The sequence below is a fragment of the Diabrotica virgifera genome, chromosome 2, assembly GCF_917563875.1.
Source record: "Diabrotica virgifera virgifera chromosome 2, PGI_DIABVI_V3a".
Classification (NCBI taxonomy): Eukaryota; Metazoa; Arthropoda; class Insecta; order Coleoptera; family Chrysomelidae; genus Diabrotica; species Diabrotica virgifera.
The window spans coordinates 262948365-263089943 of NC_065444.1; the positions used below are offsets into that span (position 1 = coordinate 262948365).

General features: G+C 32.5%; 2 protein-coding genes across 2 annotated transcripts; both read right to left on the reverse strand.

Moving 5' to 3' along the window:
- Positions 1 to 52890: 52890 nt before the first annotated feature.
- Positions 52891 to 81486, reverse strand: LOC114333652 (apolipoprotein D-like). The gene is made up of 4 exons (XM_028283586.2): positions 81206 to 81486; positions 72365 to 72495; positions 66006 to 66208; positions 52891 to 53111 (listed from the first exon to the last, which is right to left on the reverse strand). The coding sequence occupies exons 1-4, from the start codon at positions 81329 to 81331 to the stop codon at positions 52945 to 52947; spliced, it is 627 nt and encodes a 208-aa protein (XP_028139387.1). The 5' UTR covers positions 81332 to 81486; the 3' UTR covers positions 52891 to 52944.
- A 10265-nt stretch (positions 81487 to 91751) lies between these two features.
- On the reverse strand, positions 91752 to 118987 carry LOC114333650 (chondroadherin-like). The gene is made up of 2 exons (XM_050644602.1): positions 118601 to 118987; positions 91752 to 99067 (listed from the first exon to the last, which is right to left on the reverse strand). Exon 2 carries the CDS (start codon positions 99061 to 99063, stop codon positions 97648 to 97650), a length of 1416 nt encoding a protein of 471 aa, XP_050500559.1. The 5' UTR covers positions 99064 to 99067; positions 118601 to 118987; the 3' UTR covers positions 91752 to 97647.
- Positions 118988 to 141579: the final 22592 nt, after the last annotated feature.

Here is a 141579-nt window from a genome sequence, read left to right on the forward strand (position 1 = left end):
ACTGAGCCTGCGTTCGGATTTCCCGGATGACTATTTCAGGGGAATCGCCATTACAGACTAGAAAAACGCTGGACGGAAGGGCCGCCCGAGAACTTTATCGTGCCGATCTATTATCGTTATGGTACTAGATATTGGCATTCTATAAAAATAACAAAGTTACTCGTTATTTTGATATTTTAGAAACACCTACTGTACTTAAAAGAATTTTATGGTTCTACGCATCATTAATTCCTGCATTTGAGAAAATATTCGATGCCATATTTCGGGGACACACTATAGATGTGTAGATTATTGCATAAATCAATAGAATATTATAGTCATACTTTCATTTCAAATTAGTTCATTTTTCTGAGAAATTAATAGTTTACAATATTTGCATTTCATTCTATTTCGATTACGCCAGTCAATGCGCGAGATTAAGAACAAGATATTATCTCCAAATTCTATCCTACTGCATGGATTTTAATGAAATTTTGGGAGTAGCCCAATCTCCTAATTCAAAGTCTATCCTATATACTATGGCGCTTTTATCATGGGGAAAGTTCCCACCACTTCTCAGGGGTGAAATATTTTTATTTTCGAATTACATGGAGAAAAAGGAAGATTTTTAAGAAAATTTAAAAATTCATTCTATAATTTGATCACATTTTTTAAAAAAACCATTCATTTTAAACCCGTTTAACTTTTTGAAAGTAGAAATAACACTATATTAAAAGGTATTGAGAAGAAAAACAATGCATTTAAATTATGGTGGATGGGGAGTTAAATGTATATACTTTTCATTTTTCCTTAAAGTACATTAGTCATTATATTTTTTGCACCATATCTCGCTTAGTTTGTAAGTAACCGACATTTAACGGTGCTCGTTTTAAAGGCCTTTTCAAACACTACAAAAGGTGTTGGTAGCATTATACACCTAAAACCTACCGTTCCTCTGTTATTTCAAGTTGAATACACCAATTTGAGCATGCACCAAAAAACAAACTATTTTCACCTACCATATCTCTTTTTGTATTATAAATAGAACATTTACGAAGGAACGAATCTCTTTATTATTTATAATCTAAAAAATGTTTTATATAGAGTTTTTAGTTCGATGCATAGTTTTTAAGGTATTCACAAAAAATCCGTCCGAAAAGGTGTCATTTTTCAATGAAAATGGCCAATTTTCAACTACGCATAACTCAAAAAGTATTGAGTTCTCAAAAAAAGTATAGACCAGTTTTTGCTTAGAAATAGGTTCTTCAGCCACTTCCGTGCTTATTTTGACCAACAAATTGTCCACCCCCTTGAAGAAGTGGGAACCGCCCCAAGATAAAAGCGCCATAGTATATAGGGTAGATTTTGTTTCTTGAGCTATTCCCTACTTACTGTGAAAATATCAAGTACATCAATGTAGTAGGATGGAATTCGGAGCCAAATACCCTCATTGACTGCTCTACAATAATGCTCTGCTATGAACGCGTGAGAGAGGACACACATAAGATTATAGCAAAATTTCTATTTACCGTAACTTTTCGAGTTATTGAGCTACAGCAATAAATTTTATGTCATTGGAAAGGTAATTTTGCATTCTTTCAAAATGTGTTAAAAAATACAGGGCGTATCAAAAAAATTAAGATTTTTTATTCATTTCCGGTTCAACCGGAAGCCATGTTTTTGGTAAAATTTATTTTGATAATAGATAATAAAATACCATATATGTCTGCAAAATTTCAAATTTTAGTTTCTATTAAGAAGGAAGTTACGGGCACTCGAATATTTTTTTATAAAAAATTCATAACTCCCCTCCTATGGGGAGTTAAGATATATGAATAATGTCATTCAATTTACTGATAGGATATCAAAAATATATCAAAAAATAAAAAAATTCCTTGGAGCCATTTTTGAGAAAATCTAGTTCAAATTTATGTCAAAATTTGACCCCTTAAGTATAGGCAACCCGTAACTTTTTCTGAAAAACGATAACATCTTTCTTATAGCCCCATCTTTAGGCTATATAACGACTTTTTCAAATTAAACTTATCTTCAAAAACTTTTTAGATAGATAGGGAAATGTGTCGGGGGGGCGGTCGGCCATGTTAGCCGCCATTTTGAATTTGGAAATGTCAAATTCCGTACTTTTATTTACCTATCGATGAGCTTACTTTGAGTTGAATTTCATTTATTTCTGTTAAAATTTGCAAAAATGGGCCCTAAATAACCCCCCTATTTCGGCCCCCCTTTGAGAGATTTTTTTTAAAGCTTAGTTTCTCGACAAAATTCTCTTAAACTTACTCATACCGAATTTCATCAAAATCGGTCCAGTAGTTTTTGCTGGGCGGTGGCGACATACGTACGTACATACGTACGTACGTACGTACGTACGTACGTACATACTTCCGACATGTTTTTTTTATTTGCTTTTTAGACTCAGGGGGACCCAAAACGTCGAAAAAAAGTGAAATCTGAAAAAATTTTTTTTCCACGATCCTATAACTTTCTCTATTATACTATACTACGTATATAGTACGATAAAGTAAAATTAGAGTAGGATCTTGGAAGTCTTGCAGGTAAGAGTGTGGAGTGTGTGAGTAAAAGAAGGGACTACAAATTGCTTGCGTTTAAGAGACTATAGGTGGAAAGAACAAAGGATGAAAGAGCTAGGGGAAGGATACAAATTGTGGTACGTAAGGAAAAGTAAGTAATATGGTAAAAGATGATATTCTTGGGGAAGTATGGATAGCTTTGGAATAAACAGGAGCGAGTTGGCTAACATGTTTATTTAATAGAAATATGGAAGCTGGATAAATGCCGAATGGAAGAAGAAAAAAACGAATGGAGAAACAGTATATTAGTACCTGTTTACAAAAACAAGGGAAATATACACCAACACACAAGCTAAGAATTAATTAATTAAGAAAAGAACATACATACACCTGAAAAAACTAGTCAAAGCCAAGGGAAGCCAGCGTTTAAATGCCACAAAATTGGAGCTCAAATTTTCTCATGCTATAATAGATTATGAAAAAGTGAAGAGAAGAAAGATATTTTAATTTCTTGCATAACAGTAAACAAAGAGATAGCGTGGAGAGATGTAATTTCTGGTGAACGTTTAACAAATCCTAAATAAAGATCCTGAAATCCTGATTAGAAAAAGTAGGAACATTACTATCCAATTCAAGTGGTTCCATTGCATATGCAATAGAAAAAAATAGTTCCGTTATTTGCATCTGAATAACAGATAGTCCTCAGTACACCGTCCTTTTTTGAAAATTATTACAAAAGTCTTCAAAATGGTTTTAACTGCTTCGTTTAAGCGAGTCTACCACTTTCTGTGGTAGAGTGCAGATTGGACGCATTTCTGCACGAACAACACCTAAATTTGTAGCTCTAATTTTTAATAATAATAAATAATAGGTCTGTTCCAACCAACAGTCAAACTACTCAGAAATCGTCGGCAAGCAGTTGGCCAGTGCGGGAACATAATACAATCATCAGTGCTATCCCCTCTACTCGCGCTGGTCGAATATTCGAGGTTTCTGACTGGTTTGACCTCTGGTTGGAACAAACCTAATATTTTTAAATTTTAATCCAAAGATTATACCTACGTTAAAATAAAATAAAAGATATACAACAACACACAAGCTAAGAAGTAATTAATTAAGAAAAAATAGTATATTGTACAACAAGTGAGAACAAAGACAAAATGGAATGCCAGTCAAGTTCAAGTAAAATTGTAAAACTGTAATTGAGAATGAATAAATTATAATAATTGTTGATATATAAGACGTTTGTAGAAAAAATATTGTATGATATACGTGTTAAAATAGTTATTTATGAAACAGTTCGTGAAGTATGCTTTTTGCGAACACACGCGATTTTTAGAGCACGAGCGACAACGGAGCGAGTGCTATAAATCGCGTAAGTTCGCAAAAAGTACTTCACGCACAGTTTCATACAATATTTTATCTACGATAAACAAATAAAAAAGCTGTAACTCTTCGTCACTGGAATTCATTTCTATTCTACAACTTTTAGAACTTTGACATTTACAAATTCTAACTACTTTCAAACCACAAAACTGTCAAAACTTTTGTTGTAATTCATTGCTCATATTGTCATCACCATGACAACGCGAAAGTTAAGGATTGTCACCATGACAACGCAAAAGTTAAAAACAGTGCGAAAAAGTAAATCCCATTTAAAATACATTGTTACTTCACGCACACTTTAAATCCTTCACGCACTGCTATCTATAATGACAGTTTTCACAAACTAAAAACTTATACATAATATGACATAGAGTAGATAAAGTACATTCTTAAGGCACTCAACTTTCACATGCGTGCCTTAAAATTGTACTTTTAACACTTATATCATAAAATAACTATTAACGTATAATCATTTGATTAAAATTAAAAATTATAGTTTTGCAATAACAAAACATAACCGCGCTAGAGCTACAAATTGAGGTGTTGTGCGTGCGGAAGCGCGTCCAACCTGCACTGAAAATTTTCAGAAAATGGTAAACTCACTCAAAAGAAGCAGCTAAAACCATGTTTAAGACTTTTGTAATCATTTTCAAAAAAGGACGGTGCACTGGGGACTATAAGTAGGCATCCAAAAAGTTGTTGCTCTCCTTTGCCAACTTATATCTATAGTATGTCTTTTAAAAAATAAAGATGAAATACTAAAAAAATAAGTACTTAATTAGAAGGGTATTTTCTAACACGTTCTAGTTTGGTTCCTATTCATTGCGGATGTTGGTCATTGAGTTAGCTATTGTAAACTTACAATAGTATCATTTTACCATTCGGTTAAAGATACACTCCCATTTTATTTTTTCTATCTCCGCTTGACGAATCCTTCTCATATTTTGTGTGAATCAAATCCTGATATTTGTTTTATGCTCAACTTGTCAATCATATAGAAGACAGGTGAAAAAGGTAGAAGGTGTATAGGATTTCAAAATGGCATCCGTGTTTATTTTCAGACCAGGGTTAGATTATTCTACCGTAACTATAGAGAAAACAGATGGTAGGATGATTCTTTGTTTTATCGATAATTTATCGTGAATGGTTTTTGAATATCAAAAGGGAAGAGTTTAACAAGTGGTAGGAATGTATTAATTAATTTAAAAAAAAATTGTCCGTACGAAATTTTTTTAAATATTTGCAAGATCATAGTATTTCTTTGTCTGCCATCCACTTCATCACGAGTTCTTCTCCATATGCATTTACTATTTGAATACTTGTACATTGAATTCTCCTGTACATGGATTTCCAATGAAGAGCGCTAATAAAGAAAGCCGGGCAAAATTTGTGAGCAAAAATTATTTAACAATTTTTTAACAAACTCAAAAATTACCTTTCTTCATCTTAAACAAAAAAGATCTTGTCATGTTTCTCAAAAGTTGATAGATTTCGAGTTTTAAGCGATTTAAAATCTAAAAATGAGAAAATAAACATTTTCGACGCTTGAAAATTCATGTGTAATTATTATTTTTGAGGTTGCCAAGTGTTTAAATTGAAGTTTAAACGTTCAATTTCAAGATTCTGATGAGTAATCAGGGTTTATTTCAATTTAGACCGTTATTTTTAATTGTTAGTTATCCGCGTCCAAACGACCCTCACGCCAACGCAGCGGCGCGTCGCACTATATCGCACTATATGACTGGCGTAATTAATTAGCACATTGGCAATAATTAATTGAATGAATAAATAAATAAATTATTAAAAAAACTATGTTAATAATAAATTATAAAAAATTTTATTTTATAGATAACAATGATAAGTTTTTTTTTATTCAATCAGTAATTAACTATTTAATATACTTTCAATTTCCATTCATTTAGTGTCACGATTCAATGACTAATTTTACGCCTTTGTTTTGGAAATCATTGGAGATATATCAAAATTGTTTCCACCTGGTGAGAACACTACTTCTTATTGTTGTTATTTAACCAGTTTAATTTTCATTGGCAGTGGCGTACTTCAAAATGCGGTTCAAACAATAATTATTGGATAATAATCTGATCAAATGGTAAGGCAGCGTTTAGACGCCGCGATAAATCCGAGCTATTTATCGATCGAGTTGTTTCAATTTATCATCGTGTGTAAACGGTATATCGTAACGATTTATCGGAATTTGAGTTAGATTGTATCGATTTATTGTAACGATCGAGTTGTTTCAGTTTATAATCAATCGCAACAATATATCGCAGCGTCTAAACAAGCTTTAAAAACATCAATAAATTGCCCGAATTTATCGCTGCTTTAAGCAGCGTTTAGACGCCGCGATAAATGCGAGCAATTTATTGTGACGATAAATTGTTACGATTTATTGATTTTTTTAAAGCTTATTTAGACGCGGCGATATATTGTCGCGATTGATTATAAACTGAAACAACTCGGTAGTTACAATAAATTGATGCAATCCATGCAATCCAACTCTAATTTCGATAAATCGCTGCGATGTGCCGTTTACATACGACGATAAATTGAAACAATTCGATTGATATCGATAAATTGCTCGGATTTATCGCGGCGTCTAAACGCTGCCTAACAAAAATGCAAATTTTTCTCTCATTTTTCAGTCGTTTACAGAATCTCTAATTACTACACGATTTAGCGAAAATATCGAAGTCAAAAGTATTCAACAGTACAGTTATCTTCTTTTTTGCCAGATATCTGTTTTTTTAATTTCCCTATAAAATGTATGTGGATTTCAATCAGATATTTTCTCTTTTGCCAGACATCCTTTTTTTAATTTCCTTAATAAACGTTTGTCGATTTATGATTGATTTTAAATTCGTTTTCTTTATTTTCAGCTTTCCCTTTATTCCTCTTTAATTCGAGTACTCGAGATGCTCAAGTAGCATTGCTTCTTTGTTCTTTTCTCATAACAGACTAAGAGCTGAAGCCGAAAAATCATCGTCCTATGTAATACAGAGTTTTTCCTGTGAAATGCATCCATTGTATATTGATAATTATGATCTCTTTCAGGCTGCCACCTCAGTGGCTATAGGAAGTAGCAATAAGGAATGAAAGTGGAAAATTTTCAGAGAAAAAATCATCATCGATAATGTTTAAAATTTTTCCAATTTATCTCAGGGCAGCAATTTAGGGTCCTGATCACATACTTGGTGCGAGTGGATTATTATCTATTAATTTATAGGTACATACATATAAATTGGAAATTGGAAAATTGTTAAGCATATTATCAATGACGATTTTTTCTCTGAAAATTTTCCACTTTCACTCCTTACTGCTACTTCCTGTATCAACTGAGGTGTCCGCCTGCAAGGGATCACAATTATCAATATAGAATGGACACACTTCACTTCACAAAACAAACTCCATATTATTTATGACGATGATTTTTCGGCATAATTGAGACACTTGACAAGACAATTGACACTAATAAAATAATAATGATGGCATGAACCAGAGTTACAAAGATCAAAGAGGAATAATGAGAAGGATATGTATGATTTTAAAAAAAAAATACGGTAAATACTTCTTTATCAAGAAGTAAAAAACTGAAAGGAGGTTGGTATCAGAACTACAATTCATTGAAAAAAAAGATGAAACACTCACAAGTGAAAAAGAATCAGTGATGGGTATATGGGTGAGATATTTTAGTGAACTACTAAATGGACAAAGTAATTAGATTAGTATAATGAAAAAGCAAGTACCGATTTTTTACCTGTATTAAAATTTCTATAGTACCTCACTGCTCACCGGTAGGCATCACCCACGATTCTTGGAATCGATTCGAAACCAAACCCGTCCCATTCATCTTCACCCTTTGCGATAAAACATAAAACATCGATTCAATAAAATATCTAAAACCAAATTAGGTTACCGGTGTTACCTAATAGCATTATAAATTACAGGCACTCCTCTAACAATAAAATTCCAAATACTACACGGCAATTACTAATACACAAATAAAAAATGTGTTAAAAGAGAACGACCTGAACGAAAACTTCCTGCCTTTTGTCGACAGGTGAGGCAACAGGGTGAGATGATGAGGAATGTAGCTTTTGATTGATGTCATTTCTTTCGAAACGTCAAAAATCAGTAGGGGTATGCCGGCCGTCTAGGGTTGAATCCGAAATGAATAGTAACGTTTGTAACAGGTTGTTCTTTTTTGAATACTTATTTTATCCATCATATTTTAAGACAATTATTTTGGAAACTTACATACCTACCGACATAAGCAGGCGCAGATACAGGGGGGGTCAACGGGTCCATGGATTCTTCTATTGTATTTAGTCTATCTAATACTTTCTAAAGTATTTATTATTTTTTTCTGTCAACTCTAAACTTAAAGCCATCAGTACAACACTAAATTACACGCAACCGCTTCCAAAGAATTGAAGGAAGTCATAAAATCTAATAAAACACCATTCTCTAAAAAATAATCTGCAGGCGCATTTGTTTGGGTACCGGTGGAACCATAAACAACGGAAATATAAATATTTTTCTCAATTCAAGGAATAACAAAAATGAAGATAATATTTTAAAATGCAAATACATTACACTGAGTATAAACCTTATCGCATGAAAAGTCACGTTTCGAATTTGCGATACAATAAAGATATAAAAATTGATAATATAAAAATATAAAACAATAGAAAAATTTGTATTTTACTAGATAATCCATGCGTACCTACCCAATGATGGTAGAAAGGTTAATCTTTTGGTAAAGAACGACCAGTGAGATTAATAGTCGTGAACTGTCTATCAATCCTTTTGATACCGTAGGTATCTGGGATTATATAGTGTATTTTATCCTTAGAATAAGTGTGAGTCGTATGGCTAAATCTGGAAAATATAATATTTGATTGAGGTAAGTCTGGCCTCCCCTATTATGAATTTCTAGATCCGCGCCTGGACATAAGTACATATAAATTACTTTTTTATTGGGAATAATGTGGATAGTAAGAAGAGTTTTAAGGATTTCATGGGTAGATAAAGTCATGAATATAGAAGTGTTAAGGAGAATGAGAATAGGCAGTGAGAGGGAAACGGAAAACACAATAAAAGAACGGAAATTACAATATCTCGGACACATGATGAGAAACGAAAAATAGAACATATTGAGACGCATTCATGGAAAAATAGAGGACAGGAGAAGCGTAGAAAGGAGACGCGTTTCCTGGTTGACGAACCTGAGAGAATGGTTTGGTTGCAGCTCGAGGCAATTGTTCAGAGCAGTTGCCTCGCAGGTCAGAGTAGCCATGATGATTGCCAACCGTCGTCGCGGAGATGTTACTTCAAGAATAATATTGGCAATAAGCCACAATTATTGACGTTTGAAATTAAATTTATTTGACGTTTCAATTTCCAGTTCGGAGAGCATTATAAAAAAAATTATTTTTGAAAAGGATTTATAACGATTTCCGAAGTGGATGTCTTCTTGTGGCTTATTCTCAAATAACATTCGTAAAATGTTATGATAGTACGTTCTTTAAAGGTGAAATATTGCAAAACCTCTTAATTTTAAAGAACCGCTTGGATTGACATGAAATTTGGCACACACATAGCTAAAAAGTCAAAGAAAAAAAGTGATATTGTGCCGATGTGTGCTTTTGCCCTAGGGGTGACTTTCACTCCCTTTTGGGGGTGAAAAATATATGTTCGAAATAAGTCCGGAAATGGATAAAATGACTAATTCCAAGCAACTTTTGTTCTATAAAGTTTTTCACCAAGTTAATAGAGTTTTTTACCAAATCAATACTTTTCGAGTTATTTGCGAGTGAATATGTTAATTTTTCTACAAAATAACCACGTTTTCAGACGGTTTTTCGCAAATAACTCAAAAAGTAAGTATTTGGTTGAAAAAAAAAATTATCAAAAATATAGCACGTAAAAAAGTGAAAAACATAAAAAACGAATGAACTATCTTTTAGTAAAGTCGTCCCAGGAACGCAACTCATAAATATTGGCGATATCATTTTAAAGTCTTCTACTTTAAAATGTATAATATACGTCTGAATTGCCAATATAAATGAGTCAGATTAAATAAATTATTAGAAGAATTTTTTTACCTAGCAACAACATTTTTGTTTATTTTAGTAGTATTTTGTATTTTGACAACGAAACCCGATTTGGGCTTCGAAACGTTAATAAAATTATTTTTTTTGTAAAATTGTGGCTTATTTTCCACTAAAAATAGTTGATTGTAAAAAATGCCACAAGGAAATAGCTTCAGAACAACAGTGAAAAACATGGTGTATATATTAGGTCACTATACCTAGCAGAAGCAGAATTATAGCTAATGAAAAATAGGTTCATATTCGTCAAATTCCAAATCGAATATTTTAACGTGCCATAACCAAAAAACGAAGAACTTTTTTGGGAAAAACTAATTTTAACTTTTTTAAAGTGTTTAAAAAATAAAACAATAAAAATAAATAGTACTAATCCGTTGGCATCCAATGTAAGCCAAATTGTTTAACAAATTTTACCATGTAGTTAGAACATACATCTTGACCAGTGTTTGGCATTGTGGCTATTTAGCAAGGACAGAGAGTAAGTAATCGTAACCACACTTTTCAATTTTTAACATTCAAAATTTCACCCTTTTCAAATTTACTAAGTGAGATTACTTACTTTTAGGTTCACTGATGATGGACTGATAAGTCCGAAAACGTTTTGAACGTAATCCGTTTGGATTTTTAAAAATTTTTAGAATTTTTATTAAATATACCAACTACACTAGGGAGTTTTACTTCATGTTAATTTTGTTTAAAAAATACTTATTTTTGTTTTTAAAAAAAATTTTTAGCATCAAAAGTAAACAAGTTACGCTCTAAATAAAGTTGGTCCCTTTTTTTGGTAAGAAATCGGGAAAATCACCCCCCAATTAGCATTTCAAAAAAACTTAATTGCTACCACTTCACAAGTTTTTTACTCGCGTTTGTATTGATCATATCATCTGTAAGTTTCATCGTTTCAAAGTCCTTATTTTTGAAAGAGCTGTAGTTAAAAGGGCTTGAACGAGTCACTTATCACGAGTGTATGCAAATTTAGAAACACCGAATCTTAACCAATTTTTGTCTTACAGAAAAATAAAAAAAAATACAAAGTATTCAGAAAAGTAAAGCCGACATTTTTTATTGTTAAAGATTTTTGGTATCTCTAACAATTTTTAAGTTATTTTGAAAAAAAAGCATTCTTTTTAAATTAAATTTTTTAAAAATATTACTTTAAAACCAAATTGTTTCAAAAATAAGCACTTTGAATCGATGAAACAGATCATATAACATACATGTTAAGTAAAGTAACTTGTGAAGCGGTAACGATTAATTTTATTTAATCTTCCTGATTCTTTTTTGCCAAAACAAAAGGGGCCAACTTTATTTTGAGCGTAACTTGCTTACATTTGATGCTAGAATTTTTTTTTTATAAAAACAGAAATAAATCTTTTTTTAAACACTTTAAAAAAGTTGTAATGTGTTTTCCCCAATAATGCTTCATTATTTGGATATTTCACATTGAATTATTCTATTTGGAATTTTTCGAATATGAATTCTATTTTTCATTAGCTATAACTCTGCTTTTGCTATGTATCGAGACCTAATATATACACCGTTTTTTTTTCACTTTTTTATAGGCTATAGTTTAGATAACAATATTTTTTTCGACAAAATGCTTAAGTTTTGAGTTATTTGCGAAAAACCGTCTAAAAACGTGGTTATTTTGATGAAAAATGAACATATTCACTTGCAAATAACTCGAAAAGTATTGATTTGATGAAAAAACTCTATAGAACAAAAGTTGCTTAAAATTAGTCAGTTTATCCATTTCGGGACTTGCCTTGGACACATATTTTTTCATCCCCCGAGATGGGGTGAAACTCACCCCCAGAGCAAAAGCACACATCGGCACCATATCACTTTTTTCTTTGACATGTTAGCTATGCCTATGCCAAATTTCATAATTTCATGTTCTTTAAAATTTACAGCAAAAAGCGTGAAAGAATGTACTATGAGCAGGACAGTTTAGTGTATATCTAAGTGTAGTTAAAATAAACTAACAATAAAAATTTTATATGTAACATAAATGTTTTACACGGCCAAACATAAAATTGCTATATTCGGTAAACATTATTGTGTATATACTTAATAATGCATAAATATATACCAACTTACTTAGTTTATGACAGGAATTACTTTTTGAACCTACCTACACACATCATAAATAGCACAAATAGTTGTTCGTGGTATACTTACTTAATTGCCTCTGTAATGACTCACCTAATCTAATCAAGTGAAATAACGAATAGACCTGATAATAATAGCCTAACGATCATTAATCACCAGCATACGTTACAATTTTTGCACAGGAATAGAAAGGTATTTACCTATTGATATTATGTATTATGAGATTTAGCCACAATTATTAGTGTAATGAAAATTACATTTCGATTTTCACTCTGCAAAACGTTGTCAAAAAGAAAAATATTCTGAAAGAACTTTGAGGACATTTTATAACCTAAATTCCACATCTTTAGTTGTAGAAGTACTTGAATGATTTTATTTAGTTTTAAGCAGTGAATAAATCGCACCTTTAATAAAAAAAAGAAATAACTCAAAAAACACAGTTTGTGGGAATTTGCAGTCAAAGTTTTTAAGTATTGCACAGTACAGGTTAAAAATTAATTTCACAAAAATCATACGAGTTAGAGGAATTCTAAAGGTTGGTGTGGAGAGCTTAATTAGTAAGCTCTTAGATTTTAGTAAATGCTAATCCTCTCGTCTATTGTTAAGGGTGCAAATGTGTTGTTCTTTTGATAGTTTATAGTTATTTCACTTTATGATTAAACATATATTCTGCGCCGATGAAATAATTCTACATGATGCTCTTTTATTGCTAAATGAACTGTCATGTAAAATAAACAATTAGGTTTGTTGCAGTTTTGATGTAAAAAACTTTGAGTTGACACTGAATTAATCCTAGTTGTTTCTATATTTTCTTAAACACAAAATAAATTTTCGTTTTCTTTATAATAAAATACTGATTATTCGTTTATTTTTCTTTATTAACAAAATTGCCTGATTACAAAATTAAACTAAAACATAAGTAACACTATAATAATACAATGAAAAGATATTAATACATTTTAAAAATAAACCGAAAATATAAAATAGATTGTTTCAAGAAACTTGTGTGGCTACTTTCAAATATGGCACAACGTTTATCTTAGAACTATAAATTAAAAAAACGATTAAATTATTGAATTATAAAATTGGGAGTAAAAAGAAGGAATCAATCGTTTAGATAGCAATGCTTGCAAATCTTTCCGTTTGTTTGTACTCAATTTTTGTTTTTCTGTATAGGCGGGTTTGAGTGCTATTTCCGTTATTGATCCTATTTTTTTTTCGTTTGTTCCTTACATCTACCTGTTTATAAGTCTCATCTTTGTATGATGTCTTATAAAAAAATATGTAGGATTATCTTTGTTCACTTGTACTGCTTTGATTTCGTTTCAGTTAACATTTTCTCCCTCAGTATTAATCGTAAAGTTATACCCCAATTCTTCTTGCAAACCTAAATCATAAAATGATTGGTAATTCTCATCATTTTATGATGTCTTATAAAAAAATATGTAAGATTATCTTTGTTCACTTGTATTGCTTTGATTTCGTTTCAGTTAACATTTTCTCCCTCAGTATTAATCGTAAAGTTATACCCCAATTCTTCTTGCAAACCTTTTAAATCATAAAATGATTGGTAATTCATCTCGTGCACAATTAAAGGTGGGTTCGATTTTCTAGCATTCCTTGTTAAAGTTACATATTGGTCTGGAGTGTAAATAGATCCAGATTTCAAGCTCTTTTTAACTTCTTTCTCAATAAGACTGTGCACACTATCGGCTTCGTTCTGACTGTGGCCCCTTATTAAAAATGTATGTGTAATTCTCTTAATTTTTAACGTGTGCACAGCGAATAAATACAGCGACGTTATATACTTATTCTTGTTTTGGTCCACAGCAATTGTCTGAATAGAATATGACTTCTTTTTCACCATCGCCCTCTTCACTTATATTTTTTAAATAGGCCCATATGCAGGAACCGATTTCTATGGAGCCTCGTTTTGCATCACATTTAGATCAAAAATAACAGTGTACATTTTTATATGCCTGCTTAGATTCTTTCTGTCAGTTCCGACACCGTTAAATTGTAACAGTTCAGTTTTGATTTATAATAAAATGAAGAAGACTGACCTGTATGACATTGCAGCACAGCTAGCTACTCTTACATTTTGGCTGACTTTGTTTCGGTCATTTAATTTCTCAGCCCTACTCCAGTTTTTTTTTTCTTCTAAATTTGATTTATATTTTTCTCCAGGTCTTTATTTTCATTAACATTGGAATTGTTGTAGGTATTACAGAGATCGCATTGATCTTTTTTTGGTTGGAAGAAACCGATATTAAATTCAGTAGTAAATATTTTATAATATATGTACCAATTTCTTTAATGTTCCGCTCTTGTTCTAATTTAAAATCATTGTATAAATCTTTAATGGTTTTGCTGCCTTCTACGTATTTTCTTGAAGTAGAAACGCGTAGGCAGTGAGATTCAACCTTTGGTATAGAATTAATATGCCCCTTGATGTCGGTTATCAGTTCGGGATCATTTTTTCTGTGCTTGCCATGTTCTCCTCTTAAATCATCCAGTGCAAAACCATTTACATCAATCTTAGTCTGTATTGTAAAAATCAAGCGGTCAGAAATATCTAAAGTTGATTTAAAAAATGTTTTGCACACTCTAATTTTGACATCATTTATAACAAAATGGAAAGCCTGGTTGCAGCGCCTAGGATTCACAGCGTTTGTGTACCTGTACTTAGGTTGAATATCATCCATACACGAATTTATGTATGCTCTTTGCTTTAGCAAACTGCCCAATTCCCAGAATTTGCAAAAAATACCATATCTGTTTGCTGTATTGATATTATCGGAGCACTTAAGTCTGTACTTTTCGGTACATGGCTCTTTCAGACAACGAGCGGGGATAGTTTTTTTTTGTATTTTTTGACACGTAAGTTTACTATTATTACGTAAGATACTATTACTGTTTGATAGAAACAAGTAAAAGCCTTAGTTTATAATAAAAAAATGTGTATTTATACATATATTAAAGTAATACAAATTGAAACTTACTTCTTCCGTAGTTTCACATTTATTATTAACGGGTCTTTCATTGACGGAATTATTATCCAATGACGAATTTTTCGCTATTAATCCAAGTATTTTTGTGCTCTAGACTAGAAGACGTCACTCTAAAACAAGAGTATAAATATTATACCGGTTAGTTAGACAAGAAGCTAATAGTCAATTAAATTGGATTATCAAAAAATAAGTACATAAGTATCAATGCAAACATCAAACCATCGCATATTAAAAGTATTACTATTACAATAATTATTGTTGATTTTATAATAAAGTGAAACAAGTCAAAAACGTGAAGGTTTCTAACTACCTACCTAATAAAATAATAGTAGAATATTGAAATAATACTTATTGTACTTTAGTAATTTTTTATATTTTTAATAAGAAACTGCATAAAGTTGAAATAATACGGCACATAATAAGAAATAATTTCTACTAAAATGAACTAACTCATAAATGAACTAACAAATCTTCAACTAGTTTTCTAATAAAGTGAAATAAGTCTGAAAAAATACACTTTTCTAAAAAGCGATAGCAAATAATATACTTACTTGTTAGTAAAACACAGAATTGTTTCGTATTGTATCACTTTCTTTGAAAATACCGGATATCTTACCTCCAAACACAGCCGGAGTATAACTGAATTCCACCACTTTACGAGTACCGGTTTGTGCAAAGGCGTTAGTAAAAAAGAGCGGGAAAATCATTTATCTCTCGCATTTTCATCATTTTAACCTGGCTGTTAAACGGAACAGGTTCTTCTCGTGTAGTTATTTCACTTTATGATTAAATCTCGAAAACCATGAATTTTGAGTTATTTCGCTTTTTTATTAAAGGTGCGAAATAAACATGAGTGAATATTATGAAAAGTTGTCGGTAGACAATACAGATGTTGCTAATAGGTACAAGCAAAAGATTGGCAAAATAAATAATATAGTGTTATGCTCTGTATTTTCTCTCTGTTATGAGATTGATCAGCATATTCTTATTTTGATTAACGACGTTTTACACCTTTGGCAAAGAATTAAGGATTTGCATGAAATTTTAGTATGTTATAGTTTACTTCAAAAAACTAAGACTTGATTTTTTAAAAATTGTTTCACCGTGCCGTTTAATTACTACTAAGGGTCAAAGTTAAGTTTTAACATGGGCTCTTATAGGAATTCTTAAAAAGTTAATAACTTTTGACCCAAATTTACGATTTTTAATTATATGTGCTTAAATTAAAGGTTTTTTTGTAAGGAAAAACATATTAAAAATGAGGATTGTTTACCGTACCATTTATTTAATTTATTTATTATAATTAATTCCGTAATTTATTCCGTAATTTATTATAATTTATTTTTATAAAGTATTCAATACTGAAACATATGATTTGAGTATTCTGCTATAAATGCATTGTTACCAACTTTCGCTTGCATATAAGTTCCCCCCCCCCCTTTCCTCTGAGAGGCATACCCCGCAACGAAGATGTAGAACGTCGTTAAATAATTAATTATTTTAATTACTACCTACTTATGGAAAACACAACCAAAATTAAATAAAACTTTTCAATAAAATTTATTCTCAGGGCTAATTTATTTTAATGTATTACCTTTGGTTTGTGGCTTCTAGTATCTCTAGTTGCTTACTTCATCCAGGAAAAAATAGGGAAAATAAATATACTCAATGTTATATAAATTCTATAAATAATATTATTGATTTATCCAATATACCATAAATATAAGATTTAAATGTATGCTAAAACTCAATTTTGTTGCAACTATTTCTTATCTAATAAATTAATCTTTAATTCTGCTATCTCCTTTTTTTAACAAAATTTTCATTTAAATAATTCGTTAGACTGTTCTTACTATTATATAAAAAACAACAAAATTTACTTTTCACCTTTTGAATAGATTACTTATTTCTTCTTTGAATTTATGAATGACTAAATTATGCTGTAGAACTGTTCAATAAAAAATAAAACAAATATGGTATGTGATATAAAACAACTCTCTCCGTTTCACAAATAATCTAACTAACCTTTTTTCCCTTCTTTACTTCTTCTCATGGAGTGTGTAGTCCTCGATTCTCTCACACGTGCTCCTAGGATGCTGCGAACGATCTTTCTCGTCCAAGCTGCTTCACAAACAAACAACAGCACTCGCTCGAAATCTCTCCTCAGTTTTCTCTCTGCTCGATATCATGTGCAAATTGATACCAACCGGCTATTCGTTCCAGACAGAAACAGGAATCTCTTCGGACACAAGAAGATTTAAATTCTCAACTCGATCAACGATTTCGTTTCAACACGATTCTGCTTACACGGCCGCCAACTTCCCCACTTTACACCGACTTTTTACTTTTCAAAAACTGGACTGCTCTCTCCAGATGTTCATTACACAGTGAAACTTTTTTCTTCTCAAAACCAGACTCAAACACTCTATTCTCCTTCCAACCGTCTCTCTCGCCAATCACAAAACATCCTCTCTACCCATTACATCCATACTTTCATTTCTTAAGAACAAATTAGTTTTGTATACAACTTTTCCATTTTGTCAAATTCCAGGAGATACCAAAATTACTTTTGTGTTCCTACATGCTATAAAAAAACCGATATTCTAAAACTCAACAATTTTGTTTAGCGTCTTTCCTTCTAAGAAGCATTTATAAACATCCTATTGTTCACTTCAAAGCGAATACATGTACTTTCTTCTTCTTCTTTAAGTTCCATCTTCTATCGAAGGTTGGAAATCATCATAGCAATGCGGACCCTGTTGACTGCCGCTCTAAATATCTCTGCACTACTGCATTCGAACCATTCCCGTAAGTTTTTAAGCCAGGATGTTCTTCGTCTTCCCACATTTCGCTTTCCTCCGACTCCAATGTACTTTCTAATCCGACCTAATTAATTGTATAAGTCCGTTCATAGAATCATTAGTACTGAACGATTTTCACTTTCAACGAAACACCGCTTATGACTAACTAATACTAATGTTGTTCTGAAGCTATTTCCTTGTGGCATTTTTATAATTAAGTATTTTCTATGGGAAATAAGCCACAATTTTACTAAAAAATGAATTTATTAACGTTTCGAAGCCCAAATCGGGTTTCGTTGTCAAAATACAAAATACTATTGTATTTTATATTTGTATTATATAAATAATAGTATTTTGTATTTTGACAACGAAACCCGATTTGGGCTTCGAAACGTTAATAAATTCATTTTTTAGTAAAATTGTGGCTTATTTCCCATAGAAAATACTTAATAACTAATACTATTTACAGTTTTTGGCCATATACAGGGCGATGAAATTCTATGATCTGGTGGTCTTTGGCATAAATTAATTTTCTAAAATTTTTCCATAAAATTATATAACAATAGATTCATTTTCCTTCAAGGACTCTGAATTAACCTACAGTGGAGAAAGTTTTTTATAAAACATTTTATAATATTTAACCATTATTTTTGTCTCTCAGACGATAACTTATTTAGTTGTTTTACGCTTAAAGTGCAGTACTGATGGTAACCGATAAAACTGAACTTTATCAGGATTACTTCGCGTTGCACACTCCGCGCATATTATCTTTTTAAATTAATTCTTGCAGTGAAAATGTTAAATTGATCCTTCTACAAAAAAAAATTACAAAGAAACGAAACTAAAATGATCTAAAACACATTAAAAACTAACAGAATAACATTTATGTTTGCCTACCAGTGGCCATATTGATTTAATTTTGACAGCATGTTGGAATGCCCTATTTGTCATTACATTACTGCCCAGATTTGTTTGTTTCTGACATATTTCTGATTATGCAGCTCTGTCTGACAGTCCCTGGCTGCTGTTATGAAATTATCTGAATGTTTGTCGGTTATTTTTCTTCTTCTTCTTCTCGTAGCACTACAACCCCGGGGTGCGTCTTGGCTGACTGCACAACTAGCTTCCATCTTGAACAGTCGTCCATAACAGTTGGGTCAGTGGGCAGTCCCATCTGTTCTTAAATCTGACTATATAATATTATCTCTCGATCTCATTGGTGAACGTCCTAAAGGCCTTTTTCTTCGTGGCCTTTCCTTCTCTGTCTGGGCTTCTTCCCAAATTAACTGATAAATGCTGCCATTTTACTTTATCAATAGCATTTGTGTAATCCACATAGTACATAAGCATAGGGATAAAGATACAGAGAATCTGAAAAATCAGCTTAACAATGAAGTTAATTAAAACAAAACTGTCAAAGAGTCACACCTAGGCATAGACATAGGTGTGACCTATAACTAGTATATACCTAGATCATACAATCAAATTGAGCAAACGTTGTGAGCAAACGTTGTTGTTGAGTGTTTTGCTGCGTTGTGAGTAGCTTTATTTGTTCATGCAGATACCTATTCGGTACTACCATCGTCTACAGTCTTAGTTTACACAAGTATAGTGTGGTTGCTAGATCCACCAGGACAATAAGATAAGGGTGGTACCGAGTAAATGAGAGACTCGGGGATGGATAAAAACTAACACATTTTTAAACGACAGTTACCATAACAGATTGGGACAAGGCAACGCGAAACCACCACCATTATACTCCCTAGTTAAATATCCAAGAAGAGGATATTCAACAGTTGTATCCTAACAGGTATGATCTATATAGAATGGAGACCATGACACTTACAGAACTATCAGCCAATAGATTGAGAACAACACAGAGGGCCATCGAACGAGCTAGGTAACAGTTTCTCTGAGAGAACATATACCAAATGAGGACTAGTTTAGTCGCAACATAGGGGCCCCGTGGACACTTTTAGTTAGAATAGAATAGAATAGAATAGAATAGAATAGAATAGAATAGAAATATACTTTATTGTCACTGAAAATTATACAATTTTATGGACAAAGCTTAACATAAAGTCACAGAAAATATACATAACAATAACAATCGTCAATAAAAAAATATATAAACAAGTTAAAAAAGTGAAGCAAAAAACAAAACCAATATATTGCAAAATTACTATAAATTACAAAATTGAACATACAACATAATATAATACAACACAAACAAACGAACTAATACGTTTAAGCTGGTGTATGTGACACCCAAATATAGATAAATATACTTTAGTTACTTGTACATTACTGTAATTTCTTAGTTAGTCATTAAAAAACTCTTCTACTGAATAATATGGTCTTTTAGATAAATGAGCTTCTGTCATTTTACGGAACTTGTGGAAAGATGTTGCAGATTTAAGTTGTAAAGGGAGATGGTTGAATAGTTTTTTTGCGGAATATATTATAGATTTCTTTACTAACTCAGAAGACAGAAGATTTTTTTTGCTTTTCTAGCAATCGGTCAAACTGGCAAAGGGCTTTCAATAATAGAAAAACAGAAAGATGCTACGTGCGTACTTTACCTTCTAAATCATAATCATTCTTTTAATGAACAGTGGAAGCTCATGAAAAAGAAGAGTCTGAGTGTTCATGATATAATAACTGATGTTTCCATTGTAAATATTTTCACTGCATGAACTGTGGTTGTACTAATATGTTATCTTTCAAGGATTTCTAAAGTTTTTTTACCGGAACATTATTGAAGGATTTTGTTAATTCTATAAAAATAGGACAATAATTAATTCCTTTATTCTAGCGACATTTGTTGATGATAAATGCCATTCTGCTACAAATGTGCCATTGAAATAATTTTTTTTAACACTGGTTTTATAAATAACGCCTACTCTATTATTTTATTTTATTTTGCTTTTCTAATTTGTTAAAAGGGAAGTTCCCTAGGTTGGCTGTATACCATATAGTTAAAAAACTCTAACAAGAAGTAAAACCACTTCTATGTAAATTGGTATATTTATTAAAACTTAAAAATCCCAATGGATTGAGAACGTTTTCAGACCTATAGGTCCATCATCAGTGAATGTGCATACTTGCTAAATAGCCCCAGAACCAAACAATGGTTGAATTTAAAATTAAATTTACATTATTTAAAAATAATATTCAACAGGCTAAACGCTGATGTTACAGGATATTGCCTATGGGAACATGGTGAAACCCTACCAAAACCTCAATCAACCATCTTAGGCCAACTTTGACTCTTTTGGCCTAAGATGGTTGATTGAGGTTTTGGTAGGGTTTCACCATGTTCCCATAGGCAATATCCTGTAACATCGGCGTTTAGCCTGTTGAATATTATTTTTAAATAATGTAAATTGAATTGTAAATTCAACCATTGTTTGGTTCTGGGGCTATTTAGCAAGTATGCACATTCACTGATGATGGACCGATAGGTCTGAAAACGTTCTCAATCCATTAGGATTTTTAAGTTTTAATAAATATACCAATTTACATAGAAGTGGTTTTACTTCTTGTTAGAGTTTTCTAATTTGTATTTCACAAAAATGACATATTTTGATTTATGTATTTTATTTCCTGTTTTTCACATACATTTTTTACATTCATTATCTTATTGCAATGCTGTCGGAGGTCTCCTCCTTGAACCTACTTTCTCAACTTGCATCTTGCATACGACTTGATGTCTGAGATTTTCGATTCAAGAACGTTTTAAAACTGGTTACTTTTACCGCCAGCAAAATGGTTATACGCAGTTTTTGTGTTCGCTTATGAGCAATAAACAAGCAATTCACAATAGTTCAATAAAACCGTTCTTCTTCACTGTTGACCATATGAAATTATGCTAGGCATTTTAAACCGCAATATCTATTATTACCTTGATATGATTTAGTTTTTACTGTATATTATGTTTTTTATGACCATTGAAACACACAAGTACATTTACTTTGTGGTTTTAATATTCTCAAAGAAAATAGTGCGCTTATAAATGCAAAGATATTACTTAATGATATAAAGAATCTAAATTCTAATATAATAATTGATGGATTTGATGGAACATGTGGTGACTGTTCAAAAACTTACATGGGTCAAACTGGCAGAACCTTTGACAATGACTTTCAATAATAGTAAAACAGAAAGATGCTACGTGCGCACTTCACCTTCTAAATCATAATCTTTCTTTTAATGAAGTTTCAAATTCTTCCTTTGCAAAATAAACGCCTTATGGCTATGCTATTTTGTGTGGCTATTGTTAAATAATGGCTATGCTATTTTGTGTGGACTTATCAACGATAAATATTTATTATTTAATATAAAAACAATAATTGTTAATATTTACTATTTAATATAAAAACAATAATTGTTTTTATATTAAATAATAAATATTTATCGTTGATACTTAAGTCCACCCAAAATGATTTTTAATCTATTTTTTTCATGTTACACATGAGTGGAACATGAAAACAAACAGATAAGTTTAAATTCAGTGAGGGGGTGCGATAATAAGGGACCTCACCGTCTTCACTGTTGTTCAGCAGGTACTTCTTGAAATTGTCGTTAGAAAAGTCAGAATCAGCAGAACACGACAGAACAGAAGAAGAATTAAAAAAATACTAAAAAGACTAGAAGCGAAATGGAAAACGAAAGGGATATACTGTTATGATCTGCTTTCTATTACTTTTATATTAATTAGTATTTAAGTATTTGATTACTTATTTAATTAACGCAAATCATACATATAAAAAATTAAGAAAAAATCTCAGGGTGCCTTTTGTCATAAAAAATTTAATTAAATTTTCTTAGGTTATACTTATCCTTTCTCGTGGCTTCAGTATCTCTTAGTTGATCCTTATCGGGATAACATAGGAAAAGGAAATAAATAGAAAAATCATAAATAAGCACATACAATTGCCTTTATTATCAAAAGCAATGTTCTGTAAATTTATCAATTAAATTCTGTGGGCATAACTGTCCAAAAGAAACTTTTACCATATAAATTAATCTAATTCAAACAAATATTTATCGCTTTGTTCTTGATACCATTAATAAAACCAGCTAAACAAACAAATTTGGTATTCGCAAAATTACTTATACTTCCTATTAAATTTTTGAAATGTTGGAATCTTAAATTCATATGCTTTTGCGTAAAAAAATTAACTTCTGATTATAAAAAAATCTATCACATAGGTTATTGACTGACCTTTTTGATTCACACACAATGATGTCTCCTCTTGACCCAAACAGCTCCTCCTTGTTGATTATGTTAGGCTACCAATCAAAGCCCTCTCCGTTCTCAGCAAACAATCCAGCAGGATACCAGCAACTATTTCTCCAAAAACACAAGCCAGGCCTCTTTTTTGCCAGTACTCGTTCAATAAACTCCAAAACTCTCTCCTCTCTTTCTCTCAACATTAATCTCCTGAGACCCAAGTATCTTTTTTACTTGGTGTCACAAATAATTTTAATAATGATCATTCTTGTAACTTACTCTCTTGGACTTTACAGAATCAAAGAGGTATTTCTTCTCGATTTGATTTGTCTCTCGTTCCACTTTTCAGCTACTCTCACTATCAAAACAAAACACTAGTACTTGCTTCTGAACTACTCACGAAAACTTTTGACTGCTCCTTTCGGATGCCGGTAACACAATACTCTCTTTCCAAAACTATCTGAAAATTAAACCTTCTCTCCTTCCCATTCCAAATTGCCAAACCAATCAGAGACATTTCTTTTTCCCCATTCTTTTTTTCATTCGAAACACCCACTCATACTTTCAAAAATATTCCTACCATCATAATAATTACTTTCGGGGAAATTCTACAAAATTTACTCGGGGTTAAACAAAAAGAGATTAAAATTCCAAACTTTCTTTACCTTAATTTTCTAAAAACTAATTACCTATGGCTTCTACCTTTCCCGTAATAAACAATCGGTTTAAAATAATAATCCTAAATAACTTTCACTTCACTCTTATTTACAAATGTTTTTAATATTCTTTATGGAAAAATTCATTAAGGAGAAACCACCTTGCGTGAAAGCTAACTTCTAATAAATATTTACAAATCAATATACAGGGTGTATCAAATTTATGTGCCCGCGTTATATTAAAAAAAATAAAAATTTGTATTCTATCTTTGATTGATAAATTGAAACACAATAATACATAAACGAAAAAAGAGAAGAACACATTGATAAAGAGACACCAGAAGACCAAATGTAAACGACACAATCCAAGTAATGATGAGGGCTGGTAATCGCTGTATATTTGCTCTAAGCAAGATATTAAGCAGTAAAAACATATCTAGAAGGGCTCAGATAAGAATATTATATAAGACAGTATAGCACTGTATGCCAGTGAAGCATGAACGATCAACACATTCGAACAAATCATGCTCCAGTGTGGTAAGAAAAGTCAGCAGGATAATATTGGAGGAAATTTATGAAATTTAATGTGGATAAAAGGACCAAATATAAAACTAGAGAAGATTCATGGAGAAGTGAATATATCGTAAAGCTAATAAAATCAAAAAGACTGGGATGGTTTGGATCCAAAGGATGCCAAGCACAAAACTACCCAAAACAATACTAATGGGAGGAATAGGAGGAAAGAAAGGTACATTCAAAAAAATTTAGTTCGTAATATTGATTACCAGTGATTATTGAATAGTATTTCGTTGTAACAACAATTTAATATTTCGTTTCAACGAACTTTTAGTTATTGACGAATGTATCTGGTTATTGTCACAATGATTGAATAATAATTGTGAAAATAACTAGAGTAAGTACATTAATCAATAACACTCAATTTATTCAGCCAATAACTTAGTTTCGTATATTTAGTAAATAATGTTAATTCTGGCAGCAACTCAGTTTCTTGATTTCGTAGATGACAAGCAATTACCTTGGTTTATCGTGACAACGTACATATTTCATTAAAACAATGTACACATGTTGTTAATATAGAGTAATAAATGATTATTGTATATATGTAAACTGATTGTTGTGACAACGAAAGCATTAATCAATCTACTACTGCGTTTAATAACCACAATCAATGCGTTCATGGTGACAATAAACGTAGTTGTTGAGACAATAAATGTTTTACTTGACCATTTGAAATGTAACGGCTTCTCCTTATCGTGATACCCCTAGCTTCTCTGTGTTACCATTGTTTAAAAAAGAATTATTTGTTAAACAATGCTGTTACCTCTACCGAAGTGCCGAATAATAATTTCATTTCGTTTCCAAGTGTAGTCCGTAGTAGAATGAAGTTTTCGTGTGTCTATTATCGTGAAATTTCGGTCGAATTCTTTTTAATTTTTTTTTCGAATCCTGAGGAAACTAATTAGTATTTTTAAAAATTTAAACGCAGAATAAAATATTACAGTATTATCGAGGGTCTGAAGTTCCTGAGAACTTCTATAATGATTATTTTAATAAGTCACAGGGGTGAAAAAGAGAAAATTTAGTATGATTTTTAATTTCAAATATACCATTCAAAAGAAACTTTTTGTTTATTCTAAGGGACTTTCAGCCCTCGGTAATAATGTAATCTTTTATCCTGTGTTTAAATTTTTCAAAAATACTTATTAGTTTTCTCAGGATTCCAAGAAAATGAATGCGTTTAAAAAAAAATTCGATCGAAATTTTGCACCTGCGCTCTCAAAAAGGATTAAAGTCTTATACATTTTTGGAATCACTATTTCAAACGCTTTTAAATGAGCTCTCACATGATGTACTTTCCCGTTTAAAAAAATCAAAGTTATGCCTGTCACCTGAAGAGGGCTCGTGTAAAGTTCGAAACATTGATGTTATAATATACTTTGATTATTTTAAAAATCGACCTGTCCGACCGTTTTGCTTATGTGCTAAAAATAAATAAGTTAATAAGGGGGGGGGGGAGTGTAACACTTATTCCAGCGCACTGTGTAAGTGAAATCATGATATGATTTCTCATATTATGAGAAATCACACAGTGTAAAGTCCATTAGGTTTAGGACAAAAAAAGGGGATTTAAAAAATTATTATTAATCAATATGATACATTGGGCTAATGCAGCGATTCTCAATCTGTGGTACATGTACCACTGGTGGTACAATTCATTACTTGCGGTGGTACACAAAACACAAAAAAAATTAAAATAGTAGTACTTAGTAAGTCTTGATAATACACTCTAAAAATACAGGGTGTAACAAAAATACAGGTCATAAATTAAATCACATATTCTGGAACCAAAAATAGTTCGATTGAACCTAACTAACCCTAGCACAAATATGCACACAAAAAAAGTTACAGCCCTTTGAAGTTACAAAATAAAAATCGATTTTTTCCAATATATCGAAAACTATTTGAGTTTTCTGATTGAAAACGGACATGTGGCATTATTATGACAGGAAAATCTTAAAAAAAATTCTGTACCTCATAAAAATTTTATGGGGGTTTTGTTCCTTTAAACCCCCCAAACTTTTGTGTACGTTCCAATTAAATTATCATTGTGGCACCATTAGTTAAACACAATGTTTTTAAAACTTTTTTGCCTCTTATTAATTTTTCTAACTAGTTTTTATCGAAATATTTTGAATACTTGTCAAATCCACCACATATTTGTATACTGTTAAGTACGATTATAGAGACCCAATAATATGAAAATTTATTTATAAATTACAGATTTTATAAGTATGTTTTGAACCATATTAAAAAAGAAGCCACATCTCGATAAAAGGTGCCTTATCGGAAAAATACTAAGAGGCAAAAAAGTTTTAAAGATACTGTTTTCAACTAATGGTACCGCAATAATAGTTAAATTGGAACGTACACAAACATTTGGGGGGTGTAAAGGCACAAAATCTCCATAAAATTGTTATGTTAACATATTAAAAAAGAAGCCGCATCTCGATTAAAACTGGTATATCTAAAAAATACTAAGAGGCAAAAAAGTTTCAAAAACATTGTGTTTAACTAACGGTACCACAATAATAATTTAATTGGAACGTACATAAAAGTTTGGGGGGGGGGGGTTTAAGGGAACAAAACCCCCATAAAATTGTTATGGGGTGCACAAATGTCACTATAATTTCTTTTTAAGATGTCCCTGCCATAGTCATGCCACATGTCCATTTTCATTAAAAAATCTCCAATAGTTCGATATATCGGAAAAATCGATTTTCATTTTGTAACTTCAAAGGGCTGTAACTTTTTTTGTGTGCATATTTGTACTAGGGTAAGTTAGGTTCAATCGAACTATTTTTGGTTCCAGAACATGTGATTTAATTTATGACCTGTATTTTTGTTACACCCTGTATATGTGGTACCAAAAATAATAAAAAGAACTATAGGTGGTACATGACTCAAAAAGTTTGAGAACCACTGGGCTAATGCATTCAGTAATTATTAATATAAAATACGTTCATAGTCGGAATGAACGAAACTGATTGTAAGAATGAATAGAATTGTTTGTAAGAATAACCGTATTTATTGTGGGAATGAACGGAATTAATTGTAAGAATAAACGGAAATAATTGTAGAAATAAACGAAATACGTTAGGAAAAATAACGCTGTTATTGACACAACGAATAGTCTTCGTCGGTCAATTAACTATGTTGTTGTTTCAATGAATAGTGTTCGTTGACTCATCGAACAGAGTTCGTAATATCAATAAAGTGATATTATGGTATACATAATTAATGTTCGTCCATTCAATAAACGTAATACACTGGCTCAACTAACGAAAATAATGAATTGATGAACATCGCTTTATTGTTTCAATAAAACCAAGAATTGGACAAATTTTAAGTATTGCGTTTGTTGTCTGAATTAACATTTTTATTGACATTACGTACCTGTTTCGTTGAGTGTAGGCTGAAAACCAGGTGAAAGAAGAATGTTGAAGAAGACAAAAGAAGAACTTAAATCTCCAATTGGAAAGATAAGCATTAAACAGGAAAGAATGGAAAAGAATAGTAAACTAAGCTATGGGCCTTCTAGGCCTGGAGAGCCAAAAAAATAATATACCTATATACCACATTACCCATATAATATACATATTATATCACATTAGCTTTATTGATTGCCTTCCCTAGCCTGTTTAGTGTTTAGGAATATAAATATAAATTATTCAGTATAAAACTCTTTGCATACATTTCTATTAATTTGATTAATTTTTCAATTCAATGTCATAATTATGTAGGTACCTACTTATATTCCTTATATTCTTAAACGATAGATATCTCTAATTATAAATTAATAAGTAAAATCGCGAATTTTGAGCTAAACTGAGGTTAGGTTAGGGGTGGAATCGATAGCTAGCAACAGTAGAACAGCTGAGCAAAGCAGATGGGGTTTGCATGACTGACATGGATCAATAACTAAATGGGTACAAATACCTTTGAGAATTAATTCAAATTGCATATTAGAACTGTCATAGAATTGGGTCATTGGAAAAACTAAAGGAAACAACACGAAATGATTCTCCATTTCTAATTCATGGATGACATTTGAGATTTTACCACTAAATAGCTGTGTGGGGTGTAAAATGAACCAAAATTACTGTCAAAGTCTTTCCAAAATTTGGAAATTTATGTTAATTTCGTTTATATTCACAGCTATAAGGTGCAGAAAAAAACAAATTTTAGGTGTCATGATGAACTGTTAGACAGAAAATCCATAGATACCTAGATGTTAGTAAAAAAGCAGGTATATTCCTGACAATTAATAGTAGTAACGACCTTAAGACATTTCGTCATAGTTGCAATTGCAGAACTACAGATATCTAACAAAAAAGGCAGATTTAATATTATGAGTCGAATGGTAGTACAGTTTCAGTAAGTTCAGGGGGATTTGAAATGCGTTTTTCTATAAATCCGCGGTCTATTATTAAATTTGTAAATATGCCATTAGCGAAATATTTCGGGGCAAACAAGGTCGCAGTATTTTTAGACCAAAACAAATTCAAAAATCTACCTTTTAGGCTTCCAACGTCGCTTCAAAACTCCCAACATCGTGCTACAATTTTCTCAGAACACTGTACACAAAAACTATTCTCTCACCGGCTTAAAAGGTCATACTTAGATAATTTTTACACCTGTGTAATCCACGCACACTGAGATTAATTAACCATCATTATTATCACTGAAGTTACATCTTGATTGTTCGTATATAACTCACGGAATTGTCTGTGAATACGGGAAAAGAACGATTTTTGCCACACACGATTCGTAAAGTAGGTAGATGAGACACGACACGGGCCTACCTTTGAGAAACAATCACAATCAGCGGACGCAAAGTACAAGATGCTGATGCTTAAAATAAACAACCGACTTGACGACTGTGAACTGTTCGAGCAGTCATGTGACCGCTGGTCGATGTTCTATTGGGCGCGAGCCGCGAGGGCACTATGCAATGTGCTGTGCATCGCAGTGTTGCCGGTGTGTACGAAATTTCGGAATATCCATTCCTTAAACCTTAGGAGAGATGAAAAAAAGGAGTAATAATTTATAGGTATTATTATGTATAGTTCGTATACTTTTGGTATTTAGAAAATTGATAACACATATTTTTGTTGAAATAAAAAAAACTAAAGTTCATAGAAATCGGTCGATTTAAAACTTGAACTATATTTTTTTCAGAAACTGGATATATGTAATACTAGAATAAAAAAAGGAATATACTGTTTGAAAGATAATTTAATATGCTAATATGAGGATATATTTGAAGGGCTCAATATGAAACAATGACAAGCCTCAAAGGTAAAAGTGAGATATTTGACTTTGAATGTTAAAAATAATATTAAAAAATCCAGTAACAACTTGTATTGTTTTAGTTTAGATATTTCGATGCATCATGCCCTATGGGACTATAGTTAACAACAATATTAATCAAATTACTTGAAACTCGAGAAAAAACAGCCTTTATTAAAAAAAATGTGGCTTGTTACATTATTCCATTAATAATAAATACTCAAATTTTAGATATTATGAATATTCAGAATTTTCTATTATTGATTGAGTTCGGGGCGGTTTCAACCCTATAGGTGTTAAACAGTGTTTATTTCTTTGTCTCCATCAACTTGTTGGAATTTTTGACGGGTGTGTTTGGTTTTTATTGACGGACTTTGTTCATTATCCTACAACCAAATGCAATAATATAACAAGCCACGTCATAAGCCACTACATTAATCTTGAATGGTAATAATGTGACAAGCCACATTTAGGAAAAAATTACATATCGCTGGATTTTCACTACTTGTGTCACTTCTAGATTGTACATAGTCAGGGCCACGGTCACTTTCATCGAATGTCAAGTCAACTTTGCTATTTTTCTTTTTAGCATCGTCAGAACTCAATAATTATCCGAAACGCTTCCGCCCATGTTCGCCATTTTGATGTGGCTTGTCATTATGTCGAGTAGATACTAGAACAAACTAGACCTATGCAATAGTGCGAGTGTGACCATAGATTTATCGGGCCATCTATTAACGAAGGGCTGATATAATTTGCTAGTGGCTTGTTATACTATTACTTTAACCAAGAATAACACTAACACTTTTTGAACTCATATGTGGCTTGTCATTGTTTCACATTAAGCCCTTCATTTATGAAAATTTATTTCGACTTCTTATGTTTAACACTGTAAAATTATTGCATCAAACAAATTATATTTTTTTATTGCTAACACAAAAAGGGTATTTGACATTTAAAAATTTAACAGTAGGGCTTTTCATCGACTCTCGTTTGTTTCGAGCTTCTGTCATATGTTGTATAATCCGTGTATATTAATATGTATTATCATAGATATAATAACAAAATAGATTAGGCCAGGTCCGAAAAATAGCGTAACGCGGAGCAGTTCGGGTTGGTGGTCTATCTATCTCTCTCTACCGGCGCTTAGCTTTCTCTCTCTAGCATATGATGGCCGCTGTCTCTGTGTCATTGTCGTTCCATTACTCCCACCTCTTGGTAGATACGCTCACACTCGCACGACAGACAAAGATAGCTAGACCACTGTACTTGATATTGGCGTTACACCCCGATGCATTGAGTGGCATATCCCTAACCTGATCTATTGTTGACATATCTCTGTGTATTATACGCACAGATTATATCAAATATGAGAGAAGCTCGAAAAGCCCTATTAATGTTTTAATAATGGGTGTGATCTCTTGCATTAATAACTTTTCTCATACGATTAGGTATAGATCTAATCAAGTTCGCTATTGTTTCTTATGGGATGTTAAGCCATTCTTCTTCTACTGCGACAATAAGCTCTGGGATCAAGCTTGGGGTACGAAATCTAGTTCGAATTCTTTTTTTACCTCGTCCCATAAATGTTCTGGACGGGAGTTAGGTCTGGGATTAAGGTCTGGACTGCACGCTGGCCATTCCATGACCCGAAATCCGACTTCGATAATATAATCTTGTACGATTCTTAAGGTATGCGGCCTTGCATTCTCCAGCATAAAAATACATTCATCTTTTGTAGTCAACGTAAGATACAAAATGCTTTGCTAAAATCTTCTCGCTTGGTAAGACGGTTACCTCTACGAATAAAAACAAGATCGCGGTCGGTTCGTGCACCCAGAGATTGCACCCAGCCCATGCAGCAACAACCTCCATAAGGACTACGCTCTTCAATGCAGCGTCCTGCATATCGCTCTCCTCGTCTTCGGTACACTTTCCTTCTTTGGTCGCTACTATAGATGCATATGCTGGTTTTATCTGAGAATATAACAGATCCCCATTGTTCCAACGTCCAGTTCAGATGATCCCGTTCAAACGCAGGCGTTCTTGAGCTTGACGATGAGCTGCAGTAAGTTTTTGACCAGTCGCAGATACTCGAGAAGTCAGATTATTTTTCTCCAGTCTTCTCCAGTCTCTCCACTTCTTACTCCACTGACTAATAACCACTCCTGTTACTTGACGGAATTGTCTGTAAATACAAGAAAAGAACGATTTTTGCCACACACGATTCGTAAAGTAGGTAGATGCAGAACACGACACGGGCCTACCTTTGAGAAACAATCACAATCAGCGGACGCAAAGTATAAGATGCTGATGCTTTATAAACATAATATTTAAATTTTTTAAGTATTTTTTTCTTCCTTCTCGTTACTTTTCTCGTTTATTTTTTAATTCTAGTCTTTTCTCATCTGTTAGTCTTATTATTAGCTCTTTCTTTTTGGTTGATTTTTAAACTTTGTTCCCATTCTTGGTCGAACCACTTTTTTCTCGTTTTTTGCATTTCTCCCTAAGCATTCTGTTGCTGCCGTTTCTATGGTTTCTCTTATTTTTACCGTTTCAATATGTTTTAATGTCAACTCTGCATTTGGTATATCTTCTTTAAGCGTCTAAAAACTATTTTTTATTTTCAATAGGTATTCTTGTTACATATCTCTGATTTAATTCGAGATTTTGTATATCTCATTCGTTATATGGTGATCTCTGCTTTGTTTATTTCATGATTAGTTTTATTCTGCTTGTTTTTCTTAAGTACCAAGAAGTCATCTAAGTCACTTTAATCCTCTCACACACTCCTCTCATCTTATGTGTATTGATGATATTTACTAGAGTGGCTTCAATCAATGAGTACATGATGGATCTGGTTAATATTAGTTCTGTCATTTGAGACCCACGTTACTTTATGAATGTCTTTCATAAATGCTGCTAATGTATCATGTAAACGATGTGTACCAAGTACTGCAAGTTTGGCATTGAAATCGCCCAATAAAATTTTGACGTCAGGTCTGGGTACTGCCGCATATTGTTGTCCTAGAAGTTCATAAAATATATCTTTGTCATGTGTATCTGCTTCTTTAGTTGGTACATGCACTGATATGGGAGTTAGATTTGACCACTTTCCATTTAGTCTTAACGAGCACATCCGCTTGTTTATTGGCTTGTATTCGATGATGGCCGGCTTCAATTTTCTATTTATTACGAAGCCTTAATCATATTCATGTCTTACCTCTTCCCCTGATCATAAAACTGGAGAATTTTCTATCTGCAGGCTATCCGAGGCTATCCACCTCTTTTCTTTAAGACCATCGGTACATAATTCGCAAAAATTCAACGGCTATCCCTAGTTTTTCTGTCTTTACAGGGCAAATTACGTGTAGTAAAATTCTCACTGGTATGGATATGTAAACTTTACTTGACAATGTCATCATTAACTTTAAAGATGGCTTTTGAATGTTCTTGGATAACTGTTACTTGTATATATTAATTGTCTTAATTATTAATTCAGTTAATAATTAATATGATAATTGTTTCACAAACTATGTATTCAGTCATTGTAATAATTTATCTACTGTACAACAAAAACTAATAATCAGTTGAAAAAAGAGGAAAAGTGATAAAGTGATTTTTTAATAATATATTGTTACTATGAATTGTTACTAATATATTGTTACAATTTTGAACATCTTTAACAACAAAATATTTGGGTCACTGAAAATATCCTGGTGTAATATCTGCTAGGATCTTCCATAAATAATAAACAATAAATAACTTTTTATTAAGTTCACGTCTTAAATCAATTATTTATCAAATACACTATCAATATTATTTAATCAACAACTCAAAATATTTCCGATGCCATGTCAAATATTTAAAATTGTTACTGTCTGATTTGGTCTGACTGACAATATGCTGACAATAGTCTATTCAACTAAGTGCGTTGTATGAAAAGATTGATTTGGAAAATATTACCACCGACATTGTGTGCATTTTTTCGAATCCTTAAAAAACCAATAAATATTTTAAAAAGTTTAAACGCAGAATGAAAGACTACATTATTAAAGAGGGCCAAAGGCCCTTAGAATAAATAAAAAGTTTATTTTGAATAAGATATTTGAAATTAAAAATCACACTAAATTTTCTCTTAGTCTTTCACCACTGTAACTTATTAAAATATAAATTATATAAGTTCTCAGGGACTTTCGGCCCTCGCTAATAACGTAATCTTTCATTCTGCGTTTAAATTTTTCAAAAATACTTATTAGTTTTCTCAGGATTCGAAATCTTCGAAATTCGAAAAATGAATCCCATTTGAATAGCATTGGAGCAGAAACTACCCATCCCTTTAGTAGCTGTTACATCCGGCATATAATTCTGTAGCTGTTTTATGGCATATGTTGCGATTCCTGGTCTGTATAAGCTTAGCACGTTCCAAGTGCCAATCGAATATTATCCTTGTTTCAGTGCTTAAGTCTGTTCAGTGATTCCGTCCTGTTACGATGCAATTGTATACGATTTATATATAACCTTTTTTTCCATGTATAGGTTGATATCCATAGTATAACCCTCAAATTGGAGGGTCAGTATGTTCTATCAGTATTTGTTCCTTTCGTCGGTTTTTGATCTGCGGCGTGTATTTTGTTTCCTCCCTACATTCTCCTATCCTCCACCTGGAGATGCGTTCCATAGAGGAACTGATAAACTCGTCATTAGGTAAAAACCTCAGGAAACGTGACACCTCTGTGATAAATTATAGTCTGTTTTTGCTTCATATTAATAAATAGAATAATATATAGAAATTCTGCTTTATATAAGTGAAATTTTCTACATATCTTTTGTTGCGAAAACCAATTATAATAATTACATAGCTCTCTTAAATATATTTCGACTTTTACGACCTCATTCTGTTTTATAAACTTCGTTTTTTGGTTAAACATATCTTCGGGAACTCTTTAGAAGTTTTTGCAACTATAAATACCTTTACTTATACATATTACATTTTCTGTCTTGGACCCGTTATCTCATATTTTTTAAGTCAGTTTCTAACGTTTCATGATACGATAGGTATACAAACTATGTCGAAAAAATCGAAGCGATTTATAAATACAGCAATCCACAAAGCAATAGCTGTAATCTTAACGATATTAGTTTGTAATAAACTAGCCAGTATGAAGTATTTTACGATCGATGCGATGGTCGTAAAATAAAATTCGATATATCGATAAATATAAAACGAACATTTATCTAAAAAGACAACAAATCGTTTCAGTTATTTATTTATTTTTTAGCATCGTTTGTTATATTGGAACAACTATAAAAATACTGATAGTATGATGATGTTGTGGTGGACATGATCCAAAAAAATATTTTTTTAAGAGGTGACGCTCATGCTCACCCTAGCACCTGTCAGTGGCGTGCTGGCCATATAAATGAAACGGTGCAATCACCGAGAGGCTGCGGCCTCTTGAGGCCGGCCAAATAAGTTCTTTTTCACAAAAATTTCTAGATATACCAACAATTTTGTTTAATTTCGAAGCGATTGATGTTAACAAAACATTTCACAAAAATTTAAATCTTGTTTGATTGTAAAATACAGTTTAAGTAAAGTAATCTTTCATTCTTCGTTTAAAGGCTATAGCGGGATAAGATGGTAAAATCTGCACTCGGCTGGATTCTTAGTTGGGATTGGGCAATCGAAAGTACATAATTCAAAAACCCCCTAACCAAATTTTTAGCTCCCTATGTGACCCCAGGTGTCCCCTATCGAAAAAAATGTGTTTTTTCGAAAAACATTTTTTTGGAGCGATCTTTTGCTTTAAAAAATGTGAAAAAAATTGTGAGTGTACATTATTATACCCAAAATCACACTGATTTTTTTCAGATTTTTTGGATCAAAATTGACGCCAGAAAAAATTTTTGAATTTTTCAAAAAAATTTTAGGTTATGTAGGTAATTTTTGGCTAGCTCCGACAAAATTTTTTTTAGTGTATTTTTTTTCGTTATTTTTAATGGCAGGGACAGTTTTGCCATTTTCTCGCCGGAAATTGCCCAAAATTCGAAAAAACCCATTTTTTGGTTCCCCCCCTCATATTTTTAGTGTTTACTGAGCCATCTTTTCTTTAAAAAATCTGAAAAAAATTATGAACATACATTGATGCCCAAAAATATACTGGTTTTTTTTTCAGATTTTTTGGATCAAAATTGAAAAATTTTGAATTTTTCAAAAAATTTTTAGGTTATGTAGGTAATATTTGGCGAGCTCCGACATAATTTTTTTTAGTGTATGTTTTTCCGTTCTTTTGAATGGCTGGGATAGTTTTGCCATTTTCTCGCCGGAAATTGCTCAAAATTCGAAAAAACCAATTTTTTGGTTCCCCCCTCATATTTTTAGTGTTTACAGAGCGATTTTTTCTTTAAAAAATCTGAAAAAAGTTATGAACATACATTGATGCCCAAAAATAAACTGGTTTTTTTTTCAGATTTTTTGGATCAAAATTGAAAATTTTTTAAATTTTTCAAAAATTTTTTAGGTTATGTAGGTAATTTTTGGCTAGCTCCGAAATAATTTTTTTTAGTGTATATTTTTCCGTTCTTTTGAATGGCTGGGATAGTTTTGCCATTTTCTCGCCGGAAATTGCTCAAAATTCGAAAAAACCCATTTTTTGGTTCCCCCCCTCATATTTTTAGTGTTTACTGAGCGATTTTTTCTTTAAAAAATCTGAAAAAACTTATGAACATACATTGATGCCCAAAAATATACTGTTTTTTTTCAGATTTTTTGGATCATAATTGAAAAATTTTGAATTTTTCAAAAAAATTTTAGGTAATGTAGGTAATATTTGGCGAGCTCCGACATAATTTTTTTTAGTGTATTTTTTTCCGTTCTTTTGAATGGCTGTGATAGTTTTGCCATTTTCTCGCCGGAAATTGCTCAAAATTCGAAAAAACCAATTTTTTGGTTCCCCCCCTCATATTTTTAGTGTTTACTGAGCGATCTGTTCTTTAAAAAATCTGAAAAAAATTATGAACATACATTGATGCCCAAAAACATACTTTTTTTTCAGGTTTTTTGGATCAAAATTGAGGCCAGAAAAAATTATTGAATTTTTCAAAAAATTTTTAGGGTAATTTTTGGCTAGCTCCGATATATTTTTTTTAGTGTATTTTTTTCCGTTCTTTTGAATGGCTTGGATAGTTTTGCCATTTTCTCGCCGGAAATTGCTCAAAATTCGAAAAAACCCATTTGGTTTTCCCCCCTCATATTTTTATTGTTTACTGAGTGATATTTTCTTAAAATAATCAGAAAAAAATTATGAACATACATTGTATGCCCAAAAACATACTGATTTTTTTTAGGTTTTTTGGATTAAAATTTTACCCAGGGAAATTTTTTGAATTTTTCAAAAAAAATCGGTTATGTAAGCCATTTTTGACAGACTTCGAAATAATTTGTGTATTTTTTTTTTCGTTCTTTTGAATAACTGGGTTAGATTTGCCATTTTCTCTCCGGGACTTCCTCACAATTCGAAAAGAGCCATTTCTTTGTGTCCCCCTATGTGTGCGCATAAACTCAATTGCATGTCAATAAATAACGATTTTTGATGTCAATAAATAACGATTTTCCGTTATTTTGAATAGCGTGATCAGGTTTTTTGAGAAGAGAAGGTAGCCATTTTGAGAAGAGAATATGCATAAAATACGACAAACTCCCTTTGTTGATATTTTTCCTATGTTTTTAGTAGACAACCTTAACCCTTAACTATAGGTACATGGCTACCTTAATTACATTATGTATAGATCAATTCATAGATATTTCTTCGTCTTAGTTGTGTTTTCCGATTTCTCAATTGAAACTACCATATTAATATTACCTTTTGCGTATTTATTAATTAAGTTAGGTTTAGGTAATTGAAAGTTAATTTTTTGATACGCTAGAGTACCTATTTTAAAAAATATATCAATATTAAAAATATTTAAATATATATAGACATTATTAATGTTATTAATAAATAATTATAAGTAATTAATAAGTAATTAATAAGTAATTAATAAGTAATTAATAAGTAATTAATAAGTAATTAATAAGTAATAAGTAATTATTAAAAACGTTTTCACAGCATGAAATATACCATACAGTTATAGGCAAACGTTTATTTTCAACTTTATTTGTTTTATTAATTTTACTTTTCAAAGGTGTAAAGTAAATAAAATTATTCGTTAAAAGTTACATTTTAAATAAGCAAACACGTTTGCACCGTAATCAAGTTATTTCCATAAATGTAGCTTACTAAATCAGTATAGACAAGGCGGAAACGGCGGGTTCGTTGGGAAAAAAATTCCCATGAGATATTTTTGCATAATCACATTCGTGAGACATCCCAGAATAAGGATCAAGAAGTCGTCCACGTGAAAAGTGGGCCAATTTTTTTTTAACAATTTTTTTTAATCAAATTGCAAAAATCAATATTTTTGGACCGAACTAATTTTTTTTAGGTTTTTTGGACCATTCTGGACAAAAAAGGTCTCATAATTTTTCTCTGAAGTTGATCTTTTTCGAGTTATAAGCAATTTAAAATTTGAAAAACGCGAAAATGGCCATTTTTAAGACTTAATAACTCGGTTAAAAATTATTATTATTAAAGTCAGAAAGTGAGAAATCAAAGTTTAAAGTCTCCGCTACATGATTCTGAAGAAATCTGTGTCATTAATTTACTACTAAGCTGCTATTTTTAATTAATAAAAATGAGCGGTTAGATCGTATTGACGCGGTTGTAAATGTGAGTGCGAGTAAGATGCATAATTATTATTGGACTGCTGGAATGGCTTCTCTCTTGCACTCAGCATTTACAGACGTCGCACACGTGCATGGCGCTTATTATTATTACTTAAAAATAACAGGTTAGTAATAAAATAATGACAAACATTTTTTCAGGATCTTGTAGGAGGGGCTTTAAACTTTGATTTAGTCATATATTGACTTTCATAATAATAACTTTTAACCGAGTTATTAAGCCTTGAAAATCGGCATTTTTCGTTTTTTTCAATTTTAAATTGCTTATAAGTCGAAAACGATCAACTTTAGAGAAAAATTATAACAGATCTTTTTTGTCCAGAATAGTCCAAAAAATTAAAAAAAAAATTGTTCGGGCCAAAAATACTGGTCCTTGCAATATGATTAAAAAAAATGTTAAAACAAAATTGGCCCACTTTTCACGTGGGTGACTTCTTGAACCTTATTCTGGGATGTCTCACGAATGTGATTATGCAAAAAAATCTCATGGGAATATTTTTCCCTTCGAACCCGCCGTTTTCGCCTTGTCAAGTATGTGAATATCTACATATTTATATTTTCAATCCATAATATACATAGATAGAATAATAATACAATAATACTATATACAGTATATTTTTGGGCATCAATGTATGTTCATAATTTTTTTCAGATTTTTTAAAGAACGGATCGCTCAGTAAACACTAAAAATATGAGGGGGGGGAACCAAAAAAATGGGTTTTTTTCGAATTTTGAGCAATTTCCGGCGAGAAAATGGCAAAACTATCCCAGCCATTCAAATGAACGGAAAAATATACACTAAAAAAATATGTCGGAGCTCGCCAAATATTACCTACATAACCTAAAAAATTTTTGAAAAATTAAAAATTTTTCAATTTTGATCCAAAAATCTGAAAAAAAACCAGTATATTTTTGGGCATCAATGTATGTTCATAATTTTTTTCAGATTTTTTAAAGAAAATATCGCTCAGTAAACACTAAAAATATGAGGAAGGGAACCAAAAAATGGGTTTTTTTAGAATTTTGAGCAGTTTCCGGCGAGAAAATGGCAAAACTATCCCCGGCATTCAAAAGAACGGAAAAAAATACACTAAAAAAAATTTTGTCGGAGCTAGCCAAAAATTACCTACATAACCTAAAAATTTTTTGAAAAATTCAAAATTTTTCAATTTTGATCCAAAAAATCTGAAAAAAAAACCAGTATATTTTTGGGCATCAATGTATGTTCATAATATTTTTCAGATTTTTTAAAGGAAAGATCGCTCAGTAAACACTAAAAATATGAGGGGGGAACCAAAAAAATGGGTTTTTTTCGAATTTTGAGCAATTTCCGGCGAGAAAATGGCAAAACTATCCCTGCCATTAAAAAGAACGGAAAAAAATACACTAAAAAAAATTTTGTCGGAGCTAGCCAAAAATTACCTACATAACCTAAAAATTTTTTGAAAAATTCAAAATTTTTCAATTTTGATCAAAAAAATCTGAAAAAAAAAACAGTATATTTTTGGGCATCAATGTATGTTCATAATTTTTTTCAGATTTTTTAAAGACAAGATCGCTCAGTAAACACTAAAAATATGAGGGGGGGAACCAAAAAATGGGTTTTTTTCGAATTTTGAGCAATTTCCGGCGAGAAAATGGCAAAACTATCCCAGCCATTCAAAAGAACGGAAAAAAATACACTAAAAAAAATTATGTCGGAGCACGCCAAAAATTACCTACATAACCTAAAAATTTTTTGAAAAATTCAAAATTTTTCAATTTTGATCCAAAAAATCTGAAAAAAAAACCAGTATATTTTTGGGCATCAATGTATGTTCATAACTTTTTTCAGATTTTTTAAAGAAAAAATCGCTCAGTAAGCACTAAAAATATGAGGGGGAACCAAAAAATTGGTTTTTTCGAATTTTGAGCAATTTCCGGCGAGAAAATGGCAAAACTATCCCAGCCATTCAAAAGAACGGAAAAAAATACACTAAAAAAAATTATGTCGGAGCTCGCCAAATATTACCTACATAACCTAAAAATTTTTTGAAAAATTCAAAATTTTTCAATTTTGATCCAAAAAATCTGAAAAAAAAAAACAGTATATTTTTGGGCATCAATGTATGTTCATAATTTTTTTCAGATTTTTTAAAGACAAGATCGCTCAGTAAACACTAAAAATATGAGGGGGGGAACCAAAAAATGGGTTTTTTCGAATTTTGAGCAATTTCCGGCGAGAAAATGGCAAAACTATCCCAGCCATTCAAAAGAACGGAAAAATATACACTAAAAAAAATTATGTCGGAGCACGCCAAAAATTACCTACATAACCTAAAAATTTTTTGAAAAATTCAAAATTTTTCAATTTTGATCCAAAAAATCTGAAAAAAAAACCAGTATATTTTTGGGCATCAATGTATGTTCATAACTTTTTTCAGATTTTTTAAAGAAAAAATCGCTCAGTAAGCACTAAAAATATGAGGGGGAACCAAAAAATTGGTTTTTTCGAATTTTGAGCAATTTCCGGCGAGAAAATGGCAAAACTATCCCAGCCATTCAAAAGAACGGAAAAAAATACACTAAAAAAAATTATGTCGGAGCTCGCCAAATATTACCTACATAACCTAAAAATTTTTTGAAAAATTCAAAATTTTTCAATTTTGATCCAAAAAATCTGAAAAAAAAACCAGTATATTTTTGGGCATCAATGTATGTTCATAATTTTTTTCAGATTTTTTAAAGAAAAGGTGGCTCAATAAACCCTAAAAATATGAGGGGGGGAACCAAAAAAATGGGTTTTTTCGAATTTTGAGCAATTTCCGGCGAGAAAATGGCAAAACTATCCCTACCATTAAAAAGAACGGAAAAAAATACACTAAAAAAAATTTTGTCGGAGCTAGCCAAAAATTACCTACATAACCTAAAAATTTTTTGAAAAATTCAAAAATTTTTTCTGGCGTCAATTTTGATCCAAAAAATCTGAAAAAAATCAGTGTGATTTTGGGTATAATAATGTACACTCACAATTTTTTTCACATTTTTTAAAGCAAAAGATCGCTCCAAAAAAATGTTTTTCGAAAAAACACATTTTTTTCGATAGGGGACACCTGGGGTCACATAGGGAGCTAAAAATTTGGTTAGGGGGTTTTTGAATTATGTACTTTTGATTGCCCAATCCCAACTAAGAATCCAGCCGAGTGCAGATTTTACCATCTTATCCCGCTATAGCCTTTTTCAAAGATACTATTAGTTTCCTCAGGATTCGAAAAAAAATGAATGATTTTAAAACACATTGGCGCGAAATTTTGGGCCTACGACCTTAATGCGGAAATTATTGAATGAGAGTTAATTATTTTATAAAATAATTGCAAAATACCTATGTTTAGATTATTGCGTTGTATTTAACATTAAAATATTGTTAAATAAAAGTATGTGTACTGTACTTGTATTTGTACTCTCTTGTATAATTATTATTGATTTACTAAAATTCAACTTACACATAATTGAAAAATTCTAAAAATTTTATTTTATTTTGTACTATTTGTTGCCATTTTTGTAACATTTTCATATGTGATAATATTTATTATTTGTAAGTTGCTTATTCTTAAATAATAAAACATCAAATTTTAAACAATTTCACTGAATTCAAAGTTTAATGTTTGATTTAAAAATAATTTATATTTTTGTTCTATAAATAACGATTAGAAAATCCTGAAAATAGAAGGTAAAATAATGATGGGAGGCCGCTTTTTATAAAATCATCAGGTCGCTTGAAAAGTTCCGGCACGCCACTGGCACCTGTTCTTTCACTCTGGGATAGTGCGATATCAGGTAAGCAAAACATGACCTTATCCACTAAACACATCTATATCATACTGCGTACTCGGGACTATTCCTATCGAGTGCAACTTCCAGTATGTCGCTTTTGTCACTGAACTTTTATTATTTTAGTTTTGATGATTATTTTGTAACATATGGATATTTTGTTCAGAACCCTGTTTCCCTATGACACCCCCCCCCCCCCCCATTTGTATTATCTTCCATTATAATGGCTATTAGGCGAGCGGGAGATACCCCTAAAATGATCAGGTATTGACCACGGAGGGCCGAAGGGCTAATTTTATTCATACTTTATATTTTCGAGGGTGCTGAAAACGAAAATGAGGTTTATTTTGAATTTTATGTGGGGAAAAATTGTCAAAATCGCAATTTTAACCTAAAAATAAAAAAAAAAATCACGTTTTTTTGCGTTTACCTGGCTACAACTCTGTTCAATTTTAATATTTTTTCTGAAATTTTTACAGTATATAGCCCCAACACATCTGAAGACTAAGACAACGGTACTTGTTCTAAGCTTTAATTCTTATTTTGACAAAGGTTATGAATTTTTCAAAGGGAAAGGTACGGATTTGTGCATTGAAAAGTTTAACGCAATAGTTGAGTGACGAAATTTAAAATTTAGCCTTTTAATCACGTTTATGTTAAAGTAGAGAGTACAGAGAAGTGTTCTGGAAAATTTTTGATCAAAATGTTTTACAGAAAAAAACTAGTGCAACTTTTATTATCGACATTAGAAATCCCCGATATAACGGTTATTTTTCGAGATACTGACCATGTGTGGTGAATGGCTAATTTTGGTCTTAGATTTTGTTTTTGAAATCACGTTTTTTTGCGTTTAACTCGCTACAACTCTGGTCGATTTTAATATTTTTATCTAAGGCTGTACACTATAATATGTTGCTCACTTTTTTGAAGACAACGGTATCTGCTTTAAGATTTTAGTCGTATTCTAGTAAAAGTTATGAATTTTTTAAAGTACAAGGTACAGATTCTTGAATTGCAAAGTTTAATCGCAAAATTTAAGAGGCAAAATTTAAAATTTATCTTATTAATTACGTTTATGTTAAAACATAGAGCACAAAGAAGTTTTCTGGAAAGTTTTAGTTACAAATGTTTAATAGAACAAAAATTGCGCTACTTTTAATATAGACGTTATACGTCCCCAAAATAGCGCTTATTTTTCGACATACTGACCATGGGAGGTGAATGGCTCATTTTTGTCTTATTTTATGTTTTCGATGGTGCTGACAATGAAAAAGAGGATTATTTTGAATTTTTATGACGAAACATTGTCAAAATCGCAATTTTAACCTAAAAATGAAAAAAAAGTGAAGTCACGAATTTTTACGTTTAACTCGCTACAACTCTGTTCCATTTTAATATTTTTTTTCTAAAATTTCTACGGCATATATTTCTTACCTTTGTGAAGACTATGAAAGTAACTGTAGTCTTTCAGTCTTTTTTTTTTGTAAAACTTTTTAAAAGTAAAGGTGCAGATTCGTGAATTGCAGAGTTAAATCGCAAAAATTAAGTCAGTGATTCTCAACCTGTGGGGCGCGCCCCCCTAGGGGGGCGCGCTTTTAGCAATGAGGGGGCGTGAAAATATCAAAAAAAAAACACCTAAAAAATTGACTAATTTACTAAAATCAAAGCAAAACAAAATTCTGACAAACAAAAAAATAAAATACCCATGAACAAGGAGCTATACATAGTTATGAGCACTGAATACTAAATCAACTAATTTAATGTAAATTAGTGACTTCCTTGGGCCTGTTTTGCAGAGCAAAGCTTATCAAAACAGGGTGTAATATTAGAAATAGACGCTCTCAGTTCTTTCTCTATATTTAGCTGCGATCTATATTTGGTCTTTAAAGCAGTCATCGCGGAAAATCCTGTTTCGCAAAGGTAGGATGGTGAAAACGGTAATAGTATACGAAACGCTCTGGTTTTCAGTGCAGAAAACTCATCATTTACCCCTGCCCAAAATTTAAAGTGGGATCTAATATTAAACTGTTTCTTGATTTCGGCATTTGCTGTCTATGTCTAAGTCTATGAAGGTTTCTTCTTCTGTAATAGAGAGCTCTTCGGGTGTAATTTGAAACGGATTCCCGACCCACTCATAACTATTAGGTAAGTATTAATTGGTCGTCGGCAAAAAAGTATCTTTTAAAAAATTTTGTCAGCACTGCTAAATGATTTTCAATGGTTACAAAAACAACTTTCACGTGTTGTTCTTCAACCTGGTAAGTTTTAAAACATTCATCCACATTTTCAAATATTTCTAGGTTTTTTGCTTTAAATTTCTGCTCCACAATTTCAATTTTCTACAGAAAGCGTTAATTTTATCATTCCTATCAAATATATGTGTATTGGCCCCTTGAAGTTGTAAGTTTAAAATATTTAGTTTCTCTAATATATCAACCAAGTAACTCAATTTCATCAAAAATAAACCATCGTGAAACATCTTGAGTTGCGGCCTCTTTTCTTCTTCTAGAAAAATGGCGATTCCATGTCTTAATTCAAAACACGTTGTAAAAATTTCCCACGTAATAACCAGCTTGCCTCACAATAAAATAATAATACTGAATGTACCGCATCCATGTCTTTGCAAAGTATGTACCTACAGAAAAGATTCTAGTTTTCAAAGGTCTCATTTTTATGTAGATAATTAACTATTGTTACAACCGTAGTTAGCACAATATTCAAGCCAGCGCTTCTCTCTTGATCATACAGTGTCTCTATTTTTGCTTCATTTATATAATCAGTTAACATAGCAAATAATGCAAGCGACTTTGCTATCAATTCTATTGGTTTGCAGAAAAGTAGTTCTGCGACTGATCTGCCATCACAAAATTAAACGTAGGCAATAAAATGAGCATATTTATTGCTACTGTTGCCTCATCAAGCTGAATCGAAAACGGCTTTTCACGCAACTTCCTGATTAGCTGATCCTGTACATATTCAGCTATATCACCAATTCGGCGGGCAACAGTATCATTTGATAGAGGTATAAACTCCAATTTTTTAGCAAAATTATCTCCAAACACAGTTTATACAACTTTGATTGCAGTTGGGAATATAAGATCTTCACCAATAGTGTTAGGCTTTTTAGATCTGGCTATTTAATATCAGACTTTATAAGAGGCAAGTAAAGCTATTTCATTCGCAGTCAAAGTTTTTATTAAAACTAATTTTTGCTTTTCACGCCGTTTTAATTTTAACTCGAAGAATCCTCGGGGTTTGTTAATGTACTCACTACGAAGCGTTTCCCAATGTCTTTTTAGTTTATTAGGTTTCATGCTGCTCAAGGTATATTATTATTGCATATATATATTGTTATTGAACGAGGGGGGGCGCGGTGAAAATAATTATGGAAAATTGGGGCGCAAATGGTAAAACGTTGAGAAACGCTGAATTAAGTGACAAAATTTAAAATTTATCTATTTGATTACATTTCTGTTAAACCATATAGTTCGAAGAAGTTTTATGGGGAGTTTTAGGTCTAGATGTGTTATAGAAAAAATATGGTGCAACTTGTAATTTTAAGAAAAACGTGGTTTAACTTTTCTTTATTTTTAGGGCAAAATATCGATTTTGACAATTTTCTCCCACCTAAAATTCAAAATAAACTTGATTTTCGTTTTCAGCACCATCAAAAACATAAACTAAGACCAAAATTAGCCATTCACCACCAATAATCAGTATCTCGAAAAATTAGCGTTATTTTGGGGATTTATAACGTAGATGTTAAACGTTGCACCATTTGTTTTCTATAAAACATTTTGATCCAAAACCTTCCAGAAAACTTTTTTGTACTTATGTTTTATTTTTGAATTTGATTTAAAATCTATATTTCAAATTTTGTCAGTAAAATTTTGCGATTAAACTTTGCAATTCACGAATCTGCACCTTGTACTTTAAAATATTTATAACTTTTACTAGAATAAGACTAAAAGCTTAAAGCAGAAACCATTGTCTTCAAAAAAAGTGAGTGATATATAATGTAGAGACTTTAGAAAAAAATATTAAAACGGACCAGAGTTGTAGCGAGCTAAACGCAAAAAACGTGATTAATTTTTTTTTATTTTTACGGTACAATTACAATTTTGACAATATTCCCCCACCTAAAATTTAAAATAAATTTTATTTTCGTTTTCATCACGGTCAAAAACCTAATCTAAGACCAAAATTAGCCATTCTCCACCCATGGTCAGTACCTCGAAAAATAAGCGTTATATTGGGCATTTCTAATGTCGACATTTTAAAGTTGCACCATTTTTTTTATAAAACATTTTGATCTAAAACTTTCCAGAAAACTTCTTTGTACTCTTTATTTTAACATAAATGTAATTAAAAAGCTAAATTTTAAACTTCGTCACACAACTTTTGAAATTAAACTTTGCAATGCACAAATCCGCACCTTTTCCTTTGAAAAATTCATAACCTTTATCAGGATAAAAATAAAAGCTTGAAACAGGTACCGTTGTCTTCAGAAATATTAGAGGTATATACTGTAAAAATTTCAGAAAAAAATATTAAAACAAAACAGAGTTGTAGCGAGGTAAACGCAAAAAAACGTGATTTCATTTTTTTTATTTTTAGGTTAAAATTGCGATTTTGACAATGTTCCACCACATAAAATCCAAAATAAACCTTATTTTCGTTTTCAGCACCCTCGAAAATATAAAGTATGAATAAACTTAGCCCTTCGGCCCTCTGTGGTCAGTATCTCGAAAACTAAGCGCTTTTTTGAGGGTGTCTCGCTCGTGTATCTATATCATCTACAAAAGCGACTGTATTCACCCCTTCCCCAAACTTTAACTCTAATACTTCGTTGCACATTATGTTTAACACTATCAGTCCCAACACCGATTCCTGAGGAACTCCCGATGTTGTGTCTAACCATTTTTACTGGATTCTTTTATTTTCTATTAATATATAGTTAAAATGATACTTGTTAGATATGTACTAATATTTACAGTTCACCAAATATAGCTGAAAGTGTGAAATTACCATTGCCTGTGCTAACAATGAAGTGAGAACGCACATACAAACGGTCTGGACCGTCAGTGCGAGTGTGAGGTCCGTCATTTGACGAATGCGCATCATGATCGTCACGCGTTTTCAGACTTTCAGCTATATTTGGTGAATTGTATGTCCTTCATTATTACAACTAACATGACCTAATTTGCTAAATTAAAGGCATTTCAATATCCAGCATTGCTATATAAAGAATCTATAAAGCAACAATTAGACCTATACTGACATACACGGCGGAGACAATACCTGACACATCTATAACGAGACGACTACTAGAAACAACAGAGATGAAAATACTTCGACGAATATCAGGGAAAAGTCTGTTGGATAGGGAGGGAAGCGAAAACATAAGAAGATCATGCGATCTAGAAGACATAAATGGATAAAAGGAGTGGAACGAACACATTAGTAGAATAGCAGAGGATAGGATAGTACGAATACCACGAGATAAGTCACCAAATGGACGAAGAAGTATTGGCAGACCAAGAAAAAGATGGTGCGATAACTTGAACAATTTAGGAGGCTAATATTGAACAAGAAACAGGCTTTAAAGCCTACATACAAGAAGGAAGAAGAAGAAGAATAAGAAGAAGAAGAAGAAGAAGAAGAAGCATTGCTATATTAACTACATATTTTCTTCTGCTGTTTTCAACTTGTTCTGCTATCCATTTTATTGCGTCAACTGCTGATTTTCCCTTTTGGCATCCAAATTTTTATTTCGATATTTTTTTACCTTCATCCAACGCTTTTTGTAAGTATTTCGTATGTTTTATCTATCACATCTAGCTAACAAATTGGTCTAAACGAATTTATCTTCTCCATTGGCCTTCCCGGCTTTAATAATAGTACCTATTATTTGTTCATCTAGAAATTTTTATTCCAAGAAAAGTAGAAAGGAAAAATTTTATAAAGAGGGACAAGAAAGTAGATTACACAAAAGTAGCTACAATTTTATTATTAAAAGGATAAAGGAAGCAAACTTAAAGATACGCGCGCCTAACACTTCACGCCGTGTGTGTGGTACGCCTTCGTGGCTGATTCATTAGATTAGTACGCGTTAGTATGTACGTGTTTTCAAGTGACACACAAACGGTGCGCACACGATCCAACTTCTTTGGGGGCCAAGAACGCACGGCGCACACACGACGCGACGCGAAGTGCGCGGCGCGTATATCTATACATACCTTTACTGTTACAAATGGTAAAACGGAAGCAAATAAAAACCTATAATTTAGATTCAGATAATTTACATAATAGCAACCAATAGTAGAAGGCCAAATAAATAAAGCAACCAGAGCAGCAGGTTGTCTGATTGAAACAATATGGAGAAATAAAGACATCGGGAAAGAAATTAAAGGCAGAATTTACAAAAAAAGTCATCAGACCGATAATGACATACGCGGCAGAAACACGACTTGACACAGAGCAAACAGAAAGAATGCTGTAAACAGCTAGGTTTTTCGTTTTCAGCATTTCCCGGGCTTCAACTCCATATAAAAAATACAGTACAGATTCTCTGTTAACGTAAATTGTTTCGTCTTCAGTATTGTTCTTACTGACAATCATATTTTTTCTTTTTTTGTGTTCAGACCCATTCCACCTATATATTACCTGTAGTTGAAATCGATAACAGATTTCTTAATTCTTTATTATGCCTTCTTCAACGCCTCCTCGAGATTTTCTCCGGCGCCTTCGCCCAAATTTTAAGTTGCGTAATCCGCCAATTTTTAAACAAGTAAAATGTAAAATGGGTTGCATATGAAGTAGGGTAAGGTTATGATTTTTTCGTACTTCCGGGCCTAAAGTGACAACTTCACTCCCTTGTGACAGGTACTAAAGTGTCACATTTAATCCCTCCGGGATTAAATATTGACGAAACTCCCGGAACGATTAAATCACAAACAAACGAATTTAAGGGATATTTTATTGAAAAATATAATTAATTAGAATGGTAATTAACGTTAATATTCAAATTAATATTGTGACAGTTCGTCATATTGACCAGTCTTTCCTGGGTTAATGCAGCAGGTAACTGACGAGTAACAGATAGGTCCTTTTCATATTGAACTGGTGTTTGTTTCGAAGATCCTGCGGAAACAGGAAGCGAGAATGAGGACTGTGGCATAACTATAGTGGACGAATCGGCGACTTGACCAAATATTTTATCTGAAATTTTTTGTTTATTTTTAATAGACGATTCAATATATCCCTCGGCCACGTTGGAGGATTTCCATCCTCCATGTCTCTTCAGCACGTCTATTGTTGCTCCCGAATCAGCTAACAAAGACGCAGATGTGCGTCTAAAACAATGTCCCGTATAAGACGTCGCATTTTCTAATTTCAAGAAAGCTGCTATTTGCCGTGGAATTGTACCAAACATGTTTTTTCCTACTACTCGCGTAGTACATTCTTTGTTGATGTATTGAACAAAAAATTTTGAATGAGTTGTCCCTGTCTTTCGCAATGCCACATATTTCCGAAATATCGCCACAAAACTGATGGCACTGTTTTCTGAATTTTTGATCACAAAATTTCGGTCAATTTTATTTTTGGTGTTTCTAATCGCAATTAGGAAGGAATCGCCCAAATCTCTCACATCGTCGATTTCTAAATCAACCAACTCTTTTCCACGACAAGCTCCCGCAACGCCCAAAATAAGTGCAACCTACAAAAAAATTGATTTCTTAAAATTTCTGAATATAAACAAATTTCCAAATTTACCTTAAGCATTAAATATTTATCATCCGGAGCCTCCCGTAAGAACTGATCTACCTGCTCAGACGTGAGAATTCTTGACTTCTTTGGCTTAAATCCCTCATTTCTTCTCTTCAAAAAAGCTAATAATTTTGGAAATTTACTTATATCAATATCTTCTCTAATGTTAATAACCGATTTCAGCATTGAGTAATGTGCCCAGAGAGTTGAGGCACAAACCGCTTTTGATTTATCATCGAAGTAGACTAACAGCGCATTTTCAGTAGGTTGTCTCACATTTTTTAAGCGGCACCACTTTTTAAAAGCATCGTACTGCTGCTCGTATAGTTTTCTAGATTTCGGTGGTAACAATTCTTCACCTACTTCGGCTGCTCTTTTATCAATATCAGATACACCTTCTTCACTCATGATACCAATAATTATCAATAACAATGTTTCTTTACAATGACACTAGTAATGACAATGTTTCTAAATTATAACTGTCACAACGCAATGTTACTATGGTAACTTATTTTAAAGACAGTTTATTAAATGAGTTGAAGAGAGAAAAAACTGATTGAAATTATTGAAATAATTAATAAAATCATACCGGAAGTACGAAAAGTATCGTATATACCTTGCGACTGAAGTACATTTAATCCTTCAGGTAAATTATGGCCCTCCCTGCGGTCGGGCCATAAACTTTACCTTCAGGATTAAATGTACTACTTCAGTCCCGCGGTATATAATGTAGGTACTATTTTTAAACTTGGATTCTTGAGAGTTTAGTTTACTGACTAAGTGCACGTTCACATACACTACTATGGCGCGATCAGCGGTGCGATGCTATGCGTTACATAGCAAGTAATTATTTGTGGGTGTTTCCAGTTTCCATACAAAGATATGTTTGTGAGCTAGTCGTCACCGTGGTCCTTTCTGTGTCTGACGTGACGATGGAAAGAAAACTGAATTATACAGGGTGTAACAAAAATACAGGTCATAAATTTAATCACATATTCTGGGACCAAAAATAGTTCGACTGAACCTAACTTACCTTAGTACAAATGTGCACATAAAAAAAGTTACAGCCCTTTGAAGTTACAAAATGAAAATCGATTTTTTTCAATTAATCGAAAACTATTAGAGATCTTTTATTGAAAATAGACATGTGGCATTCTTATGGTAGTAGTATCTTAAGAAAAAATTATAGTGAAATTTGGACACCCCATAAAAATTGTATGGGGGTTTTGTTCCTTTAAACCCCCCAAACTTTTGTGTACGTTCCAATTTAATTATTATTGTAGTACCATTAGTTAAACACAATATTTTAAAAACTTTTTTGCCTCTTAGTACTTTTTCGAAAAGCCAGTTTGTATCGAGATATTTTGAATATTTGTCAAATCCACCACATATTTGTATATGGCTAAGTACGATTATGGAGACTTGGTAATAATATGAAAATTTGTTTATGATTTACATTTTTAGGGATATTTTGAACCATATTAAAAAATAAGTAATATCTCAAAAAAAGTGCCTTCTCGAAAAAATACAGAGGCAAAAAAGTTTTAAAAACACTGTGTTTAACTAATGGTACCGCAGTAAAAGTATAATTGGAACATACACAAACATTTGGGGGGTTTAAAGGAACAAAACCCCCATAAAATTTTTATGTAAACATATTAAAAAAGAAGCCGCAACTTGATAAAAACTGCCTTATCGAAAAAATACTAGGAGGCAAAAAGGTTTTATAAATATTGAATTTAACTAATGGTACAACAATAATAATTTAATTGGAACGTACACAAAAGTTTGGGGGGGGTTTAAGGGAACAAAACCCCCATAAAATTGTTATGGTGTGCACAAATTTCACTATAATTCTTTTTTAAGATGTTCCTGCCGTAAGAATGCCACATGTCCATTTTTAATAAAAAATCTCTAATAGTTTTCGATATATTCGAAAAAATCGATTTTCATTTTGTAACTTCAAAGGGCTGTAACTTTTTTATGTGCATATTTGTACTAAGGTAAATTAGGTTCATTCGAACTATTTTTGGTCTCAAAATATGTGATTTAATTTATGACCTGTATTTTCGTTACACCCTGTATATTGACGGGAAATTCAATTTTAAAGTACAATATTTTCAAAAAGTGTCTAAATAGAAAACGTAAGTGGGTTCATGAAATTATTACAGAAAGAGCGACATTTGGAGAGTTTCATCATTTATTTGCTAAACTAATTTTACATCCTGATAAATTTCGGATGAGAATAGAGAAATGATTAGAGAAAGGGCGACATTTGAAGAGTTTTATCATTTATTTGCTAAAATAATAATTATTATGCCTCCTAAAAAATTTCGAGAACATGTTCGGATGTCTTTAGAAACATTAGACTAAATTCAGAGAAGTATAAATTAAATTAATAATTATTTATTAATTTTTCCACATACATATCGTTCGTTGGACATGCGACTACTGGCGATGGAATCAAACATTCTTGAAAACCAAACCAAAGCGCATACTAGCCGCTACTATTAGCATCGCATCGCATCGCACTAAATCGCGCTCTATTTAAACAAGGTGCTATATAAGATACAAGTGTTTGATATCATCGCATGGCATAGCATCGCATCGCTGATCGCGCCATGGCAGTGTATGTGAACGTGCACTAATATTTTTTCATCTCTTTTATATATATATTCACTGTTCCAAGACCAAATTTTGATTCTTTTATTTATAAAATTGAAAAGCTTTGGTACTCTACATACATCTCCTTAATTTGGTTTAATTCTGATCTACTTAATAAATACAATCGAATACATAAATTTTAAATTTATTTCTAAAAGTAATTAAATAAAAATGAAATATTTGCTAGTCCCAGTATTCATACAGATCTTCATCTACTTCGTCGGTACAGTTCTCGTTCTTGGAAAGGATTAGCCTGTCTGTATCGATTTCATATGTATTTAATAAAGCATACAAGTCTGATCTCAATTCTGCGTTTATTTCAGTTTTGCGGCCCCATATCCACACCATATCTGAAAACAAATTGAACAGTAAATCTCAAAAATTCGAAAAATTTTATAAAACATTATGTTACATGCAATATTTTTATTTAAAGCCTAGAACTTTTTTTTAATATACCCGCATCATCATGTCATTGGCTTTATACCTCGTTCAGAAAAAATAATAATACTACAAATACAAACCACTTAAATTATAATGAATATCTTGTAGGTTTATGGGACTACTGCCCAAAGCGAAGATAAAGAATCGAAGAATTCTACTAGCAAATCGGCAAAATATTGAAATACTTTAAAAAACATAGAATTCTTACAATGGGTGAATAGTTAATGCTATAAATACAAACCCCTAAAATTAAAATGAATGATATTTGGCCCTCAAAGAGATGAATTGGCTGATGAAAGCTAACCGGATAAGATGGATATATCATGTGGTAAGATCAGAGGAAGACAGTGTTAAAAACAGTGTTTTTTTACAGACCACATAGTAGAAGTTCAGTAGGTCCTCTCAGAAAAATATGAAAGGATGATGTTAAAGCTAATTTAGCTAGGATTGGGGCAGTGGCGTGCTGGAACTTGTCAAGCGGCCCGGTGATTTTATAGAAAAGTGGCCTCCCATCATTTTACCTTCTATTATCAGGATGTTTTATTCGTTATTTATAAAATAAAAAAAAAACAAAAATATAAATTATTTTTAAATCAAAGATACAACTTTAAACTCAACGATTTTTTAAAATTATATTTTTTATTTAAGAATAAGCAATAATTTTACAAATTATAAATGACATGTATGCCAATATTGTACGCAGTAAGGCAGAAACCATGATTTCCTGAATAAAATAAAATTTTGAAAATTTTTCAATCATGTATTAAGTTGAATTTTAGTAAATCGATTATACAAGAGAGTACAAATACAAGTACAGTGCAAATACTTTAATTCAACAATATTTAAAATGTTAATACAACGCAATAATCTAAACATTTTTTTGCAATTATTTTATAAAAATAATAACTTAACTCTCGACCAATAATTTCCGCATGAAAGTAGATTTTTGAGCAAATTCGTCGATTATTTCGTCATTTTTAAGCTCATATAAAGCTTCTTTTTCTACACCCATTCCCATTAGCGTAAATGTTTCCAAGTGATCTTGTGTTAAAGTACTTCTAACTGATTTTTTATGTACTTATTTAAACGTTGAAAAGCTTCTTTCGCAAGATTTCAGTGTCATTGAAAGAGTTAATAAATGCTTATATACTTATTATGTTGGATGCTTATTTAAATTTGGATAAGTACACTGATATAAGTTGTACTTATGCAAAACAGCGTAACAGCAACCTATACAATCTTTATACTTTTTAGTACCACACGGAGGTGAAGTTTTCACAATATCAACATTTTCATTTGTTACTTCATGTTCATTATCACTTAGATTAATAATATCATCCTTCATCATTTCTGTAGATTGAACATATTCATCATTAACTCGATCTTCTATAATTTCAGTATTTTGCAAAATCCTATTTTTTAAAACAATCCATTTATAAGCGCAATCCACGAGTTCTTCATATAACATCATAAAACGATTTGTCTTGATCAAATCGTTTTTCAATACTTCCAATAATTCGGAAAAAATGTGCAAGACATTTTTTATTCTGCAGAGTACATACATGTTTTAAGGAAATTGGAAAACCATAACTTGTATGTATGAAAATAAATATTATCTGTAGCAATCTATTTATGTATATAGAGTCTTATTCATTTACTTGCTGTATTTATTTAACTGTATTTTACCATTAAAAAAATTTAAATTTTTTTGAAATGTTTTATTAATATTATTAGCAAAATTAAAATTCGATTAGAAATTAAAAAATATTTTTTTTGTTACATCTAAAAATTTTTGTGAAAAAACCGGCGAAAAAAAAAAGAGGCCGCGGCCTCTCGTGATTGCACCGATTCATTTATATGGCCAGCACGCCACTGGATTGGGGTACAGTTATGGGAGATGGAAGCAAAAGATCGTAGAAAATGGAGGGCTATAGAGGATGTGGCGGAGACAAAATATTGAATACTTTGAAAAACATAAAATCCTTATAATGGGTGATTTTAATGCCAAATTAAAAAAATGAAAATGAAATAGAACAGCAGTTGGTCGAATTGGTATAAAAGGAAACGAAATAATTTTTTTAAACCACGTTCAATTCTATTCTATTTAATTTTTTACCACGTTAAAGACTATATAATTATAAGTCTCTTCAAGACAAAGGGAAACAATTCTAAATAACTAAATAGACTTTATGATGATTGGAAAAAGGTTTATAAATAGTGAACTTGCACATTTTTTTATTACATAATAATGTTCAGTTTGGCTTAAAAATGGGATTTCCAAAATTTCACGTCTCAAACACTCAGAATAACTTAGAAGTACAAATTTAAAATCTTTTGTGTATTTGAAATAGTTCAAACGACCCGTGACGTCACCTAATTATATTTTATTTATGTTTCTTATTTATATTTTAATGACATTTATGCCAAACCTAATCAATTAATGTCGAGGACATCCAGTTACATGACGGCAAGACCAATGAGGGCGCGTTTTGGTCTGGCTGCTCTAATTTGAATTTTTAATCGTCTTTAGAAGCCAAACGAAAGACAAAAAAACTTTTTTTCCTTAGATATATGTTTTAAATTATGTTCTGTTGTGATTTATGGATTATATATATCTTCACCGGAAACGAAGTTAGCAATTTAAAATGTTATGCAATTTCCCTATTGTATAAAATATGCCAAAACATATCCAAGCCCCAACATACTTTCAAATCACATTCCAGTACCTAGTTGCAATATTTAGGTTATCTTTCAATATAGCCAGGAAGATCCAAAAGTAACGAAATAGAGACATTTCAAAATTAAGAAACAGAGAAACTAAATTACCCATAAAAAAGTATAACCAAGACTTTACGAACAACTAGAGATGATAGAAAGATACGGAACATAAACAGTCAGTGGAATAACTTTAGCAAAAATGCAGCAAATACAAATAATTAAACAAGAATTAAAAGCAATTGGCTGGATGAAGAAAAAAGACTAGGTGGTGAAAGAAATTATTCAGTTAATGGAAACAGAAATTTAGTTAAATCTAGACAAAATAGTATAGAGTAAAATTAATTGAGAAATAAAAAAGAAGATAAAAGAAGCAAAAGAAAATTATCTGAATGAGAAATGCAGTGAAATTCCTATAAAATAGGTAAGAATATCAAAGACATTACAGAAAATTACGTTGTGAAGTTGGCATGGTTTGGCAGGATCTCCATGTCACTATCGACACTAACTTTATTTTACCTCGTTAGAGGTCACTATTTAGATTTATTAGTGTATTTCTTTACTCATAATAAGTTTTCGGATGGTACGCGTCAATTCAAAACAGTCGTCTCACAAAGTCTTCCCTGATGAAACATAAACGTTGAAACACGTGTAGAAGAATGGTGAGCGACTCAAATTGTATTGAAACGCCACCATGTATATTTGTTTTATACTTATTTTGTTTCCCAGATTTTTTTTCTCATCTCTTTGTTAATAGTTCTATATTTTAGAGTGTATTTCTTCTTTGCTTTTCTACGCTCTTCCATCATATTCAAAATCTCGTTGTTCATACAGCTCTCTTTGTTTATTACAGACTCTTTCAATAACTGTTAGCATGGATCGAGGAGACAGCTTTTCATTGTCTCCCATTATTGATTAATATGTAATATTATATACTAATAGTATCTCCAACTGCTCTATGTGTAAATAGGCTGTTTTTTCTGGCCTATATGTTCTTATTAACTTTTATCTTTCTCCTTTCTTGTCTTCTTTTTTATATTGTTATGTTAATAAAAATTTTTAGCGAAAACATTATCCTCGTTTCTAACTAACAGTGTATACGTGGCGGTTATCCCTTTAGGTCAATTGATCAATGACCTCCCTGTAATAATTGTACAATCAAACGATTATAATGTAATTATTTCCTTATAAAAAGAAAATTTTCTGTATTGAAAATGTTCGGAATACAATAGTATCGTTCAAAGTTAAATTTTGCTTTTATTGTATTGACTTTTCAGTCATTTTGTTGCAAAATATAGCGACAAAGATGCCGCCAGATTACCGATAAATAAACATGAAATACGAGCTGTTTGACGGTACCGAAAATCGAAATTTATCTTTGACTGAAACTACCGCAATATTACTCTTAAACAGCTAAATACGAACATTCACGATGGTCAAGAAATTTATTTGACCTCACTGTGAGAATACAGCAGTTGGAAACCGAACGTTCACGAAAATACGCACATAATATGCAAGTTGGTACCAATTCGTGGTCATTGACCGTAGAGCGTGTCAGACTGGCTTTGTGGATGTCAGGTATCGAATGCATTTTATTGTTTTCCGTGTTTACTATTTTCTAACGATCCAGTGTGGTGCAAAACGGGGGTTACTGATCCGCATAAAAATGTAAGTTTTTATTTATTTTAGGTTTTGAGTTTAAGTAGTTTGTTGATATTCTTGCTGTTATAATTACATATTATATCATACTATTTATCTGATTTATTTGACAATTAGTAATGAAGACTTGTTCCTTTTACTTATTTCATATTTACTTGTCAAATAAAGATCCGCTTAAATTTAAACAACATATTGCAAAATAAGTTATAAGAAACCAACAATACAGATGATTAGATGGAATAAGAAATTATTTAAAATGGGATTTGTAGGTCTTGTTTTTCCAAAAAAATCTTGAACCACCGGATATGACCTCCCCCTTCACTTACAGACCAGCCGCCACTGCAGTGTATCTGTAATATTTCATCAAATGAATTAAAAAAATTGTCTTCTTAGCAAGCTTAAGGCTTAGTTGTTCTTTATTCAATGTCATAAATATTAAACCTCTCGATACTTCACCGCCATTTTAAAATTTCTTTGTCATGTTTTACAAGTCACGATCACATGAAATTATTTCATCTAGTGGAACTCAAACAAATTGAAAATCTTTCCTGTTTGCCTCCTCCCTATTATTGTCGGTATAGTCTTGTTATTATCATCATTATTTATGTTCGTTTCAATACTAGAAATTATAGTTTTGAGTATAGTGACTTTGTAATATTGCATGAATAAGATATTAAAAATTGAGCCACCCGGCATCCAACATGTCCGACCACTTTTCTCTAATAGTAAAAACATATTTGAAAAGTATCGGTTTTTTATTTCGAATTCCAAGAAAAGATAGTAAATCATATTAAGATTTTTTATGTATGAAATTATGTAGGTAATACATAATTTCAAAATTTCACTTTTAGGCGAAGAAATAAGGCACTGAAATCGCTTAAAACTCTATAGTACATTATTTGACGGTTTTTGCTGTAAATTTTAAAGAACCGTTTGGATTGACATAAAATTTGGCATACGCATAGCCAACATGTCAAAGAAAAAAAGTGATATTGTGCCGATGTGTGCTTTTGCCCTGGGGGTGAGTTTCACCCCTTCGCGAAGGTGAAAAACATACGTTCAAAATAAGCCAGAAATTCGATATATATATAATCGGTTTAAAACGTCCTCCGACGTCTTCCGATGCCCAATCTCCATGCATCTCTATCTTCCCAAAGGTCTTCGTCTAAACCTCTCTCTCGGATCTCTCTGTCTATTCCTTCTCTCCAGCTCTTTCTGGGTCGGCCTCTTTTTCTCTTTCCATGTGGTGACCAATCTATAATCTGTTTTGGCAGACGGTGTTCTGGCATTCTCTGCACATGTCCATACCACTTTAGTTGTTGTACTCTTATATCTTCGACAATCGTATGTGTGACTCCCATAATCTCTCGTATACGTTCGTTATTAATTCTTTCGAGTTTTGATTTTCCTGCGGCACGTCTCCAGTAGTCCATCTCCGTGGCTTGTAGTGTTCTTTCAGTAGTTGTCTTTAACTGCCACACGTCACTTCCATACATTACTATGCTCTTTATAATAGTGTTGTATATTCGATGTTTATTTTTTTTTTTTTGGACATATGTTGATCCCAAATAATACTATTTAGTTGAGATATGGCCCTTCTACCTTGAGTGTTTCGTTTTTTTATAGCCTGATCTGATTTGCCGTCGTCCGTGATTTCTACTCCTAAATAAGAATATTTATTGTTGTACTTAATGTGTTTAAAACTAGATTCCGTCGTTTAAAACTAGATTCTGTTCGTTGCCACCGAAACATAAAGTCCGTCGTTTAAAACTAGATTCTGTTCGTTGCCACCGATGTTCATGTACATTGTTTTCTCTATGTTAACTTCTAATCCCCATTTTTTGTACTCTTCGATTAATTTCCGAGTCATGTATTCCAGATCGTCATATTCGTTGGCAATCACAATTTGATCATCAGCAAAACATAGAGTGTACAGGTTGTTATTATTTAATTGTATACCCATGCCGCTGCACTTCCGCTTCCAAAGTTTTAATGCTTGTTCCAGATATATTTTGAAAAGTGTCGACGATAGGCAGCATCCCTGCTTCAGTCCTTTGTCTACTACAAAACCTTTGGAAACATTCGTTCCTATTTTAACTTTGGCGTCGGCGTTATCATATAGTTTTTCCACTGCTGTTATGAGATTTGAGTTTATGTTCGTTTGTCTTAGAGTGTTCCATAACTTGTATTGGGGGATGCTATCGTAGGCCTTTTTTAGATCAACAAATAAAAAGTGAACTTCTTGATCTACAGCAACCTTTTTTTCTATAAGTTGAGTGATACAAAAAAGGTGGTCTATGGTCGATCTACCAGCTCTAAAACCCGCCTGTTCTTCTGCCTCCATATCAGTGTATTCTCTTTCTATTCTATTTTTGATAATTTTCCCATAGATTTTACTAATGGTACTAGTAACTGCTATTCCACGATAATTGTCGCAGTTTTGTTTGTTTCCTTTTTTATGTAAAGTTGAAATGGTAGAGGTTTTAAATTCAGCTGGAACCTCTACTTTGTTTATGCAGTTTTGAAAGAGTATTGTCAGGTGTTCATATAGTTTTTCAGTTCCATATTTTATTAGTTCTGAGGGTATATTGCCAGGTCCGGGTGCTTTTTTGTTTTTGAGTGAAGTACAGATACCCTTTACTTCCTTTTTCGTGATTCTTATAGGAGATGCTTCGACGCGTATGTTTTGGTTATTTTCTTTTATTTTGAATTCCCTTCGATCTTCTTGTAACAGTTTACTGAAGTACATGTCCCATGTTTCTAACGAAATTGGTGAGATTAAATTTTTTTTCTTGTCGTTGGTCCTAAGAGATTTAATAGGTTTCCAGCTTTCTGTACTTCTGGTTCCTCCTATATACGTATTTATTTTTTGACAATTTTGATCCCAGGATTCATTTTTTTTTCTGAAATTCGATAAAATGCCTAATTCTAAGCAACTTTTATTCTATACAGTTTTTTCACCAAGTTAATACTTTTCGAGTTATTTACGAGTGAATATGTTCATTTTTCAACAAAACAAACACGTTTTTAGACAATTCTTGGCAAATAATTCAAAAAGTAAGTACTTTATGGAAAAAACCGTTGTTAGCAAAAGTATAGCTTGTAAAATAGTTAAAAAATGGTGTATACATGAAGTCTCTAGACCTAGTAGAAGCAGAGTTATAGCTAACGAAAAATAGGTTCATATTAGCTAAACTTCAAATAAATATATTTCAACGTGAAATAACCAAAAAATGAAGCACGTTTTGGAAAAAACTAATTACAACTTTTTTAAAGAGTTTATAAAACTTTATGTTAATTTTTATAAAAAAATATTCTGGCATCAAATGTGAGCAAGTTATGCTCAAAATATAGTTGATCCGTTTTGATTTGGCATAAAAAAATCGGGAAAATCACCCCCTAATTAACAACTTAAATATAATTAATCGTTGCCGCTTCACACGTTGCTTTATTTATGTTGTGTCTATATGATCTGTAAGTTTCATCAATTCAACGTGCTTATTTTTGTAAACAAATGGTTTTAAAATAAATTTTTTTAAATTTTTAATTTCGAAAAAAATAAAGTAATAAAATGTGCATTTTGCTTTTCTGAATATTTTGGACTTTTTGTTTTCCTATTAGACAAAAATCGATTATGCTATGGCTGTTCAAAATTTCCATACACTCGGGATTAGTGACTCGTTCAAGCCATTTTCACTACAGCATTTTCAAGAATAAGCACTTTGAACCGCTGAGACTTACAGATCGTATAAAGAATAAATAAGTAAAGTAACTTGTGAAGTGGTAACGATTAATTATATTTGATATGCTAATTAGGGGGTGCTTTTCGAGATTCTTTTTACCAAAAAATAAAAGGTACCAACAGTATTTTGAGCATAACTCACATACTTTTAAGGTTAGAAGTTTTTTTTTAACAAAAATAAACCTTTTTTTTAAACACTTTGAAAAATTTGAAATGAGTGTTCCCCGAAAAGTGTTCCGTTTTTTGGTTATTTCTCGATGAAATATTCGATTTGGAATTTGACGAATAAGAACCTACTTTTCATTAGCTACAACCTACAACTTTGCTTGTACTGGGTCTACAGACTTCATATATGCACCATTTTTTTTCATTTTTACTTTATCGTACTATATACGTAGTATAGTATAATAGATAGGGTTACCATATGTCCGGATTTCGTCCGGACAATCCGGATTTGAAAGACATGTCCGGATTGGCGTCCGGATATGAAAAATGTCCGGATTTTTTTCTTTACTAAAAAAAATATTTAAAAAAACATATTTAACAAATTACTCGCAGATCTCATAGATGCAAATTTTATTACGGTTACAATTGATAGTTTAAACAGAAACGAGATCAAATTGACTCCGGTATGTGTTCGTTATTTTAAGCAAAATGAAGGTGTCAACTTGAAACTTTTATTTTTTTATGAATTTCCGGGTGAAACATCTGATCTTTTAGTAGAACATATTTTAAAATGTAATAAAAAGTACTCTATTGATTCAAAAGTAGTTTGCCTTTGTGCTGATAATACTAACACTAACTTTGGGGGTGTCAAAAGGCAAGGGCAAAGGGCAAGAATATGTTTTCTTCCTTGGACTACCCCTGTCCGGATTTGGCCTTAATGAATTATGGTAACCCTAATAATAAAGTTATAGGATCGTGCAAAAATTTTTTTTTCAGATTTCACTTTTTTTTGACGATTTGAGTCCCCCTGAGTCTAAAAAGCAAATAAAAAAAAACATGTCGGAAGTATGTACGTACGTACGTATGTCGCCACCGCCCAGCAAAAACTACCAGACCGATTTTGATGAAATTTGGTATGAATAAGTTTAAGAGAATTTTGTCGAAAAACTAAGCTTTTAAAAAAATCCTCTCAAAGGGGGGCCGAAATAGGGGGTTATTTAGGGCCCATTTTTGCAAATTTTTACCGAAATGAATGAAATTCAACTCACAGTAAGCTCATCGATAGGTAAATAAAAATACGGAATTTGACATTTCCAAATTCAAAATAGCGACCAACATGGCCGACCGCCCACCCGACACATTTCCCTACCTATCTAAAAACTTGTTTAAGATAAGTTTAATTTGAAAAAGTCGTTATATAGCCCAAAGATGGGGCTATAAGAAGAATATTATCGTTTTTCAGAAAAAGTTACGGGTTGCCTATATTTAAGGGATCAAAATTTGACATAAATTTGAACTAGATTTTCTCAAAAATGGCTCCAAGGAATTTTTTTATTTTTTGATGTTTTTGATATCCTATCGGTAAATTGAATGATATTAGTCAGATTTCTTAACTCCCCATAGGAGGGGAGTTATGACTTTTTTATTAAAAAATATTCGAGTGCCCGTAACTTCCTTCTTAATAGAAACTAAAATTTGAAAATTTGTAGACATATATGGTACTTTATTATCTATTATTGCAATAAATTTTACCAAAAATATGGCTTCCGGTTGAACCGGAAATGAATAAAAAATCTTAATTTTTTTAGATACACCCTATATATTTTTACATATTTTGAAAGAATGTAAAATTACCTTTCCAATGACATAAAATTAATTCCTATAGCTCAAAAACTCGAAAAGTTACTGTAAATAGAAATTTTGCTATAATCTTATGTGTGTCCTCTCTCACGCGATCATAGCAGAGCATTATTGTAGGGCAGTCAATGAGGGTATTTGGCTTCGAATTCCATCCTACTACATTAATGTACTTGATATTTTCACAGTAAGTAGGGAATAGCTCAAGAAACAAAATATACCCTATATACTAGGGCGCTTTTATCTTGGGGCGGTTCCCACTTCTTCAAGGGGGTGGAAAATTTGTTGGTCAAAATAAGCACGGAAGTGGCTAAAAAACCTATTTCTAAGCAAAAACTGGTCTATACTTTTTTTTGAGAACTCAATACTTTTTGATATATGCGTAGTTGAAAATTGGCCATTTTCATTGAAAAATGACACCTTTTCGGACGGCTTTTTTGTAAATACCTTAAAAACTATACATCGAACTAAAAACACTATATAAAACATTTTTTAGATTATAAATAATAAAGAGATTCGTTCCTTCGTAAATGTTCTATTTATAATACAAAAAGAGATATGGTAGGTGAAAATAGTTTGTTTTTTGGTGCATGCTCAAATTGGTGTATTCAACTTGAAATAACAGAGGAACGGTAGGTTTTAGGTGTATAATGCTACCAACACCTTTTGTAGTGTTCGAAAAGGCCTTTAAAACGAGCACCGTTAAATGTCGGTTACATACAAACTAAGCGAGATATGGTGCAAAAAAATATATGACTAATGTACTTTAAGGAAAAATGATAAGTATAATATACATTTAACTCCCCATCCACCATAATTTGCATTGTTTTTCTTTTGCAATGCCTTTTAATATAGTGTTATTTCTACTTTCAAAAAGTTGAACGGGTTTAAAGTAAATGGTTTTTGTAAAAAATGCGATCAAATTATAGAATGAATTTTTAAATTTTCTTAAAAATCTTCCTTTTTCTCCATGTAATTCGAAAATAAAAATATTTTACACCTGAGAAGTGGTGGGAACCGTCCCCATGATAAAAGCTTCATAGTATATAGGATAGACTTTGAATTAAGAGCAATCTCTTTGAATTAGGAGATTGGGCTACTCCCAAAATTTCATTAAAATCCATGGAGTAGAATAGAATTCGGAGATGATATCTTGTTCTTAATCTCGCTCATTGACTGGCGTAATCGAAATAGAATGAAATGCAAATATTGTAAACTATTAATTTCTCAGAAAAATGAACTAATTTGAAATGAAAGTATGACTATAATATTCTATTAATTTATGCAATAATCTATACATCTATAGTGTGTCCCCGAAATATGGCATCGAACATTTTCTCAAATGCAGGAATTAATGATGCGTAGAACCATAAAATACTTTCAAGTACAGAAGGTGTTTCTAAAATATCAAAATAACGAGTAATTTTGTTATTTTTATAGAATGCCAGTATCTAGTACCATAACGATAATAGATCGGTACGAGAAAGTTCTCGGGCGGCCCTTCCGTCCAGCGTTTTTTATAAACTATATTAAAATTTCGAATTATTCTTTTTTCATGATTGACGATCTGAATTAAAATAATTTACTGTTATTGTTACATACTGTTAAATTTATAACGAATTTCCATAAAACTCCAGGAGACGACGTAGATAGCGGGCTCCAGGTACGTCGTACAGCATCCTCCATACAATATTCGTGGTCAGCGACCTCAAAAACTCCGAGATAATAAACAATTTTGTTTTTCAACGAATTTTTATTTTTTTAACATTTTGAGATGCACTTTGGAAAATGCATTTTCCCTGTACACCAATGCAATTTTCATGTGTCCCTCATGCCGAGTACTCAAGAATTTTCCTAAAGCTCTCCCGAATTGAATGCAAAAGGTTTCATAACGATTCGTCTTACTTTAAAAAAGTTAGAGGTGTAATGCTTTACTTCTTCGCCTATTTATATGTGTCTGACTTAAGGTCTTTGTCAAAGAACAAATAAATGACGTTTTTCGGCCTTTGGATTTTGGTCAAACCTAGAAGAGACTTATTTGGACAGGGAAATGTCATAACCTACAGTTGAGTCCCCGAGTCTTTACCCGTGCGTCATCATTTAAAGCATACGAAATAAGTCGGAAATTTACTAAACGCAACACGCAATGCGTGACAGAAAGTGGGTATTATTCCGATCACGGGTTATAGTATAAAATTTGACGTTATCAAATAAATAGAGTGTCAAATTTAAGTTTTGCTTTAAAATTTTGGTGCATAATTACAGCTACATTTCAAGTAGCTCAATAAAGTATTTTATTATCATTGATTAATAAATAAATAAACAATTTATAAAAAAATTCGATAACATATTTTCTTTTTTTGTTATTTTATTCACTTTAGCGGAACATTAAACACAAGCATTCCTTAACTGTGTCAACAATGAGGTTATTTGTACGTTGTCAAAATTTATCGTAAAATAACATGAACCTATCATAAAATTTCTAACTCCAATATAAAATTAGCTGTGAAAACAGCTGTTTGTATACTATAAAAAAAATTCAAAATGCAAAAATTCGACAAAATAACAGCAAAAAATTCAACAAACTGACAACCTCTAAAGTAAACAAACCAAAACGTCAGAAATTGTACTTAAAATATGTGAAAACATCCCCAATCGTCTTTCTTTGTACCTATCTATCTCTTTTCAATGCACTGAGTCTAGATCGTTCATAAAAATAACATGTATTTTTACTTAATAACAGGCGGCAGATGGTTTGTCATTACTTTCATGCGAGGAAGAGAATGATGCTAGATAAAAAGTGCTTAGTTTCAGGAAATCGTTGTTTGACAAGTCAAACTCCAATCAAGTATTAAAATGTCATAATTTATTAAATAAACCTTACCTACGTGGACTACTTGATAATTGGTACAAGTGTGAATAACTGCGTAATTGGTGTAATCGGTTTTTAAAACCTGGTAAAAACCTGCTCCGGGAAGATACCTGCTGAGTATTCTTGGGAGATTGCTGTTCACTTTGTATAAGTAAATGCTTGGATCCCTTCTTAATGGAATAGCGATTCCGTCACTAATTGAAAAGGTACCAGTCCTAAAAATAAAAATGATTTGATTAAACTAAATAAAAGGTAAAAAACACAGAGTGCAGTGCAAAAAGCGCAGATAAGAACATCGAGTATCAAGGATATTAAAACAGTGAACATTGTAAACAAGGGAAAAGATCAAAAATAGAAAGAAATGAATCTCAATTGAGGGGACCAGATGCTAAGTGGTACAAGTGATAAAATGGTTCAATTGAGAAAAACGAAGTCAAAGTTAAATTTACACAGTAAATTCTACAGCAAATTAATCTCTTATAAACTTATTTAGAATTAATTTTATACCTTTTATTTATCTAATTGTAAAAGCTTTTGTAAAGTTAGTATTTATTTTCGTTCAAAATATTTGAAATTTGGAAAAAAACGTTCGCACTTGTACCCCTATGCTTCAAATTATGCACTTGTTTCTCTTTGCCACTTAAGTACCTTACGATTTTTTTAAATTCTTAACCTAAAATAAAAGAAAAATTACGTAAAAATTAAGCATTTTTATTTATGAAAATTTACTTGGTACATTTTGTGTTATTATTTCACTTATTTTGAATACTTTTTTAAGGGCTTTATTTGCAAAGATACTAAACAAATCACCAAAAATATTTTTTTGGTGATTTTTTTTAAATATTTCGTAAGTAGTCAAACTAGAACCTGCGATATGTCGCCACCAGTAGCTTAATTCACGTGTTTCTCTTTCCCACTAAATTTTTAATACTATCTAGTATTATTTTGTGCACTTAACTCAGTTTACAATATTTTGTCACTTGTACCCCTTAGCATCTAATCCCCTCAATTACAATGCAATCGAAAAATCGAAATCACACAACAGCTTATTAGGCGAGCGGCAGCAACCCCTAAGATTACGTTATACCGACCACGAAAATCAACTTTAAGGTGAATGGCCAATTTTGGTGGTTATTTATGTTGTCGAGGTCGCTGAATCTGAATATGAAGTTTATTTTTATCTAGACTTGGCGGAACATGTTCAAAAATCAAATTTTATGCAAAAATGTTAAAAATCAATTTTGATGATTTTTCAACTTTACCTTGCTGTATCTTTGGTCGCTGTAAATATATTGAAAATTTTACTGTCTCATCTTTAAAGTATTTAGATAACAACAAGCTTTATTCAAACTGTTTATACAAATTAAAAGAGGAGTTGTTAATTTTTAAATATTTTGTCATCAGATTTCGTTAGTTTCATGTTTACTTAAAAAGTTGAGTGACAAACTTTTTAGTTTATAATTTTCACTAACACAGGAATAAAATATAATTCATGAAGAAGTTTTCTGGAAAATTTTAAGTCAAAATATGCAATAGGAAAAAGTTATGTGACTTTATACACGAGCGGCACACCCCAAAAAACACTTATTTCTCGAGATACTGTGTGGTGTGATGACCACGGTATGGTGAATGGCTAATTTTGGTCATGCTTTATGGTTTTGATGGTGCTGAAAACGAAAATTATGTTTATTTTGAATTTTACGTGAGGGAACATTGGCACAATCGCTATTTTACCCTAAAAATAAAAAAAAATTAAATCATATTTTTTTGCGTTTAACTCGCTACAACTCTTTTCCATCTTTTTTCTGAAATTTTAATAGTATATATTTGTTACCTTTCTGAAGACAATTGTATATGTTTCAATCTTTCGGTCTTATTATAATAAAAGTTATGAACTATTTAAAGCATAAGGTGTAGATTCCTGAATTGCAAAGATTAATTGCAAAACTTGAGTGAAAAAATTTGAAATTTAGTTTTTTAATCAAATTGATGTTAAAATATGGGGTACAAAGAATAAAACGTTTTATAGGAAAAAAAATGGTGCAACTTTTAATTTGAAGAAAAACGTGATTCCATTTTTTTATTTTTAGGGTAAAATTGCGATTCTGGCAATGCAAAATGCCAAAATGCAATGGCAAAATAAACTTCATTTTCGTTTTCAGCACGATCAAAAACATAAAATAAGGCAAAAATTAATCATTCACGACACCGTGGTCAGTATCTCGGTAAATAAGCATTTTTTTTTAAATACCACTCGTATATAAAGTCACATAACTTTTTTCCTATTGCATATTTTGACTTGAAATTTTCCAGAAAACGTCTTCATGAATTATGTTTTATTGTTGTGTTCGTTAAAAGTATAAACTAAAAAGTTTGTCACTCAACTTTTTTAAGTAAACATGAAACTAATGAAATCTGACGATAAAATGTTTAAAAATTAACAACTCTTCTTTTAATTTGTTTAAACATTCTGAACAAATCTCATTGCCATCTAAATACACAAGATATAATACAGTAAAATTTTCAAAAGGAAAGATTTACAGCGACAAAAGATACAGCGCGAGGTAAATATGAAAAATTATCAAAATTGATTTTTCGCATTTTTGTATAAGATTTGATTTTTGAACATGTTCCACCAATTCTAGATAAAAATAAACTTCATATTCGGATTCAGCGACCACGACAAAATAAAAAGAGTGGCCAAAATTTGCCATTTACCTATCATGGTCGGTTTTCCGATTTCTAAGCCTCAAATTAGGGATATGCCGCTCAGGAAGCACATTTCATCCAGCTTGTATCTTGTGCACCCTATGTAGCTTACAGCTGCATCTTATGTTTGCGCGTCACAGTGTTGCCATACTTTTTTCTTTATTTCTTTCATAATTTCAATCAATGTTAAATGTACCTACAAGAATAATAGAATAATTTTATAAGAACGTTTAAATTGAACCCAATTTTGAAAAATGTGAAAACTTAGAATTATCCACGTCCGTCTGTCCGTCTGTCTGTCTGTTTGTAAATTCAACTCCTCCATCATTATACCATGTAGAATTACAAATCAGGTGCCAAATAAAAGCTTATAATGCAAGGATGGTACTGAAGGTGAGAAATTTGACCTCGGCTGTCTGGGTGGAAACCTTGGACTTAGTCGTCCAATTACGACTTCGTCTAATAGGACGAAGTCCAATTACTTGTTTTTTAATACAAACAGCTCAAAAGAGGCATGTTAATTATAAAAAAAGTAGATAAATAATTATAATAAATTAAAAAATAGTTTTGAAACACCAATAAAATAAAGTTTTTTAATACAAAAAGCTCAAAAGAGGCATTTTAAATCAAAGTTAACTTAAAATTGTTATAAAAAAGAAGGTCAACTGATAAATAAAAAACATCAATGAAAATAAACTGTAAAAATGTTTTTAAATCAAAGATAATTTAAATTGTTATAAAAAAGTAGATAAATAGATAAAACAAACAGATGAATGATTATATGCAACTTTATGACGTAATGTGATAGTATGAAAAAATAGAGGATATGACAACGGTGTTAGGTACATGTGATGCTCGGATTCAATGCCAAAATCTACACATAAATATTAGGGTGCACTAATATACAAGCTGTCCTGGTGGTTTATGTTGCTACCAATAGCTTGCAGCTTCAAAACATGCCATGAGGACAGATATATTATGGATACTTTCTTACATGTTTTATACCTTTATTCCGATAAAGGTGTTTAAAAACAAGATGAACAAATAATGGCAAATAGCATTGAACCAATAATTATGATAAAACTGAAACACTCGCGCTAAAGATAAGCTTTTACATCTCTTACATTGTTTTTGTACAGAAAAAGAGAGAGTTGAGTCTGAATATAACAAATTTGTCAAAATTTAAAATAGCTGCAATTGAAAATTGCATCTTATTTATTTGTTTTTCGTAATTGATACTATACCAGATAAATTAGCCCACGTTATTGCCTTAAGGGGAAAACTGCAAAATGTCGCCTGTCAAAATTTTCAATGTGTTGTAAATGTATTCATTTTTTTCGAATCCTAAGAAAACTAATAAGTATTTTTGAAAAATTTAAGCGGAGAATAAAAGATTACATTATTACCGAGGGCAGAAAGTCCATTAGAATAAATAAAAAGAATTTTTGAATGAAATATTTGCAATTAAAATCACACTAAATTTTCTCTTTTATTTTCACCCCTGTAACTTATTAAAATAAATATTATAGAAGTTTTCAGGGACTTTCTGCCCTCAGTAATAATATAATCTTTCATTCTGCGTTTAAATTTTTCAAAAATATTTATTAGTTTTCTCAGGATTCGAAAAAAAAATAAAATTTTGACAACGACACCCGATTTGGGCGTCGAAACGTTAATAAAATTATTTCTTCAATTTAATTGTGGCTTATTTCCCATATAAATAGTTAATCATAAAAATGCCACAAGGAAATAGCTTCAGTACAAAAATTAATACATTTAAAACACATTGAAAATTGTGACAACCGACATTTTTCGCCTTTCCCCTTAATCGAAAATGAATGTTTTAACGTTATGAGATTAGATCCATTTATAGATGACTTGGAACCCGCAACAAGCGATTTATAGACGGAGAGCTAGAGCCGAAAAATCATCGTCATAAGTAATATGGGGTTTTTCCTGTGAAATGTGTCCATTGTATATTGACAATTATGACCCCTTTCAGGCTGACACCTCAGTGGATACAGGAAGTAGCAAAAAGGGATGAAAGGGGAAAGTTAGTGCAGTCATTAAAGGTTTTCACCTCCTATTTCGTTAAACCTCCATCGATTTGCATGAAAATTGGTGACTAGTTACAGCATACCTTAAGAAATAAAACTGATTGGGTGCCAACTTACACTTTTATCCTGGTGGTGAATACCACCCCTTCCCGCGGGTGAAAACAATTTTATTAAAAATAACCCCACAAATCGATAGAGGGACAAATTTTAAGTAAAATTTGTTATATCATGTTATTAAAATAAATCAATACTTTTTGAGTTATTAAAGATCAAAAATTTGTCTATTTAAGAGAATATGCGTGAAGTTATGGATGATTAAAAGAACATATTAATTAAGTGTGTTGGTAAAATATTATTTTTATATTATTTCGATATTTAATTGAATTTCTTCCATCAATATAAACATTTGACATATTCGAATACACTTTTGCTAAATTTATAATATCGAAATACAGTAGACTCGCGATTATCCGAGTCTCGGTCATCCGAGCCCCTCGGTTAACCGAGGCAAAAGTAATATCAGGTGAGTTACAATTTTCAACCTTGACGCAACATCGCCGATTCAAAATCAAAAAGAGGAATAAAGCTTATGCAAAATCAAAGACTTTTTTAAACAGTAATATTGATAAGGTAAATGCCTTTATATTTTATAGACAGTACTGTATTAATTTTGTCATTAAAATATCCACAGTTATGATTATTTACGTGTTTTTCTATCAATATAACCAATCTCAGTGTTAACCGAGTTTTTCCGTATCCGAGGTAGTCGCGGTCCCAGTTACCTCGGATAATCGCGAGTCTACTGTAATATAAAGATAATATTTTAGTAACTTACAATTAATTAATATGTTCTTTTTATCATCCGTAACTTCACGCATGTGCTCTTAAACAGACAAATATTTTATCTTTAATAACTCAAAAAGTATTGATTTATTTTAATAACATGATATCACAAATTTTACTTATAATTTGTCCCTCTATCGATTTCTGGGGTTATTTTTAATAAAATAGGTTTCACCCCCGAGAAGGGGGGAAGGTGAACTGACTATTATATATAGTTAGCTAAACTAACCTATCCACTCCCAGGGTAAAAGTGCAAGTTTGCATCAAATCTTTTTTATTTCTTGGGGTATGCTCTAACTAGTCACCAATTTTCATGCAAATCGATGGAGGTTTAACAAAATAGGAGGTGAAAACCTTTAAAGACTACACTAACTTTCCCCTTTCATCCCTTATTGCTACTTCCTGTATCCACTGAAGTGTCAGCCTGAAAGGGGTCATAACTATCAATATACAATAGAAACATTTCACATGCCAAACTCCACATTACTTTATGACGATGATTTTTCGGCTCTAGCTCTTAGACTATTACAACTGCTCGTGATGACATGACCGCTTAATAAAAAATTACTACAGCTCATCGTCAAGCACGCCTGTGTTTGGGCGGGTTATCTGAACTGGTCTTTGAAACAATCTGTTCTGTTCTCAGATGAGATCGAAATATGCCTTTATGGTAGAGACCGAAGAAGGAAAGGGTACCGAATACAAAAAAAAGCGATTTGCAGAATGATACATTGAATAAAGCGAAGTGCCTATATTACTTACCATGGACTTTTCGCATTAACTACAACATCAAAATGTCCTCGATAGCTTTCTCTTAAATCTATTGTAACGCAGCTACTAACCAGCTCCATCAGGTAAAACGATCTTTCAATCTCATACCACACACCAGCAAACTGAAAATACCAATAAATAAATACAAAAACATTAAGGGGATGGGTACGTAGTTTCTGCTCCAATTCCATTCAAATGGGATTAATTTTTTTTTTCAAATCATGAGAAAACTAATAAGTATTTTTGAAAAATTTAAACGCAGAATGAAAGATTACGTTATTAGCGAAGGCCGAAAGTCCCTGAGAACTTCTATAATATTTATTTTACTAAGTTACAGGGGTGAAAAACTAAGAGAAAATTTAGTGTGATTTTTAATTTCAAATATCTCATTCAAAATAAACTTTTTATTTATTCTAAGGAACTTTCGGCCCTCGGTAAAAATTAATGCTTTCATTCTGCGTTTAAATTTTTCAAAAATATTTATTGGTTTTTTTCAAGATTCGAAAGAAAATGAACACAATGTCGGTGGTAATATTTTCCAAATCTATCTTTATCATATAACGCACTCAATCGAATGGAATATTGTCAGCATATTGTCAGTCAGACAGTGACAATTTTAAATACTTGACATGGCAACGGGAATATTTTGAGTTGTTGATTAAATAATATTGATAGTGTATTTGATAAATAATTGATTTAAGACGTGAACTTAAGAGGAAACAGTAGCGATCAACAGGTAGCGAAAACGCGTTCCAAGATTGCGGCTGTAATTTTGAATATTTTTTCGAGATATTTGGCACACGCATTCGTAATATAATAAAGAATGGCGGTACAGAGCCCAATTTGAAAAATATATTATTATGTGAAAATTACTCTGTAATTAAATACAATATTAAAAAAACGAGCCTGTACCGCCATTAAGAAGAACAAAAAAATACACTTTCTTCAAATAAACTTTTTTATCCGATGCCTAGATTTTGTGTCATTTTGGAACTACTAAAATTTTTTATTTCATTAGTAGTTCCAAAAAGACACAACAGGCATCGGATAAAAAAGTTTATTTGAAGAAAGTGTATTTTTTTGTTCTTCTTAATGGCGGTACAGGCTCGTTTTTTTAATATTATATTTAATTACAGAGTAATTTCCACATAATAATATATTTTTCAAATTGGGCTCTGTACCGCCATTCGTTATTATATTACGAATACGTGTGCCAAATATCTCGAAAAAATATTCAAAATTACAGCAGCAATCATGGAACGCGTTTTGACTACCTGTTGATCGCTACTGTATCACCTTAATAAAAAGTTATTTATTGTTTATTATTTATGGAAGATCCAAATAGAGAATACACCAGGATATATTCAGTGATCCAAGTATTTTGTTGTTAAATATGTTCAAAATTGTAAGCGTTTCATAGTAACAATATATTATTAAAAAATCACTTTATCACTTTTTCTCTTTTCTCGATTGATTATTAGTTTTTGTTGTACAGTAGATAAATTATTACAATCACTGGATACATAGTTAGTGAAAAAATTATCATATTAATTAACTGAATTAACAATTAAGGCAATTAATTATACAAGTAACAGTTATCCAAGAACATTCAAAAGCCATCTTTAAAGTTAATGATGACATTGTCAAGTAAAGTTTAAATATCCATACCAGTGAGAATTTTACTACACGTAATTTGCCGTGTAAAGACAGAAAAAGTAGGGATAATCGTAAAATATTTGCGAATTATGTACCGATGGCCTTAAATGAAACAATTAAATTTTTTAGCTTTTGTGTTCAAATAAATGATCTTAATTTTGTTATAATATTACTTAAAATATTTTCAATTTAAAATATTTAAAATGACGATGAGGTTTTTAAACATGGTCTTGAGAAGTGCTCAAAAACAATTATTATAAATCACACGTCTTCTTCTTCTTTTGAATAATCCATGCAATTCGAAAAAATTGGAAGCCATTATCTCTTTTTGTCTTCTAGTAGCTATACTAAAATGTAGCTAGATGTGAGTATAAGAGAGACTATTACACCTATGGGAGACAAGGAAGAGAAATGTATTACAACTATTTTAATTACAGTAAACCAGAATTTTTCTTATTTTCTACTGTGTGAAGCAATTTTCATATTGATACAAATATTGGTTCTTTTTTTAGACTGTATCGAAGTAGTCATAATTACAGCATGTGTGTTATGTCCAAAATGTTAATATGTAGTTGATTTCCATTCAATAGCGTCGTCTTAATGAAATGCAGATTATTTTAACGCTTGATTTATTCGTATCGGTTAAAAAACTATTACAATGTTTAGATAGAAATACCTACCGGTATTTTTTGAATTTCGTGTACCACACAAATCAGCCAATCTAAGTATCATAAAAAACTAAGAATTATGGCAACACTACGATGGATTCTGTAAACTGAAGGCACACTGAAATTGGGATAACTGGACAACTTGGAAAAGATAATTGATGGAGAAGAGTTGCTACAGATAGGACGGAAAGGGTGAATGTTTTAAAGAAGGGTTTGACTTGTAGTGCCAATAATGATGCTGATTAAAAAAAAAAGCTTAATCCTAAAACTGATATAAAAGACAATATCGATCCATTGGTAAATCTTTTTAAAAAAATGTATTAAAAAGGAAAAATTTACAAAATGAGATTTTAATATATACTCCTAACTCGAAGAAATTGAGTAAATGTAGAACACCAAGTCGCATGAGTCAGAATTCTATAAATTTTATTTACTTTACAAGAGGAAAGAATTTTGAAATAGTAAGGAGACCATCCTACTCCTCATTCCTTGAGCCCTTGAAATCGTCAAATTTCGGTAGATTTCATTTTTTTGCTGCTTTTGCTATCACATTGCAAAAAAAATGATACTTTAGGTACGAGTATTCAAAAATAAACTACATTTATCATCATCTAATGGTCAATAACCATTCATCATAAAATTCATTCAAAGTTCAAAATCGGTATACCTTAAAAAAATGTATTTTCTCGGCTTTCTAGGTTTTATAGAGCAATTTTCTTCATTTTTTTTAATCCAAAGTAACTCGAGTAGAGCCGTCTATCTAACGCAATACTAAATATCAAGGATTCTTTAGTTTTGTTATAAGGAATTAATTTATTTATAATAAAATAAAACTGCACATTTTTCCTGTTGTACTTTAAAAAAAAACTTGCCACACGTGTACCTATTAACGTTCAAAATACAAATATTCTTATTTGAAAGCTGTATAATTGTTTAAACAAGTTAAAAATTTTTGTTGTAATAAATAATAGTTATGTTATTAACATTTATAAATTACTGCAAAAATAAGGGTTTCTTGCAATTATCTCCAATTGTTTATGTATTTCAAATTAGAAACTATTAAGATCTAGAATATTTATTTGAAACATTTTTCTCTAAAATCTAGGAATGTTTTATAGGCAAAAACATGATTTTTTACACTTTATAATCATTTAAAAACAAAACAATGTCGGATATTGAAGCAATTGAGAACGAGAAAAATGTTTAATGTTCTTTAGTTATGTCGAAATACTGTAAGTTAAAAAGGTGCAAAATAAATTTCTCCTGTTTTAAGATTTTAATATAAATACTATTTTTAGTTTGGAATTATCTTCTCTATCAAAATAAGCCACAATCCTTCAGTATTCACTATTCATATTCAGGTATTAGATTCATTTTACTCCCAAAATCATAATATAAAAGGACTGATCATAAAATTGATATCGGTAAATCCGTATCTGCTGGTTCGCACATTGTGTCACAAGCTAGTAAAAGCAATTCAAGAATTCTTGAAAATTTATTAAACTCTGTTGCCAAATCTATCCGCTAAAAAAAATTTTCTAATAATTTTGATTTTTCGGTAGAAAAAAAAATCAGCAGATTAACTTGAAAATTAAGAATTTTGATTTTTCGGTAGAAAAAAAGGAGAATTAGGTAGATTGGTAGATTTGACAGGTATTCGGTAGATTTACCGAAAAATCTGTAGCTGTGGCATCATTGTATTTGAGGTAAGTCTGGCCCCCCTATTATGAATTTCTAGATCCGCGCCTGTCCAAAACACGCGTAGAATTCTTCGATAGACCCACCTTTTGATGTCTTCGATCTTACTTATTTTTTAAGAGTACGTGTTTCAGCTGCGTATGTAGCAATGAAAAAATTAGGATATTGATCAACTTGAGCTTAGTATTCCTTGTTATTGTTCGGTCATTCTATATTTTAATTAATTTAGCTGCGGCAGTTCAGTCGATTGCTAGTCTACACTTGATTTCTGAGGACCATCGCCATTGTTGGATATTAGGGAACCAAGTATACAAATCTGTGTACTATTCCGAAATTCGCCACTTGGTGTATGTGAGGTAAATTATTATTTGTTCTCGGGGAATACCAGCAAGGATTCAGGGAAGGCAGATCCATTACACGTGTGATCCACATAATTACACAATCTGAAAATGCCATGAATACAACATAGAACGCCACACCCTTTTCATAAACTTCATACAAGCCTTTGACTGTAAAATTAAATAAAATTGAGAAATCAAGATTTATCGACAAAACTAATCAGATTACCTAACTAAAATAATGAATGGATCCCGAGGAAAAATAACAACAGAAGAGCTAGCATAAAAAAATTGCAATAGAAACAAGATCCACCAATGCGATTTCTATCAACCACACTATTCCACATAACGATAGCAGGTCCAGGTCAACAGGATTAAACTAAACTTAAACTTTTATGGTAAGAGATAAGGAAATTTTTAAATAAGCGTTAACAATCCTGTCAAATGAAGCACGGAAAAGAGATCTAGAAATTAGCCAAAGAAAACCAAATATCTAATCTGCTCTTGAAAAGAGAATAAAAACACGAGCAAAATGAAGATAGAAAATCACACTTTTGAAAGAGTTGAACAATTTTAATATCTAGGAGTAATTGTGAATGGTACAAAATTTGTACCAATAAGAGGAGTGAAGAAGTAACGGAGCGAGTACCAGCAGGCTGCAACAAAACATACTGGGAATACCTTAGCTCTCTATATGGTAGATTATAATAGGAGGAAATTCTGTCTTAATCTAATAAGAGGAAATTTTAAATCTTTTTGCAATATTGTAATCGTTATTTATTCGTTACATGCACACTACCAGTTTGTACCTGCGGGTTGGAGACAGTAGCCCTTACCAGGAAATCTGCTAAAAAACTAACGACGCAAAGGACAATGGAACGAAACATGCTTGGAACATCACTGAGAGACAAGATTAGAAACAATAAGATAAGACTTAGAACGAGGATCAGGAATATCGGGGAAGAAATTATAAAAATAAAAAACGCTGGGCCGGTCAGATTATATGACGATAACATAACGGGTGGATATGGAGAATTCTAGAATAAAGACCAAGGAGGACGACAAAAAGGTTGGGAAGACCTCAAACGAGATGGCTAGATGACAGAAGAGCAGTGACAGCAAACAATGGATTAGATTGACGCAAGATAAAGAAAGACATAATCAATTGGGAGAGACCTACATTCAGGAGGGGATGGAAAAGGGTTAACGAAGAAGAAGAGAGTTTATTATTTACATCTTTTGGTGTTGTTATATTCTTCGAATGGTTCTCGATAATTTTTTTTCTACATTTTGCGTTGTTCTAAGCACGCGAGTACTCGATATTTTTTTACATTTTGCGTTGTTTTGAGCATATGGGTTAAAAAATGTAGTCTTTAATGATTGTCCTTGTTGTGCCATTTGTTTTACTGGCCATTTTACCACACGAAATATTTGTATTCTACTTATTCACATCTATGTGAACTCATTACATTTCATTTGATTTAAATTGATTGGTTCATCATCATCATCCAGCCTTCTGCATCCAAAGTTGAACATAGGGCTCCCCTAATTTCTTCCAGTTTTGTCGATCTTGGGCGCTCTGCAACCAATTCCCAGCAATCCTTTTGACGTCGTCTGTCCATCGTGTAGGTGCTCTACCTCTACTTCTTCTTTCTTCTCTTGGTCTCCACACTGTAGTTTTTTGGGTCCACCTCCCGTCCTATATTCTGGCTACATGGGCCGCCCAATTCCACTTCAGCCATGCTACTCGCTCTATGACATCTGTGACGGCTGTTCTTCTTCTGATTTCTTCGTTTATGACCCTGTCTCTGAGAGTCAATCCAAGTAGTGACCGTTCCATTCTTCTTTGGGCCGCTCTAAGTTTCGTTACTGTGGCCTGGGTCAACGATAATGTTTCGCCGTAAGTCATGACTGGAAGCACACATTGGTTGAACGTCTTCCTTTCCAAATAATTTGGCAAATTGCTCTTGAACATGTCTGATAGAGCTCCATATGCGGCCCATGCTAAGGTGATCCTTCTCTGTAATTCGGCAGTTTGATTTTCCCTGGCAATTTGGATTTCATGCCTAAAGTATTTATAGTTATGGACCAATGCTATTTCGTTGAGGTCGACTTTTGGATTTTCGCTTGGCACCAGGTTTGTCATGTATTGTGTCTTTCCAAAATGTATGTTTAAACCAACTTTTTTACAGGCGGCATCTAACTCAGTAAGCATAGTTCTAATCTCTTTTAAGTTGTCTGTTATAAGAACGAGGCTATAACCTCGAGGCTAAACCTCGAGCTAAACGAGGCTATAACCTCGTTTTTCAATACCATTTATACCAGCGGACAACTTCCTAATGGCTGGTCTAATTCACTGTTTATAGCTCTACCTAAGAAGACAACAGCAAAAACCTGTGCTGATTATAGAACCATCAGTTTGTTAAACCATTTATTGAAAATTTTTCTGAAGGTCGTATCTACAATAAATGCGAGGAATACCTGGATGACACACAGTTTGGTTTCCGTAACGGGTTTGGAACGAGAGAGGCATTGTTTGGAATGAACGTACTTGCTCAAAGATGTCGAGATATATCTGTAGACATATACTGTTTTTTATTGACTTCCAAAAGGCATTTGATCGTGTTAAGCACTCTATATTGATCGAAGCTATAAAAGACATAGGCTTGGACGGCAGAGATGTTCGAATAATTTCAAATGTATATTGGAATCAAACAACATCAGTTTTAGTAGATGGTGCGGAATCACAGGCTCTTAATATTAAAAGAGGAGTACGGCAGGGCAGGGATGCCTCTTGTCACCACTGCTTTTCAACGTTTACTCCGAAAGAATTTTCAGAAAAGCTCTTTCTGAAAAACAATAAGGAATACTTGTGAACGGTGAAGTCATCAATAATTTGCGATATGCGGACGATACAGTACTCCTAGCTTTTAGTCAAGAAAATCTGCAAACACAACTTGATAGTGTCGTTGAGAGTTGTAGGGAGGCAGGTCTGGATCTGAACATACGGAAAAACCAAAATACTCGTAATAAGTAAACAGCAGCATATAAAACCGTCTATATAAGTATGTAAATAATACCAAACTTGAGCAAGTTGATAAAATCGTTTACCCTGGACAGCAACTAAATTGTAACGCAGAAAGTCACGGCGAAATTATATCTAGGATAGAGCAGGCTAGAGCCGCTTTTAGAAGGATGTCCAAGGTGTTATGTAACAGAGACCTAAAATTGGCATTGAGGATCCGCCTACTTCGCTGCTACGTGTTCTCGGTCTTACTTTATGGTGTCGAGTCCTGGACTGTGAATAATATCGATCTAAATCGCCTTGAGGCTTTCGAAATGTGGTGCTATAGAAGAATTTTAAAAGTTTCCTGGGTGGAGAAGATTCGAAACTCCACAATACTAGAACGTCTCAGCAAGACTACTGAGATCATAAAAAGCATTAAGCAGAGAAAGCTGGAGTAGTTCGGACATGTAATGAGAGGTCCCAAATATAGGTTGCTACAAAATATCATGCAAGGAAAAATAGCAGGCAAACACAGTCCAGGACGAAGAAGAACCTCATGGTTGAAGAACTTACGAGATTGGTATGGTGTTGATACAAGCATGCTATTTAGGGTGGCAGTGAATAAAATTAAGATAGCTATGATGGTAACCAACGTTCTGAAAGGACATGGTACATGAAGAAGAAGTTATAAGAACTATGTCGTCTGCGAATCGTAGGTGGGAGAGCATTTCACCGTCGACATTTATTCCTTTGGCGTTCCACTCCAATTGTTTGAAAGCATGTTCAAGTACTGCCGTAAAGACTTTGGGAGATAACTTGTCTCCCTGTCTAATTCCTCTTTTGATTTTTATAGATTTGGTATCTTTGTGTAGTCGGACCGTCGGACGGTCATGGTTGCATGATTGTATATGTTCGCTATCAGTTTGGAGTACCGATAATCTATACGACTTTCCTCCAATGCTCTCATTATGCTGTTAATTTCTATCGTATCAAATGCTTTACGAAAGTCTACGAAAGCCAGGACCAATGGTCGATTGTATTTGATTGCTAAAGATCAAGAAATCAAGATGCCATCGAAAGAACTACGACGCTTAAGTGGAACTGGACAGAGCACTTAGCCAGAACACAAGATGGATGGTGGACAAGACGAATCATGGAATGGCGGCCCAGAAACTATAAAAGAAGCCGAGGACGACCACCGACTAGATGGACCGATGAAATCAAAAGAGTAACGGGAAACTCGCTACAAGCCGTCCAGTGTAGAGAACACTGGAAAGAACTGAGGGAGGCATATGTCCAGCAGAGGACGTGATTGGCTGATTGATGATGATCAAATTGATTCCTGTAATATTTCTGTAAGGCAAAGTACTAATTTAAATCATACCTACTTGTAAAATCACTGTAAACGAAAACTTAACATAACCTCAAAAATAATAAATAGTAAAATCATTAACAAATCACTCACTTTGGTCTTATTAATTGCACTGGCACTATCGATTCTTGGGCAAGGGCCCAATCCTGACGATCTAACCCATTTCAAATAAGAAAAACATAACACTAACGCTACTGTACAATGTCTCTTCACCAACATTTTGCTAGTGATATTGAAAAGGTCACTTTATTTACATTTTAGTATCAATTTACTGAATTAATTAATAATATTACAATTTCAAATCGGTACTTAGTAACCAATGCTGTGGATATCGAAAATATGTTTTCGCATTGTAGTCCAGGAACCAGGTAGGGCCAAGGTAACGGGTCAATTGAATTTTCTGTTATGGTAACACTAATTTAAAAAACAAACCAAAATAGAAAATAGTCATTTGAAACATTTGAAACTATAAAATAAATGATTAGACGTGAAGGCCACATTTCTGTTCTGCATCTTGATAGGCAGAATGCTGCCAATGGATTAAGAGCATAGCAACAAAAGATAAAGCTGTATTTGACTGTTCCCAGAGTGGTTGACTATTGTGTCTAAAAAAACTCTTACTATCGGTTTACTGGATTCATGAGATTTCACCATCTTCTTTCACATTAAGCCGTATATCAAGATTGCTACCTAGCTCTGTAGTTACAAAGCGTTAGCTCTGCTTAGCTGGTGGAACAGAATGTACCAAATCAACTAAATTTTTTTAACTTAAAAGTACGAGGGACGCTAAAAACTAATAAAACTAGTAGTACGAGATCCGAATAGGAGCTCAATATGTACCCATCTGCTTGCCGGATGAAACATTATTTTTATTATTAAATTTCATACATAGACAAATATTTCTAGCATGGGTTGCCTATCAAAATCGTGTCATAGCTATCCTTAAGGGAGGCTGAAGGGGTTGAAATCAATATTCCAAACACATTTGTTTTTTAAATGAATAACCATTTTCAATTTCGTTGCAAAACGAAAATACAGCCGAACCATATTCCAGTCCAATCAGAGAGTGCTGCAAGCACCTCTACCGGTTTCGAAACTTATTAGTCTCTCATCAGGAGGCACATATGCTGCTCTCCCTGATCCAACCAAAACAAACCCCAGCGTGCAGTCCCGAATTGCAACGAACGAAATGGCATAGATGCCCTAGCGGCAACTGCTAGCAAAAGACTAAGTTTTCACTCTAATGGCATATAACATATCCCACCAGAATGAAAACAATGGGAACCTTCTCTGGTTACACCTCCGAGGCTTCTACAATTTGCAAGCCATACGGATGCTGAGACTAAGGAAGATGAGGGAATTCTACAATTTACAATTCACGTCACATCTGCTCAGCGCGGTAAAATTCCAACGAGACTGGTTCCCTTCATACTCCACACAGAGTAAATGTAAATCAAAAATGAATAACCATTTTCAATTTCGTTGCAAAACGAAAATACAGCCGAACCATATTCCAGTCCAATCAGAGAGTGCTGCAAGCACCTCTACCGGTTTCGAAACTTATTAGTCTCTCATCAGGAGGCACATATGCTGCTCTCCCTGATCCAACCAAAACAAACCCCAGCGTGCAGTCCCGAATTGCAACGAACGAAATGGCATAGATGCCTTAGCGGCAACTGCTAGCAAAAGACTAAGTTTTCACTCTAATGGCATATAACATATCCCACCAGAATGAAAACAATGGGAACCTTCTCTGGTTACAACTCCGAGGCTTCTACAATTTGCAAGCCATACGGATGCTGAGACTAAGGAAGATGAGGGAATTCTACAATTTACAATTCACGTCACATCTGCTCAGCGCGGTAAAATTCCAACGAGACTGGTTCCCTTCATACTCCACACAGAGTAAATGTAAATCAAAAATGAATAACCATTTTCAATTTCGTTGCAAAACGAAAATACAGCCGAACCATATTCCAGTCCAATCAGAGAGTGCTGCAAGCACCTCTACCGGTTTCGAAACTTATTAGTCTCTCATCAGGAGGCACATATGCTGCTCTCCCTGATCCAACCAAAACAAACCCCAGCGTGCAGTCCCGAATTGCAACGAACGAAATGGCATAGATGCCCTAGCGGCAACTGCTAGCAAAAGACTAAGTTTTCACTCTAATGGCATATAACATATCCCACCAGAATGAAAACAATGGGAACCTTCTCTGGTTACACCTCCGAGGCTTCTACAATTTGCAAGCCATACGGATGCTGAGACTAAGGAAGATGAGGGAATTCTACAATTTACAATTCCCGTAACATCTGCTCAGCGCGGTAAAATTCCAACGAGATTCCTGATTGGACTGGAATATGGTTCGGCTGTATTTTCGTTTTGCAACGAAATTGAAAATGGTTATTCATTTTTGATTTACATTTACTCTGTGTGGAGTATGAAGGGAACCAGTCTCGTTGGAATTTTACCGCGCTGAGCAGACGTGACGTGAATTGTAAATTGTAGAATTCCCTCATCTTCCTTAGTCTCAGCATCCGTATGGCTTGCAAATTGTAGAAGCCTCGGAGGTGTAACCAGAGAAGGTTCCCATTGTTTTCATTCTGGTGGGATATGTTATATGCCATTAGAGTGAAAACTTAGTCTTTTGCTAGCAGTTGCCGCTAGGGCATCTATGCCATTTCGTTCGTTGCAATTCGGGACTGCACGCTGGGGTTTGTTTTGGTTGGATCAGGGAGAGCAGCATATGTGCCTCCTGATGAGAGACTAATAAGTTTCGAAACCGGTAGAGGTGCTTGCAGCACTCTCTGATTGGACTGGAATATGGTTCGGCTGTATTTTCGTTTTGCAACGAAATTGAAAATGGTTATTCATTTTTTATTTACATTTACTCTGTGTGGAGTATGAAGGGAGCCAGTCTCGTTGGAATTTTACCGCGCTGAGCAGATGTGACGTGAATTGTAAATTGTAGAATTCCCTCATCTTCCTTAGTCTCAGCATCCGTATGGCTTGCAAATTGTAGAAGCCTCGGAGGTGTAACCAGAGAAGGTTCCCATTGTTTTCATTCTGGTGGGATATGTTATATGCCATTAGAGTGAAAACTTAGTCTTTTACATTTTTTTTTGTAAGTATGGTAGAATTATTTTATTTTTAAATTAAACAGGCATATTCAGGACAATTCATAGATTATTCAAGAAAAATTTTAAGTAAAAATACTGAAAAATAAGCCAACGGTGGAAAATTTTTAAAAGACATCTCAAAATATAATGAATTTTGCGGTGAACATCAAAACTCATCATTGAATCATGGTAAACAAAAAATTCAAAAAGATATTGTTAGTTTATGAGTTTCTCGAGGTAACGCTGTCAAGTTTTTAGTTTTTGTCTAATTTTGACTTTTTAATATCACCTAGAAATCTAAACAAAGAGTTTAATTGTGCAAAAAGGGTGAAAATTAACATATTTATTATTGTTAAACAAAAAATAAGCATAAAACAAAAATATCTTGACAGCATTACCTTAAGGAATGTCTAAAGAAAATATATACAAAATTCCAGGTGAGTTGGTCAAGTAGTTTTTGAGTTACAACGTCTATAGCCTGAAAAAGACAGTTTTGAAAAAAACGCGTCTAGAGTATCGTCAATTTTTATTTTTAATTTTTTTTTCTGTCAAACGGTAAAGTGATGCACACCGAAATATGTTTTTAAATCGCGGAGTAATTTACAAAAGAAAATAAGAACAGCTGTTGACCGTTTCTCACTACGCTCAGTCTCGTTGGCACGAACTTGCTATAAAACGAGTCGAAGGTAGGGATGTGGTGTTAAATAGCCCTAGCTTCGACTCGATTGCAGCAGGTTCGCGCCAGCACGCTTCGACGTAGTGAACAACGGTCAACAGCTGTTCTTATTTTCTTTTGTAAATTACTTAGCGATTTAAAAACATATTTCAGTGTGCATCACTTTACCATTTGACAGACAAAAAAGAAATTGAAAATAAAAGTTGACAATACTTTAAATGCGTTTTCCTCAAAACTCCATTTTTCAAAGGCTGTACACATTGTAACTCAAAAACTACTTGACCGACCCACCTGAAATTTTGTATATATATTTTTTAGACATTCCTTGAGATAAAGCTGTCGAGATATTTTTTGTTGTATGCTTATTTTTTGTTTAACAATAATAAATATGTTAAATAAAATTTAACTTGAAGTAAAACACTCCTTGGTGTAGTTGGTATATTTTAATAAAAATTTTAATAATCCAAAAGGATTACGTTCAGAACGTTTTCGGACTTATCAGTCCATCATCAGTGAACCTAAAAGTAAGTAATCCCACTTAATAAAATTGAAAAGGGTGAAATTTTGACTGTTAAAACATTGAAAAGTGTGGTTAAGATTACTTACTCCCTGTCCTTGCTAAATAGCCACAATGCCAAACACTGGTTAAGTTGTATGTTTCAACTACATAGTAAAAATTATTTAGCAAGGACAGGGAGTAAGTAATCTTAACCACACTTTTCAATTTTTTAACAGTCAAAATTTTAACCATTTGTTAGCTATTCTTGTTTTGTTCTTACTTTTTTTTTACTATTTCATCCATGATCAAGTTGAACAATACAGACTCAGAGAATCTCCCCTGTCCCCCATTGCCAGACTTCGATTGGGTCAGTTAGTTCTTCTTCTACTTTCACTGTGTTGTTTTAATAGATATTTTAGCTAATCGTATCAGTTTCTTTGGTATTAGTGATCTCATTTCTTTGTACCTATAGTCCGTTTCGTGAGAAGGAGTCGTAGGTCTGTTTAAAATAATTAAAGAGCATATGAAAACCTAGATTTTGTTAATAACTATTGTTTTGTAATAATTTTAGCATAAAAAGTTTATTGATTTTTGTTCTTCCCTGTCTGAAACCAGCCTGGTATTTTTCTAATATCTCTATTTAGATAGGTTTTTGTTCTACTTCTTATAATGTTTGCTAATTTTCAGACAGTTTTATTACCTTTCTTGTGAGTTGGGCGGATGAGTGCTGTGGTCCATTGCCTTGACATTTTTATAATAAGTCGATAAGTCGTATATGGCATATCTCCTCCGACTTTTACTATTTCTGCTGGAAGTCTGCTCTCCCTCGAATTTTTATTAATTTTGTTGTGGGTTACTTGTGTCTTTTTTATTTTTTGTTAAAAATTTCTAACCCCTTTGTGGACATAGTTATCTTCTATTATTTCTAGATATTTTCCCAGTAATTTTCTCTTCTTTTGCATACATAATCATTTATCTTCTCTCCTTTTGTTTTTATAAAGCTCTTTACTATTTTCTATATTGCTTCTAGTACTTTTGCGTTGTTCCTCTAGCATCTTTTTCCGTCCTCATCAAACGAGTGTTCCCTCTTTTTTCTGCATTCTTAATGCTAATTTCTACCGCTTTTATCATGGTTGTTTGTAATAGTTCCCATTCCTCCTCTAAGTTTCCCGTCGTGATTATTTCCAATTTATTGTTTATTTCTTCCTCTGTTCTATTTGTGACTTATTTTTTTTGGAGCAGCTCTATTTGGTATTGTTTCCGTTGTGTTCCCTTTCTTGGTTGTGTGTGAATTTCTTTGTTTAAGTTTGACTATTATCAATATATTATGGTAACTGTCGGGATCTGCTCCTCTGCAGCTTCTACAATCAATCAGATAACCAGGCCCGCGCCGTCCATAAGGGCGAAGGGGGGCGGAGCCCCCCGGCGCCGTATTCAAAAGGCGCCAGTAGGAGCCGAAAAAAAAATTTTACAATACCGAAATTACCAGAAATATTAGTAATATTTTATTATCCTGTAAAATTTAAAACTTACCAATCGTAGGTAGGTATAAAAATGGCAGTAAGTATTACTTTGATCCCATAATTGTACGAACCCTTATTTCTCTTATTAAACTGAACCATATTTGTTCTCTGATGGTGTAATCGTTGTTTTTTGTAAATATTTATAGTATTCATAATAATTTATCGGTATGTATATTACTTTCCTAAACACATAACAAATAGTTTGTAGGTATTCGCTCCGTGCATGACTGACGCAACACCTAGCTTCACCAGGACCTCGATTTTTGACCCTTCGCTTCGTTATCGATCATTCGCTATCTGTACACTAAAGAGATACGAAGCGAATACGTTCGATAACGAAGCGAAGGGTCAAAAATCGAGGTCCTGACCTTTTTAGGTTCTCGCAAATTGACGTTAAGCATATGATAAATAGATAACATTTATTTACCATTTTTTATAAAATTTGTTATACCAACAATGCCAATGACATTACAAAGATAGCTCAAAAAATGTCATTTTCGCCACTACTCAAGTTGACATCGTTTCTAGGTACCCCCAGCATGGTCACGCACGGATCGAATACCGAATACCGATTCTAGTCCATTCACTCACAATAAAATATTGCAAAACTTCCGAATTTTAAAGAACCGCTTCGCTTGACATCAAGTTTGGCATACACATAGCTAACCTGCCAAATAAAAAAGTGATATGCTGATATGTGCTTTTGCCCTAGGGGTGAGTTTCACCCCTTCTCGGGTGTGAAAAAGTATACGTTTAAAACAAGTCCGGAAATTAATAAACTGACAAATTCTAAGCAACTTTTGTTGTATAGAGTTTTTTCACTCAATCAATATTTTTCGAGTTACTTGCGAGTGCATATGTCCATTTTTCAACAAACAAAAACACGTTTAGAAACCCACGAAAAGCACTTTTCGGGGAACACTCATCATAACTTGTTTATTTCTGTTTTTTAAAAAAGTTTCTACCATTAAAAGTAAGCAAGTTACACTCAAAATAAAGTTGGTCCCTTTTTTTGGTAAAAAAAAATCGTGAAAATCACCCTCTAACTACAATCCCAAATCAAATTAACCGTTACCGCTTCACAAGTTACTTTACTTATGTATTATTTCTATTATCTGTAAGTTTCGTCGGTTCAAAGTGCTTATTTTTGAAAGGGCTGTAGTTGAAACGGCTTGAACGAGTCCCTAATCACGAGAGTATGCAAGTTTTGAACAGCCATATCTTATAGTCCAATCTGTCCAATCAAAATTTAAAATTTTCTCGTGAAATTTTGAGAATCAAGGTCGATTTCAGGGTAGGGTAGATTTTAACCTTTCTTAAAATCTACCCTACGCCAAAGCGGGCTTTTGCCCTGGGGGTGAAAACAACCCTGTCTAGGGGTAGAAAATATTTTTAATCAAAATAATTCTAAGTAAATTTTATTCTATAAAATTTTTTTGGAAAGTTGATACTTTGAAAGTTATTAGAACCGAATTATGAGAACCTTCATTCTCAAATAACTCGAATGTGGTGAAACTTTTTTGGGAAAACAAGAGACATCTTTCATAGGTCATTAAATAAATATAAGTTATTCATGAAAAACGGGCATAAAACGTGAGCTTTTTCAATGAAAAATGCATAGTTTCAATCACTAATAACTTGGAAAATATCAAATTTGCAAAAATAATTTATAGAACAAAATTTACTCAGAATTGGTCAATCTAACGACTTCCATAGTTATTTTGATTGAAAAATTTTCATTCCCTAGATGGGGTTGTTTTCACCCCCAGGGCAGAAGCCCGGTTCGGCATAGGGTAGATTTTGAAGAAGAGGATCAACCGAGCTTAAATCCAAATTTTCAGTAGTAATTACACAAGAGCTCTGAAATTATTGAATTTTTCCCGAGTGACACTTTGACAGTTTTAATTTCACGAGCCGAAGGCGAGTGAAATTATGTCAAAGTGTCACGAGAGCAAAAATTCTATATTAATTTCAGAGGTCGAGTGCAATTTGTTGCGATTATTTCATGAATAAAACTGTTCAAAACCAAAATTTTATTGTAATTTATTTATGTAAGTACCATTAAACACACAGTTTTTATAAATATTTGACGATTGAAAGTCATCACTTTTATAATTTTTAAAACATTAATTGTCATTAATGTCACTGAATGTATTTTTTCGTAGCAACGAAGGGCATCTGACGTAATATACTTAACGACGGGAGATTATCAAAAATTATCGATTTAATTCAGATTTCTCTAGCTTTCTATTGGTCAGAATCTCCTATGAATGAAATAATCATTAAAATCGGTGTTGATTCTCAAAATTCCACGGTTTTAAATTTTTTTACCGCTGATTTACCAATTTTTGTCTTACAGAAAAACAAAAAATCCAAAATATTTAAAAAAGCAAAACGTACATTTTTTTACTCTTTGAGATTTTTGGTAGGTATCATTAATGATTTTCAAGTTTTTTTGAAAAAAATTTAATTTTTTCAAAATTAAAAAAAATTACTTTAAAACCATTTTTTTAAAGCACTTTGAACCGATGAAACTTAGTTGTTCCCCGAAGTTATTCTCCGAGTTTACCCCGAAAAGTGCTTCATTTTTTGTTTATTTCTCGTTGAAATAGGTATTTGATTGGGAATTTGACGAATAAGAACCTAGTTTTCATTAGCTACAATTCTGCTTCATCTGGGTCTACTGACTTCATGCATACACCATTTTTTTTCACTTTTTTATAAGCTATATTTTTGCTAAGAATGTTTTTTCGATAAAATACTTTTTGAGTTATTTGCGAAAGAAAAACGTGTTTTTTTTTGTTGAAAAATGGACATATTCACTCGCAAATAATCGAAAAGTATTGACTTAGTGAAAAAACTCTATAGAACAAAAGTGGCTTAGAATTAGTCAGTTTATCCATTTCCGTACTTATTTTAAACGTATAGTTTTTCACCCCCGAGAAGGGGTAAAACACTCTCAGAGCAAAAGCACACATCGGCACAATATCACTTTTTTTCTTTGACATGTTAGCTACGCTTATGCCAAATTTCTTTTCAATACAAGCGGTGCTTTAAAATCCGGAGCAAAAACCGTGAGTAAATGGACTTATTCACTAAGTTGCAAAAAACTACTTACAAGGGGAGGAGGAAAGGGGCGCCTAAAATTACTTGCCCCGGGGCGCTTGAAAGCCTTGGCGCGGCCCTGCAGATAACTATTGTGTTTTCTTTCAATGAGAACATGGTCTGTTCCAATTCCAATCTGGTGAGTCCAATTGTTTTAATAGACCTTTGTAATCAGATTGTGTACTTGGTATCTCAAGATTATGTTCCATTTAAAATTCTTTTCTATTGTCATTACTTTCTTACTGCAGGCAAGCTTGTTAAGTTTATATAAATATCTTCTCTTCCTACTTTCGCATTCATATCCCCAATTATTTTTATGTCATATTTTGGTACGTTTTTAATTAGCTCAGCCAGATATTCATAGATCTAATTGTTTATTTCAATGTCTTTCTTTTCTGTAGGAGAATATGTGTTAATTTTGATTTTTCTATATTTCACACGCAATCTTAAATAACACAGTATTTCAGATATTGCCGAAAGTTAGTTATTTACTACTCGGTTTATTCTCTCTGATAGGTTCCACAAGACCCATCCTCAGGTATTCTTTTTTGCCCATTGCTTTTAAAAAGAGTACTTTTTCAAACTTTCATTAACTCACTTCCCAGCTACTTGGTTTCTACTTCATTATTTCGATTTTATGTTTCTCACCAGGCCCGCCGAGAGGGGGGTACAGCCGGTACATTTTACCGGGGCCCGGCTTCGACCAAACCCAAGACGTAATTTTTCCCGTTTTTTTTTGCTCCTCACTGTATGTGCATAGTGAATGCGTTTAGTTAAGCTATATTTATTTAATATGACCTTTAACTATTTTGAAATATTATTGGGCCTAGTATTGAGACGACTGATAATGTTGAGCCCGACTCAATATTCCGCTGTGAAATATTTAATATTATCATAGATTGTATAATAAGCAACTTAACCAAAAGGCATTTGAAATTCATTCCCTATTTAACATTTATGGACATTCTGAGATCAAGATAACGCCAATATTAGGAAAAAACATTGATATATTGCGCGAGTTTTATAAAGAAGACGATAGAGCGATCAAGCAGAATATTTGTGAATCTCACCTTTTTCCAATAGATTTACTTAATAAAACTAAACATCCCAAATTGGAATCATTACTTCCTAACGTCGTTATAGCGTCAAGAATAGTTTGCACATTACCACTGGTAGTCGCAAAAGGGAAATGATCCTTTAGTTTTTTCTCGCATTAAACATTTTATGAGATCTACAATGAAACAGAATAGATTATCTGGTCAAGCAACTTTGTGCATTGATAACGATTTTGTAAAATCATGTGATTTTTAGAAAATTATAGACATCTTTGCCAATCAAAAAACTCGAAAAATGCCGATATTGCAAAAATTTTCACTATTATAAAAATATAATCAAAATTTAATAAAGTTATATTTGAAATGTTTCTTATTATTTATTATTGATAATTTTATTTCTATAAATATTAACAATAAATTTTCGCTCTTCACTTTTTGCCGGGGGCCCGCTCTTCACTCCTTACCGGGGCCCGCTCATCCCTCTCGGCGGCCCTGTTTCTCACATATTTCATTTAAATTTCTTAAATGCCTCTTCCTCATATAGGTCTCTGTTACGTTCCCTGTTCTCAGTTTCAACCCATTTTCAATTTATTTGTTTCGTTTCTTCTGGACATCCTGTACAGGCACGTATAATTATTCTCAAAATATAAAAACAAAGAACTGAAAGTTGGCATTTTTATTATATACAAGCAAAAACAACAAACAAATAATTAAATATAATGAGGTAGACAACAAAAATATACATAGGCTTTATACTAAAAGGAACAATAGAGCTCAGCGGAAATCGTGGCATACAGATTGGTCTTAATTCACGGATATTAGCAATAATTGGCATGGCTACCTGTTGGTATGCTTCATTTTTAAGATTTCTCATATCATTTATAGCATTATAACGAGGAAATTGACAATAGAACAGCTATCGTATACAATTTGTTCCCATTTTCATTTGTATGTGAGAATATTTCGTAAACTGTAGAAAATCGACAGTTCGAAGACCCTCATATAATCTTCTTGTCTACGCGCCTTGCGTATCGAACATTGGTTACCATTAGTGTAGTGTAATTAACTTAAACTTTTGACTCCACAAGAAAAATTTCCTGTAGTTGGCTGTATATCATGTATTACCAAAATTTAGTTAAGATCCTTTATAAAAGATATATTTAATTAAAAAAAAAAACATTTTCAGGCTACATCACAGAACGTTTTCGAACCAAAGAGTTCATCATCAGTGCCGTTAACAAGTGTTATATGATGGATCCACCAAAATATAGGGGTGAAAACCCTTTAAATGTTGTACAGTTGTAGAAAATTTACATGTATAAATGTATAAAATTTATAACATAAGCAATATACACATCATTATTTATACACATCAAATATAGACATCAAATATCATCTCAATATACAGGGTAGCGAGAAAGTATGGAAACACGGTGATTTCTCGGAAACCGCTCGAACGATTTTTATAAATTTTGGTCGGTAGGGGTGTCCTAATGCGGCTGATATAACAATGGTAATTACATTGTTGTCAAATCTTCAGTTTTTCTGGAAATCTAATGAAATTTCTTATTTTAAATGGAACACCCTGTATATTTTTGCGTTTTGAAGTCCTTAAGAAATACTGATTATTTTTCATGTTATGTTCCCTATACCTAAATGCCATATTTCGGAGTTATTGCTATATTTATTAAAAAAAAAATTAACAAATTTATAAAAATCAATTTTTTCGGCCCAAGTAGATATTATTTTAGGTTCTTTTGTAATCTAAAAAAGGTCTGTAATTCTAAAAAGGGTCTTTTGTAATTTTCCTCAAAAGTTAATCGTTTCCGAGTTATAAACAATTTAAAACTGAAAAAAATCGAAAAATGACGATTTTCAAGGTTCAAAAACACAAGTAAAAAAATCATTTTTACAGTTACGAAGTACAAAAGTTCAAGCTCAAACCTTTTGCTATTAGATCCTTATAAGAATTTTTGGAATATTTTATTCTAAAACATTGTTTTTTTTTAATTGTTAATAAAGCTCATATGAGAGGATGGGCTATCGCGCGTCAATAACAACTAAAAAATCATGTTTTAGAATGAAATAAGACCAAATCACTTATCGGCATCTAATAAAATAAGGTTTGAACTTGAATTTAGGCAATTAATAGTTTCAAAAATAATATTTTTTACTTATGTTTTTGAACCCAGAAAATCGTCATTTTTCGATTTTTTTCAGTTTTAAATTGTTTATAACTCGAAAAGGATTAACTTTTGAGGAAAATTACAAAAGACCTTTTTTGTTTCCAATAACTCAAAGAACCTAAAATAATATCTACCCGGTTCAAAAAAATAAATTTGTATAATTTGTTAAAAATTTTTGTTTAAATAAATGTAGCAATAACTCCGAAATTATGGCATTTAGGTATAGGGAACATAACATAAAAAATAATCAGTATTTCTTAAAGACTTCAAAACGCAAAAAATATACATTGTGTTCTATTTAAAATAAGAAAGTTCATTAGATTTCCAAAAAAACGGAAGATTTGACAACAATGTAATTACCACTATGATATCGGCTGTATTAGCTGTAGGCTGTATTACCCTTACTCACCAAAATTTATAACAATCGTTCAAGCGGTTTCCAAGAAATTACCGTGTTTCCATATTTTCTCGCTACCCTGTATATTCCATAGAGCCACATTCTATCTATTTTAGGATATTCGTCTTTTTTGTGCTTTCTAAATCTCAAAAGGAAGCATTCAGGTTTTATAAGCGCTAACTAAATAAGCTCTGCCACATTTCTTGAGCTCTATAATAAAGATACAATTGATACCAGATAGAAACTAAAATTAGGATTAAAAAATCATCATACTAAAAATTATTGTACAAAAACTTTATGTATTGTATTGTACCAGAATCTTTACAAATAGTTGGTACTGCTTGGTAAAAATGTTGTTAACAGTAATTCTACCTCAGAGGGAGTGTCCATATAGCCAAGGCAATAATTTTGTATTATATTAGTATTATATAGATATTAGTATTATATATTAGTACTCTTCCAAAAAATAAAAGCTTTCAAGGATTCAAGAATAATTGCTCTTTAAGGTTGCTTTTTTACCTGTAGGTCAGTGGTGCAGACATGGCGACCTACTACAAAAATTGAAGATCTCACAGTACTCTGGAACTAGTTGCTACATGATATCTTCAGCAACCCGAAAATACAATTTGACAATACAATAATAACAGGCTTAATAGAGAGGAATACGTGAAAGGGAATTAAAAAGGAACTCCATAAGCCGAAGAAACTAAACCAGAAACAGGATGTCTGGTGGATTAAATTTTCCCCTTAATGAAAGTAGAGGCCATAGGGTGTTAATCGAAAATCATAATTGAATGTGTTTTGTAGCGTTACCAGGTGTCCCGATTTGCGCGGGACGTCCCGATTTTTAAGGGTCTGGGGACCCGTACCGATTTGTACCTGATCGGGACACTAAATGTCCCGATAAAGTTTACCAACGAAAACCAATTTTAGCATGACTTGTAGTGAATTTTATAACTATGTTATATGTATAAAATGAAAAATATAATTTTAATAAAAAATAAATAATTTACTTAATCTACGATTTTGTTTTGTAATTTTGTCTGATTATTATGATTATGTAGGATTAAATACAGACTATAGAAACACCACGTATTCCAGTAAATTAAGGCGAAATACGGCGATACCGTGTAATTTTCAGGATCAACTCCGAATTGCACGAGAATTTGGATTTAGGCTCTACTTACCCTCCACTTGCACAAGTTGAACTTGTGCCGTTGGTTGCTTTTACTCGGGGGGTGACAGTATCTCTAGTCGGGGGTGAAAAACCGCGCGTTTAAAATAAGTCCGGAAATGGATAAATTCTAAGCAACTTTAGTTCTATAAAATTTTTTAACTTAGTTAATACTTTTCGAGTTATTTGCAATTGAAAATGTTTATTTTTCGACAAACAATCACGTTTTCAGGCGGTTTTTCACAAACAACTTAAAAAGTAAGTATTTGAGCTAAAAAAATATTCCTAACAAAAATGTAGCATACAAAAAAATGAAAAAAAATTATGAATTCGTAAAGTCTATAGACCCAGCAAAACCAAAGTTGTAGCTCACGAAAAATACGTTCTTATTCGTCAAAATCCAAAACAAATATTTCAATGTGAAATAATCAAAAGATGAAGCACTTTTCGGAAAAACCCCATTAAAACTTTTTTTTAAAGTGTTCAATAAAGCTTTATTTTTATGTTTTAAAAAAGTTTCTAGCATCAAAACTAAGCGAGTTATGCTCAAAATCAAGTTGACCCCTTTTTTGGTAAAGAAAATCGTAAAGATCTCCCAGTATTTGCCAAAGCAGCACACCAAATGAAATTAATCGTTACCGCTTTACAAACAATTTAGTTTATTATGTATTTTTTATATGATCTGTAAGTTTCACCGGTTTGAAGGGCTTATTTTTGAAATAGTCATAGTTGAAAAGGCCTGAACGAGTCACTAATCACGAGTATATGCAAAATATGAACAGCCATATCTTTTCTAATTTTTGTCTTACAGAAAAACAAATTGAAACTGTCATATTTATAAAAGCAAAACCTACATTTTTTACACGAGATTTTTCGTATCACTAAGGGCCGGTTGTTCGAACGCTAATCAAAAATGATCATTATCAAATATTTAATTACTGTCACAACTGTCAATGTCAACTTTGATTTTGTTGCTGTAAACATAATTATTGATTACAATTATGAAATTAGTTAATCAATTATGTTAATAATTGTTATGTTAATTGATTAACTAATCTCATAATCATAATCAATTATGTTTTGAGCAACCCAACCAAAGTTGACATTGACAGTTGGGACAGTAATTAAATATTTGATAGTGATCATTGTTGATTAGCGTTCGAACAACCGGCCCTAATACTTTTTTAGTCATTTTGAAAAAAGGGCAATTTTTATAAACAATACACATATAAAGTAAATGGTAAAGCGGTAACGATTAATTTTATTTAGGTTGCTAAATAGGAGGAGATTTTCACGAATTTTTTTACCAAAAAAAAGGGGGCCAGCTTTATTTTGAGCGTAACTCGCTTAGTTTTAATGCTAAGACTTTTGTATAAAAAAAAATAAAGATTTTTTTAAACACTTTAAATAATTTCTATTAAGTGCTTCCAGAAAATTGCTTTACTTTGTGATTATTTCACGTTGAAATATTCGATTTTGAATTTGACGCTAATTTTTTGATGAGCTACAACTTTGCTATTACTGGTTTTATAGACTTTCTGAACACACATTTTTTGTTTGTTTTTTGTATAAGCTACATTTCTGCTAAAAATATTTTTTTCGATAAAATACTTCGTAAGTTATTTGTGAAACACCGCCTGAATATGTGTTTTTTTTTTATCAAAAAATAATTATTTTCAATCGCAAATTACTCGAAAAGTGTTGACTTAATTAAAAAATTCTATAGATCAAAAATTGTTTAGAATTAGTCAATTTATCCATTTTGGGACTTTTGCGTTTTGGGAACGCGCGTTTTTACACCCCGAGAAAGTTTAACTGTAACCCCCCCAAGTAAAAGCAACCAATGGTACAAGTTCAACTTTAAAGCAAACAGTAAGTAGAACGTAGAACCTAAAACCAAATTTTCATGCAATTCGGAGTTAACTCTGAAAATTACACTCCAATACGGTCATTTACTGGACTATTGTTGTTTATTTGTCCCGATCTACAACCCTAAATCCCGATTTGTTTTACCTTATGTACAGATTTAAAACAAATCGGACCTGGCAACACTGAGTTTTGAACCTTTGATCAGTTGATGTATTTACTATAAAAGCTCTTTATTTATCTTATAATATAATATTTTAAATTATTGCCATATTGCAATATCACTTACACAATAGGTTTCTATCTGCTATTTTGTATCATTAATAAATATTTTTACAAATTTGAATCTCAAATAGATCACAGTATGAGCATTTGTACCAAAAATATCAGAGATAAAACGTACTTGCGAATATTTACAAAAATATTTGTTAACATTTGTTTCACCCGCTGACCATAAAAAGAAATAAATAGACATACTCTTGGCTTTAGCTTAAGGGCGTAGGCGCAACATTTCGAGCCAATGTGTTTTAAATGCATTTATTTCTTTTCGAATTCTAAAAGAACTAATAAGTATATCTGAAAAATTTAAACGTATACTGAAAGACTACATTATTACCGAGGGCCGAAAGTCCTTTAGAATAACCAAAAAGTTTTTTCAGGATTCGAAAAAAATGAATGCATTTAGAAGCATTGGAGCCGAAATTTTGCGTATATCCCCTTAATCTAAAATAGTCTTAAATCTCATTCGGCTATTTCGATAAGAAATTTTTGAAATCGGAGCATCAGAATTTTTAAATACAGTTCTTAATTCTCCAGCATAAAACTGGATATTAAGCTTGTTGTAGATGACCAAACGAATCTTAATATCAATAATAATACATATTTTCTGAAAATTTTGAAACAATTTTTAGGCAGCGACTTTGGTGAAACCAAACTAGCTTGATACGCCATATTCTAATAATACTGTTCCTAAACATAACAAAATAATACTCCAAGAACACTCATGAATGAAGCCTTGATCCGTGGAAAAATCCATGGAAACATCTTCCTTACCACCTTCTGTAGTTTCTACGTCAGAATTAACACATATTTCATCGGTATAAACCTCAGTAGCATTTACGTCACAACTACTAGTAATACAAACGGTGGTATTAGTCTCTTCAAAAAACTTGTACATCTCTACAAAAAAATCACAATCCCACGAGTTATTAGCTATAACAATCTCCTTAACGTTTGGCAAGTATTTGTAAAACAAAGTAAAATTAAAGCTTGATAGATTGTTCTCACTAACATCAAGAATAGTCAATACATTTTGTACTTCGTATTTATAGTCAAAAGTAATATTACCAATGAAGTTTCTGTTCAACCACAAGTACCTCAGATTTTCCAAGTGGCCGAAACTATCGAAAAAATTAATAAAGTCGAAGAAGTTGTTGACTAAATCCAACACTTCTAAGCTATCTAATCCTACAAAACCATAAGGTTTGATATACTCCAAGTAGTTGTTACCCAAATGTAGAGATCTCAGATTCTTCAAACCATTGAAAGCACTGGTTTGAATCTCTGTTATGTTGTTAAAGCTTAACTGCAAATCTAGAAGACTAGTTAGCTGCTTAAAATTATACTGAACTAGGTATGTAATACTGTTATGACTAATATACAAAAAGTTGAGGTTTGCTAAATTATTGAAAGCGTTAGGATGAATGTTATGGATTCGGTTGTGCTCTAAATAGAGGATTTTTAAGTTCTGGAGATGTCGAAAGGTGTTTTCTTCTAGTTTGTCAAGATTATTGTAGTTTAAGTAAAGATATTTAAGATTCGATAAGCCACAGAAAGCTTCGGAGTTTATGTAAACTATCTGATTATTGCTTAGATTTAATATGTCCAAATTCTCTAGTTCTAAAAATAAATTATTAGCCAAAATCTTAATGTAATTTGTACTCAGATCTAAATGTACTACTCTTTTTATACCGCTGAAGCACATCGTCTCCAATATTTGTATGCTATTGTTATGTAAAACTAGTACTTTCATCAAGAAAAAATTCTCAAAGGCGTACTTCCTCAAGACTCGAACTCCACAGTAAGCCAGATCCACTACTGAGATGTTGTTTCTTTTGGGGAACTTAAAAGTGCTCTCGTCCAGGACGTCTAGGGTGCAGTTGTGGCACTTGAACCAGTGAGTTCGATTGAGGGGGATGTCCACCGTGTGAAAATAGTTCATGTTGACATTGTTACATGTCAGTTGTTGTCCTTGAAGAAAACTAAGGTGAAACTTGCAGCTTGGTTCAAAAGTTGATAGGCCTGCCAGAGGTAGCAACAGTGAAGAGAGTATAGGTAACCATTTTTCCATTGTCCTAAAACAATAAAGTATTTATTAAAAGGGACGACGTTTGTTTCACGATTAGTTTACCGTGAATATACGATGCTATTAAATATTACTTTAGCAATTACAATAATATTCGGCGACACTTTTCGATAGAACTCTTTATAGTCCAGGGCCCATCTGTTTTGAGATGGACGTTGAGAGGTGACTCAAATTTGTTTGCAGAAATTGCTTGAAAATAACTCAAAGAATAATATTTGAGTTATCCTCCCTCTCAAAAAGGTCCGGAACATTGTTTAAATAATCAAAATGTCAAAAAATGAAGGAAAAATTCGATTTTTTATTGGTTTTTTTATTATAACTTTAAAAGTATTCATTTCCGAGAAAAGATGTACTGACATAAAAGTTGCGTAATTAAATTTCCTACAATATAGAATTGGTTAAAAATTTAAAAAGTAGTCACCCTTGTTGCAAAATAGCAATAATTGCGCAAAAACCATTCAAAAACAAGTATTCGCATTTTACGTTTTTCGACCATGTATGCTACAGTTAGGACCTTCATATTTCATCCAGAAAAACTTTATAATACAGTAAAATAATACTGTAAATTTTATTAAGATCGGTTCTATAGATTTTACAAAATAAATTTTGCAATCCAGCTTTCGCAAAAAAAATTCATTTTTTCAAAATGTTACAGGACTGAAAATAAAGTAGATAGCAAGTTGAAATTGTTTTGCTTATAGAAGTGTACTGTACCTTTCATTTGCAATTTGCAAAATTAAAATCGATGAACCACCACGGCGTCAGGAATTTTTTTAAATAAACATTAATTATTGGTGCTACGCGCAGGACAGTGGTGTTCGATTCACACAAGTTGATTTCCACCAAAATTTCTTCCAATCTTTATCTAATATATTATTTTCTTACTCTATATTTTGTTGTATTTTAATATTTTAATTCCACAAAAATCAAACTAATTTTATTATTGTTTGTGAAATATTGTTTAAACAATTGCATATGTTTAAAAATAATAAATTTTTATTCTCTAAGTTAAAATATATGAACAAAGAAAGTTTTTGCTAAAAAAGTGTTATTTAAAAGGATAGAGTATGTGTTTCTATTTTGCAATAAACAAATTTATTTATTTATATCGAAATGTAATAAAAATTAAAATGTATCAATCATTATCAAAGGTTATTGGAATGCCCAATCAGAGCAAAATATCCGCTGTCCTGCGCGCAGCACCAATAATTAATGTTTATTTAAAAAAAATTCCTGACGCCGTGGTAGTTAATCGATTTTAATTTTTCAAATTGCAAATGAAAGGTACAGTACACTTCTATAGGCAAAAAAACTTTCAACTCGCTATCTGCTTTATGTTCAGTGTTATAACATTTTAAAAAAATGAATTTTGCAAAATCTATTGAACCGATCTTAATGAAATTTACAATATTGTTTTACTGTATCATACAGTTTTCCTGCGTGAAATATGATGGTTTTAAGTATAGCATAAATGGTTGAGAAACGTAAAATGCGAATAACTGTTTTTGTATGGTTTTTTCGCAATTATTGCTATTTTGCAACAAGGCTGACTATTTTTTAAAATTTTAACCAACTCTGTATTATAGGAAATTTAATTACGCAACTTTTATGTCAATACAACTTTTCTCGAAAATGAATACTTTTAAAGTTATAATCAAAAAACGAAGAAAAAATCGAATTTTTCCTTTATTTTTTGACATTTTAAATATTTAAACAATGTTCCGGACCTTTTTGAGAGGGAGGATAACTCAAGTACTATTATTTGAGTTATTTTCAAGCAATTTCTGCAAAAAAATTTGAGTCACCTCTCAACGTCCAAATGTACTAATATTTTTACAGATGCGCCCTGGTCTATTATTGATTGCTAGAGGTGTTTAAAGGTCAAAGTTTTGTTCGCTATTACCTACTAAAATTACAAAAAGTGCTCGACCAGAAATCCCGTGTGTTGGGGAAAGCAAAAATGTCTTTATCTCTTCTACAAAATTTCACTTTGGAAAAAAAAACGTAAATTAACAAATCGTCATCACTGTCCTTCTAAGAAGCAGCAACATAGCTTGCCTCGCACAAACTTTCCAAATACCTAATTTTATAAAGAGAATCAGGAAAACAATTGACAAATATTACCCAGAACTATGGGTAAGAATGAATGTATTTTAATCGATTAAGATATTTCTGGAAAATAATTTACCCAAGCTTTAGGAATGTTCTGATATGCATCTACATGTAAAATAAAATCGAAACAAAAATTAACTAAACCGGAGACGGAACAGACGAATTTTGTTGTTATAGCAATTATCCGTAATCCAATCCGTAAAAAAATTGGAGGCAGTCGAAATATAGGCGTATTCTGAAAATTCCTCGGACTGCAAAAGTTTCAAACGAAGAAGTATTAAGAAAATTTGACATGGCAGAAAGCTTATGAACACAATTAAAATAAGAAAAACATCGTATCTGGCCACATACTTCGTAACGATAAATACTCTCTGCTACACGTCATCATGCAAGGAAGAGTCGAGAGGAAAAAAGGCTTGGGAACAAAGAAGAAATCTTGGCTGAGGAATATCAGAGATTGTACTAACCTCAGTGTTGAACAGATATTTCACGTTAAAAAAGACAGAGAAGCGTTTAAAAAAGTGATCACCAACCTTCGTTAGAAGACGGCACAAGAAGAAGAAGAAGAAGATCTTCGTTCAAGGTCCATGATTCAACACCATAAAAAAGGACAGAGAAGACGTAGCATCTCAGCATTCTTACTTTTATATCAAGAGAAAGGTTGTGGCTCTTGAAAAAGGCCCCCATACGGTTGAAGGTTGATCTAGCTTTTCCGATGCGCGCTCTTATCTCTTGGTTATTTGTTCATTCTTCATTTATTATGGTGCCGAGGTAGTTGTAGTGCCTCACTCTTTCTACAGGGGTTTGGTTGATGTAGAGTTGGCGTTCTGTCATCTTTTTCTTGCTAATGATCATAAGTTTTGTCTTCTTTACGTTTATATTGAGTGAATATTGTTGACTGTAATACGTGATTTTGTTCATGAGGACTTGTAGGTCTTCTAGGTTGTTCCCAAATATTATGGTGTCATCTGCATACCTGATGTTATTTAGCCGAGTAGAATACCTTTTTATTTTCAGTTTCGTGTAAAGCTTCTATAAATATTCTTTCAGATTAAAGATTGAAAATAAGGCGGGAAAAAATGCAGCCTTTTCTCACTCCGCGCATGATTTTCTCATATTCGGTGTGTTCACCGTCAACTCTGAGGCTGAGGTTTGCAATCTGATTCCAGTAAAGGTTTCTAATTATTTTCAGATCTTGTTTGTTAATTCCTGCTTCTTTTAGTATTTGCACCACCTTTGCAGATGAGATGGGTTGATGCTATTAAAAGAGTAGCTGGAACAAACTGGAAATATGTTGCTCAGGATAGAGACCGGTGGAAGGAGTTGGGACAGGCCTATGTCCAAACGTGGGCGATAGAAGGCTATGAAGAAAAAGCTTATTATAAAGAATTTCTACCTCATTGTAATATTTTCTTTCTGTAGGACTAGATCTAGAACCAACTAGATCCAGACACAGAAATAAAACGTAGAATAGCAATGACTAAAACTACTTTTATGAAAATGAAGTCATTTCTTTGCAATAATCATCTCAGTTTAGAACTAAGACAAAGAATGGTCAAGTGCTATGTTTGGTCCGTACTTTTGTATAGTGCAGAAGTGTGGACGCTAAAAGTATCGATCATGAACAGAATTGAAGCACTGGAAATGTGGATTCATAGACGGATGCTGAAGGTACCTTGGTCAGCAAGAAAAACTAATGAAGAAGTACTACGGAGGGTCAGAAAAGATAGAGAACTGCTAAAGACTGTTAAACATCAAAAATGTCTTATCCGGGACATATAGTGAGGGGAAGTCGATATAAAATATTACAACTGATCCTTAAAGGCAAAATAGAGGGCCGTAGAGGTGTAGGAAGAAAACAAATCTCTTGGTTAAAAAACATTCGTGAATGGACTCAGATATCAAATGCAGGACAATTATTTAATATTGCAGAAGATCGAGAAGCCATCGCAATGGTGATCGCCAATGTCGGAAAATTCTGATATGGCACGTGAAGAAGAAGAAGGACTAGAGAACTATATCACAATTTAGGTTCCAGATGGCTAAATATTTACTACGATCTTCTGATTAAATAGTAATAATAACTTACTTACGTATACGTATTGTTGTATAATTTTTTTTGGGAAAAATTTAGAAAATAAATTTATATCAGGGACCATGAAATTATAGATTTTCATCCGCCCTGTATATGACCAAAAATTGTAAATAGGATAATTTAGTTAATAATCAGTGTTTTCGCAGAAAAGTGAAATCGTTAAGAAGGTGGTTTTCGTAATGGGTTTTTGATGGATGGAAGGGATGAGAGTGTTGAGTCTGATTTTGACGGGAGAAAAAATATGCCCTGTGTAATGAATATCTGGAGACAGCAGTCCAGTTTTTAAAAAGTGAGAAGTCAGTGTAATGTGGTGAAATGGGCTTTTGCGAGCAGAATCAAGTTGAATCGAAATCGTTGACCGGTTTGAGAATTTAATTTTCCTGTGTCCGAGGAAGATTCCTGTTTCTGCTTAGAACGAGTAGCCGATTGGTATCTATTTGCACAAGATATCGAGCAGAGAGAAAACTGAGTCGAGAATTCGAGCGAGTCCTGTTTGTTTGTTTGTGAAGAAGTTTGGATGAGAGGGACCTTTCGCAACATCCTAAGAGTACGTGTGGGAGAATCGAGGACGACGCAATCCGGGAAAAGAAGTAGATAAGAAACAAAAAGGTTAGTCAAATCATGTGTGAAACGGAGAGAGTTTGTTTATATCCACACCATATTTGCTTAATTTTTGTACTGAACAGTTTTAAAGAAGAAATAAGTAATCAATTCAAAAAGAGAAAAGTAAGTTTTATAAAATTTTGTAAGAATAAATAACGAATTATTTAAATAATCTTTTTTTGTTAAAACAGAGGAGATATCAGAATTAAAGCTTAATTTAGTAGATGAGAAATAGTCGCAATAAATTTAGATTCTAGCATATTTTTTAAATCCTATGTTTATGGTATATTGGATAAATAAATAATATTTTTTAACATCTATATGACATTGAGTGTGTTGAACTTCCCTGTTTTGTCCTGGATGGAGTAAGCAACTAGAGCTACCAGAAGCCACAAACCAAAGGTAAAGCATCAAAAATAAAATAGCCCTGAGAATAAAGTTTATTAGAAAATTTCATTAAATTTGGTTTTGTTTTACATAACCAGTAATTAAAATAATTGAGTAATTAATTAAATTAAGAATTTGCTCATCAATCTCATAAAAGAAAGAAATACAGAGCTTAACAGTATATACAAAAGAAAACTGGGAATAGAAATTAGAACTAGAGTATTGAGATAAACTACAGATTCTCTGTCCTTTTATATGGGATTGAAGCCTTGACAATTACTGACGCAACTGAAAAAAAAAGACTTACCTACTAGCTTTGAGATGTGATGGTATCGAAGAATGTGGAAAATGTCACGGACATAACACGTAACAAACACGGAAATATTAAGAAAGATGAAAAAAGAAAAGAAATACTTAACACTATGAAGGATAGAAAAATGAGCTTCTTTGGCCACATACTAAGAAACGAAAAATATGAGTTGATGTGATTAGTTATACAAGGGAAAGTGGAAGGAAAAGAGGACCAGGGAGATGACGGTTTTTAATTTATTTATTTATTTATTTATAGTTAATACAAATGACCTGGCCTTTTGAGACTAATCCAGGTCGTTTCCTGATGAGATTACAGTAGTTGATACACATAATTTTTATTTTAACAATTTTCTAATTTAATTTAACTAATTGATAATGGCCCTAATCTATTACTAATTCTGAAAATAATAAATTATAAATAATTCTAATAAATAATTCGAATGAACAATTTTAACAAACAATTCTAAACAATATAATTTTCAATTTAATTCTATAACAAAATAATTTTTTTTTTATTTTAAATATTATTTATTTTTTTTGTGAAATAAAATTTTTATAGTGCTTCCAGTTCTCATTCTCAGATGAGAAATGCCAGCACTATTAATCTAAAAATAGTTAGAAATAATTGTAAGTGTAGGTCTATTTGACTTGTCTAATATTCACAATGGTATTTCGGTGAGCCTCAGAGCCTTAGCCGAAAATATCCATCGAGTTTTAAAATGTCAAGTGTTTAGTTATATTTTTTTAATATTTTTTAATTTTTAGTTTTAATTTTTAATTTTTAATTTTTAGTTTTTAATTTTTAATTTTTAATTTTTAATTTTCAATTTTTAATTATTAATTTTTAATTTTTTATTCTTTAATATATAAATATTTATACCATTATTTTGCTCCATATTTTTATATATAATTTTAATTTTTTATTTTATAATTTCTTATTCAAATTCACATAGGTTGGAGATTTACTTGATTTCTTCTACGTCCTGGTTTAAAAATTTTAAGCAGTGGAGTGGAAAAACAACGATATAACTCTTCAGAACCTCTGCGGGCAGAGTACAATGGGCCATGATGATCGCCAATGTCCTTAAAGGATGAGGCACATTAAGAAGAATAACGTACTAAAATTACAAGAGTACAATATATACTGCGCTTATTAATATTTTTTGCATAAACATCATGTCATCTTAATACATAATTTTCCAATTTGAATTTACAATGAGATTGATTCTTTATTTACTTATTTAAATTTATGTACTCATACTATTGGTCCACTATAAAAAAGCTCATGAATATTCACAGTCACTAAAACATTTGGAATGCGTATTGTATACTCACACAAAAGTTTATTTCTTTATATGGTTACTTAATCTGCATAATGCTTGAAATATTACCAAATATTTTTTCAAGGTTCGTGTTTGTGAAACTGTTTCAAGGTTTTAAGAAGATTTTATATTGTCTAAATGTACTTGTATTGTAGCGTATCGTAATTACATATACATATATTATTATTATCTGTACGAAATTAATGATTACTTCTATTACTTTAAACATTTTTAAGGATGCTGGAGCAATGCTAATAGTCTTATTCGGATTTTTGTTATTCTAGAAATTATTACACTGGCAGAGTTTCTCAAAACAGATGGAACACGACTTCTACGGAACACAAAAAGAAGTATGGAGAATAATCAGAGGACAAAGAAAGGAGGTGAACGAATCAATAAAAATGAAACACATTCAGAAGGAAACATGGGCAGAGTACTTCCGATCTCTATTTGTTAAATCCGACGAAAATGAACCACCAACACCTGAAGTTACGACAAGCGAAGAAATAAACATCGAGGAAGGAGAGGTAAAGCCAGGAGAGGACAGAATATCGAACGAACTCCCTAAAATACGGAGGACAAGACAACTATTAAAACTAAATCAAAAAATAATAGAACAAAACAGAAAACCACAAGAATGGAGATCAAGCATCCTAAAACGTCTCTTTAAAAAACATTATTATTAAACACAACATTAAAATTAACAACCAAAGTGATAACAAACAAACTAAATGAAATTATTACATTAGAAGAAGAACAACAAGGCTTAAGTCGGGAAGATCACGCACTGACGCTATATTTATAATGAGGTAAGCTCAAGAGAACTCGTTAGAATACAACAAACCGGATATTTATGTTTCGTGGACCTTAAGAAAGCATTTGACAAGGTCAAATTAAAGGACGTTATCCATGTGTTATACTTAAGAGAGGTACCTCTAGAAATAATTAAAATGATCGAAATCATTTGCCAGAACAACACAATGAAATTAAAAGTAGAAGATGAACTAACTGACCCAATTGAAGCCGGCAATGGGATAAGACAGAAGAATTCCTTGAGTCCTTTATTGTTCAACCTGATCATGGATGAAATAATAAAAAAAGTAAGAACTAAAAAAGGATACCAAATGGGAGAAAAATAACTTAAAATAATCTGCTATGCAGACGATGCAATACTAATCTCTCAAAGTGAAGATGATTTACAATGTATGTTGCACCAATTTAACATAACCGCCAGAAAATTTAACATGTTAATTTCGCCAAAAAATACAAAATGCATGGTTATAACAGCAGATCCAATAAGATGTAAGTTGGAGCTGGAGGGTAAGATAATAGAACAAGTGATGGAGTTTAAATATCTAGGCACCGCACTATCTAGCTACGAAAGGCTGGAAGCAGAAGTGGAAGATCAAGTGAATAAGCAAACAGAGCCACAGGTTGCCTGAATGACATAATATCTAGAAATAAAAATATCGGAAAAGAAGTGAAAGGCAAAATTTACAAAACAGTCATCAGGCTCATATTGACATACGCGGCAGAAACACGACCCGACACAGAGAGGACAAAAAGATTTCTCGAAACAGCGGAGATGAAAACCCTTCGAAAAATCAATGGTAAGACTCTATGGGACAGAGCTAGAAGTACAGATATACGACGGAGATGCTAGGTGGGCAACATTAATAACTGGGTAAGAAACAGAAGAATAGATTGGAATAACCACATAAGCCGAATGCCAACTATAGCGATACGCTTTAATTATACTCTGCGCTAATTAGCAAAATACAAGGAAAAGTTATTTACCAGCAATTTTATTGCTGGAATCGAATCTTATTATTGTATATATTAATAATATAGGTATGCAAAGTCCGCAGATAGTGTGCTACTTTTTTTATAAACAAAATGGCGCCCGAAAATCGTGTTTTTTTCAATTTTTGCCCTATACCTCCAAAGATTCTAACTTAACACCAAAAACACTCAAATAAAAATTCACCGCAATTAAATTCTGCATAGAGACGTGTTTTTCCTGATTCACTTCGATGAAAACTTTCCCCGGAAAAAGCGGGTTTTTCCAACAAAATCTTTAATTTTCAACTAAAATTTTAGATAAGTAATTGTTAATCAATAATCAAATAACTTGGTAATGTGAAAGCCCTTTTCGTATAGATTATAGTTCCAGAAGCCGATGGAAATTGAATGAACAGTTTAGCAACAATTGAATTGTTAATTAAAAATTTACGGTCGCTATAATAACGACAATAATTATGATGCATAAGAATAACTATGATCTTTTTCATAAAAAGACACTATACCTATCTAATGTACGTTACAGAATTGAAATTGGACTATTTAAGCGGCCTCAGGAATATTTTAAAATTATAAACAATTTTTTGGCTTATAAACAAATAGAATATCTCGGGAAGTATTAAACTAAATTAAATTGTAAAAACGGTATTCGAAAAACAGCGGCAGGACTCTTCTTTTAAAAGAAAAAACGTTTAATTATGACGAGTGGTTCCTGAGATACAACCGGTCAAAGTTGACCGGAATTTACGGCAAAGATATAAACAATAGGATCATAATTTTCGAACCATCACCTTTTTTATTTTTATCCTCATTCTCCACACCAATTTTCATATCTTTAAAATACTCACAACATATATTATTATAATAAAAACTATCGATAATACGTGTGGAAATTGCCAAGAATAGCAAAATTCGAATCAAAAATTAGGTTGGACAAAATGTAACCCTCAAAGTTCAAAATCGGTATAAGTTAAAAAAATTCTTCCCATGGAGCAATTTCCTTCATTCTTTTTTTGTTCCCTAATAACTCGAGTAGAGCCATCGAACTAACGCATTATTAAATGTCAAACTTGCTTTTGTTTTGTTATAATAGATTAATTTATTTATAAGAACAGAAAACTACATATTTTTCCAGTTGTAGGCTTTTTTTTAGATAAACTTACTACAAGTGTACCTTTAAAGTTAAAAACATAAATATTCTCATTTGAAAGCTGTATAATTATTTAAACAATTTTTATTTAAACAAATTAAAATTTTGTGTTATAACAAGTTATATAAGTTTGACATTTAATAATGCATTAGTTCGATGGCTCTACTCGAGTTACTTGGGAACAAAAAAAGAATGAAAGAAATGTCTCTATGGGAAGCCGAGAAAATGCATTTTTTAACGTATACCGATTTTGAACTTTGAGGGATACATTTTCTTCAACCTAATTTTTGATTGGAATTTTGCTATTTTTGGCAATTTTCACACGTATTATCGATAGTTTTTATTATAATAATATATGTTATGAGTATTTTAAGGATATGAAAATTGGTGTGGAGAAAGAGGACAAAAATAAATAGGTGATGGTTTGAAAATTATGATCCTATTGTTTACATCTTTGCCTTAAATTCCGGTCAACTTTGACCGGTTGTATCTCAGGAACTACTCATCATAATTAAACGTTTTTTCTTTTAAAAGAAGTGCCCTGCCGCTGTTTTTCGAATTCCGTTTTTACAATTTAATTTTGTTTAATATTTCCCGAGATATTCTATTTGTTTATAAGCCAAAAAATTCTTTATAATTTTAAAATATTCTTGAGGCCGCTTAAATAGTCCAATTTCAATTCTGTAAAGTACATTAGATAGGTATAGTGTCTATTTATGAAAAAATCATAGTTATTCTTATGCATCATAATAATTGTCGTTATTATAGACACCGTAAATTTTTAATTAACAATTCAATTGTTGATAAACTGTTCATTCAATTTCCATCGGCTTCTGGAATTATAATCTATACGAGAAGGGCTTTCACCTTACCTTACCAATTATTGATTAACAATTACTTATCTAAAATTTTAGTTGAAAATTAAAGATTTTGTTGGAAAAACCCGCTTTTTCCGGTGAAAGTTTTCATCGAAGTGAATCGGGAAAAACACGTCTCTATGAGAAATTTAATTGCGGTGAATTTTTATTTGAGTGTTTTTGGTGTAAAGTTAAAATCTTTGGAGTTATAGAGCAAAAATTGAAAAAAACACGATTTTCGGGCGCCATTTTGTTTATAAAAAAAGTAGCACACTATCTGCGGAGTTTGCATACCTATATTATTAATACATACAATAATAAGATTCGATTCCAGCAATAAAATTGCTGGTAAATAACTTTTCCCAAAAATGGCCTATTCTCCGATAATCAGCCCAGACTATTACTATTTTTGCTAATTTTATTTTCTTAATTTTGAATAAATTTTCTTAAAACGAAACAACATTAGTCATTTAAAATTCACCATATGCCAACAAGGGCCGTTGATTTCGAGAAACGAAAATGTATCCCTAAACCGATTGTATAAAATTAATGTTTTTTTCAAGGAAACACTAATTGATTACGATGCCAGATTGCCACACTCTTCATGTCAACTTCTTAAATACAAAAAGGTTCTCATCTCTTAAAAGGCAGATGCAGTAATTTATGGCCCTTCTGGCCATTATCGCAAAACCGCAAACCAGTTGACATAATAGTTAGTGGTCCGGCAAGTCAGTCTCTACACAGCATGCGAACGATTGAGACAGACCCTCGCTTTCGCTAACAATACCCTTTCAAGATATAAACAAAACAGCACGCTTGTTTGCCCAAAATAAATAAATATATTACTGTTCGTTGTTACACTTATTTTTTAATTAATTCCGTCAACCAACAGCACCGGAATACCAACAAATAGAGTAGTAAGGACGACGAGAGACCTTCCCCAATAGGAAGACGATCAGTGGGAAGACCACGAAAACGATGGAACGACAACTTACTAGAGGCACATTGTAGGAACACAGACAGTCATGTATATACAAACGAAGAAGAAATTATTATACTTTATGGTTTTAAAAACCGATTTTTTGTTACTCGGAGGATATTGGGGTCACTAAACATGAATACGCCATCATAACCTACCTCCGGAGCACCTGGTGCCCAGGGCTACTGCTAAGGTACGTCATCTGGAGTTTTGGGGGATACAGGCACTAAATTGATACAAACAGATTACTCGGGGTGTTTGGAATCGCTAAAGACGAATACGTCATCAGAACCGAACCTCGGAGCACCTGGTCCCCATGGTCACTGTTGAGGCACGTCATCTTCTGGAGTTTCAAGAGTTATCGCAACTAAATTGATGCAAACGGATTACTCGGGGGTTTTTGGGGTTGCTGAACACGAATATGCCACCAGAACCGAGCTTCTGAGCACCTGGTGCCAATGTGATTGATAGGCATGTCATCTTCTGGAATTTCGAGGCTTTCCGACACTAAATTGACGCCAAACAGGGTACTCGGGGTATAATAAATGGCACAATCCCCCCATTAATCTGTTGACTGGTCTAACTTCAACTGATCTATTTCGAGCTGTGATGAATAGAATAAGATGGGTCAAATGTGGTCGGCAACATCTCTAGTATGTGTGTACCTTTAGAAGAAGACAGCCTATCATCACATACATAAGAAAATAATAAATTTTATAAGGTAGCTTAGGATTTCCTACCAAATTTTTATCTTTACCAATTGACAAATTCAGTTTAGTATTCCCTGGTTAATGTATGCTAATGATGTACTGTTAGTTAATATGAAATAATAAAAAAGATTTAAAACAAAAACTGAAATAGTGGACACAAGCTCTCGAGGAAAAAGGTTTAAAACTTAGTAGGACACAAACAGTATTTTGGAATGTTCTTTTGGAACGTATACGGTGAGATTATTGTGAAAAGTAATTGTTTAAGTACCTAGTGATCGGTGTTATAGAAGAGTAAAGCGTCGTTTAAACACAACGATAAGTCACAGCAACTAGTTGTGATGACAAGTTGAAACGCTGTTTAGACGCTGCGATTCAATGCGATACCACCTTCAACCCAACTCCAACTTTGATAAGTTGTGCGATGCACCGTTTACACACAATGATAAGTTGCAACAACTCGATTGACCTTGATAAGTTGTTTGATTTATCGCTGTGTTTAAACGACCCTTTAAGGATCGTTTAAACACAGCGATAAATCAAACAACTTATCAAGGTCAATCGAGTTGTTGCAACTTATCATTGTGTGTAAACGGTGCATCGCACAACTTATCAAAGTTGGAGTTGGGTTGAAGGTGGTATCGCATTGAATCGCAGCGTCTAAACAGCGTTTCAACTTGTCATCACAACTAGTTGCTGTGACTTGTCGTTGTGTTTAAACGACGCTTTACATAGAGTACTCTTAAGCGTCGTTTAAACACAACGATAAGTCACAGCAACTAGTTGTGATGACAAGTTGAAACGCTGTTTAGACGCTGCGATTCAATGCGATACCACCTTCAACCCAACTCCAACTTTGATAAGTTGTGCGATGCACCATTTACACACAGTGATAAGTTGCAACAACTCGATTGACCTTGATAAGTTGTTTGATTTATCGCTGTGTTTAAACGACCCTTTAGCAAGAACCGCGAAAGAATTAAGAAGAGTGGTGAAGAAAATTAATGAAAGAGCACAGAAATTCCGATTGGAGCTAAATGAAGAGAAAACCAAACGTATGATCATAGGAGGTTACAGAAGAATAAAAAAAATTAGTGTGAAGTCTGTACATGGTTTTATATGGGTAAATAATTTTTCCACCTACCTCTACCGAAAGTATACTTTTCCCGACCTGACTGTAGGGAGCAAAGTTGTACTTTTCCTCCCTAGGGAGGAAAATATTTTTCCTCCCTAGGGAGGAAAAGTAAAAGTGACGTCATGGTATTTCATTCATGAAGTATAACTTATTGACGCCCTGTATATTTTCTACTACGTGAGTAACTATACATTTTAACTTTTATTTAAAAATACTCTATTTTGCAGAATGGTAAAAACAGTAAATTGTTATTCTGATTTAACAATGTTTACATTAATAATTTGACTTATATTTGACAGTTGACAGTTATATTGTATCTACTTGTTAGTTTTAGTTCTAATAAATTTTGTTGGTTAGTTACATAAATAAATTAAGTAAAAATGAAAAAATGACTTGATATTTGAGGAAGGTGGAAAAACCATATGTATAACATGGGAGTAAAGTGTCTTTTCCTCCCTTGAATGATTACTGCCCTCCGCTACGCGTCGGGCAGTAAACTTCATTCTCGGGAGGAAAAGTAGCACTTTCCTCCCTTGTTATACAAATAGCTATTAAATACCTGGGTGAAGTATTCGATGAAAATGGAAAAGATAAATTGGATCTCGATTCCAGAATAGCAGGAAAAAAATTACTCATTTTAAGATTAGAAATAAAATTTGGATAAAAAAATTAGACATTCAAAATACGTGTCTAGTCAATAATAGGGGAAAAAAGTATGCTTTTGCAGTTACTCGAGCGTTATGGGGTCCTATTGGGTTGTGAAGAGTAGGTCCTAAAAGCAAAAAAAGTTAAGTAAAGTTTTCCATTTAAGTGGGGACTTTCCATTTTGTAATTTAACTTTCCATTTTCAACAATCGTTTTTTCCGATTATAACGCCATCTATCTATAATTCGGATAAATGTTTTGAATACAAGTTACTTATTTTTACGCGAGGAATCCAAATCTGCGTAAGTTAAGTTTTCCATAAATTGGAAGACTTTCCATTTTTTAATTTAGTTTTTCATTTCCAACAACCGTTTTCTCTGATTATAGAGCCATCTATCCATATTTCGAAACAAAAGTCCCGAATAAAAGTTGCTTATTTTTACGTAAAGCATCCAAATCTGCAATAAAAATTGGGGGCTACTATTTAAGATTTTAAAGTAACCCCGCCCCCTTCTGGGGGGGGTCGTGTTTGGTGCCATTCGATAGATTTTTCAAAAATATTAAAAACGTGTATTTTGCAGTTTTTCGATGTGATATTCATTTCACGAAATATCGCGGGGTTCGTACTTAAAATTTGAAATTTACCCCGACCCCTCTCCGTGGGGGTCGTGTTTGGTATCATTCGATAGATTTTTGGAAAATATTGAACACGCTTATATTCGCTTATTTTTGTGAAACTTTGTGGCTCGCCTATTTCCTTACGCCCCGCTCAAATCGTCAGATTTTTAAAATATATATATGTTACAGTTCAAGTTGATTCTCAGTTAGAGTTGACTCCAACTAGTTGGAGTCAACTCCAACTGAAACGAGCAGTCAAAGTTGATTTTAAAAATTTAAATCAACTTTTACTAGTTGGAGTTGACTCTTCCTGGATCGATTCAGTAAATGTTGATTATACGAGAATCTCAAGTGCATTTTTGATGAGCGTGCGTTTCTTTGTTTTGACCGTTTCAACTACTTATTAGTATAGTCTGTAACGTCGCTCCCGTTAGGTAAATTATTCTGATTCGATTTTTTGCACAAACTTACTCAAAGAAATACATCCGTATAACAATCCTTATGATTTTGGGGTGCTTTATTTATAATATTAGCCCATGGTTTATGTTCTTCAGGTTTATTTTGCTTAGCAAATATTTTTTATGAACGTATATAACAAATACACAGGGTGTCACGCGGTACCGCGGTCGAAAAATTGTTTAACCAATTTTTGTTAACCAAATTCACAAAAATAATTTTTATTTACTCTATCTCATATTATGTAAAAATGTAAAGGTTTTATTGTGTAAAAATTGTAAATATAGATAGCAGTACATGAAGAGTTTAAAGTGTGTCTGAAGTAACAATGTATTTTAAATGGGTTTTACTTTTTTGCATTGTTTTTTAGCACACTTTCATATAATTAAACATCCTTAACTTTCGCCTTCGGGAGGAAATCAGACACGCCCTTACAACGGCAACTGAAATGCTCACAAAACAGCGACCACGGAAGCAAAGATGGATGACAGAGGAAACATTGGATTTAATGAATGAAAGAAGAAAATGCAAACAGCACAAAGCAATGTACAAAGCATTAAATAGAACCATTAAACAAAAAATAAAAATTGCAAAAGAAAAATGGATAACAGAACAATGTGAAGAAATCGAAAACTTATATAAAAAACATGATGACTTCCATCTGTATAAGAAACTCAAGAAATTCACAGGCACCAAACATACAAGGACATACTCACAAGGACCAAATAGTCTAATCAACGCAGAAGGCAAACTGATTTCAAGCCCTGAAGAACAAATAAACATGTGGGAAGACTATATAAAGGAACTCTTCTATGACATCAGAGAACCTCCTACATTAAATACCGAAAACGACGAAGGTCTTCCAATACTAAAGTCCGAACTGGAATATGCTCTACGTCAACTAAAAAACAACAAATCTGTAGGAAAAGATGAAATACCAGCTGAGCTATTGAAGTTAATCAACGAGGAAAACCTAGACTTTCTTCTTGGACTATTTAATAATGTTTACAATACAGGGACTATCCCTAAAATATGGCTTGAATCAGTCTTCATACCACTGCCTAAAAAGAAGAACGCCAAATTATGCCAGAACTTCCGCCTTATAAGTCTATTAAATAAAATTCTGAAGCTTTTCTTGCGTATCATACAGAACAGAATATATTATAAAAATGTGATGAGGTCACCGGTCAAGAACAATTTGGCTTCAGGAAAGATATGGGGACACGAGAAGCAATATTCTGTCTTCAAACTCTGGCACAAAGATACAAAGATCAGCAAGCAGACCTTTTTATCTGTTTCATAGATTTTGAGGAAGCGTTCGATAGGGTGAAGCACAAGATCTTGATAGAAAGATTGAATGACATCGGAGTCGACAAAAGAGATTCTAAAATTATAGAGGCTATTTATTGGAATCAGACAGCAATCATAAAGACCAATGGTAATACGTCAAGGCCAACTGAAATACAACGAGGTGTTAAGACAGGGTTGTGTGCTATCACCCATACTTTTAACGTCTACTCTGAGGTAATATTTGCGAACTCTTTATCGCACCCTTCAGAAGGAATCAGGATAAACGGTCAGAGAGTAAATAACATCCGCTATGCAGATGACACAGTATTAATGACTGATTCGGACCATAGTCTGCAGATACTGTTGGATAGGGTTACTGAGAGTTGTGAAAAAATAAGGATGAAGATCAATACTGCGAAAACCAAAGTTATAAGAATATCAAGGAACAAAAATTTACCTCTTCCAATAAATATGTGAAACACCAACAGCTTGAATACGTAAGCCAGTACAAATATCTTGGTTGCTGGTTCAACAATCAACTTGATTAAAAATAAGAAGTCAAGAGCGAGATTAGAGGTAGCCCGACAGGGGTTTATCAAAATGAAAAGCTTATTTTGTAACAGTAGCATTAATATATTATCAGCCTTAGATGTCATTTTCTGCATTGCTAGTGTGGTCAATACTTTTGTATGGAACGGAGGCCTGGACACAACACAACACTGATGAACAAGTTGGACGCCTTTGAACTCTGGCTTTATAGAAGAGACTTGAAAATACCTTGGACAACCCACACCACCAACGAATATGTTCTGAGGAGAATAGGTACAGATAGGGAACTGCTAAAAATCATTAAAGTCAGAAAAGTTAGCTACCTGGGACACATAATGAGAAACGAAAAGTACCGCCTCACGCAACTGATCATCCAGGGTAAGTGAAGGAAAACGGGGTCCCGGTAGGCGCCAGATTTCATGGTTTAGAAATATCAGAAACTGGACCGGCCTTGATTCAACATCTTTGTTTAGATCCGCATTGGATAGAGACAGATTTGCCAGTGTAGTCGCTAACCTCCACTAAAGGAGAAAGCACCACAAGAAGAAGAACTTTCGACTTGTCATGGTGATGACATGTGAGCTATAAATTACAAAAAAAGTTTTGACAGTTTTGTGGTTTGACAGAGGTTTGAATTTTTAAATGTCAAAATGGTGCAATGGTGCATCTCACTCGCACTCACATTGATAGCTGCATCAATACGCTCCTAGCGCTCATTGTTAATAATTATAAATAACCGCTTAGTAATAAAATAATAACAAAAACTTCTTCAGTATCTTGTAGGGGGGTCGTTAAAATTTTATTTGGTGACTTTCGGACTTTCATAATAATAATTTTTAACTGAGTTATTAAGCCTTGAAAATGGTCATTTTCGTATTTTGCAAATTTTAAATCGCGTATTACTCGAGAACAACAAAATTTTACAGAAAAATCACAAAAGACCTCTTTTGCTCCGAATGACCCAAATGATGTAAAGAAAATTGTCCTAAATAAATTTTTTTTGTGAGTTTGTTTAAAAAAATTGTTTAAACAATTTTTCGACCACAGTACCATCTGACACCCTGTGGATTCGTTATTTGGTCGAAGAGGACCTCTTTTTTAGTAAGTTTGTGCAAAAAAAATCGAACTGGAATAATTTACCTAACGGGGGCGACGATACAGACTAGACTAATTTGAACATATTCAGTAACATTTAATTTCTAGAATCGGCTGTTTGTGTGAATCAAAATCAACTTTTACTAAATGACATTGGGAAGAGTATACTTTTCCTAGTTGGAGTCTACTTTTACTAGTAAATGTTGAATATAAATCTTCATTTTATATTTATAATCAACTTTTACTGAAACCAGCCGTTAGAGTCGACTCCAACTAGTTGGAGTCAACTCCAACTGGATAATCAACTTGAACTGTAACATATACACCTTTTTACATTCTCTTTTGCATGTACTTAACTTGCCTTAGCTTAATCTGACGATTTCGAGTTATTCTAAGGATAATTTTTTCGGGCCCCCCTTAAAGAACTCCCCTGTATTAAGAGCCAATAGGTAGGAGGTACATTTACAGCGTACAAGGCTTCTCCCCATGTGATTATCTGACGCGCTCGAGTGACTGCAAAAATCCCCGCTTGGGCTCCCCTACCACAAGGCAAACTCCGAATATATAAACTAGACCCACAGTAATATATGACTGCGGAGCATGGACATTCAATAAAAAGAAAAAGGATACTCTGGATAGAAGAGGGTGGAAGAGAAGAACTAATGGGTTTGTATAAAGAACCTACCATTACCAGGTTCGGCGAGTCGAAAACGATCAGATGGTTAGGACATGTAGAAATAATGGCAGCGAACATAAAACCTAAGCTAGTTATGAACAGAAAACTAATCGGTCCCAGAAGAGGTAGACCGAGAATGGGGTGGATTAATAAAGTGGAAGAAGACCTTAAATATCGGAAGGTGAGGGACTGGAAAAGAAAGTACAAAACCGAAGTAAATACAAAATATTGTTCATCGGGTCCTTCACAGTAGTTAAGAATTTGGCATATACTTAAGTTTGAGTTTTTTTTTTAATAATTTGAATTAGTTAATCTTATGATTATATTTTATAACAATGCCCTAGGCCTTAACGGCCTGTTGTGCGTATCAATAAACAAAAAAATATAATAAGCATAAATAACCCAACATAGAATCAATTGGGAATATAAAACTAAAAATAAAAAAATTGTGTGAGGAAGATGAAGATAGTTTCAAGTCTTTTATTAAAAGTGACTTAAGAGTCGATTGATTGACCCAGAATGTTTGTTAAGTAATGATAATGATATTTACAAACATCCAGTACCGTTAAAAGATTGGTACCAAACAAAACATTGGATGAGCCTTTCAAAATCAAACAAAAGTATATTGTAGAAGTGTTTCTCTTTAAACTACTGCTTATGTATTAAAGATCTATTTAAACTTTAAATACATGTTTGTGTACTGTAATGCTTTTCAAAACTAAGTACGTACTCACCCTTTTCTAAGAAGTTTTCACCCCGTTCTTCAAAAACAACCAAAAACTGAACACACAAAACTACATCGTATATATGTTAAGTCAACATCTGCTTAAAAAATTGTTTAATAACGTCAATATACACTGCAACATCCAAATTTAATGAACAAACACCAAACTCTTTAACGTTCTGCGTCGTATTTTTTCGTTGGAAGATTTGTTGTTGGGAAAAGGAACCGCCGCGGTACTGGGTTCGATTCGATCGATGTGGTTGGTTGTTGGTTGTTGGTTGTGGTACTCTCGGTTCTCTCTCGACAGACCATTTACCTTTTTAAAAGATCGCTGTTTACCACAGCGTGCAGTGCGGCTGTAACATTATAATCAAACCAAGGTCAAGCTCTCTTGGTTCTTTGGTTCTTTGGTTGCTCTTGCATGGGAATTGAATATCTCGAGCATTACGAGTGGGTACCTATTATGCTTTTGCTTTGGACGGGTATCGCTGGATGGTGCGAGATGGGAACTACCTGCATTTTTAAAACTTTTTTATGTAGAAAATAGTTACAAAAATACATATTACGTAGGTTTTACTTTTCGATTTTTGAAATATCCAGTTCACAGTTTTGGATTCTTCACTTCTTCTTCTTGCAGTACCGTCTCCTATCGGAGGTTGGCTACCATCACAGCAATCTTAACTTTGTTGGCTGCAGCTCTGAACAACTGTATTGAACTGCACCAATACCACTTCCTTAAATTTCGCAACCAGGAAATCCTCCTACGTCCCACATTTCTCTTTCCCGAGATTTTTCCTTGGATTATGAGTCTTGGCAGAGAGTACTTTTCTCCTCTCATTATCCCAGGCAACCAAACGACGTTTTTATAACGTAGATAACACGTCATAAAAATGACCAATTGACGTGTTTCTATGACGTAGTACCGACGTTGAAAATCACGTGTATTTGTCTCATCGATTTGACGTCATAATTGTGACGATTTTAAAACGTCTAAAAGGTGACGACTTTTATACGTCGGTAAAATCACGTCTTTAATACTTTCAAAAAGTGACCTCTTTCAGATTTTTTAAAATAGGTAGCATAAAAAATAGGTAACATGAAACCTATAGGTCTACGTCCCATGGGTCGATGAAGATATACTACCATTAGTTTGAGATCGCTTGTGCATTAGAAACAATCTAACATTGATTCTGCATGATTGTACCAGCCCTCGGATTATAGAATTTTCACTATTTATATAAGTATACCTACTTACTGTGTCCAAACTGAAAAAACATACAAACTAATAAATAATTTATTAACAAATTACTCGATAACACATAATTAGTTCATTAACAGAAAATAAACATAACCTCAAATAGTTGTCAAGAAGAATACTGCATTAAACTAACTCACTGAGCAAAAACGAATAGAAATCTCTTAATTAACACGTTTCTTCAACTAAATATCTAAATGAAAAGTCTTATTTTATCACACGAGACACAAACCACGTAAACAAAAAATGAGAAATTTCTTATGAAAATTATTTAACGAAATTGTTTGGAGTAATACAAACAAGCTCCTCCCAATTTTGTGACGTCAGACTTAAACTGTCTGAAATGAAAACGTTTTTTAAACGTTATTTTAACGTCATTAATCTTACGTATTTAAAATCACCTACAAAAGACGTCTATATGACGTAATTTTCAAATACGTGTATATATTCAACCAAAACTGACGTCTCCTCGACGTTATATGACGTCAGTTGGTTGCCTGGGATGTGGCCTAGATACTCCAGTTTTTTCGTTTGTATGGTTTTTATGACTTCGCATTCCTTCCCCATCTTCAGCAAAACATCTTGATTTGTTACTCTTTCTGTCCATGGTATTTTCCACATTCTCCTGTAACACCACATCTCGAATGCCTCAATGTTTTTGATGTTTATCTTTTTCAGTGTCCAAGCTTCCATGCCGTATAGCAGAACGGAGAAAACATAGCACCTTAACATTCTCGTTCTTAAGTTTATATTTATGTCCCGGCTGCATAGGAACTTTTTCATTTTGACAAACGATTGTCTGTCTATCTCTATTCGCCTCTTGATTTCTCTTGTCTGGTCATTAGTACCAGTGAACCAAACCATTAAATATTTGTAGGACGTAACTCTTTCAACTGGCTGATTATTTATGGTTAAATTCACATTAGTGTATAGCTTCTTTGTTACAATCATGAATTTAGTCTTTTTGATGTTCAGTTTTAGACCATACTTATTGGTATGAGTGTTTATGTTTTCCATCAAATACTGTAAATTTGCTAGGTTATCTGTTACTATTAGCGTGTCATCAGCGTATCGTATATTGTTAATTAACTCTCCGTTAATGTTTATAGCAATGTTTTGCTCTAAGCCCGACCGCACATCAAAGAAACATGAAACGTAAATTACGTTTCATGGAAATAAACCACTGCTAAACAAATATACGTCCGGCCATTTATGAAACTCTCCGAAAATAAAAATGTGTCATGAGCATGAATCACACTCGTTTCATTGGTAGGCGGACTTTGAGATTTGTTTAGCAGTGTTTTAGTTTCATGAAACATGTCCCAGGCAACCAAGTGACGTCAACAACGTCGAGGAAACGTCAGTATTTGGTGGAATATATACACGTGGTTGAACATTACGTCATATCGACGTCTTTTGTAGGTGATTTTAAATACGTAAGATTAATGACGTTAAAATACGTTTAAAAGACGTTTTCATTTCAGCCAGCCTAAGTCTGACGTCACGAAATTGGGAGGAGCTTGGAGCTTAAATGTTACAAAACTAAGGTTATGTTTTATGTTTGTATCGTCGTTGTCGTTTGTTTGTCCTAGTATTTTATCCTATTTTGGATTCATTTGGATTTTGTTGGCTGTTTTGTGTGTATTTTTTAAAACTTTTGTTTGTCATTTGTAAATTTTATAAATTTACAACAATGCAAAGTGACTATTTAAGGAAATTATTATTGGAAACTCCGCAGATGTTTTAGAAAGGTAGGCGAAACAATTTTTATTTACTATTCATTTTTCCCTGATATTTATCAATAATGATGAATTTTGCAAGCAATAACATTATTTCTTTTATTGTTTTAGATATTCATTGAAGCTGAAAATAATTGGAGATTTAGATCCATATATACAATTCAGTCATCAGAATTGGATTTTACAGTGCATTCCATCAATTACTATATAATGCTATTATAGATAGACTGGTAGAGTCTCACAGTTACTACTTTAAGCAGCAGATGAAAGCATACAAAAGCCTTCAGACACATATAAAAGCCTTCACAACTGGATTTGTTTTGAAACATTTGATGTTTTGATGATTTCTATATTATTGTTGGAAAGGTAAGTCTTTATTTTATTTATTCACCATTAAAAATATATGGATAACAGTATTATGCCTGGTTGCACCAACAGATCTTAAGCTCCAGCTTAGCTAAGCTCTACTTATAGATAGGGCCTCCTTGAGTATCACTTACGTTGCACCATAATTTTCGATTCTTACCTCATTATCAATTATATCTATTACTATATTATGATATTTTTATTATAATATATTATAATTATATTATTTTAATTCTTATGTTATTCTAGTCTTAAGCTTAAGATATGTTGGTGCAACCGGGCATTAGTGTCTTTCGGATAAATGGGTTTTAAATATTAGATTTATTTACGTTTATATATCTGTATGAAACCAGACATATTGTCGTCCTAATTTGTAAACTGTGTAACTCCATATTTCTCTGAAACTGAGTTATTACTGCCATTTATTTGAAAAAATCCCTACTCGTTTAAAAAAGGATGCACATGCATATTTTTACCAGAAGAGTAAATAGTGACATCTTCGTATACACTGATCTCCCTTGCAGCAAATTTAGTACGAAAAATATGTAACTCCCCAGTTTGTCATACCACACGATTGACCTCACTGTTTAGAAAGTGATATTTTCAAGAAAGAGTTGGTGGTAAATAATATTAATACACTCATTAAACAATATAGGTACAAATGTTAGTACCTATCTATAAAATATTCCATTTTAGCATTCTCTCTTTTAAAATGGAATATACGTAGTATTCGCATTAGTAATATTTAGAGAAATCATTTTTTGTGCCTCTAAAATTTGGATAAATGGAGTTACATGGAGTAAATAATATTAATACACTCATTAAACAATATAGGTACAAATGTTAGTACCTATCTATAAAATATTCCATTTTAGCATTCTCTCTTTTAAAATGGAATATACGTAGTATTCGCATTAGTAATATTTAGAGAAATCATTTTTTGTGCCTCTAAAATTTGGATAAATGGAGTTACACAGTTTACAGATTAGGTCGACGACATGTAATTGCTATGATAGAAAAGAGAATAATAAACAGTCATGATTGTTTGTTCTAAAATTATATTATATGAATGTCTGATTTTAAAATATTCTCAATCATTGTAAAGAACGCAAATACTCTAATGAAAATAAATTTTTGTAGTTGAAGCATTCCCACAAAGATAAAATATTTTTTTTAGGTGAAGAATTCCCAAAAAGCTAATGCTAAACCACTAGATGCTTGGGTGATAGCCGGTTCCAATGGCATAGCAAATGCACATTGTATGTGTATTGCCGGTAATAGTGAAGTTTGCAGCCATATTGCAGCAATCTTATTTGCAGCTGAGTATGCCCACAGCAAGACAGAAGAAGAAGAACCCAGTGCATGTACAGATGTTACAGCTATGTATATTCTCTGGTGAAAAACTAATGAGTTTTCAAGCTGTTCGGTCAGAGTGCTTGTTGCGCTCTCTAAACGAACTGAAATATAAGACGGCTTTGGCTTCATGTTGCAGCGATATGAAAATGGTTAGTCATTTTTAATTATAATGTACTTCTTCATCATGAGTATTTATGTATAGGGCTTTTCATTCACAGTCATTTGTTTCGAGCTTCTGTCATGTGTCACATAATATTAATATTATATCTGTCATACGTTATTGGTATATACCAATGATACACACCAAAGACATATATGGCGTAGATATATTAATATTATGTGACACATGACAGATGCTCGAAACAAATGACAGTCGATAAAAAGCCCTATTAGTCTTTTAAGTGTGTATTATCAGATATCACATGTAAATTGTTTGTATCATTTTAATTTGGTCATTACAGTCCCTTAATCAAAAAATATATTTTTCAGGTGTCTGGATCTTTTTGTATGCAAAAATTTGTAATAATTATTTGAAATCATTTTGAGGATTATAAGAGTATGGAAATATATGAGAGAACACAGACTATTATAGTTTTGTCCTATTTTTTATCATTCAATCGTCTTCTTTAAAATTTATAAATATAAAGCAGATAGTTTTCATTGAAATTCAATATATTGGGTCTTATTTGTATGTATTCATTTTTGACTAAAGGTACGATTCCGATAACGACTGCAGACAGCAACTGCAAACATCAGTTGCAGTTCTCGGCGTTATGGACGTTACTACTTTGCACTATTTATCTGTATGAGACTGATTCCGACATCTGACTGCAACTGCTGTCTGGCAGAACATAAGCTGCTAATAATTATGCAAATTATTAGTGCAAAATAATGACGTCTGTCATGGTGACAACTGTAACTGCCATCTGCAGTCGTTGTCGGAATCGTACCTTTAAAGTGTGTGGTATAATTATAATAATTATATATATTATATAACTTAAATGGGTTAAACTTAAGTTTGTTATTACATTGTGACTTAAATGTTTAATTTGTTAATAAATGATTTATTAGTTTATATGTTGTTTCACTTTTGACACAGTAAATACTTATAATATAAAAAGTGAAAATTCTATGTATGTTATATATGTTGCATTGAGGATATTGTAATTCTATGCATTTTAACAAGCCTTCCATTTGGTTTTACTTAAATGGAAAAATTGCAATACTAACAATGCCCATACGAATAATTGAATGGGCCTGCCGAATAACGTAAACGCCACATGGTTTGTTTTTGAGAAGTCAAAGAAAAAGTTTTAATATTGTGATGATGGTGAGTTTATACATTTTAAGGGTAGTAATACAGTTTTTAAATACAAAATACAAACTGTATTACTCACCTTTAAAATGTATAAACTCACCATTATCACAATATAAAACTTTTTCTTTGACTTCTCAAAAACAAACCATGTGGTGGACCCATTCAATTATTGTGTATTTCTAAAACCATAAAATGAAAATGAAATCTAAAAAACGACGCAAAATCGACGTAAAAACTACGTTTTTTATATCACGTATTTAAAACGTGATAAAAATGACGTGACTTATGGTGGGACATATTCACGTGATCTTCGACGTCGAAAAAACGTGATAAACTGACGTCGTTTGGTGATAATTATGACGTTTTTTCAACGTTTTATAAACGTTATTTGGTTGCCTGGGGTTTTTCGTTTCATGTTTCATGTTTTTCGTTTCATGTTTCTTTGGTGTGCGGCTTGGCTTAGAGCGCTTCCTGACATATTGTTTCGCTATATATATATATATTGAATATTAGTGGAGAAAGCACATAATCCTGACGCACACCTCGACGAATCTCAATTTCTTCGGTTAACCCATTATCAACCTTAATTTTTGCTGTTTGTCCCCAGTACAACCTGGATATGATGTTAATGTCGCGACTGTCCAGTGGCGCACCTAGAATTTTCCTCTGGGGGGGGTTTGGTTTCCTCGGGGGGGGGGGGTGGTTAGCTTGGGTACAGAAATTTTTTTGTATAGTTTGTTAAAGAAAAGTTAAATTTTCCTACTATCCTTTATATTCCCTGGGAGGGGTTTTAACCCCCAAAACCCCCCCTGGGTGCGCCACTGCGACTGTCGATGTTTTCCTTCTTAGGATTTCATACAGCTTTTGGTGTCTGACTTTATCGAAGGCCTTCTCAAAATCTATAAAACCTACGTAGAGGTCTTGGTTTACATCCAAACATCTTTGCATTAATACACTCAGACCAAACAAAGCTTCCCGTGTTCCCAGTCCACTTCTGAATCCAAACTGTGTGGCGCTTATGTCCTCTTCTAATTTATTAAATATTCTTTTGTGAATTATTTTTAAAAATACTTTTAGTGTGTATTGCTCATCAATGCTATAGTTCTGTGGTCTGAACACTCTCTGGCGTTATTCGTCTTCGGGATTGTGACAAAAGTAGAGGAGAGCCATTAGCCATTTCTTTGGTATGATGTCTGTTCTTACCATCAGGCAAGAAGGGTTCTTCACAACAATAGTTAATTTTCCTAATTTTCCATTTGAAAAGTTTTGTTGGTACCAGCAAAGAATATAGACCTTATAGAAAGGGTACTGCCCTGTAACGTTTCAGCATAGGTTTTTGTGCACCAACTAAGTAGGTGCATGTGGGCTGACAATGACTACGGTATTTTCAAGGGACAAATAAACGTGACCATCTGTTCCGTTCAAACTCTTCTTCTGTACCAGGTCGATACTGCAATATGGACTTGAAAGCTGGACATTGAAGCAAGAACACAGAAAGCCACAGTCATTTGAAATGTGGTGTTACAGAAGGATGCAGAAGAAAACGAACACGGAAGTATGGCGAGAAATGGGTAAAGAATATGATACACAATACACAATAAAAATAATAAAGTTACAATATCTGGGACACGCAATGAGGAGACATCGATATGAAAGACTTATAATACAGGGAAAGATAGAATAGAACTCTTTAGAGCAGAGGTAGATAGAGTAAAGATAGGGATGATGATATCCAAGTACAAGTGGAAAATGTACTTTTTTAACATTCCTTGTTTTATTCCTGTACACTTCAATTATTAGTAGCGCAAAATTAAAAGATAAAAAATATTTATTTTTAATCAACTATTAATACTGTTTCAATGATTGTTCGACCATTACATCAACTACATCTTCATCAATGAGCTTTAAACATTTCGATGGATGCGATGGATCATCTCATCCAGTAGCTTTGCCTTTTTTTGTATTATTAAAAATAGACTCTTTTTCGACCAAGTAGCTTGGGGGTTCCTTTTCCAACTGACACAAGAACATGTTGAACTTTTCCCCATTTTGGGTCAAAAGAGTTTCTGAATTATCTTCTTTGACTTTCTTTAAGCTCTCGTTTATTAATTTAGATTTCGATCTCTCATATGTGTTGTCTTGTTTGAGTCGCCTCTGATCCATGGAGCTATGACTCTTTACATTCTTTAGTTTCACTCTCATTTAGTTTCTGTTGACGATCATATAATCTATTTGGTCTCTGACTATTTTGTTGTTTGTCAGCTGGTGACCTCCATGTTAATCTACGTTTAGGAAGTTTGAACAAGGTATTTGCAATTATGGAGTCAATGAGTTCCTCAATGCTACAGAAATCAAGCAGTCTATCGTCACGTTCATTTCTCTTCTAGAGTCCATATTGCTCCACACAATTCTCCACTTATCCTTAGCCCACTTTAGCGTTTAAATCGCCCATTATAATATTGTATTCATCAGAAATATATGTAGTGCAGTCACTGAAGGTGAATATGAGCTATTATCTCCGATTTGTTAAACCTCCATCGATTTGCATGAAAATTGGTGAGACGTTAGAAGAAATCTTAAGGAACAAAGGTGACGTGGTGCCAACTTGCGCTTTTATCCTGGGGGTGGATGCCACCCCTTCTCGAGGGTAAAAATTATTTTTTTTAATATCCCCATAATTCAATAGAGGGACAAATTCTAAGCATAATTTGTTATATAAAGTTATTAAAATAAATCAATAGTTTTTAGTTATTAAAGATAAAGATTTTAATTTTTCGTGAGAAAAAGGCAAGTTTTTAACCGATTTTTCATAAATAACTCAAAAACTATAAGTTTTTTCAAAAACGTTACTATTACCAAAATTGATGCTAATAAAAAATGAAATAAACTCCTTACTAGAAAAACCTTTTAATCTTAACTAGAAGTGAGTTATAGGTAATTGAATGTATATTTTTTTCGGCGAGTACCCAAATCTAAGTATTCAAGCTTAAATAAAGGGAAAATGATGCATTTTATAACATAAACTTATAAAACATTTGTCAAAGTATGTACTTAGAAATATCTATCAAAGGAGCCCCAAAACAAATGAATAGCAATAAAATTTATGCTCCAAAAATTTTTCAAAATTTATCTTTTAAAAATTTTTCCAAAAAATGTTATTGTTTTTTTTTAATAAGTCCGTTAGTTTTTAAGATATCAGGTTCACTTAAAAACTTTTTGAAAGACAATTCCAAGGGCTCTTAAACCACGTTAAATTTGATCTTTTAGACTCCTTGTTTTTTTTTATAAAATGTTAAATGACCCCGGTTACATGGTTCTCGCAGCAATATTTAAGATTTGAACGTTCATACCTCGGTTATTTTTTACCCCACAGAAATAGTAAGAAAGGCAAAATATTTGATACAGAAAAAACTAAAATTTGGTTAGGTATAATTTTTTACATATATTTAGTATTTTTGGAGTTATTATCAAGAGAAAATGAAAAATACGATAATTTTAAAATTCTGATTTCTTTAAATTATATCTTTTTTTCAAAAATATGCATTCTACACCGGTCAAAATTGTTAAAATCATTATTTTGCTAATATAAAGAAACTATTGTAAGGATTACTATAAATTTTAATTTTTGTGGAAATTGCGTATGTTTTATTTTTCACTTTTTCCTAAAAATTTCGAAAGGGTTCTCTTATTTTCATCATAACTTAATTTTGATGCTATTAACTTCTTCTGGAGCTCAGTTGATAGGTATTCAAAAATTTGACAAGTGTTAAGCAGATTTTGGTAGATTTAGTAGATTTGAGTACTCGTCGAAAAAAATATACATTCAATTACCGCTTACTCACTTTGTATTAACATTAGTTTAGTTCTTTATTCTTTAAGTGAGAAGTGTAATTAATTTTTTATTGTCTTCAATTTTGGTAATTACAATTTATTTTTTATTTTTGGCATTGTTTTGGTTAATTAATGTATCCCGAAATAACCAAAGTACGTGCCTCCTAGCGGCGGGATACGGGCAACAATACATTGGCTTATAGGGCAGTCCTTACAGTAGGGATCCTGGCCTATACAGAAAAATGCAGGCGGGTGTGGGGTAATACTGCACTTTGGTTGCATTGGTGGTGTATTGGCTAAACGTGCAGGGCAGGGTATGGTGCTGATAGAAAAGGCATTCAGGCATCAAATATCCAAAAATCTTTTCAGGCCATAATAATGAAAAGACCTTCTCCAAACGCAGTAAAAACTTATACTGAAATGATGGCATCTCCTAAGGTAAAATGTTCCGGAAGTAAAATGAGCCTCCGTTCGGATCTCCGGGTGAGGACTATCTCAGGGGGAACACCATTGCAGGCTAGAAAAATCAGGATAGGGTCTTGGAATCTTGGTAGTCTTACAGGTAAGAGTCTGGAGTTATTGGATGCGCTCAAACGAAGAAGAGTTCAAATTGCTTGTATTCAAGAAACTAGGTGGAAAGGACAAAGGGCGAAAGAACTAGGTGAAGGATACAAATTGTGGTATGTAGGGAGTAGTAACACTAGAAATGGAGTTGGTATAATTGCTGATAGTGAAATGAAAGATAACGTAGTAGAAGTTGTAAGAACGAGTGATAGAATGATGTCAGTGAAATTTGTAATTGATAAAGAGGTATTGAATGTTGTTTGTGTGTATGCTCCCCAAACAGGTCTGGGTGAGAATGAAAGAAGAGCTTTCTATGATCAATTAGGAGACGTACTGAGTGATATTCCAGCAGAGGAGAAAGTTATAATAGGAGGTGATTTCAATGCACATGTGGGCCAAACCAAGACAGGATATGAAACAATACATGGGGGATTAGGCTTTGGAACTAGAAATGAAGCTGGAGATGACATGCTTGAATTAGCAACAGCATTGGATATGGCGATTGTTAACACATTCTTTAAAAAGAGAGAAACTCAACTTACCTACAAAAGTGGACAACATCAATCCCAAATAGACTACTTCATGATAAGGAAAGAAGACATACGTGAATGCAAGGACTGCAAGGTAATAGTGAGTGAGACAGTAAGCCAACAACATAAGCTGCTTGTTCTGGACATCGAAGTAAAAAGCGAAACTAAACAAAAATATCGGAGAGGACCACAAAAAATCAAATGGTGGCTGCTGAAAGATGAGAAAGAAGGTCTATTCAGGAGAAGAATAGTAGAAAAAATATGTTGGAACATGAAAGGAAGCCCTAATACAATTTGGAGAAAAATGGCCAGTAGTATTAGAGAGACTGCTATTGAAATACTTGGGAAAACGTCAGGAAAAAAGTTTGAGGATAAAGAGACTTGGTGGTGGTCAAACGAAGTACAAGGAAAAATAAAAGAGAAGAGAAAATTATATAAAAAGTGGCAAGAAACCAGATCCGACACAGATCTTCAAAACTATATGGTGGCGAAAAAGGAAGCGAAAGTAGCAGTAGCAAAAGCCAAAGCAGAAGCGTATTCAAACCTATATGATCAACTTGATACCAGGGAAGGCGAAACGACGATATATAAAATAGCCAAACAGAGAGCAAGGAAAGCAAAAGATTTTAATCAGATTAGATGTATCCGAGATGAAAATAATAAAATACTAGTTCACGAAAGGGAAGTCAAAAAGAGATGGAGAAAGTACTTTGACAGCTTATTAAATGAAGAATTTGACAGACAGCCTGTAGAGTCAACGGAGACAGTAGCAGCAATGGTCACCAAAATAACCAACGAGGAAGTGGCTCAAGCGCTTCAAAAAATAAAGAAAGGAAAAGCGGTAGGACCAGATGATATTCCTGGGGAAGTATGGAGAGCATTGGGAGAGACAGGAACAAGGTGGCTAGCAGGTCTATTTAATAGAATTATGGAAGTCGGACAAATGCCAGACGAATGGAGAAGCAGTATACTGGTACCTGTTTACAAAAACAAGGGAGATATACAACAATGTACAAACTACAGGGCTATAAAACTGCTTAGCCACACCATGAAAATATGGGAAAGAGTAATTGACAGACGGATACGTGAAGAGACCGAAATATCCGAGAATCAATTTGGCTTTATGCAGGGTAGATCAACAACAGATGCAATTTTCATTATAAGGCAGTTGATGGAAAAATACAGGAGTAAAGAAACAAACGCTTATATGGTATTCATTGATCTTGAGAAAGCATATGATAGAGTTCCTCGAGAGATTCTGTGGTGGGCACTCAATAAGAAAGGAGTCCCTGGTGAATATGTAAAGATTGTGAGGGATATGTATGAGGGAGTAACGACTAGTGTTAGGACAGGTGTGGGAGAGACTGATAAATTTCATGTGAAAGTAGGATTGCACCAAGGCTCTGTGCTTAGTCCGTATTTATTCTCATTAGTTTTGGACCAGATAACAGCGAAACTACAGGGTAACATTCCATGGTGCTTAATGTATGCTGATGATGTCGTGTTAGTAGGAAATAGTGAAAGAGACTTAGAACAAAAACTGGAACAGTGGAGACAAGCTCTGGAGGAAAAAGGTTTAAAACTTAGTAGGACAAAAACAGAGTATTTGGAATGTTCATTTAAAGATGGAGCTACTACAAATAAAATGGTATCTTTGGATGGTGAAATGATTGTGAAAAGCAATAGTTTTAAGTACCTAGGATCGGTATTACAGAGTAATGGAGAAATAGATGGAGATGCATGCAGTAGAATTAGGGCTGGATGGATGAAGTGGAAAGAAGCGAGTGGTGTGTTGTGTGACAGAAAAATTCCAATGAAGCTGAAGGGAAAATTCTATAAAACAGCCATAAGACCGGCTATGATGTACGGGACTGAATGTTGGGCAGTGAAAAAGAAAGAGGAACAACGAATGCATGTGGCGGAAATGAGAATGCTTAGATGGATGAGTGGAGTGACAAAGAAGGATAAAATTAGAAATGAGTATATTAGGGGAAGTCTAGGTGTGGCACCAATTGATGCCAAAATGAGAGAGCATAGGTTAAGATGGTTCGGTCATGTTCAACGTCGAGGCGTTAATCACCCAATACGAAGAATAGCTGAAGTGCAGATTCCTGGAAGGAGTAGGAGAGGAAGACCAAAGAAGACCTGGGGGGAGGCGATAAGGCAGGACATGTTGGTAAAGGGGATTAACATTGATATGACCCAAGACAGAATTGTGTGGAGAAATGCAATTAGGGAAGCCGACCCCGCATAGGGATAAGGCAAAGAGAATGATGATGATGATGACAATTTATTTTGTAAAAGCTTATAGTTTTTGATTTATACGTGAAAAACAGCTTTAAAACATACATTTTTTTTCGAAAAAATAAAATCTTTGATTTTTAATAACTCAAAAAGTATCGATTTATATTAATAACTTTATATAACAAATTTTCATCCCCGAGATGTCGTGGCGCAAGTTGGCATCATGTCACCTTTGTTCCTTGAGGTATCCTCTAACTACTCACTATTTTTAATTAAAATCGATGGAGGTCCAACGAAATCGGAGGTGAAAACCTTCAGAACTGCACTAACGTTATAGTCGTATAGTATGAAAATTTAATCCAAAATAACGACCACATCTCTATGCATGATCTAGAAACAGAGAATCAAAAGACGAAGATCGAAATTTACAGAATTGGATTACAAAATCGACGTGAAGCGGAAATGAAATACTACGAGGGGGAAATGTAGAAGAGAACAGTTGATTTCCGGTTGCATATCCGTCAAAGGGTTCAGTTGCATTGGCCATTGGTAACACGCAGGGTAGGGGGAAATTTAAGTATTTTCCTGACACAATTTGCCAACGGATTTTGCTCGTTAATATTGTAAACAAAGAAGTAGGTAAATGAGGTCTAATTATGGTTTAAAGCAGATGTAATGTAGGTGCAATGTAAAGCAGGTGTACTTAACTTAATTTACTCACGTAAAAGTTAACACATACGGGTTACAAATGGAGGCTTTTAAAAGAGTACTTAAAAAGCATAAAAAAGCACCTTTTTATGTTTTTTCTTAGTCGAGTAAATTAACAAATTAAAATTAAATGAGAAGCATCTTAGAATATAGATCATTTTTAGTTTAATTGTGATAAAATAAGATGATTATTGAAAATACACTGTTGTAATTTTACATAATATTTTTAAAATTAAATAAAGGATTGTATTATTTATTTATTATTAATTCACATTCTTTTGTCCAATGATTGATTTTATTCAATGAGATCTGCAGTTTTTTTGTAGCTTCTTCATGGTTCCAGCGATAGGTAGCTTGATCGTCAGCGAAAGTACCTACCTATCATATCGTCTTCAAAGTCTGGAATATCGTTAGTGTATAATAGGTAGAATACCGGCCTCAGCACACTACCTTGCGGTACCCCAGCTTTTGTACAACATTTACATTTATTAAGTGAGTAATTTTCACTACAGCTTTTTTTGAAAGGTTTTAATATATCTCCTTTTACCAGATCGAATCAAGGCGCTTTTCTAGAATTAATATTTTCGTTTATTTTCTTTTGAACTGCTTTAGGAGTGACAAATTTAATTTTAATTTTTTCTTGAAGTATTATTCAGTTCCTCAACAACATCTCCCTCGTTTTGTTGGAATGTCCTTTTTAAATGTTTTACAAAACGTTTAGTTTTCTGTTCATTGTTTCTGGCCCAGCTACCATCTGCATTTGTCATTGAAAGGTTGTGTATGAAGAATCTTTTCAGTTTCTAAATATCCTTCCATAATGAATAGTCAGTGCTTTTATCATAAGTCAATGCGCTAAGATAAAGTCCAATTTATTCATTTGTTAGTTCTGAATTTTTGCATTATATTGTGTAATTCTGTTTTATGGGGTGGATATCTGCTTTATTGCCACTTCACCTTAACTTCCCATTTTCTGAGATAATACCTCTCATTTCTTTTGGGTAGCTTTCCCTTCTTTTTGAGTTGGTTGGTTGGATGGGGATGGTTGTTCTATCGTTTCTTGTCGCTTTCAAGTTGTTCGATTGTTTTTAACTTCACAGAAAGGTTAACCGTTACTCCCAGTTCTTGTACAAAGCTTTCCCAATCAGTCCATTTGTTTGCTAGCCTAGGTGATAGCTCCTCTTGTATCGCTTTTTCACTGATTGTTAGAAGGTTAGAAGGATAGGAGACTGATCTGAATTCATATCCCATGTCACTTCTATTTTTAAAAAGTTTGATGGTACAACAACGGCTACAATGCAACAACCAGTTCAAAAGAAGCTTTCCAGCCTAGATAACCAATTGACGTCAGGAACATGAAATGAAGATTCGACAAAAAGCCTCTCTTCATTCATATTATACAAGTGCAGGGAGAAGAAAAAGGGGCAATAAGTAACGTGAACGTCAAAAAAAGGAAATAATGTGAGTGAATAAGGGGATAGGGGATGGTGGAATATCTGAATAATCAGGCACTCTCAATGTGCGTGATCAAAACATGATCGTGTTTCTTTTGATGATGGGCATTGCTGTTATTGATATGGGTAGATGTTGCCATGCTAATGGACAGTGCAGATACAATGATTCATTGATGCTGTTGGGTTCAGGTGTTGATGGCCCGACCAATTTCGCCGATGTATATGTAGTCCCATGAACAGGATACGGAATATACACCACAAACAGAGAAAGGCGGTGATGGATCCTTAAGATCGGATAGAAATTTAGAAACTTTTCCTCGGTCTTCGAAAAAGTAGTTCTATGCTTTCTTTGAGGAAAAGCTTGCTTATTCTGCCTGTGACGGTCAGATAAATACACGTGGATATGTAGGACCAACTCTTAACCCAAGTAGCATTAAATGGGAGTTCGGCGGACACACCCTACGGCAAAAGGATGAAAGATGGACTAAGATTATTATACATTGGAGACCGTGGAACCACAAACGAAAAAGGGAAAAGCCACAGATGCGATGGTCAGATGACCTGAAGAAACACATTGGGTCAAAATGGATGCAAATTACTCAAGATAGCGAGGCATGGAAGAAGGAATAGGAGGCCTATATCCAAGAATGGATGTTAACGGCTGATTAGATAGATAGATGTAGGACGACTTACTTTTATATTACTTTTTAGTGTGTCCAATATCCACTGCTTTTTACTAAAAATACGATCTTATTACATTTCTTAAACGCTCAACTTACAATCAACCAACAGAATATCGGAAAGAGTTGAGCAATATACATATCTGGGCACGAATTTAAATAGCCAATGGGACCGCTCAACAGAAATTAAACAGCCAGTAATAAAAGAAAAGCAGCATGCGTTAGAATGAAACCCATTTTCAACAGTCGAGACATATCATTAAAAACAAAATACCGTCTGTTGAAATGCTACATTTTCACATTTCTACTCTACGAAATGGAATCGTGGACACTAACTGTTTCATCTATGAATCAAAACAAAAAAATTAGATATGAATAACCATTTTCAATTTCGTTTCAAAACGAAAATACAGCCGCATCATATTCTAGTCCAATCACAGAGTGCAGCAAGCACCTCTACCGGTTTCGAAACTTATTAGTCTCTCATCAGGAGGCACATATGCTGATCTCTCTGACTGATCCAACCAAAACAAACCCCGGCGTGCAGTCACGGATTGCAACAAACAAATGGCATAGATGCCCTAGCGGCAACTGGTAAAAAAAGACTAAGTTTTTAATCCAATGGCATATAAAATAGCATAATGTTATTCTACATCCCACTAGACTGAAAACAATTGGATTGAAAACTTAATCTTTTGTTAGCAGTTGCCGCTAGGGCATCTATGCCATTTGTTTGTTGCAATCCGTGACTGCACGCCGGGGTTTGTTTTGGTTGAATCAGAGAGAGCAGCATATGTGCCTCCTGATGAGGGACTAATAAGTTTCGAAACCGGTAGAGGTGTTTGCTGCACTCTCTGATTGGACTAAAATATGATGCGGCTGTATTTTCGTTTTGCAACGAAATTGAAAATGGTTATTAATTTTTTATTTACATGTTTACTATAAGGGAACCATTCTCGTTGGAACTTTACCGCGGTGAGCAGATGGGACGTGAATTATAAATTGTAAAATTCCCTCATCTTCCTTAGTGTCAGCATCCGTTATGGCTTGCAAACTGTAGAAGCCTCGGAGGTGTAACCAGAGTAGGTTCCCATTGTTTTCAGTCTGGTTTGATGTAGAATAACATTATGCTGTTTTATATGCAATTGGATTGAAAACTTAGTCTTTTTTTTTAATTAGAATATCTAGGACATGTAATAAGAAATCAAGAACGTTACGGCCTTCTCCAACTGATTCTCCAATGGAAGGTAAATGGTAAAAGAGGACCGGGAAGAAGACGCATTTCCTGGCTTCAAAATTTACGAAAGTGGTATAACACGACTACCACTGAACTGTTCCGCGATGCGGTAAACAAAGTCAAGATAGCCATGATGATCGCCAACATCCGGAACGGATAGGCACTTTAAGAAGAAGAAGATTACACTTCAATATAGTCTGAAGTCTAAAGTATAAACATTTCTCAATAAAACACCCTACCCTGTATAAATGTTTGCTATAAATCTTATATGCCTAGAATAAACACAACTTTTTCTTCGCCATTGTTTTAATTATCACATTTTATCATCTACATTACTACATTTATATATTTATAGATCACAATCGCACACTCCATTTGTTTTTATCGTGCAAATGAAGCTACTTACGATCTGATCGCATTGTCAATTGCCATGTTCCTATATATAAAAACAAAACCAGAAATAAACTGCAATAAATTAGCTCCGCTACGGTTGATCTAGCAATTATAATTATCACCTGAGAAATAATTTATTACTGTATTTCGAGATTGAGACAGTTTGTTGAACCGAAAACCGATTTGTTAAAACGTTCGAAATTTTGGTACACGAAATTGGAATAAAAACGAATATCTAGGTTAATATATCAGATTTTAATCTTAAATTGATTATTGTCTGCGAACTTGATGTTAAGGCCACGTTTACGCAATAGCTTTTTTATACCTTTGTTTTAAACACCAATATTAGAAAAGCATGCGTCTATTGTATACATTTGTAATGGGCGTGCGATATTCGTCAAAGAAAATTATGTTTCCTCTTCTCCTCTATGTTCTCTTCTTAGTAAGAATGTATGCAGTGGTGTCGTGTAATTTGTCTGATTATTTCTCTCCAATTATCTCTTCCCTGTGGGCGTTGGTTTGCTTCGGAGAATGAATAACCAGTCATGTACTTTATTTGGTCCTACCATCGTACTACAGATCTTCCTCAGGATCTTTTGCATGCTATATTATGTCTTCAACTATTTATCGTTCCATGTCTTCTCTTCTTCTATGTATATATCCAAATTATCTCAGTATTCTTTGGTTGATAGTAACGTTTTGATTACCTACTCTGAAGATGGGGTTGGTTTAAACAAGGGAAACAATTGGAACGATATTTATTTAGAAAGGAGGTCAATATGGAACTTGAAAAAAAAGGTCTATGAAATAGCTAGATGTTAATCAGAAAGACTAGTAGACAACAAAGATAGCAATTAATCTTACATGTGCAAACGGCTACTCGTATTGTAGTGAGAGAGCTTAAGGTCGTGGATTAGTTTTAGGGGATAAGGGATTAACTACTGAAAATAGGTGGATACTTACTGACATGTCCTTTTAATTAAAAACAGAAAGATTTCTGATATTTGTATACCTAATGGGCGCATTTCAGAAGATTCCTGGACTCACTCAATTGGGCATAAGGACATAACACCTAAAAATTCTTCTCTATCTAAAACTATTAAATGGTGGTTAAAATTTTTCTTAAGATACCCTTCCAATGCATTACAAAAATGGCAAATACAAAACCTTGAATTTAAAGTACAAATATTGATGGGTATGTTGGAATAAAATTTGATAAATTATGATGGGATAAAATTTTTCTTTTTTGATACAACAAAGTTAAAAAAAATAAAACGTTTACCTACCTTTTTAATACCAAATCTTTTGACATTGTATACAAAATAAACACTGAAATGGTCATAATATGCCAACTGTCACTTGTCAATTTGTGTCATACTAACAAATATTTGGAATTAAAATGAAAAATAAAAAAGAATAGCAAGTAACAATTAGCTGATATTGTCCTTTTCATGATCATTTTTCAGTGCGTAACAAATGATAGGAAAAAGGGTAAGTCCGTGATAATACACATTTATGACATTTATTCTAACATGACATTTTAGTTAAATCTGACAGTTGTCACATTTTATTTTCAATTTGGAATAAAAACAAATCAAATGTGTTTCTTGCATTTATAAAATGGTATTTTCATTGATTTGTATAGTCTTATAAATTATACAGATTATATTTGTAATATTATTATCTAATTAAAAAAAATTATTTTTTTATTATGGCGCCATCTATTGACGACAACTAGAATAACCACCGAACTAGAATAATTACCAAAGTAATCACCGACGTGTCTTTTTTTCTGTCACATACAATTTAATGCGTTAGAAAGAAATCGAAAAACTGTGACGCACTGAAAGATGATCATGAGAAAAAGAATACCAACAACAGACAAAAACATTATTTATTTACACTTTATGAACGCAATTTTTTGTTTATTGATTAATATTATTAGTTCAACAAAATAGTTTCAATTTTTAAAGGAAAATTCTTTCAAAAAATTTAATTAATAATCACTGGCTAGTTTATTAATTAAAAATTGGACACATTACCTCAAAAAAATGTATGAAAATCCTTTGCCTTTGCTTGCCACACTTCAAACAAATGTATCCCTCATACGAGATTAAGATGACCTCGGAAAGAGGCCAAGAGAACAATGATACTGCTGTATCAAAGCCATAAAACAGCCTTTTCAATGGACTCCAAATTCACTGAACTACAAAAGGGATGGGATTCCTGAAAAAATCAGATGACAAAAAGAGAAAAATCAAAGAAGCTGCTCTAATTATGTTAAATATAACTAATTGCGTCGCAAATTCCTCGGCAGAACGCAGTAGGTAAGTAAGTCAATAACATATCGAAGATACATCATTTATATTTTCGTATTATTATGTATTTATGTATTATTAATATTATTTGTATTTTAAAATAACATACATTTATAAAATCAACGTTTGGTGTTAATTTTGAGAGCAAACTGAATGTAAGATCAGATACTTATCAGATACCCATGTCGGGATAGTATCATGAGGTGTTTTACTGGTTTTCCTCGTGTTGTACTATGGCGCCACTAACACTGTCACCATTGCATGTGGTTGTCTTTTTAAAGACAAATCACATGCTATGTTTTTTGTGACGGATATTCTTGAGTGAAAGTTTATTTCATGTAATCGAATGAACTATCTTTATAAAGTCGTCCCAGGAACGCAACGCAAACCTAAATATTGGCAATATCATGTTAAAGTCGTCTATTTTAAAATGTATAATATTATATGTCTGAATTGCCGATATGAATGAGTAGACTAAATGAAATTATTAAAAGATTTTTTCTACTAAAGAACATTAACAAAATTTATTAATATTTTGTATTTCGATAACGACTTCCGAGGTGGAGGCGAACGTCAATAAATTTCATTTTTAACTTAAATTGTGGCTTATTTCCCAATAGGGGAGTGCATATAGATTTTCACTTCGGAAAAAATCAAACAAGATAGAACTTTTTGTAATTTGATTAAGAAATGTTTAATAAGCAACATATCAAAAAGTTCTACTCGAGAAATGGTTGCTTCATTTTTTATTAAACAAATGAACTGCGAAATTAGATGTTTTTAAGTAACTCCGAAAATATAAACCTTAGAAAAAAACTGACTTGACCATTGAAAAATTCAGAAAATTTTACAAAAAAACCTTTTATAAAGATTTTTCTAAAATTAAATCTGTAGCTTCTATAATTTTTTATTTATAACGTTAAAGTCACCCTCCTCGCAAACATTGGAGCACGGTAAACGAGCGTTCGGAGAACTGTACGGTTGAGTTATTTTAATGTAATTCTTTAACTAATGGATCGAATGAAATTTTACAAATTGGACATGAAAGAAGAATAATTAAGCTATCTTATGGTTATAATAAAAAGAAATAAAATGTATGGGCATAATTACGGTGTGGGCGGAAAGTGAGACGTACATGAATTTTGTTTAAAATGATTTAAAAATATCTAACTAATACAAGTTTTCTTATAAAACTCTCAATTTTGCACAACTTACCTTTAAAACATCTTATTAAAGGACGTTTCATTCAAAAAATATATCAAAAATTTAATTCAAATGATATCACGTCTCAAAAAATGTTATTTTTGAAAACCGTAGTTTTACAGAATTACCACCATTTTAAGACGGTATTACTCAAGTTTGAACAGATTTATTACAATTTTATACGTGGTTTTCTAAAGCTTAGGATGTAATCTTTAAAATGCACTAAATTATTTTACTTTACAAATGAAATAACCTATTTCTTTTTGAGAAAATTAAGAAAGATAACAAAAATGTAATACAAAACCGAAATGTACCAGCTAATAAAATGTTTATACAAAGTGATCAAAACTTTTTTCTGTAAAACTTACCTAAAATACAGTTAATAATAAGCTTCAACAATAATAAACGTTCAACAAAAAAAATATTTTTAGCTCTTATACAGTATGTCTGCGTAACTTGGATCCTATTGATAACTTTTTTATTACGAGTCATGCAAAAAAAGTTATTCTTTATAAAATACTCTGCATCGTATATAATCTAAAATGCAATCATCAAATATAAACTTTTATTAATTTTATACGAGGTATGTCAAAAATATTAATTTCACTCAAGAGTTAAGTACCTTTATATTTCACAATATCGAAAATTTTCACAATATCGTTATAAAGAAAAGTTGTTTGGAATTAAAAAATATGTTTCAGTGTTCAACTACATCCTTCTAATTAAAATATTGTGACTAATACAGGCTCTTAGAAAAATTCATATTTTTTACATACTTCGTATTAAACTGAAAAAGTTTGATATCTGATGGTTGTATAATAGATTTTAGACCAGATAGAGCATTTTATGAAGAATACCTTTTTTTTCGTAAAATTGATAATAAAATAGTTACAATAATTACATATAATAAAATGATGATGAGTATCCGTAATTTGACAAAAAATTGAATTTTTTTTTATTAGAATAATGTAATTGTATATTAAAACATAGTTTTTAATTTCAAACAAATTTTCATAATAGCATTTTTTGATATTCTGGAATAAAAAGGTACTTACTCTTTAAAGAAATTCATATTTTTGACATAACTCGTATAAAATTGATAAAATTTGATATCTGGTGGTTGAGTTTTAGATTTTTGACTATCCAGAGTATTTTATAAAGTATAACTTTTTTCGTAAAATTGATAATAAAAAAATTTTCCATGTGGTTCCTAGCTACGCGGTTTCCTATGCGTGGATTCTGCATAACCAAAAACAAAATAGAAACATATTTGATCAAAGTAAAATGATGAATTCAACGATATTTTTAAAATGATTTATACAAAACAATTGTTATTGTTGAAACAATTAATAAAAAATTAGCGGCCAAATCTGCGAGTAGAACTTTTTACTTTAACATGTATATAAACTAACAAAAAAAGTTTTAAAAAAAGCTTGTTTGAATTATTCCGAAACAATGCATGTTTTCGTTCTAATTGCACTCCCCTACAATAAGATAGCAAAACTATCATTGTTTATGTATATTTTGTAACGTTCTTTAGAAGTTCATGACAACTAATTATAAACTGTGTGTAGGTTAGAATTATGGCATATATGTAGGTATATGGCAAATCTGCTCTTGTAATTTAATATTGACACTTGTAGGTGTAGCAAGTTTTTAAACCATGAATGCAGAACAATGTGTAAGAAAACATGGAATGTATAACAATAAAATCAACCTTGAATGGCTTAATACTGTTGCCCACATAAATATATTTTACACCATTTTTTGCTTTTATTTGTGGTCTACAGCTGTAA

What these genes read in the sequence shown, in the direction of transcription:
- LOC114333652 (XM_028283586.2), bottom strand. Translation starts at nt 81,331, where the DNA reads ATGTTGGTGAAGAGACATTGTACAGTAGCGTTAGTGTTATGTTTTTCT. An exon ending in GTTAATGCGAAAAGTCCATG is followed by an intron (nt 66,209 to 72,364) that starts GTAAGTAATATA and finishes TTTTATTTTTAG; the next exon opens with GACTGGTACCTTTTCAATTA. An exon ending in TTATCAAGTAGTCCACGTAG is followed by an intron (nt 53,112 to 66,005) that starts GTAAGGTTTATT and finishes ATTTGTTTTCAG; the next exon opens with ATATGGTGTGGATATGGGGC.
- LOC114333650 (XM_050644602.1), bottom strand. Translation starts at nt 99,063, where the DNA reads ATGGAAAAATGGTTACCTATACTCTCTTCACTGTTGCTACCTCTGGCA.